We start from the raw sequence: 144,179 nt of genomic DNA, 5'->3' as shown, positions 1-144,179 counted from the left end.
CTACTCCTTTTTCACCTCCCTGCTGTCCTTATCATTGTCTTCCCTTTGGCCCCTTCCTGTTCCTCTTCCTCACCGTCTGCAGCTCCCCCTTATGTTTGTCCTGGTACTTCACCCTTTCTCCATATGCCAAAACCCAAGAAAAGGGAATGAAACATTTTAAGGTTAATGCTGAGCATTTCTGCTCTTGTGCTAACTGGAAAAAGTGCAGCTGTGTGGACTGGGTTGTAATGAATCTGCCTTGAATATCTGGCACCAGTTGGAAACCACTTTCAAAGAACACACATGTTAGGCCTTACCACGACACCACCACCTTTCTAGAAGTTATGGCCGATAATCCCAATGATCAATGCCATTGACAAACATGAAATGGACTGGCAGACCATACCCATCTTCAGGTTGAAACACTTATTTCACAACTTTGGACAGAGCATGATCACCAAAGACAAACCACACCTACTGGAACTTATGATACTACCAGTTAAACAGCTTGATGGAGACAAAAGTCCCCTCACAAGTGCCTGCCAGAGAGATCAATAGCAGATATTGGAAAACTGGAGATACAGAGAGGAAACGGGTTTCAGGGCCTACGGTTATCAGGCTTTGGCAAATGCACTACTCAGATGGAAACAAAATGATTCCCCTCCTAGGAAGACCCTCTCTGGTATGAGAAATTGTTTTTGAATGAGCGAAAAATAACTGCTTAACAAATGACCATCCAACCTCGACTGTACTTGGTGCCAGGTATACATGCAATGACATGTTTGACAGGGGCAAATAATGAGGGACTCAGACCTGTCATTGATGAAGATCCAGATCAGTTGACCAGATAAGCCACCTGGACAAGAGGTGCTGGCTGTGAGCACTCTATAAAGGATGGACAAATGACCATGTCACTGACTGGTGACCCTATTGATTCTCTACTGCTGCATCCTTCTCCAGCATTTGTTGGCTGCCCTCTTCTGGACTCTGTGTTTTCAGAAAGAGATTTGGTCTGAGGTCTGAGGCATCTGAATAGCACGAATGTACTGCACCATTTATTAGAGTCTGTTCTGGTGCACTCTTTCTATTTCTGAGTTGATTGCTTCCTGTTTCCTTTTCTCTACATTTTTGTCTCTTCACACATTTCAGTCAGTCAGTTCCACCTGGCACTTTATAGACTAGTTGTGCTTAGGCATCTCCTGAAATTTTATATACGAGAAAGATACTATGATATGAACAACCAGAGGCCTTGAGAAGTACTATATCAGTGATGAATCGCTCCTTATGTGGTTTTACAATAAAGATGCAATGTCAAAGTCATTATATTTGTGATAACTCACCTTTAAAATAACCCAAGAGAGCAATGAGATAGAGTTAGCATGTACAAAGTGCCAAATATGTTCAGGGCCCTTTTTAGGTGCTTTGTTTTGATGATCACAAATACCTGGAAGAATACATTTTATCTCTCACTTTCATAAATGACCTGTAACCTTGAATCTCTGAAGACATAAGACTTTGTTTATGATCACATACCTAGCAGGTGGATAAACTCCTGCTGACTTCCCTGTACCTAGAAACAGAATTTTTTTATCTTTGTACTGTATCTGTCAAAGGTCTTGTTTTTAATGCTTCGTTAACCCTGGCAAAGAAATGAACAAATGGCAAAAATCTACAACATAACCACTTGGGGGTAAGTCCAATAAACACTTCAACTCATGGATATCAGTGCAAAGAAGAATTGCTAATGGTCCTCCTATGAAACATTAGATTCCACATCATCGTAAATAAGTACAGATCCTCTTGCTAGTAAATCTAAGAGTTCCTAGTATCTTCCTTAGGATTGGTGAGAATATAAACAAACACACATATGAGGTTAAATGGATTGCAACACACAGACCCTTTTTACGTTGCCAAGTCATTTTATTTCAAGATGACAGCCTTGGAATAGCTGTGGGACGGTGGCATTATCAGAGTGACTTTTGATCATTTATTTCTCCCAGTAAGTATCACTGTGATTTTTCCTCCATTTTGTACATTCTAATTGGTATTTATTTAGGACAAAGGGATTATTATTGTTCAACACTGTTTTCTTCTGTATTTATGTCCATAACATCTTGCAGGTACATACAGACACCAGCAAGCAATGAAAGTAACATAAGAACAGCACGTACAAACATGAGAACTAGTGCTTTGTTTACACTAAGTTTTACCCTGGCCCGAGGAAGCACAACTTTGTCAGGTGGAGGGCCACTATTTACACTAGCACCTCCTCCTATCTCAGCACAATCTGGTGGTTTCCATCCTCGCTGACAATGGCATTCTCCCACATTGTTGCATACCCCTCTGAAATTGCATTTACTGATATTACAGTCATAATTGAATTGTTCATAGAAAGTACACTTCTGGTCACGACAGTATTTTCCAGGTCCACATGATGCACCATCCACTACAAGCCCAAAATTTGGCACTTCTGTCCCGTAATGTGCATCATATCCAAAGCACTTTTCCTGTTGAATATCTTGTACTATTATATCACGAAATGTAGTGTGCTCACCTCCACCAGGAATTTCGTCAATGCCACTACAGTGCAACAAACCACAAAAAACGTTTTCTGGTTCACATTTATAAGGTCCTCCTCCTCCTCGATGCACTTTCAGGCCACAGTTTCCAAATCGATCACCTTTTACATTCAATTTTTCATAGCATGCTGGTGACCCATCTTTTGCTCGCAGGCCAAAAAGGGATCGACACTGCATATCACGGTCAGTACAGTTTCCTACCCTACAAACGGCTAATGGTGAACACGGGGTTCCATCTTGGACATAGAAGTCATTGGGACAATTATGTGTTTTCCCGTCACAGTATTCGGGTAGATCACAAACACCTCTCGCCTGTCTGCAAATCCATCCAGGTTGAGTATATTGACATCCTGTGCAGCAAAGTCCTTCATTGCATTGACTGCCAAGGGAGAGGACACAATGGGTCTCACAACATTTGTCACTAACACATTCTTTAAGTGAGCCACAGTCACATTCTTCATTCTGATTTATGATCTTGTCACCGCAACGAGGAGCTATATACGGGAAATTATTGTATGGTGTATATTTCCCACTCAAACAAGAATCGTATCCATGAGTCCATTTATGCAGAACCTCATAAGAACAATTGCTCATCACATCTAGAAGACCAGGCTCAGGGGCCATGACACAGTTTTCTCTTCGAAAACAGTGACAGCCAGGTGTATCATGTACAAGGCCGAAGTTATGCCCTAGTGAGTGTGCTAAAATAGTGGCAGCTAAAAATATGTGATATTCTGCTACACATACATATACTGCTCCCCAGTTTGGGTTGCACATTGCACCATGGTTAGCATAATAGGTGGATCCTGCAACTTTTTCTCCTGTAAGAAGCACTGAAGTATCATGTAAAATGTGAGTATACAAGTTATAATATTTCCACAAGCCAAAACTCTCTACCGCAGAATAAGCAGACGGCATGTCCTTGAAAAATACGTAATCACGTTTATCCCATATACACATCACACGTATCAGAATATCCAAATGATTCTGTTGAAAAATGGTATTCACTATGTTGTTAATAATCACCACATTCTCTATTATACGTGTCTGATTTTTGTCCCGTTGAAATAAAGACTGGCTAACTGTGTAGTGAACTTTTAACCTTTTCCTATGTGGCCACCACAAATGCACTGGACCTGCTCTAGAAGTTTCAGCAAGTATTGCCTCTTCATATGCTAGATTTGCATCTTCTCCTTCTATCTTACACCCTGCAGACTGTGAAGATTGTTCTTCTGACACAAGCAGAGAAACCACATGCTCAAATTTGGTAGAAGTGTCCAGTGGTTTGATTTCATAAGTGAAGTCATCCACCTGCAGCATGCCACGCAAACCCCCATAGCAAGTGTCCAGCGTGCCCATGGACCCAGGAACCCCTTCCAGGTAGCTGTAGTAGTAACAGTTTTGAGGCACAAAGGGGTAGTCCTCCTGCATGGCACCTTGGTCGTTATCTGTGATAACAGGAAAGTGTCTGGGCAGCAAGTTCTTCTTGACCTTCATGTGAATGACATGCCTGTGGCCCCTGAAGTGAATCTTGTAGGAGAGCTGGTCTTGTGCCCCAGCACCACTCACCTTGTGGGACAGCTTCCTGGGGATCACAACTTCAGAGGAAGTGAAGCGCCATCGAGGTAGGGCATGGGAGCAGCTGACCTGGGACAGGAGTAGCCAGAGCAGAGGCAGCCAGAGAAGACCTGTCAGGTGAACCTGAACCCAGGCAGGCCCCATGAGTGAGGGAGCTTGTGAGCAAAGAAACTGATGTCAAGGGGGGAGGAGGGCAAGATTAATGCAGAAACAGCAACTTTCCCAAAAGTGTAGTCAGGAGGAGAGCAGGGGCTAGTGGTTTGGCAAGCCCAGAGGGGTGGAGGGAGGAGGGGGGATGCTATTACATAACAATGGTGCATTGATTAGGTGAGGCTGTGCTCAGTGATGTGGGGATCCTGGGAAGAAAGGGCCCCTGGTCTCTTGGAAAAGACACAGGGAAAGAATGAGTGGACTTGGTGGCAATTTGAAGACACTTACTGGCTTTCGTCCTCATGCCTAGAGGGCGTTATAGATCAACATGAGATTAAAATAGAGAATGCTGAGGACAGTGCAAGCTTCTCTTTAGAGGAATCTTGAGAAGAGAATTGGATTCTCTCATACTGTATAAAAATCTAATGGTGTTGGGGCTGAAAGGTGGAAAGAAGGTGTCAATAGGTGTCCTGAGTAGAAAAGGTAGGATGTATACTAAAAATTTCTTGAGTGAACCCAATACCGACCCTGTTTCCGGGCAATTCTAGTCAGAGGAAATTACCCGCAGAGACTTGCATGTGAATGTTCATAGCAGCACTATTGATGAATTTATCCTACCAAGTGGAAACAGACAGCCAGTACTTAACAGACAAGTGGAGAAACAAACAGGTGTATTTGTCCAGTGGAATAATCCTCAGTAAATGAGTAGGAGCTTCTTTTTGTTTGATGGGGGGACAGATTTCCACTACATGTTTCATTTCATTTTTAAATTTATTGTTGTTTAGTTACAGCTGTCCCACCTTTTTCTCCATTGCTCTCCCTGTTCTGTCTCCCTTGACTCCCACCATCAATCCTCCTCCCTTGTCCATGCCCATGAGTCCTCTATTGGTGTTCCTTGGATTACATGTGGACATAAACTAAAGAGGGGGAGTGGTGGGGGGAGGGGGTGTGCAGGGTGGAGGGGAATCAAGGGGGAAAGTAGGAGAACTGTAATGGCATAATCAATAAAATACATTTTAAAAAATAGAAAAGTAAAATGACAACAAACTCACAGTTATTCACAACCACACCTAAAACAAAAACAAAGACAAACTAAGCAAACAACTAGAACAAGAACAGAATCACAGAAATGGAGATACGTGCAGGGTTATCAGCAGGGGAGTAGATAGGGAGAGAGGGGAAAAAGGTTCAGAGAATAAGTAGCATAAGGTAGGTAGAAGATAGACGGGGAGGTTAAAAATAGTATAGGAAATATAGAAGCCAAAGAAATTATATATATGACCCATCTACATGAACTAAAGGGGTGGGGAATGGAGGTGAGAGGGTGTGTGCAGGGTGGAGGGAAATAAAGGAGAAATGGGACAACTGTAATAGCATAATCAATAAAACATAAAAAAGACAAAAACATTTATAATTTTGGTCCATTTTGAATTAATTTGTGTAATACTTCTACTTCATCCTTTTTCGTGTGGTATTTACTTTTATGTGAAACAATAAATAAATATATATAATGTATATATACATACCTGTATGTATGTGTGTGGTTATATACACATCCATATATATATATATATACACACACATATATACACATCTATATATATATATATACACACACACACACACATATATACACATCCATATATACATACACACACACACAGAGATGTCTCCAGTTTCCAGCACAGAGCTTCTAAAATCCTTGTAATTTTCTAAGTGGTAAGAGCACTCAGAGCATATTATTTTAATAGTTGTCTTTGACTCTGTTTCTGACACAGGGCTTCAAAAATCCCTGTGAATTTCTAAGTGATAAGAGCACTAGGGAATCTTTTTTCTAGTGAGGTGACTTTAGGTGGGCTCCTAGGTAGCTCCTAGATGGGAACTGGTTACCAGAAAGACCAAAAAAAAATGTGTGGAAATTTCCACCCTATTCTCTAGAGAGGGGAAGGGGGCTAGAAACAGAGGAAGCATCCATAAAATCTCAGTAGTAGGAAGTTGGAGAGCTTCCAGGTAATGTACCCATCCACATCAGGAGGGTGACACATCCCAATTTTATGGGTACACGAGCTCTTATGCTTGGGACTCTTCCAGACCTTACTTTATGTATCTCTTCATCTGGCTGTGTATCTGTATTTTTTATTGTATCCTTTAATAAAATGGTAAATGTAAATTAGTGTTTCCCTTAGTCCTATGAGCTGCTCTAGCAAATTAATCAAACCCAAGGAGAGGTCATTGGAACCATTTATCTATAGCCAGTTGGTCAGAAGCACAAGTGGCAACTTGGGCTTTCAGTTGGGATCTGAAGTGTGTGTTTGTGGTGGTGGGGGGGCAATTTTGTGGGACTGGGCCTTTATTTTTTTTTAAGATTTTATTTATTTATTTTTAGAGAGAGGGGTAGGGAGAAAGAGAGGAGAGAAACATTAATGTGTGGTTGCATCTTGCACACCCCCACCTGGGATTTTCATGTTAAAGTTTGTCAATTGCTTTTCTATAGCAATAGAAATGATCAAATTGATTTTTTCCTTAATTCTGTTAATGAGGTGTGTTGTACTGATTGTCATATATTGAACTATCCTTGCATTCCAGGAATAAAACCTACTTAGTGAATGTGTGCAGTTCTATTACTATGTTGCTAAAATCTGTTGGCTAGTATTTTCTTGATGATTTTCATCAATATTCATAAGAAGTATTATTTTGTAGTCTTCATTTCTTCTGGTGTCCTTTTCTGGTTTCAGTATCAAAGTAATGTTGACCACATAGAATTATTTAGAAAATATTGTCTCATCAGTTTTTGAAGGATTTTGAGAAGGATTAGCTTTAATTGTTCTTTAAATATTTGGTAGAATATATGTACTATTGAAGCTATCTGCCCCTATATGGACATCTTGTTATTGGCAAGATTTTTTTTTATTACAGATTCAAAGTCCTTTCTAGTTATAAACATGCAGATTTTTAAAATAATTCAGTCTTGGTAGATTGTGTGTTTTTAGGAATTTTTCCACTTCATCTAGGCTTTTCACTTTGTTACCATAAAATATTTATATTATAATATATCATATATTTAACAGCTTCCTTTTGAGAAATTTGCAAAACACTACGTAACAGAATAGAAATAATATAACAGATAATCATTCATCACCACCCAGAATTATACTTGCCTACATTTAGTCATATTTGCTATACATTTTTTTCTTCCCACAAACCAAGTCATTATAATCACTTTTATTTCTGTAAAATCAATAATGTCCCCATTCTATTTCTAATACCGCTAATTTAAATCCTCTCATTTTCTTAGACAATCAACTAAGCTTGTCAATTTTATTTTTTTAAATTTATTTTTTATTGATTATGCCATTACAGTTGTTCTATTCCCCCCCTTGATTCCCCTCCACCCTACCCCCATCCCCACCATTACCCCCCCTTTAGTTTATAACCATGTATCTCAAGTTCTTTGGATTCTATATTTCCCATACTATTCTTGCCCTCCCATCTATTTTCTATCTACTGTCTATGCTACTTATTTTCTGTACCTTCTCCCCCCATCTCCTCCTCCCACTCCCCTGTTGCTAACCCTCCTTGAGATCTTCATTTCTATGTTTCCACTCCTGATCTAGCTGTCCTTTTAGTTTGCTTTTGTTTTAGGTGTGGTTGTTAATAGCTGTGAGTTTGTTGTCCTTTCACTGTTCATGTTTTTTTTAACTTCTTTTTCTTAGATAAGTCCCTTTAACATTTCATATAATAAGGGCTTGGTGATGATGAACTCCTTGAATTTGATCTTATCTGAGAAGCACTTTATCTGTCCTTCCATTCTAAATGCAAGTTTTGCTGGATAGAGTAATCTTGGTTGTAGGTCTTTGGATTTCATGACTTGGAATACTTCTTTCCAGCCCCTTCTTGCCTGTAAGGTCTCTTTTGAGAAATCTGCTGACAGTCTGATGGGGACTCCTTTGTAGGTGACTGTCCCCTTAGCTCTTGCTGCTTCTAGGATTCTCTCCTTCATTTTAATCTTGGCTAATGTAATGATGATTTGCCTTGGTGTGTTCCTTCTTGGGTCCAACTTCTTTGGGACTCTCTGAGCTTCCTGGATTTCCTGGAAGTCTGTTTCCTTTGCCAGATTGGGGAAATTCTCCTTTATTATTTGTTCAGATAAGTTTTCCACTGGTGGCTGTTCCTTTCCCCCTTCTGGTACCCCTATAATTCGGATGTTGGAGCGTTTAAAGATGTCCTGGAGGTTCCTAAGACTCTCATTTCTTTGAATTCTTGCTTCCTGACTCTTTTCTGTTTGGCCATTATTTGCTTTCTTCTGGTCCACTCCATTGATTTGAGTCCCAGTTTCCTTTTCATCGCTATTGGTTTCCTGTGCAATTCCATTCATTTCAATTAGTTTCGCCTTCATATGTTTGTCTAATTTGTGGCTATAATCAACCAGTTCTATGAGGATCCTGATGACCAGTGTTTTAAACTGTGTGTCTGAGAGTTTTGCTATTTCTTCATTGCTTAGATTTATAGGCTCTGGAGCTTTGAGATCTTCTTGAGCCATTTTTGGTCTGTTTGTGCCCGTTAAGTGTGAGGATCGGAGTCTTGTACTCCCAGGTTGCTGGGTTGTGGCGCTGTATGTGGAGGCGGGGTCAGAGCGGGGAAATGGCGGCGCCCTCCGCTGCCACTTGCTGCTGGGGCTGCTTGCCTGGCTTGCCGCTGGGGCTGCTGGCTCTTGTCCAATCGCCCACTCCCTCCCTCGCTTGTCTATCCATACATGAATGTGCGACCACAGTCAACCCGCAGCCCTGCTCCCTTGTTGTTTCCCGAGATTGCTTGATGAGTTGCCCACCAGGTCCAACCCTTAGCCTGGATTCCACGCACCTGAGTCTATCTGACCGAGTTTTCCTGTGCAACCCCGCTCTGCCAGCTGCTGGTTTTGCCCCTCTTACCGGTCAGGCTGAAGAATTTGTTGTTATCAGACTTCCGAGAAGTTGAATTTTCTGTATTCTGGCTGTGTTTTCTGTTGCTATTATTTAGTTGTCTCTAAACTTGGTTGTGTGAGGAAGCATGACGTCTCCACCTATGCCTCCATCTTGGCAGAAGTCCAATTTTATTGACTTAAAAAAAAACTACTGCTTTGTTGATCTTCTCTCGTTTTTCTATTCTATATTTTATTAATCATTCTAATCTTTATTTTTTCTTCCTTCTCATAGCTTTGAATTTAGCTTGCTCTGCTTTTTCTAGTCTCTTAGACTGTAAAATTAGGTTATTAATTTGATATTTTTATATATAAGCATTTGCAGCTACAAATATATCTCTTGCACCATTTTTGATGCATCTAGAAATTTTTGGTAGGTTGTGTTTTATTTTAATCATCTCAAGGGACTTTTGAATTTTCCATGTGATTTCTTCTTTGTATCACTGGTTGTTCAAGATTATGTTATATAATTTTCATATATCTGTAGATTTTCATGTTTTATTCAATTCTGGCTTCATTGTTATTGGCAAAGACACTTTGTATTTTAAAATTTATTAAGAATTGTTTCATGGTCTAACATTTATTCTAACCTAAGGAATGTTCCATAAGCATTATTTTTTAAATTCATTTATTGATTTTGGAGAGAGGAAGGGGGCAGGGAAAGGGGAGATAGACCAAAAAACCATCAATTCTTTGTCCCACTTATTTATGAATTAATTGGTTGACCCTTTATTGGCTGGAGATTGAACCAGCAACCTTGGCATATTAGGACGATGCTCTAACTAACTGAGCTACCCAGCCAGGGCCCCATGAGTACCATTAAAAGATGTGTATTAGGACTTCTGATTTCTTTATTATTATTATTATTATTATTATTATTAATTTTATTGTTGTTCAAGGACAGTTGTCTGCATTTATCCCTCACCACTCTTCCCCAACAACAGTCATTCCCACATCCCTCTCCTGCTTCCACCCCCCCCCCTGCCTTGGTTTTGTCCATGTGTCCTTTATATACTTTTTCCTGAATATCCTTCCCTTCTTCCCCCTATTATCTCCTCCCACTTCCCATCTGGTTACTGTCAGATTGTTTTTAATTTCAGTGTTTCTGGTTATATTTTGCTTGCTTGTTTATTTTGTTGATTAGGTTCCAGTTCCTCACCACTTGGCTTATTTCACTTGGCATAATGCTCTCCAGTTCCATCTGTGCTGTCTGTTACAAAGGGTAGGAGCTCCTTCTTTCTCTCTGCTGCATAGTATTCCATTGTGTAAATGTACCATAGTTTTTGTTTATCCATTCATTTACTGATGGGCACTTAGGTTGCTTCCAGCACTTGGCTATTATAAATTGTGCTGCTATGAACATTGGGGTGCACAATGGGTTCTTTTGAATTGGTGTTTCAGGGTTCTTAGATATAATCCCAGCAGTGTAATTGCCAGGTGAAAAGACAGTTCCGTTTTTATTTTTCTGAGGATATTCCATACTGTTTTCCACAGTGGTCACACCAGTCTACATTCCCACCAACAGTGCACCAATGTTTCCTTTTCTCACATCCTCTCCAACACTTGTTTGTTGATTTGTTTATGATGGCCATTCTGACTGGTGTGAAGTGGTATCTCACTGTGGTTTTAATTTTCATCTCTCTGATGGCTAGTGAAGCTGAACATATTTTCGTATGTCTCTGGGCCCTCTGTATGTCCTCCTTTGAAAAGTGTCCATTTAAGTCTTTTGCACTTTCTTATTGGGTTGTTTGTCTTTCTCGAGTGGAGTTGTGTGAGTTCTTTATGTACTTTGGAAATTAAATCCTCTGATTTCTAGCTTCACATGTAAGGAGTGTGGAAGTCACCTTTCTCTATCCTAACAAGTAAAAAGATAAACAGATTGAAAAAATCACCAACATATCTAAGATCTGAAGAAGAGCTGAGAACACAGGGCAAACCCCAAGGTCCCAAGATTGGAGAGATAGCCAGGTGATTATAGATGAGTGGAAACCCAAGCAGAAACCTGTTTTGGGAAAGAAAAACCTGAACTATAATTGAATAATTGTTGGTGGCTCATTGTAGACAGCTCTCAGAATTAAAAACTTTAGGCGATCCAGTTAAAGGGGAGTCACACACTTTCGTGAGTTATCTACAAGAGCTTGTCAAGGATCTAGCAGTTATTATTAAAGAAAACCCCATCATGGTCAGGAGGGGTGGAGAATAACTTAGAAGTATGCCAGACAATTTTGTTTTTCTTCACAAGACCTACCCTCAGAACTAACTAGTTAACAAGTGCCTAACATGTTTGGGTACTAGCAGAGCCTAAATGACTGGCGGGGATTCGGGGTGGAGAAATATCCAATACAGTCATCTCTTGCCTTCCACGTGGGAGAAGGGAAATACCCTACTTTAGTCCACTCTAGCCACCTTTAACTTAAGGGAGAGTGAAGGAAAAAAAAAACATGAGAAACACTGAATTTCACAGTCCAGAGGTATAGGCTTCCTAAAAAACTGAGACCTAATCATAGGACTATACAATAGTTACCTACACCTTACCACACTTTATGTCCAAGAATAAAAAAGAAAATTACAAGGCATACCAAAAGGGGAAAACAAAACAATTTTGAAGCAAGCATCAAAACCAGGGAGGGATGTTGGAATGATCACAGTTGGAATTGAAAGCAGCCATGATTAATATGCTAAGGGGTCAAATGGGTGAGTAGTCAGTATACAAGAACAGATGGCAGGTAAGCCTAAGAAAATAAAAAAAAAGGAATGCTAGAGGTGAAAACACTATGACAGATGAATAATGCCATTGATGGGCTTATTAGTAGACTAGGCATGCTGAGGAAGAATCTCTGAGCTAGGGGATATGTCAACAGAATTCCCCAAAACTAAAAAACAACGAGAACAAATACTTAAAACAGTACAGAATATCCAAGGACTGTGGGACTACTACAAAAGATGTGATAAATACGTAATGGTAATGTTAGAAGGAGAACAGACAAATTATTTGAAACAATAATGATCAAGAAAAAAATTAATGATAAGCACCAAATAAAAGATCAGGAAAAAAAATCCTGAAAGAATTCAAGAAGAGATAACACCTTATTTATAGAGGAGCAAAGATAAGATTTATATTTGAATTCTCCTTAGAAAGAGTAAAGTGAAATATAAAGTGTTGACAGAAAAAAAAATACCACCAACCTGGAAGTCTGTAACCCATAAAATTATCTTTCAAAAGTGAAGGAGAAATAAGTACTTTCTCAAACAAAAATTGAGAAATTTTTTTGCCTGTTGACCTGTCTTGCAAGAAATGTTTAGAAAGAAGGAAAATAATATGGATCACAGACACAGATATATATATAAAGACAGAAAAAGTAAAGGTAAACACACATATAAAACAAAAACTAGTATGTGTTTTTAAATTTTTATTTATTTTTCAATCACAAATGTATTCTTCTCTTGTTGGGTAGAGAGTTCTTTGTATCTGTTAGGTCCAATTGGTTCAAGTCCTATTATCTTATCAATCTTCTGTCTATATCAAATATTTTTATTGGTATGTTGAAGTATGCAACTATTTTTATAAATAAAACTATACTTCTCTCTTCAGTGCTCTCAATGCTTCATATGTTCTGGAACTCTGGTGCTTGTTACACATGATTATAGTTATTATATATTCTTGGTGAATTTACCCTCTTATAAGTACATAACATTCTACTTTGTCTCTTTGCACACATTTTCCCTTACCTCTATGAATATATTTAACACAGTTGTTTTATAGTCTTTGTCTAGTAAGTCTGTCTGGACTCCATTGCAGACGCTTTCTGTAAATTTATTCTTTCTTTCAAATGAGCCATGGTTTACTGTTTTCTGTTTTGTGATTTGCTTTTGGTTGTTGAAAATTGGGTATTTTATTATTAAAATGCATTAACTCTGGAAATTATTCTCATCCTTCTAAGTGATGTTTTTTAAAAATTTGATTGTTGAAAGTCATTGGAGACTTTTTTAAACAAAATTTTCAAATACTATTCTGGGTTATGGAGCCTCACTGAAGACTTTGTTCCTTTGGCTCATCTTGAGCTTATGTGTTCACAGAGGTTCCAATGAGTTCCTGAGGCAATCTGAAAATGGCTTATTCTTGATTAGGCCTTTCCTTGGTTGCTTGGTTGCTTTAAGCCTTTGATATTTTCCCCTCTGACCTCCTATAAAATTGGTTCCGATAGTTTCTACTTTTTTTCATTTACTGCAGGGGAATGAGAACTTGCAGCTTCCTAGTCTGCCATTTTGTTAAGGTTGCTCTAAATACAAAACTTCTCAAATCTGCATGATTTCAAAAAACAACACAGAGTATCTCATTAAAACCCATAAATTGTTTTAAGACTATCATTTAGGAAAACATGGTCATGTTTCTTTTTTTGCCATAGAGAATGGCATGAATTACAACTACTGCAAAATCTATTAAATCATCTCTCATTTTCATGTATAGCCAATCCTCTTTATACATATTGTGTTTTCCTTGGCATAATGCATTGTGTGCTCTCTCTTTTTCTTTCTGTAATAGCAATAAAGCCTAATTCTACCATAAGTATATCATTGCTTTAAAAATATTAATTTATATTCTGGTCCATGATATTCTTTTTAAGAAGATTTTATTTTTTGAGATAGGGGAAGGGAGGAAGAAATAGAGGGACAGAAACATTGATATGAGAGAGATACATTGATATGTTGCCTCTTGTCCATGCCCTGACTTCGGATGGAATTTGCAACACAGGCATGTGCCCTGACTGGAAATCAAACCAATGACCTTTCACTTTCTGGAACAATGCCCAACCTACTGAACCACACCAGTCAGGGCTGGTCCATGATATTCTTCAGAGTCTTACTGACTTTAAAATTATAAATAGTTTAAAATCTCATGAAGTTTTTCAATTAGAAAAATTCATGAATTGGCCTCCAACTGTCTCCACAGACTACATTCATATGGAACACCCCTATACTTACCAGCCTCCTTCCTCCTCCCAAAATAATCCCATTACCCTCCTTTAAGCAGAAGATAATTTAAGTTGGCACAAGTTTTGACAGGTGAGACACACAAAATAATTCACAAGGAATGTTTTTTTTTCTGACTTTGGTTTTATTTTTTAATTCAAGAAGAATTTTGAAAGGGTAATCATACTAACATGATTACTCAAAACTAATTCATTTCTGCCCTGAATAGTGTGGCTCTTTTGGTTGGGCGCCATCCTGAAAAGTGAAAGGTCTTTGGTTAGATTCCAAATCAGGGCAAGGGCACATGCCTGGATTGCAGATTCAGTCCCTGGTAAGGGCGCGCAGGAAACAGATTGACGTTTCTCACATCATTGCTTCTCTCCCTCTTTCTCCCTCCTTTCCCCCTCTCTAAAAATGAATAAATAACATTTTTTAAAAGAAAGAAAATATATAGGAAAATATTAGGAAAAAACTAATTAATTTCTGTATTCTGTGTTCAGTGGGAACAATCCTTTACAGACCATTCAGATAAACTATGAATCTATGTAACATTTTACACTGTGGCATAACTGGTTATAAATTCTATAGGACCTGAACGCTAAAAGCAGCTAAATCATTTTTCAAATATTCCCATTCTCTTATCATCCCTGTCCTCACAGATACCCTCACAATTAATATTTTCTAGTCACATAAAATATAACTGATTATTTAGAATGGAAGGACAGGTAAAGTGCTCCTCAGATAAGATCAAATTCAAGGAGTTCATCATCACCAAACCCTTATTATATGAAATGTTAAAGGGACTTACCTAAGAAAAAGAAGATAAAAAAGATGAACAGTGAAAGGACAGCAAACTCACAGTTATTAACAACCACACCTAAAACAAAAGCAAACTTAAAGGACAGCTAGATCAGGAGTGGAAACATAGAAATGAAGATCTCAAGGAGGGTTAGCAACAGGGGAGTGGGAGGAGGAGAAGGGGGGAGAAGGTACAGAGAATAAGTAGCATAGACAGTAGATAGAAAATAGGGGGGAGGGTAAGAATAGCAGGGGAAATATAGAATCTAAAGAACTTGAGACATGTGTTCATGAACTAAACAGGGGGGGGATGGTGGGGGAGGGGTGTGCAGGGTGGAGGGGAATAAAGGGGGAATAGAACAACTGTAACAGCATAATCAATAAAAAAATTAAAAAATTAAAAAAAAATAAAAAAAAATATAAATGATTAACTTACTATTAATTTTTCCCAAATGGCCGAAACTTTTTGTCTTTTCAATTTTTCAAAAATCCTTAAGACACATCTAATGTTTGAATTCGTAAATTTTCTAATCCTTACCATTACAATTAGTTCTATTCATCTTTATAATTGTGTGAATACTCCACATTGCACTGATGTTGGAAAAAATCCTCCAGTGTTCTCCAGTGTTGTATAAAACACACTTAAACAACAGGGCTCTTACTTCTTTTCTGAATGTTAATGTGTGTGTTACTCTGCCCAACTAAAATATATGATCCATAAGAGAAGAAATCAGGTGAGATAAGTTGTCCTTGGTAACTTCCCTATGTGGAGTTAAGTGCACTCACATTAAATGGAATACTGAAATGATTTTTGAAAGGTAAAAAAGATGTTGTGGGGATAAATTAATGATGTGATTCTTCAGATTGAGTTAAAAAGAAGCTGAAGTCAGAACTTTTATACCATATTAACTTTCCAAAGTATACTTAGCTTTGAAATAAAATACATAAATGTTGATGGTACAATTTGATGGGTTTTGATCTGTAACCACAAACCTATCTTCATCTGTTTGGGCTGCTATAAAAAGTACCATGGATGGGGTAGCTTCTAAACAAATGAACTTTATTTCTCACAATTCTAGAGCCTGGAAGTCCAAGTTCCAGACACCTCAGATTCAGTGTCTGGTGAAAACCACTTCCTGGTTCACAGAGGACACCTTCTTCCTTTAACCCCACATTGCAGAAGGAGTGAGGGATCCCTCTGAGGCCTCTTTTCTAAAGGCATAGATCCCATCCATGAGGGCTCTGTCCTCCTCACCTAATCACTTCCCAAAGGCCTCACCTTCTAATACCATCCCCTGGGGGTTAAGATTTCAACTTACGAATTTGGCAGGGACACAAATATTCAATTGATAGCACGCCCCAGTCAAGATACACAACTTTTCCTTCACTCCAGAAAGTTCCCTCCATTCCTACATCAGAAAACTACCAATTTAAATTCTATTCCCAAAACTGATTTGGGACTATTCTAGAACTTCATAAAAATTAAATCATATATTAATTTCCTTTGGTGCAATTTCTTTCTATCATCATCATCATCATCATCATCATCATCATCATCATCATCATCATCATAGCTGTGGGGCCATCCTTGTTTTTACAAGTATCAGAAGTATTACAAGTACAATGAAATAACAAAAACAGAAATTAGCAAAAAAAAGTCCTATTTATTATAATAATTTAAAAAAAAAGGAATACTTGGGAATAAACTTAACCAAGGAGGTAAAAGACCTGTATTCAGAAAATTACACAATACTGAATTCTGGCCAAGATGAAGGTGTAGGCAGATAAGTTCCACTTCTTTGTACATCCAAAAGAAGGATAACAACCAATTTAACTTATAAGTGTGCAAATATTTAAAAACAAAAATTTAAAAGCAAAAAACAACCAGAACTGCCAGAAAATCAAACTGTGTGGAAGTCTGACAATTAGGAGTTAAAGAAGAAACATTCATCCAGCCTGGGTGGAGAGGGTGCACAGCAAGGCAGTGGCTGGTGGATGGGGGCTAGTGAGGCAACAGCTGGTAGACAAGGTGGTCCCAAATTCACTTGCAGATAAGCATGAAGACAACTTCGGAGTGAAACAAACAGCACAACCCAGGCTTCCAGCAAGGGAAACTAATGCCTCAAAATCTCAGGCTGTAAAACCCTATGCAGTATGGGGTGGCAGGAGAAACTCCCAGTCTAACAGGAGAGCCCGTTAAAGAGGCCCACTGAATCCTAGAAATCAGCACTGGAAAGCGCACAATCCTCTTGTGGGAAGTGAAGAAGAGACAGAAAGTGGGGCAAGAGCCAAGTAAGGGGCATTGCTCCTTCTCTGACCCCTCGCCCACATACAGTGCCACAACAGAGCCAAACAGGTTGCACCGCCCTGACAAATACCTAAGGCTCTGCCTCTTACAAACTTACAGGTGTGCAGAGAGAAAGAAAAATGGCCCAAATGAAAAAGCACATAAAAACTCCAGAAAAAGAACTAAGCAATGAGGATATAAACAACAGATGCAGAGTTCAAAACACTGGTAATCAGGATGCTCACAGAAATGATTGAGTAGAGATGCAAAATAGAGAAAGATATGAAGTTTATACAAAGTGAATAAAGGAAAATATTCAGGGAACCAAAAGTGAAGAGAAGGAAACCAGGACTCAAATCGATGATTTGAAACAGAAGAAAAAAATAAACATCCAACCAGAACAGAATGAAGAAATAAGAATCTAAAAAAGTGAGGAGAAACTGAGAAAACACTGGAACAATTTTAAATGTTCCAAAATCTGAATTACAGGCTGTGGAGGATGGTGAAGGCTGGCATCATACAGACAGAACCTGCAGGGGTTGAGGGAGATAGTTAAATAATTAACCACAAGCTTCAGCTAAATGCAACTATAACTTTTACAGAAGAAATATTAATCATTTAGATAGCCTGAGAAAAGAGCAATTATGCCTGCAGTTTTCACCTGAGAATGTGAAATATCCCTGAGCTTTATCCAACTAAATCTTTTTTAAATTTATTTTTATTTATTGATTATGCCATTATAGTTGTTCTATTTCCCCCCTTCATTCCCCTCCACCCTGCACACCTTCTCCCCCACCACTCCTCCCTTTAGTTTATGCCCACTTATCTCAAGTTCTTTAGATTCTATATTTCCCATACTATTCTTGCCCTCCCCTTATCTATTTTCTATCTACCGTCTATACTACTTATTCTCTGTACCTTCTCCCCCCTTCTCCTCCTCCCACTCCCCTGTTGCTAACCCTCCATGTGATCTTCATTTCTATGGTTCTGCTCCTGATCTAGCTGTCCTCTTAGTTTGCTTTTGTTTTGGTTGAGGTTCTTAATAACTGTGAGTTTGCTGTCCTTTCACTGTTCATCTTTTTTATCTTCTTTTTCTTAGGTAAGTCCCTTTAGCATTTCATATAATAAGGGTTTGGTGATGATGAACTCCTTGAATTTGATCTTATCTGAGAAGCACTTTATCTGCCGTTCCATTCTAAATGAAAGCTTTGCTGGATAGAGCAATCTTGGATATAGGTCTTTGGATTTCATGACTTGGAATACTTCTTTCTAGCCCCTTCTTGCCTGTAAGGTAGTCTTTTGAGAAATCAGCTGACAGTCTGATGGGAGGTCCTTTGTAGGTGACTGTCCCCTTATCTCTTGCTGCTTCTAGGATTCTCTCCTTCATTTTAATCTTGGCTAATGTAATGATGATGTGCCTTGGTGTGTTTCTTCTTGGGTCCAACTTCTTTGGTACTCTCTGAGCTTCTTGGATTTCCTGGAAGTCTATTTCCTTTGCCAGATTGGGGAAGTTCTCATTTATTATTTGTTCAAATAAGTTTTCCACTCATGGCTGTTCCTCTTCCCCTTCTGGTACCCCTATAATTTGGATGTTGGAACATATAAAGATGTCCTGGAGGTTCCTAAGCCTCTCCTCATTTTTTTAAAATATTTTTTTATTCATTTTTTTGAATTCTTGTTTCTTCATCTTTTTCTGTTTGGTCATTTTTTCCTTCCTTCTGGTCCACTCCCTTGATCTGAGTTCCAGTTTCCTTTCCATCACTATTGGTTTCCTGTGCATTTCCCTTCATTTCAATTAGTTTAGCGTTCATTTGTTCCTCTAATTTGTGACTAAAATCAACCAGTTCTGTGAGCATCCTGATCACCAGTGTTTTGAACTGTGCATGTAATAGGTTGGCTATTTCTTGGTCACTTAAGAGTTATTGGCTCTGGAGCTTTGAGTTCTTCTTGAGCCATAATGGTTTGGTCTGTTTGTGCCTGTTAGGTATGAGGGGCAGAGCCCTAGGTGTTCACCAGGGCGAGGCAACTCAGTTGCTGGATTGTGATGCTGTATATGGGGGTGGGGTCAAAGAGGGGCAATAGCGGTCCCCTCTGCTGCTTCCAGCTGCTGGGACCTGTGTGGTCTGTCTCACTGCTCACTCCTTCACCTGGTTTATCAGTGTGGCTAAATGGTTTGTTGTTGTCGGACTTCCATACTGTTCAATTGTCTGTGTTTTGGTTGCTTTTTTTTTTTTTTTTACTAAAATTTTGTTGCCTTTAAACTTGGTTGTGAAAGCAGGCACAGTGTTTCCACCTACGCTTCCATGTTGGCCAGAAGCCTACTCTTCTATTTTTTTATCTTCTTTTAACTTAACCTTGTCTGGGAAGCACTTTATCTGCCCTTTCTTTCTAAATGAAAGCTTTGCTGGACAGAGTAATCTTTGATGTAGGTCCTTGCCTTTCATGACTTGGAATACTTCTTTCCAGCCCCTTCTTACCTGTAAGGTCTTTTTGAGAGATCAGCTGATAGTCTGATGGAAACTCCTTTGTAAGTAACTGTCTCCTTTTCTCTTGCTGCTTTTAAGATTCTCCCCTCATCTTTAATCTTGGGGAATGTAATTATGATGTGCCTTGGTGTGTGCTTCCTTGGGTCCAACTTCTTTGGGGCTCTCTGAGCTTCCTGGACTGCCTGGAAGTCTGTTTTCTTTGCCAGATTGGGGAAGTTTTCCTTCATTATTTGTTCAAATAAGTGCTCAATTTCTTGCTCTTCTTCTTGTTCTGGTACCCCTATGATCCAGATGTTGGAACATTTAAAGATGTCCTGGAGGTTCCTAAGACTCTCCTAGTTTTTTTGAATTCTTGTTTCTTCATTTTGTTCTGGTTGAATGTTTCTTTCTTCCTTCTGGTCCACACTTGATTTGCATCCTGGTTTCCTTCCCATCACTGTTGGTCCCCTGTACATTTTTCTTTATTTCACTTAGCATGGCCTTCATTTTTTCATCTAAATTGTGACCATATTCAACCAATTCTGTGAGCATCCTGATTACTAGTGTTTTGAACTGTACATATGATAGGTTGGCTATCTCTTCATTGCTTGGTTGTATTTTTTTGGAGCTTTGATCTGTTGTTTCATTTGGGCCATTTTTTTTGTCTTTGCATGTTTGTTATGTAGTAAGATACTAAGGGGTGGAGCCTTAGGTGTTCACTAGGGCAGGACAACCCACATTGCTGTGTTGTGATGCTCTGTGTGGGGGAAGGGTTCTAGAGAAGATAATGCTGCTTGCTCCGTTCTCTGCTGGTTTTCAGTCACTTCCCCTGCTACCCACAATAAAATTGGGTCCTTCTGGTGCTGATTCTTGGGTGGGTGGCTTGTGTACATTCTAGGACCCTGTTGGTCTCTCCAATGAACTCTCCTGTGAAGCTGGGAGTTTCTCCCGCTGCTGGCTCGGCTGCACAGGTGTTTTCAATTAGAAATTTGAGGCTTTATTTCCCTACTGGAACCCTGGGCTGCATGATCTGTCTCACTCCCCAGTTGTTCCTCCTGGTTTATCTTCACATGAATATGGGACTGCCCAGTCTGCAATCTGCCACGTTGCTGGGTCTGCCAGTCACAGTCTTGTCTCAAGTCCTTTCTGCTCCTCCTACCAGTCTGGATGAATGTTTCTTCTGTAATTCCTTGGTTGTTGGATTCCCATACAGTTCAATTTTCTGGCAGTTCTGGTTATTTTTTGTTCTTAAATTTGTTGTTGTCCTTTTGGTTGTGTGAGGAGACATAGTGTGTCTACCTATACCTCCATCTTGGCTGAAAGTAAAATCATAAACTTAAGTGCTAAATAATTAAAACACTTCAAAGATAAGATATGGGATAATTTTCATGACATTCTTCATGATATTGGATTTGGTGATGACTTCTTGGCTATGATACAAAAAGACAAAAATAGATAAATTAGACCCCATCTAAGTCAAAACTTTTGTGCAACAAAAAATTACAAAGATTAAAGACAATCTCCAGAATGGGAGAAAATATTTCCAAATCATACATCTGATTAGGGATTAATATCCAGAATATATAAAGACTCCTACAACTCAAGAAGAAAAAACCCATTTAAAAAATGAGAAAGGGACTTGAATAGATACACATTTCTCCAAAGAAAGATTTACCAATGGTCAATAAGCACATGAAAAGATGTTCAACATCACTAGCAATTATAGCCTGAATATTTGTGACTCCCCAAATTTATATGCTATAGTTCTAATCCCCAGTATGGCTGCATTTGCAGATGGACCCTCTAAGAAAGTAATTAAGGTTAAATAAAGTCATAAGGATAAGATGCTGATGTAATAGGATTAGTGTCCTTATAAGAAGAGACACCCAGATGCTCACTCTCATTCTCTCTCTCTCTTTCCCCTCTCTTCTCTCCCTTTCTCCCCCACCTCCACTAACTCACTCCTCATGCACACTTACCCACTTAGGATAGGCCATATAAAGATACAATGACAAGGTAGTCATCTCCAAGCCAGGAAGAAAGCTCTCATCAGCAGAAGAAAGAAAGAAACAAAATCAGCAGAAATCTTGATCTTAGACTTCTTACCTCTACAACTGTAAGAAAAATAATTTCTATTGTTCAAACCACAATAGAAAGTTTGTAGTATTTTGTTATAGCAGCCGAACAAACTGACAAAGATTTTGGTACTAAGAAGCGTAATGTTGCTGTAGCAAATACATAAAAATGTGCAAATGGCTTTGGAATTGAGTGATAGGTAGAAGCCAAAAAAGTTTCCAGACATGTGCTTTAAAAAAAACCTAGACTGTCTTGAAGGAACTATTGGAGAAACTACGGAAGTTGAAAGTGAGTATGTATAAATGTACCATAATTTTTTGATCCACTCAATTACTGATGGGCACTTAGGTTGCTTCTACCACTTGGCTATTGTAAATTGTGCTTCCAAGAACATTGGGGTGCATAGGTTCTTTGGAATTGGTGTTTCAGAGTTTTTAAAGGTATAATTCCAGCAGCGAAACTGCCAGGTGAAAAGGCAGTTCCATTTTTAGTTTTTTTGAGGAAATTTTTTACTGTTTTCCACAGTGGCTACATGAGTCTGCATTACTACCAGCACTGTACTAGGGTTCTGTTTTCTCCATAACCTCATCAGTACTTGTTGTTTGTTGATTTGTTTATGATGGCCATTCTGACTGGTGTGAAGTGGTATTTCACTGTGCTTTTAATTTGCATCTCTCTGATGGCTAGTGATGCTGAACATCCTTTCATATGTCTTTGGGCCCTCCATATGTCCTTACTGGAATACTACACAACAGAAAAAAAGAAAAAGCTCCCACCCTTCGTGACAGCATGGGTGGGACTGGAGAGCATTATGGTAAATGAAATAAGCCAGATGGTGAAAGACAAATACCATATGATCTCACCTATAAGTGAGATCAACAAAACAAACAAGCAAGCAAAATGTAACCAGAGACTTTGAAATAAACAATAAACTGACAGTAGTCAGATGGGAGGGGGAGGGGTAAAATGAGGGAAAGAAGGGGAAGGGTCATCAAGGAACATAACCCACCCACCTGGAAATCAGCACCAGAACTGTGCAATTCACTTGTGGCTAGCATGGTCAGTGACTGAAAGCGAGGCAGAGATGAGCAAGAAGCATTGTTCCCTCTCTCACACCTCCCCCATGTATAGTGCCACAACGCAGCAAAACAGGTTGTCCTGCCCTGGCTTATATCTAAGGCTCTGTCCCTTACAATGTAACAGTTGTGTACAGATGAAGAAATATGGCCCAAATGAAAGAACATACCAAAACTCCAGAAAAAGAACAAAGTGACAAGGAGATAGACAACCTATCAAATGCAGAGTTCAAAACTGGTAACAGCCAAACAGGTAATGCTCACAGAAATGATTGCATATGGCCACAAAATAAAGAAAGAAATGAGAGCTATGCAAAGTGACACAAAGGAAAATATACAGTGAAACAATAGTGAAGGGAAGAAAAGTGAGATTCAAATCAATGATTTGGAACGGAAGGAAGAAATAAACATTCAGCTGGAACAGAATGAAGAGACAAGAATTCAAAAAAATGAGGAAAGGCTGAGGAACCTTTGGGACAACTTTACATGTTCCAACATCCGAATCATCTGGGTGCCAGAAAAAGAGGAAGAGCAAAAAGTAGAACACTTTTTTGAAAAAATAATTAAGGAAAACACCTCCAATCTGGCAAAGGAACTAGATATGCATGTCTAGGAAGCTCAGAGGGTCCCAAAGAAGTTGGACCCAAGGAGGAACACACCAAGGCACATCATAATTAAATTACCCAAGATTAAAGATGAGGAGAGAATCTTAAAAGCAGCAAAAGAAAAAAAGAGAGTTACCTATAAAGGAATTCCATAAGACTATCTGCTGACTTCTCCAAAGAGACCTTACAGGTAAAAAGGGGCTGGAAAGAAGTATTCCAAGTCATGAAAGGCAAGGGCCTACATCCCGCTTACTCTACCCAGAAAACCTTTCATCAGTGGAAGGGCTGATAAAATGCTTCCCAGATAAGGTCAAGTTAAAGGAGTTCATCATCACCAAGCCCTTATTATATGAAATGTTAAAGGGACTTATCTAAGAAAAAGAAGAAGACCAAAACTATAAACAGTAAAATGGCAACAAACTCACAACTATCAACAACTGAACTTAAAAAACAAAAACTAAGCAAACAACTAGAACAGGAACAAAATCACAGAAATGGAGATCACATGGAGGGTTATTAGCAGGGAAGAGGAGGGAGGAAATGGGGAAAAGGTACAGGGAATAAGAAGCATAATTGGTAGGCACAAAATAGACAGAGGGAGATTAAGAATAGTGCAGGAAATGGAGAAGCCAGAGAACTTATATGTACTGCCCATGGACATAAACTAAGGGGGTGGAATGCTGGAAGGAGGTAGGATACAGAGCCGAGGGGGATAAAGGGGAGAAGAAAATGGGATAACAATAATAGCATAATCAATAAAATATACTTTAAAAGTTGAAATGCAAAAAAAGGAAAAGTGAAGGGATTAAGAAGTAAAAATTGGCATATATAAATAGTTGCAGGGATGTAAAGTACAACATAGGAAATATAGATAATAGTATTATGATAACTATGTATGGTGTCAAGTGGGTACAATTTTATCTGGGTGGTCACTTTGTAAGTTGTATAAATGTATAACCACTATGATGTACACCTGAAAATAATATAATATTGTATGTCAACTTTAATTGAAAAAGAAAAAAAAGTGTGATACATGTAAGCTGATGATCAGTCCTGCTACGTGGCAGTGGATTCACCTAAAGGATGATGTGAGCAGTGCACCTCTGGCTTACAGAACAAGTAACTGCTGTAACCAATAGTTTTGGGGTTTTTTTCCAGTAGCCACACAGGATCTTAAATGAGAACATAATACAGACCACCATTCTCAACTCCTTGAGGTAAACATTATCTCTGCAACTGGTTTTGTTATTCATTGCTTCTATGTTGGCAGAGGAGGCAGTTTAAGGAACTTTCTCTTGGTCATTACTACTTCAATGACCTTTACTCCATTTATCAGGGAATCAATGAGAGCATCAGCAAGCTGCTAAGTATGTCCATTGATCTTTCAATGAAGGACTAGGAAAAGACAACAGGTATATCTGTCAACTCTCTGCATAGATTATGAGAAAGATTTGTGCCAGCAATCTGTTTCTTACCTTATGCCCCTCACATTAATCAAGGATCATGATAGCATTTTGTTTCCACTTGTAATCAATGTCAGCTCAGACCCTGTACTTGACAACACTAGTAGGAGCTAAAAACTACCTATCTCCAAGATCAGAGTATAATTTGAGGAAGGAGTGGGGGAATGGGTTTTATAAATACATTCCTTCAAAGTTTTCCCTTGAGGTGACCCTGTTTCCACTTCAGTCAATGGGTCTGGGTCTGAGAACTAACTCAGGTCTGGCAATTGGGTGAGGGATCATGATTTCCCACTGTGGCTACTAACATCATCCCTGAGATCTTTTTGCATGCATCAGTCATTTTATACCCTTGTTGACTCCCCATCTATCTCTGTCCTAAGAATATCAGGTTCTATTAGACATCATAGACCCCTGTGGATAAAAGATTACTGTGGTGACATTCCAACCTTATTAATGTTACATTAATTGTACAGATTTTGCCTTCAGTGGTTAAATGTCATCCTATAGTCTCTGCCATTCTGGAATCTTGTCATCTCCAATGAGGCCTAGGAAGCCCAATTCTATAGCAGCATCAACCCAGGTCTACAGAAGATAGACACTACTGAGCTGCTTAGAAGTGACAGTGCCCCTTTCACTAGCCCATTCCCTATAGATTTTAGTGAAGGGATGCCCTCAGGACCCTCCTGGGCAACATATCCAGCTGGTGGATGTTCTAGTCTTACACCCTAAATTCATTTTAACGTGCCCATGTTTCTCAGTGTTAGGCCTGATTTCCATCACAATCTGCCTTCTTTCAGATGCAGGAGATGAGGGCCTCTTTAAATGGAGGCTTTCTGGGTTTTATAAGATATTCCAACTTGATACCTGGCTGATCTGAGCCACCATACAGGAATTCTGTAGCAATTAAAATAGGCATCAATTTCACAATTATTATACTTATCATTGTTCCAGGACTTTCAAGAATTAGAGCACTTACCTAAGCCAATGCAACTCCTTCCACCTGATTCCACCATAGGTGAGAATTTAGTTAATACAATGGCACAGGTATTATCATTACTCCACTTCCTGCCATAAAAGGGTCCTTGTTTTCAAATGGCTATCGAGTGATTAAATGTCAAAATTCCATTCTTAGAATCCATGTCTTAGGATCACTTCTGGTACCAACTATCTTAGGTACCTTTTGTCCTGGTGCAAACTCAGAGAAAAAGACTTTAGTTCAAGTAGTTCATTTAAGAGGTGCCTCCAGGAAATACAGGTATATGAGTGGAAAAATTAAAAAGGGAAGGGAAAGAGTCAATACAATGTGTGTTAATGAGAAGGCTACTGCTGTGAGCATCTGGGTCTCATTCATGATGTGGATCTCTGAGAAACTGTAAAACTGCCTCAGAATTATTCAATATTAAGAGGGAGGAACCTGGTTTATCCACAAACTCCTACCTGTCAGTGGTTGCAGGCTGCTTCTAGCACTGTTTCCATAGCACTTTCTGACCTTTCAGGCCCACTGAGCAATCTTCTGTTATTAAAAAAAAAAGCAACACCCCCCAAACCCTGCACAAAAGTACTCTCAATGATAGAGTCACACTTAGATGCCTGCATATACTGGTAAAATAAGAGACAACAGGCTGGGAATGGAGCATTGATCTAATTTGGGATACCACCATTATCATACATAAAATTTCCTTATGAATTTGATTCTCTCTCTTGGCTCACAGAATTTTCTATACTGCTTCCCTGATCATCTTTCATATTATTTATATGCCATGCTGTTTGAGTTACACATGCTTTCTATACACTGTATCTTAATATCAAATAGAGCTATCCTTCCCCTCATTATCATTGTCAGCAATTTTCTAGCTGGTTTATATTAACTTGCTATACAGACCTTATAATCAAATCATTTAACTCTAAAAAAATTATTGGTTTTTCTGTTGAGATCATGAATTAATATCTTTGAAAGAACTGGCATCTTTATAGACTCAGGAAATGCTGTCTAAGAATACATGTTTGTCTATTTGAATAAGTCAAAGTATTCTTTTCTTTGAAAATGTTCCATAAGCATTTGAAAAGAATGTGTATTTTGCTTCTTTGGGATGAAAGGCTTACTGGTACTTACTGTACCAGTAAGTTTATTTGATCTAAGACATTGTTCAATACCACAAAATCTTTGTTAATACTTTGTTTGGAAGATCTATCCATTTTTGACAGTGCAATGTTAAAACCGCCTACTATAATTGTGTTGCTATCAATCTTTCTTGAACTCCTCTGAGATTTTCCTTATGTACTTGGGTGCTCCTGTGCTGGATGCATAATGTTTATGTCTTCTTGATGGATTCTTCCCTTGAGTATTATGAAGTATCCTTCTGAGTCTCTTTTTATGGCCCTTGTTTTGAAGTCTGTTTTGTCTGATATGAGTATTACTACTGTGGCTTTTCTTTCCTGTCCATTTTCTTGCAATACGTTTTTTCCATCCCTTTACTTTTAGTCTGTGTAGATCTTTTGTTCTGAGGTGGGTCTCTTGTAGGCAGCATTATGTGTGGGTCATGTTTTCTTATCCATTCAGCTACTCTATGTATTTTTATTGGAGCATTTACCATTGACATTTAAGGTTATTATTGACAGATGTTCATTCATTCTTCCCTTTGCACCTGTGTTTCTCTCTCTTATACTCTTTTCCTTTCTCTTTTTATAGTAGTCTCTTTAGCATATCTTATAGTGCTGGTTTGATGCAGATGTATTCTTTCAGCTTTCTTTTGTCTGGGAAACTCCTTATTTCACCTTCCATTTTAATTGAGAGCATCACTGGGTAGTCTTGGTTGCAGGACTTTGTTTTTCATTACTTGGAATATTCTTGCCATTCTCTTCTGGACTAGAGTGTTTCTGTTGAGAAAGCAGCTGCTGGCCTTATTGGTGCCCCTTTGTATATTACTTCTTGTTCCTCCCTTGCTGCTTTTAAGATTCTCTGTCTTTAAAACTAAGCATTTTAATTAAGAAATATTTTAGAGTAGGCTGTTTGGGTTCATCTTGATTGGGACTCCCTGTGCTTCCTCACCTTGCATGTTTTTTTTTTTCCCTCTCCAGGTTCAGAAAGTTTTCTGTCATTATTTTTTCAAACAGGGTTTCTATCCCTTGTTCCTTTTCTTTTCCTTCTGGGATTCTTATGATTTGAATGTTGTTGCATTTCATGTTATCTTGGAGTTCCCTTAAGCTATCTTCTTTTTTTTTTTTTTTTTCTTTTTTGTAAGCTGTTCTACCTGGGTGTTTCTTTCTGCCTTTTCTTCCAGCTCACTAATTCTGTCCTCTGCTTCATCCAGCCTATTTGTAATTCCTTCTACTGTTTATTTCCAAAATTGTATTTTTAAATTTTTCCTGGTTTTTGTTTATAGTTTCTATTTCATACCGTTTCTTTTTCATACTGTTGTAGTTGTCACTCAGTTCTTTGCAGTTGTCTGTGAGTTCCTTGAGCATCCTTATAACCATTATTTTGAATTCTGTATCTTACAGTTTGCTTACCTCCATTTCATTTAGCTCTTTTAATGGGGAGTCTTCCATTCCTTTTGATTGCAGGTTCTTTTTTGTCTCCTCATTTTAGGTGACTCTTTTTGTTTGTTTCTGTTTCCTGATGTTCCACTTTGCTAGCTGTCTTTGTAGGATAAATTTCTATGGTAGAAATTCTATGGGATTCAATGGTGTGGTCTCTTTGATTTCCTTGTCTGGGTGCTCTAAGGTTTACCCTTTTGTAGGAGGCCATTCTGCATGGCATGGGCCCAGCCCCCAGTGGCAAACACTTACTGCAAAGTAACTTCCTAAAAAACATGCTAAACCTTCCAAGGACCAGTGTAATCAGTTCAAGCACTCTTGCCTTTTCATTTGCAAATATCCCTCCTCTGTGATATGATTACTGGCATCTTCTCCTTTGTTTTCTGTATAAGGTAACCACCTAAAGCAAACCTGTGCATAGTTAATGAAGACCTTCATGTAATGTGCCTAGTAAGACAATAAAAGCTCATTGGAGCAAGGGTTGAGGCTTTTCTCCCCTTGACAGAGAAGCCGCTCACCCTTTTTTTCCATGGGATTCGGTAGTTCATGTGAATTTCTTTTGTTTCAGCTACGACGCCATGGACCCCATGCATTGGAGTCCAAGACACCCTTTCTTCTGTTTGTGTGGGCTCTCTTGTTGTACTTGGGTTTTTACCTGTTGGTGGTTCCTTTGTTGGTGGGTTCTCTCCTCCAGCAGGTATATTGATCTTCATAGCTCCCACCTAATTTTTTTTGTGATCAGTGTCAGGGGGAAGGCAAAATGGATTAAGACAGCTGGAGAGTATTCTATGGTATTTAAAGTACCAACAACTAGAGAAGAGATAGGAAACCCTTTGGATAAGTACAGCGTTAACTGTGATATTTCACCCAACTAGCCACTTTTTATAAAAGGTGAAAAAGAGATAAGACTCGTTAGAGGGGAGGATTGTGAGCTGAATCCAGAAAACAGAGCACTTGTGTGAGTTTAGATGATGAGATATAGTGAGTAAAGGATAGAAAGCAGGTGTAGTGTGCAGGAGAATAGAGTTAACCACAACAGTAATAAAGCTCAGGGAGATAGTGAAATGGGCTAAGATTAGGGAAGGATGCTATGTAGTATTTACAATGGTATGGAACAACAATTATTTACAATAATACCGGAACAACAATAATATGACGAGAAATATATGATTTGAATAACAAGAATAGAAAGTACATGACCAAGAGTAGTGTGTTATTGGAACATGAGTGAAGTGAGAAAAGAAAAACTAAAATACAATGTGAAAGAGAGAATAAGGAAAACTTGTCAAACAATGCAATTAAACAAAGAAACAGAATGATGAAAACTAAACAGAAAGAAGAGAAATAAAAAAGCATGAATAAAATAAAACGAGAAAATAATAATACAAAAAAGAATAAAATGCAAGTTCTATAGGATAGCAAAGTGAAATCTGTCTCAGTTTCTCTGTTGTTGGGGTTAGCCTTGTGCTCCCTCTTTTGATCTGTCTCTGGGCCTTTCACAGCTCCAGATCTTACTGTCTCACTTGGGGATGGGGCAGGGTGTGGAGAAGAAAGGGAAAGAAGAAAAAAAGAAAAGAAAGGGAGAGGGAAAGCCTCCTGCTGACTTTAACCCCCCAAGTGAGTTCTGTTGGCCTTCCTGGATGCCACAGGCACAGAGGGGATGAGCTTTACTTTTCTCCCTTTGTATGGTTTTGCAAGGATGGGGCCAGATCTGGGCTGCAATATTCACAGATGCCCAGCTTCCCACCACGGTCCTTCATGAGCTGCTGGGCCAGCTACACCAGGGTGGTGCTTTTAATCCACCAGTTGTACTGTGGTCTGTGCTGTGGTGTGTGTGGTGCACCTCCTCCTTCCTCTTCACCAGCCCACCGCAGCCAGAGCCCACAGCTGGGCAAATGGCACAAGTCAACCACCAGGTGCTAGTAGCATGAATCAGCTGCTGGGCAAGCAGCATGAGTCAAGTGTGGGTGAGCCATGCCAATCAGCCACTCAATAGGAGGGGCGCAAGCCAACCACTGGGTGAGAGTTCCTTAAACAGCAACTGAGACTCTTTTTTTGAGTAAAATCTTCTTGTTTAAGCCCACCAATCTTAAAAAGCACCCAGCTTTTCACATAGCCCAACTTTCTAACCAGAATGGTGACTATCCAGATCAGAGCCCCACACGGCCCAACTCTTCTCCCTTCTCCAAGTGTCACCCAGCTCCCAAATTTCTCTGTGTCCACAGTCCCAGTGTGTGAATACCTCCCCTGTGTGTCTCCCACTTCTTTATTCCCCTCAGTGACTTCAAGCACCCAGGTCCTTCCTGGTGCTGTGCTGCTCTCCCTGCTCTAGTAGGAGAGGAAGCTGGTGATCTGGCTCTCCTCCAAGGATTCTGTGGCAGGGTCTGGGCCAAGGGCCATAGCAGCCTTGGTCCCCACACAAGTCCCAGGTGCTTTACCATCCCAACACAATCTCCTTACTGTCTGTTTTTCAGTGTCCTCTATAATTTTTGGCCTCCAAACTTCATATGAGCTGGGATTCCACTGGCTGTTCACTCTGTTCCTAAGAAAATCTGATGGGTGTTCCAGCTGGGCTCAGGAGGAAGTGGGCTCCACTCCCACCTACCTTGCTGCTATCTTTCCCCATTGCACGGCTGACAAAATATTTTAGAGCAAGTGGCTTTTAGATGGAATTCATTATTCACTGTTTTCATTGAGAGTCTGTTCACTAGTTTTCAATTAATGGGTGGTATACCCATAATCGTATAATAATAACAGTATTAAAAGATAGTGAAATTAATAGTTCCTATCCACTGATCACTTACTGTATTCTAGTCACAATACTGTTTAATATTGTTTCATTTGATCTTCACTGTTATCCTAGATCATAGATATTGTTATTATCCCTATTTTACACAAGAAGAAACTGAGAGCAAAAAGCTAATGGTTTCCTCTGGGCTATACAGCTGGTAAATAATGGAGCTTAATTTTGGCCTTAATGCTCTACTATCTGAGTCTTACAGGTTTATTACAAAATGACATTGAGGTATACAGGGTGGGGCAAAAGTAGGTTTTTGTATATCACAATGTGAGTACAGTTTATTCTTGTATTATTATTAATTAATTAATTAATTAATTTTATTAATTGGAAGTTCATATGGAAGTATTATTTTTCCATATGAACAATTGTAAACCTCCTTTTGCTCCACCCTGAATGCTTACTTCAACAGTGGTATCATGGGTGGCAAATAATCTTGATTGTCAAAGCTGTAGTCAGCACCTTTGACAATCAAGGATCAATGGGCCACAGCAAGTCTTCCTCTTACAAAGTCAGAGTTATGGTGTTCTATTGAATTCAAAGAGCTCAACAGGTAGCTTCCCCAAGGTATTCTATTTTGAACTTCACTTGAGGACAATAAAATTGAAATAAGGTCTCTGGTGGGGAAAAGATGAAGTTGTAAGGCATCGTACACACTAGGACAGAAGGACCACTTTTCCCCTCCAGTTTTACTGAGGTATAATTGACCACTGAAAGTGTGTGTGTGTGTATGCACACACACACACACATACATACATATATATGAAGCACACAACATGATAATCTGACTGGTATATGTATATATTGTGATTTGATTACCACAATCAAGTTAATTAATATATCCATCACCCCATACAGTTACCTTTGTGTATGTATGTGTGGTGAGAACACTTAAGATCTACTCTGGTAGCAAATTTCAAGTATACCACATGGTATTGTTAACTATAGTCACCATTCTATACATTAGACCCTCAGAACTTATTGATACTGTACCTCAAAGTGCACCCTTTGACCAATATCTCTTCATTTACCCTACCCCTCAGCTATGGAATCCACCATTCTACTCTAGGATTTTGTGAGTTTGACTTCTTTTTTTTTTTTTAAGATTTCAATTATAAATAAAAGAGTGAGATTATCCATATTTATATTTTTCTATCTGGCTTATTTCACCTAGCATTATGTCTTCCAGGTTCACCTATGTTGTCACAAATTGCAGAAAACAACATACTTAAGAGCAAGAGGTAATACATCTGGATCTAATATTGGAAAAACAAGGTTTCATTCCCCCAGTGGCAGCATCAGATAAAGCCAATTATCATGAAAGCATGAAATGTATCAGTAGAGACCATTCTGATTTTATTTTATTTTTTAAAAAAGATTTTACTTATTTTTAGAGAGAGGGGAAGGAAGGGAGAAATAGAAGAAGAGAAACATCAATATATGGTTGCTTCTCACGCACCCCACCCCCTCTGGGGACCTGGCCCACAACCCAGGCACATGTCCTAGGTTAGGAATTGAACCAGTGACTCTTTGCTTAGCAGGCCGGCACTCAATCCACTGAGCCACACCAGCCAGGGCAAGACCACTGTAACCTTAAAGAGACTGTTGCTACTGTATATAAAAGCTGCATTCAAAGATACAGCATATAAACTTTAATCAGTTTTTAGCAATGAGACAAGATTTTCTTTTGGCAGTATGAAAAAAAATAGGCTGCCTTTTGGAAGGAAACATTCTGGATTCATTTTTAGGATATCAGCAACATTAATGGTAATAACTAAAAGGAAGACAAGTAGTAGAGCTAGGACACTAGTGGAAGCAGTAAGTAATGAGACAAGAAATGACAAGAGCAGTGTTGCCTTCTGCAAGTGACTGAATTTAAGTTTTATTATCACTGAAATACATTTTTTCATTGAAAGCCTGCTACCAACTCTTCTAGGTAATAAACATAAAGCACTGAACATGGAGTGGGAGCAGATGACACAGCAAATGCAAAGATCGAAAGCAAAAATAAATGTATTTGTTTGAGGAATAGAAAAAAGGCCAGGAAAACTGCAAAGTAGTGAGTGAGAGGGAAGGGGGTTGTGGTAGTAGATACATGAGAAAGCTAGATACAAGCCAGATCACATGGTACCTTGTGGGCAATATTAAGGACTTTGACATTTATTCTAAGGCAGATGGAATTTACTGAAAGATTTTAAGCAGATACATGGCATGATCTAATTTACATTTTTGCAAGATTGCCTCAACTTCTATGGGAAGAATGTATTTAGGGTGGGAGTAGCAATAGGGCAAACTGTTAGGAAGAATAGCAGAAGTTGGCCAATAACTACTGGTGATTTGGAAAAGATGGTAGTAGCAGAAATTGTCAGATACAGACTATATATTTTTTGTATGTAGAGACAACCAGACTTTCTGATGGGTTGTATGTAGGGTGTGAGAGAAAGAATATGATCAAGAATGCTTGTGAAGATTTTTATTTGAATTGAGCAAATCGAGTGACCCAAGGAAGGGAAAAGACTAAAGTAGGTATACAAGGTTTGTCCAGAAGGTATCCAGCTATGTAAGATGAAAAATAGGGACATTTATTGTAAAAGATACAAGATACAAAGAACATTGTATTTAGGACAATGACACCTCAGTTCCCTTCAAAGTAGGCACCTTGGGACCTCACACAGTTCTCCCAATCTCCATCAGCTGCCCTGTTATGATCTCCTGAATCTCATCAATGTCTGAAATCTCTTCCCTTTCAAAGGTGATTTTAGTTTTGGGAAAAGTCAGAAGTTGCAGGGTGCCAAATCTGGGCTGTAGAGGGAACTGAGTCACCTGGGTGATTTGATGTTTTGCCAATGAGTGGGTGCATTGTTGTGATGAAACTGCCAGTCACCAGTTACCCATTGCTGTGGTCTTCTGAATCATCCAAATAGTTTCTGTGGAGGAATGCTCATGCTTAATGCAAAGTTTGATGCAGATTTGTTGCTCTACTCACTCAGCAGCTTTGAATGTGACAGCCACACATTAAACATGCTCACTCAACGACATCTACTGCCTCCACTGACTAGTACAGTGAGGTTACCATGGTTCATGCATGCGCATTCCAGTCCATTCTCCATGGCTGCCAAGTTACATCAATGTGGCATAAACCATTCTTCATTATATTAACAATGGTTGGACTTTTTATGGACAGACCTTGTAGGTTTGGCGGCACAGGGATTAGGAATTCTATTTTTATTATGGTAATTTAAGGTGCCTATTAAGTATCCACATTTTGAGATGACATTTAGACAGCTGATACAAGATTAATGCAAAATGAATAAGTGAAGACTGGAATATTAATGGCATTCATAATCAGGAGACTAAATTAGATTTCTTGTGAAGAGAGTGTATTTATACAAAAGAATGGAGAGTACCAACCAAAAAGGCTGCTGGAAGATGAGATCATTGTAAATGCCTTGCTGATACTTGCTGTTATCAGTAGTTGAGGTCTATAGTGCAACTTTCCCCAAGAATTTGGAAATTAAAGAAATAGTCCTGTATCAGGATTAAACTGTAAAACTAACATGTAATGGCCAAAGCAGATATGCAGTGCCACTTTAAAGATATATAACAGTTCTAAAATCTGTAATCTGTGTTATGGGATAAACTGTGTCCTCAAAAAGTTCATATGTTGAAGTTTTAACCTGCAGTATTTCAGAAGGTTAACCATATTTGGAGATAAGGTCTTTATAGAAGTAAGTTATAGTGAGGTCTTTAGGATGAGCTCTAAATCAATATAACTGGTGTCCTTATAAGAAGAGAAAATTTGGACATATGTTTTGCACGTATAGAAGGAAGATCATGTATACACAGAGGAAGAAGACAGACATCTACAAGCCAAGGAGAGAGGCCTGGGAAGACACCAATACTACCAACACCCTGATCTTGGACTTCTAGTCTCCAGAACTATGACAAAATAAATTTTTTGTTGTTTAAGCCACTCACTCTGTGGGATTTGTTATGGTAGCCCTAACAAACTAATATAATTTAATGAAATGTAATAACATAGCAAGTAAACAAATGTCAATCAGAAAAAGATTTAATCACTTAAAGAAGTGTATAAAAAATAAAATATGCAAGTCTGAAACCAAGGAGGTTGCTTATACAGCAGCAAGTTGGAACAAATGCCATATCAAAGAAGAGGGAGTTAAGTCCTAAATGAAATATACCCATGAGTTAGTCATCAGAGAGGTTGATAGAATAAAACATTGAAGTAGGAAGAGACAGGAACAAAGAGAACAATGGGAAGACAAAGTGAATATATGACAGAAAATGTGCAAAAACAGAGCAAGTTGTGAGTAAAGGCCTCAAGGTGTGAGTCAAAGTTTTCACTAATCTTATAAATAGTAAGCTGAAATAACCAAATTCACAGTTTTTACATACCTCAAGGTCATAAGGCCTTGAACAGAAAGGCTAGCTTGGACAGAAAGTGTCATTTTTTATGTCAGATTACCTATGGCCTCCCAATATCCATTCTCACCTTTCGAATTACAATAGTAACCCTGATTTTTTTTATTTGGCACATCTCCACCCCACTAACATATTTTAGGCCTCCCTCATTGTAAAGTAAGGGTTTCTTGCTAATGAGAAATAAGAAGTGTATGAAAGTTCCAAGAGGTCTCTGTAAAGGTATGGAGCGAACCTTTCTTTGCCTTTTTTCACTACTTTGTTTAAATGTGAAAATGATAGTTGAAGTTCCAAAACCCATCTTAACCATTCTGGTCCATGAAGCAAAGGCCATACTCTGGGGTGGGGGCTGGAGAGAGGACAGAAAGCTGGAAGGAACCTGGGCCCCAGCGACTGAGAAGCCTTGATAGCAGGCCTAAACTATTGATTTCTAGAATTATTTAATATGAGGTAAATAAACCTCCATCCAAGCCTACTGAATATAGAATTAAGGGTGTTATCTCTGCACCAGTGTTCCGCCATGATCTGTTTCTAGCCTACTCATTCAGTGCCATCACCTACCACTCATTCTGCTTTTTTCACTCACAGACTCGGTTGTGTTTGTTATTCCCTAAATACCTCATCACTATCCTGAATCCATAATTCTCATTGTTTTCTCTGAGCAGAAATCCCTATATTCTCTGTTTTCTTTCTTCCTCCATATTAAGGTTTCCTCATTGTTAAAAAATTTACTCACATTAAGATATAAAGACAATTTACATGTCTAATCTGTCACTCCACTTACTACCAGCATTTCCTGAACTTATTTGGTGATTTTTCCTTTTACCAACTTGTGTTTCTCTTGAAGCTGTGTACTCTGGTGAAAAGGTCAATCTTCCCAGGTTCAGAGTAGTGACTTCCCCGTAAGTGGTCCACAAAAGACCGTTTTTCTCCAAATTTCTTCGCTGATAACTTTCTTGATTTTCTTTTCCAATTTCTATTTGATAATTTTTCTCTTGATATTCAAATGTGTCTCATACCTTAGTTTTTTCACTTATCATACTCTTCTTTTATGATCATTTTTAAATGATTTTATTTATTTATTTATTTATGTGTTTGTTTATTTATTTATAGAGTGAGGGGAAGGGAAGGAGAAAGAAAGGGAGAGAAACATCAGTGTGTCGTTTCCTCTCACACGCCCACCGCCCACCGGCCAGCCGAGGACCTGGCCCGCAACCCAGGCATGTGCCCTGACACATCGAATTACAGCCTGCACTCAATCCACTGAGCCATACCAGCCAGGGCACTTTTATGATCATTTTATTCACTTATCCAGCCACCATCTGTTAAAGAGAGTTGGCGGTAAGGATGATGGGAATCTGATTTTGAAGTTGAGAATTGTAAAGTTTCATCTCATCCTATCGTTTCAACAGCCTTTTAAAGATCTATTATTATGCCCTTCTAGAAATGGGGGGAGCACAGGAGATAATTATGTTACCTGGTCAAAACTAGACAACTGGAAGATAAAATCAAAACTTGAGATCAAGCCTTCTGACGTTATCTCCTGAGTTCTTGTCCACTATCTCACATTAACTTCTCACAGGATTAGCAAATAAAAGGCCTTCCAGGGGTATCTTCTGTTTGGTAAACATTGTAGCTTCTGTTTTAATTATTTAATCTGAATTTTAATGACTGAAATAGAACTGCTTTCTTTACAGTCCCCACCCCCAATTCCTGTGGTCTAACTCCTGGTTGCTTTCTACATTTAAGCCGCCTTCTTGGTTCTTAGGGCTTGTGAGTTTTTGACCCTTGAAGGTTCCTTTGAAGGAAACCTGTTTTGGAAATCTACCTCAAGAGTTAGGAAGGTTGGGCTGAAGTCATAGCTAGTTCTCCCACTAGTCTTACCATAAGGATTTTTGTTTTTTAAAGATTGAATTCTCCCTTTTACTAAAAGGAAGAGACCGTTATCCCTCTTCCCTTTTATTATTTTTTTTTAAACTTCAAAACTGGTGATACTTTATCTCGTTTTAAATTTAAATTAAAAAATAATCTCTTTCCATGATCATTTATCCACCACCCCTACTTTTCTTAAAGGATTTTCTTGCACAAACCTGAAATCATAAATCCTTCCACTGAGCCTTTTATATGTATATAGGCGCCATGCTCCAAGCTGTAAGTACCTGCTTGTCACAGAGACGGTTTTATTTTTTTACTTTGGATAATGACAAGTAACTAACACAAATGGCTACCCAAAGGGTGACTTACCAAAGGATGTATAGCAAACGGTGCTTAGTCCTCTGACATGAAAACATGCGCTTGTCATGGATGGCATGTGCTTGGTTCCACATAAGAGTGAGGTTTCTGTTTGTTTTTGTAATCGCTTTTAGCAGATTGCCCGAGACGCCCGGCCCAGTCTGGTCTAATGCTTATTGAATAATGGAGCTCTCCTGGCTCGCTCTCTCTCTCTCTCTCTCTCTCTCTCTTTTTCTACAGTTATAAGACTTTTCTAGACTTTCTGAAGTGGCAAGATACTTTATTTTTAATTTTTCCTCGACACCATTAATTTACTTATTTCTCTCACTTTTACTATCCCTTCGTCCCCCAGCTTCCAGTAGTAACTTGCTCCTTGCTCACCTCACACTTTCCTTTGAGTGCCGGGTGGGATAACTCAACGCGCCAGCCGCCAGAACTACGATTCCCAGAGTTCCTGGCGCTCCCAGCGCTCTCGGCTTCCTTTTCCGGTCCAGGAGCTGCTACAACCGAAAGTGTGGTGTTTTGGTTGCTCGCTGAGATTGATTCACCTTCACCTGTGCTAGCGCTAGTCGACCAGGTGGGAAACCAGACAGGCAGTAAAACATGAACGGAAGAGTGGATTATTTGGTCACTGAGGAAGAGATCAATCTTACCAGAGGACCCTCAGGTATGCGCGGCACAGATTATCTCCCGGAGTAGGGTACTCGAAGTGTAATTGCAGAGCAGACACCTCTTCGGGTGAGCCAGATTCTTTTGGCCTCTGAGCAGGCAGGCCCCAACCTAGGGGTTTCCTGTAACCCCTTTGAGCACGTAAAAGAGTATATTGTCATCCATCGTTAGCCAGACACACCATAGCTTGAGAAATCCAATCTCATTTTTAAAAATTGGATTACCACGTGTATTATAGTCAGGACAAACACGCGCTTCTTCCTGCTAAAGTACTAGAAAATCGCAGGGGAAAGCCTGCTTTTTAGCCAGCACACCATGAACAACAACCCCCTCCTTCCACTGCCTGGTCTGTACCTATTCCTACGAGAGACTGTTTAGTAAAAACGGGAACATAAGCGGTGTAGACTGTATTACAGCAGTTTTCTTCGTGCTAGTATCCCTGCGTCCGTCCCTCCTTTCATTTCGGGGAAATTTCATTTAATGTCAACTCTAATTTAAAAGCAGAAAGAGATCTATTACAGAAGTTCCCAAACCTGGTTCTGCCTCAGAATTACCCAGGGTTTTGCTTTAAAACAGCAACTAAAAAGTTAATTTTTATGTTCCATCGCTAGGAATGTGGATTCAATGCAAGTGTTTTATTATTTGGGTTTTTTTCCCTCGTTCTCTCCTTCTCTTTTCTTTTTTTAAACAAAGTGCATGGTGTTTCTAGATTACCACCAATTTTCTGTTCCTTGACAGGGATAGTGGTTCCCTGATTCTGCTACTGCCAAATCCTTACCTGCCCCTACAGTCCTCTTAACGCTCCTGCTCTTCACTCACTGGACTGTTACCATTATTACATGCTGCCTGCCTTCAGTTTTGTTGCCTTTCTTTTCCACCTGTCCAGTGTATGGATTCAGAGCTTTAGCTTTGGCGTTATGTAGGTCCAAATCTGGTATCTAACTTCCTACCAGTTCTTTGATATTTATTCTTTGACCAACTTTACTGATGAAAGCCTTAGTTTCTGGTTGGTAAATTGTGTATGATGATAGAATACATTGCATAGGGTTTTGAGAATGAAGTGAGTTCAACTATGTAAAACATTTAGAACATTTCTTTACACATGGTAACACTATGTAAGTATTTGCTATTTCTGTTATTGTGAGTAGACGAATGGCTAGGTTAACACGGTAAATCCCACTAAATACTATTATTCCAAGAGTCTCCAAGAAGTCATCAAATACCATGAGCTCTGTCTCTGAAATGTTTCTGTGAGCCGTCCATTCCTTTCTGTTCCCATCACTGCTACCTAAAACAGTCCATTGTCTTTTCTCACCTGGAGTTTTGCAATAGCCTGACCACCACTCATAGATTATTCTCCATAAAATATGGCGTTCAGAATCATTCATACTTTGCCTTCTTTCTTGTTATAAAATATTGGAGGTTGATTTTATTGACATCTGAAGCTAACATGGAAAGTTATTATTATTCCAAAATTTGTTTTCTGTTTTTCATCTTTTGGTACTTGTTCTTCTCCTAGGGCCCACTAAAATAATGGTAGCTTCTTTTCTGATTACCCTGCAAATATTTAGGGGCATCTAGCTGTCCTGCTTCTGTTTGTTTCTTCTATATCTCAGATATCCCTAGTCATTACATTTTCTCTTTTGTGATGTGGTTTGAGATTTGATTCTTGTCTCTTAAGAATTTAACATATTTGGACATAGTCCTTTGACTTTGGCACCAAAAGTATTTCCAGGATCTCCTGACTAGAGCAGAGCAGAATATGATATTGTCTTGCATGTTGTAGTCACTAAATATTTTTAAAATTCAGTATAGGATCTCTTTACCTTTTTTGGCATTTGCCTAACAGTGTCACTTAATGTTTAGCTCACCATTCACTAAAATTTTGTGTTGATATTGTAGACCTATAAAGTTCCTAAAGTTAGCTTTTTCTTTGAATCATTGGGTTAGGACAAACTTAAAGGGACTGAGAAGAATAATTATCTAGCAAATACATTTTACCCAAAAGTGGTTTAATTTCTGTATTATATGTGCATTTATTCCAAGTGAATGGGTTTATTCACTGGGTAACTTCTTTAATTTTCCAAGTATGTTCATGTCTTTCTCATACAAAGTGATAACTTAGGAGAGTAGAGCCACACGTTTTGGATTGAATTTAGATTAAAACAATCACTTGAAGTTTGGTTAGTTCAATTAACAAAGAAGGGTATTAAGTTCCTGTTCATCACCTCCCAGAGCTAGTATGGGGTACTCCTAAGAAGTGTTACAGTCTAATTCAGCTTTTTTTTACTGTGTCAGCATGAAGATACACAGGGAAAAAGTCAGTTATCACTACTAGAAACTTCCAGTGATTTTGCCAGTCCCATGCAGATCTTTCTTTATGTAAAAGAACTATGAGAAGTCTCTACTTCTCAGTATGCATTTCTTTTTGTCGGCTGTATTGCCACTCTTTGTCTTTGTACAACTTCCTATGCAGGGACTTGATAGTTCAATCAGGCAAGAATGTATAAACCTTTGCTTTTTTGTGCCAGTGTTCTGTTAGGGGCAAGAGTCTTGGATATTTCCAGTGGATGGGGTCATTTTGCAAGGCAAATGAACTGTTCTGTCTAATCTTGCTTACTGCATAGGAAATAATGAAATCTTAGGAAAATTTAAAAAATGAAATGAGTACCTAGGGAGGCAAAAAAGAAGCTTGGTGTGCGTTTTGGCTACTTTCCTGTTCCAGCTTCCTCAACTGTGTAAGGAGAGGCTCAGGCCAGATGACTTTGAAGGTTTCTTCCACTTCCAAGAGCTCAGGATTCTTTGGCCCATTTCATGTGTAATTTTATGATTCTCGCCATCTTGGACTAACAGTAGGTGCTGGAAGAATTGTCAGAGGCGGTGGTCACAATCTCATATGCCTTCAGGGGTATGAAGAGTTTACCTGTTAGGCTTTATGGAACACTATTTATCTCTTTTCTTTCTGTGGGAGTCCAGGTTGACTGTAGTCTCTAAGCCTCCCACTTTTTCCTTTATCAAAAATTGAATGTTCTTAATGTTGGGAAGACTCAGTTACTCTAAGAAGTATGACAAGAATCTAATCTAGTTCCCCGCCCCTCACTGTAATAGGTAGAGATTAGTCATAAAAATGACCCTACTGTGCACCGGGTGTTAGGGTTAGGATTCCTTGTTCAGGCCTGTGGCCTCAATGAGTTTCAGCAAGTTGATCTTGATATATCTTTAAGAAGGAAGAAAATCACTCTTTTATTACTTTCTTTAAAGGAGTTACAGAGGATAAATGGGTTGGTATAATGTTTTAATAATGAATAAGTAAGCAAGTATTATCTTTCTGGCACTGTGCTACTTTATATATGTATTAACTCATTTAATTTTCACAGTAACTGAGTGGTAAGTGATTAAGCCACATTATTAGATGAGGAAATTGTTTCTCAGGGAGATTAAGGATTTCCAAGTTCTGTATCCAGTAAGGATTGTTTGAACACCTGCCTACATGGTGTTTCAAGATCTGTTGATTCCACTGTTTCATATGCTACCTCCCAGTATAGTAGCCATGTCCAAAGAGTTGTCTGTCAGCCTGTCTCCTGACCTTTATTTTGTTATTTTTGTGCCTTATTCCCAGAAGGATTGGAGGCATCTTGAATGACTTACACAGTCAACAGTGGAAAGTTTTTATAGGTTGTTGTTGATAGAAGTGAGGGCATGTCAAGACAAGGACCTAAAAACAAGAAATCTTATTAAGTCTAAGCATTTAAGCCACTACAGATCTGTCATGTGCTTTGTGTTTAACCCTGAGGCTGTTGCTAACAGTTTTCCGATCTATTCCTTCATGTACCAAATAGGTCTGAGACTAAAATGCTGTATCCTTGCCCTATTTTCTCTTGATTATATGAAACCTAACTCTCATGGAAATTATATCTTAATAGAGACATGGCATTCTCATGTAAAAAGTTAAATCTCAGTGCAAAGGTGTATGTAATGGGTGGGCACAGGAAGTGTGTATTGGAGTGTGTTTATCTGGCCCTGTGATGGAAAGGTTCAAAGATGGAGCTGTTGATAAGCACCAGATTGATCAATTACAAGAAGGTAAAATTTATGTTGATTTTATAGATAGGCTTTAGGCTAATGTGAGTAACAGGGATGGGTATACTTAAGCAGTGATAGAGACAAGAAAGTAAATTTAAGCATATTCTGAACTTAGTAAGTAAGCCATCCTGGAAGAGGGGATTTGAAGTAGACATGAGGTTGGTGAGATAGGTAGAGACTGGATTATGAAAAATTCTCAGTGTTACAGTGGAAACTTAACCTTTCTTTAAGGTTCTTTCTTAATTCCTTCCCCTTCCTATTCAGTGGTTAAGACTGAATTCAAGAGTGACTGCCTCCAGGAGGCCTTTCAAGCCCAGGCTGTATATCCTCTTACTGAGTAGCACACAACTCTTCTTGAGTGCTTATTGTGTATTGCCACACTAAGCATTTCGTCTCACCTGCTCCCAACAAAGAACAGAGGAAATGGTTATTATTCTATTTTGCAAATGAGAAAACCTTGACTCTCAACGTCACACAACTCCTTATTTTTTTATATTTAATTTAAATTGTATTTTATTGTTTATGCTATTATAGTTGTCCCAATTTTTCCCTTTTCCCCCCTCCACCAAGACCACCCCACTCCCTCAGGCAATTCACACACTGTTGTTCATGTCCATTGGTCATGCATATATATTCTTTGACTACTATATTCCTTATACTATCCTTTACATCTGCATGACTGTTCTGTAACAAGCAATTTGTGCTTCTTAATCCCTTCACCTTTTACACCTGTCTCCTTGACTCCCACCATCCCATCTGTAGCATCCACCAATGCGAGCAACAAATGGTCGGAAGCTTTCAGGAGTTTAAGATGGAACTTTATTGGCCAAAGTTTTACCTGCGCAGGGGCGAACTCTCGGGGTGTCCGGAGACACGGTGCCAAAATGGCTACAAATGAGAGTCGCACCTGGCGCTTACAGCCTAGGGTTTTTATTGGGGTGAGCAAGCAAGCAAATACAGAAGCAGACGTAGCTGTTAGCAATTGGCTATCTCGAGAGAACACACATGGCTATGTTCTCTGCTTGCAACAGTGGATACTTTTCTGCAAAGACAAGGTCATGCACAAGGCGGTTTATCTTGTTCAGCACTCTTTGTACTTTCTGTACTTTCTATCTTCCTTGCTGAGACAGTCTGGAGCCTGCCTCGGGTTCCTCTTGGCTACTTTTATCTAATTCCGGGCCTAACACATCTGGCAACCATCAAAACATCCTCTGTATCTATAATTCTGTTTGTTTTGCTTATTTGTTTATTTTGGTTTTTTGATTCAATTATTGCTAGATCTGTATTTCCATTTTATTGTTTATATTTTTGATCTTTTAAAAGTATATTTTACAGTTGTCTCATTTTTTTTCCCCTTTATCCCACTCTGTCTTGCACGTCCCTCCCACTAGCATTCCCTCCCCTCTTAGTTCATGTCCATGGGTCAAACATATAAGTTCTTTGGCTTCTTCATTTCCTACACTATTCTTAACCTCCCCTGTCTATTTTGCATCTACCATTTATGCTTCTTGTTCCCTGTATCTTTTCCTCCATTTTCCCCCTTGCACTCCCCTGATGATAACCCATGTGATCCTCATTTCTGTGATTCTCTTCCTGTTGTAGTTGTTTGCTTAATTTATTTTGTTTTTGTTTCTAGGTTCAGTTGTTGATAGTTGTGAGTTTGTTGTCATTTTATTTGTTCATAGTTTTGATTTTCTTTTTCTTAGATATGTTCCTTTAACCTTTCATATAATAAGGGCTTAGTGATGATGAACTCCTTTAACTTGACCTTATCTGGGAAACATTTTATCTGCCCTTTCATTCTAAATGAAAACTTTGATGGATAGAGTAATCTTGGATGTAGGTCCTTGCCTTTCATGACTTGAAAGACTTCTTCCCAGCCCCTTCTTGCCTGCAAGGTTTCTTTTGAAAAATCAGCCGATAATCTGATGGGAACTCCTTCGTAGGTAACTGTCTCCTTATCTCTTGCTGCTTCTAGGATTCTCTCCTTCATTTTAATTTTGACTAAGGTAATTATGATGTGCCTTGGTGTGTTCCTCCTTGGGCCCAACTTCTTTGGGACTCTCTGAGCTTCCTGGACTTTCTGGAAATCTATTTCCTTTGCCAGATTGGGGAAGTTCTCCTTTATTATTTGTTCAAATAAGTTTTCCACTTGTTCTTCCTCTTCTCCTTCTGGTACCCCTATAATTTGAATGTTGGAATGTTTAAAGATATCCTGGAGGTTCCTAAGCCTCTCCTTACTTTTTTGAATTTTTGTTTTTTCATTCTGTTCCAGTTGAATGTTTATCTCTCCCTTCTGGTCCAAACTGTTGATTTGAGTCCTGGTTTCCTTCCCTTCACTCTTGGTTCCCTGTACGTTTTCCTTCATTTCACTTTTTTTTTTTTGAGTTGAATATTTTATTGATATACTTCTTTTTAATAACCTGATTTTTTTATTTAATTTTTGTTCAAGCACAGTTTTCTGTCTTTTACTCCCATCCCAGCCCACCCCCCAGTGCTCCCCACCTCCCTCCCATTTCCACCCCCTTAGTTGTTGTCCATGTGTCCTTTATACTAGTTCCTGTCATTTCACTTTTCATAGCCTTCACTTTTTTTTTTTAATTTTGTGACCATATGCAATCATTTCTGTGAGCATACCAGTGTTTTAACTCTACATCAGATAGGTTGGCTATCTCCTCATTGCTTAATTGTGTTTTTTCTGAAGTTTTGATCTGTTCTTTCATTTGGGCCATTTATTTTGTCTTGGCATGGATGTTATTTAGTAAGGGGCAGAGCCTTAGGTATTCGCCTGGGTGGGGCAGCCCACATCACTGTGTTGTGGCACTGTAAGTTGTAGAGGGGTCTGAGAGGGAACAATGCTGCTTGCTCAGTTCTCGGCTTGTTTTACAGTCACTTCCCCTGCTACCTACAAGCAAATTGGGCCCTACAGGTGCTGATTCATGGGTGGGTGGGTTTGTGTACGTTCTAGGACCCTGTAGGTTTCTCCAACGAACTCTTCTGTGAGGCTGGGAGTTTCTCCCACTGCCGTAATACCCACAGGTTTTTTCATTCACAGGTTTTGAGGCTTTATTTCTGCATGCTGGAACCCTGGGTTGCAAGGTCTGTCTCACTCCCCAATTGTTCCTCCTGGTTTATCTGCACCAAATGTGGGACTGCCCACTCTCCCAGCTGCTACCCGCCCCAGTCCTCCAGCTGCTGCCTTGCCAAGATTACTCTCCACCATGTCTGCCGTTCTCCACCCCTCCTACCAGTCTGGATGAATGTTTCTTCTTTAACTCCTTGGTTGTTGGACTTCCATACAGTTTGATTTTTCTAGCTGTTCTGATTGGTTTTTGTTTTAAAATTTGTTGTTGTTCTTTGTTTGGTTGTGCAAGGAAGCAAGGTGTATCTATCTATGCCTCCATCTTGGCTGGAAGTCTGATCTGTTCTTTCACTTGGGCCATATTATTTTGTCTCTGCACACCTGTTACCTTGTAAGGAGTGGAGCCTTAGGTATTCACCAGGGCCAGGCAACCGACTTCTCTTCATTGCAGTGCTGTATGTGGGGGAGGGGTCAGAGAGGGAACAGTATTGCTCGCTTGGCTCTTGGCTGGCTCTCAGTGACTTCCTCCATTACCCACAAACAAATTGGGCCTTTCTGGTGCTGATTCCTGGGTGGTTGGGTTTGTGTATGTTCTAGGACCCCATGGGCCCCTCCAGTGAACTCTCTCGTGAGGCTGGGAGTTTCTCCTGCTGCCACACCCCCACAGGTTTTTATAGCCAGAGGTTTTGAGGCTTTTCTTTTCTAGCACTGGATCCCTGGGTTGTGTGGTCTGTCTTGCTCCCCAGTTGTTCCTCCTGGTTTATCTGCATGCACATGTGGGATTGCCAGCCACTGCCTTGCCTGCCTGGTCCTCCTGCTGCAGCCTTGTCACATGTTGTTTCCACCCCAGCTGCTGGTCTGTGCCCCTGTTACCTGTCTATCTACCTATGCCTTCATCTTGGCCAGAATTCTTTTTTTATTTTTAGAGAGGGAAAGGGAAGGAGAAGGAGACGGAAAGAAACATCAATATGTGGTTGCCTCTCATGCGCCATGTACTGGGGACCTGGCCTGCAACCCAGGCATGTGCCCTAGAATGGGAATCAAACTAGCGACCCTTGAGTGGCCTGCACTCAGTTCACTGAGCTACACCAGCCCAGGGCTGATCTTCTTAAAGAAGGCCTTTTAACATTTCAAATAATACTGTTTTGGTAATAATAAACTTTATTTTTTCTTCTCTGGGAAGCTCTTTATCTGTCCTTTGATTTTGAGTGATAGCTCTGCTGGGTAGAGTAGTCTACCAGCAGACTTGGTTGTTGGTCCTTGCTTTTCATCACTTTGAATATTTCTTGCCAATACCTTCTGGCCTGCAAAGTTTCTTTTGAGAAATCAGCTGTCATTCTTATGGGAGCTCCCTTGTAGCTCTCTAACGGCTTTTTCTCTTGCTGCTTTTAAGATTCCCTTTGTCTTTAACCTATAGGATTTTAATTATGGTATGCTTTGGTGCAGGCCTCTTTGGGTTCATTTAGTTTGGGACTTGTATGTCTATTCCCTTCACCAAATTAGGGAAGTTTTCTGTCATTATTTTTTGAAATAGATTTTCAAGTTTTTGCTCTTTCTCCTTTTGGCACCCCCATGATGCGACTATTGGTACACTTGAAGTTGTACCAGAGGCTTTGCACACTATCCTCATTTTTTTGAATTCTGTTTTCTTATTGCTGTTCTGATTGGGTGTCTTTTATTTCCTTATATTCCAAATTGTGGATTTCATTTTCGGCTTTATCCACTCTACTTTGGATCTTCTGTAAATTACTTTTCACCTCAGTTAGTGTATTCTTTATTACTGACTGGTTCTTTTTTAAGGTTTCCATGTCCTTTTTTATGCTGTTGAAGTTCTCCCTGAGTTCATATGCTTTTCCCCTAAATTCATTGAACATCCTTATAATAAGTGTGTTGAACTCTGCATTAGTAGTTTGCTTATCTCCATTTTGTTTAGTTCTTATTCTGGAGTTTTGTTCTGTTCTTTTTTTTTAAGTCATGTTTCTTTGTCTCTTCATCTTGGCAGCCTCCCTGTGTTTGCTTCTATGTATTAGGTAGAGCTGCTATAATTCCCTGGCTTGCTAGAGTGGCTTAATGTAGTAGGTGTCCTGTTGGTTTCAGTAGCACAGCCTCCCCTATCATCTAAGCTGTTGTCTCCAGATGTACCCACTGTGTGGGCTGTGTACAGCCTCGGCTTGTAGATGAGTCTTGATTGCTGTTAGCAGATTAATGGGAGGGATTTTCCTAGACTGATCAGCTGCAAGGACTGGATGTGACCTCTGTGGAGGATCAGTTGTGCAGATGCCCACTCAACAGAGCAGGACTGATTTTAGCAGAGCCGCAGTGCCTGATGAGTCTGCCCATTGAGTGTGTTGCTTATGGAGGTGGTTGGGTGATGGTGCTCTGATGTGGTCTGTAGCTTTCCACTGAGTGTGCAATCTCTGGGACCTCCAAGAAGTACAGGCCAAGATCAGCTACCATCTGTGTTCTCTCTGAAGCCACCTAACATAAGGTACAAAGTGATCTACAGATGACTGTGCTAGGGCTCGGCCTGGGGCCACTTAGCAAAAGGTACAGGGCTCTCTGAGGCCAGATGGTACTTGTTTGAGAGAATTTAGGAAAATATGAAGCATAAACCAAGATCAGCCACTGGAAAGAGCTTGGGTGGGCCCAAAATTGGGTGGGATGAGAATCTCAGGGAATCACCAGGGTGGGGCAAACTGTGTGAGCCAGGTTGATGGAGTCTCTGATATGGTGCCCACCTGTCAGCTCTGTGGAGCAACAGCTCAGAAAAGGAACAATGGCCTCTGCCAGGACTTCTCTCTCAGAGAGAGCTACATTTTACCATCTCCTCTCCTCTTGCCCTGATGTCAAATGCTTCAGTTCCTTCCCTTATGCCTTTGGTGCCTTTCAAGCTGCTGCCTCATGTTGGAGCTGAGAGGGAGTGAATCCAAGTAAATCTGTGTGGGGGCCCTTTAAGAGAAATTGCCTGGGACTCCAGAAGTTTTTGTTTTCCATGGCCTTAATCCCTGCTTTTTACAGCCAAAAGTTATGGAGACTTCTCTTCTGGCACTGGAATCCTGGGCCGGAGGGCCTGGTGTGGGGCTGGGACCTCTTGCTTCCAAGATATCTCTCCTGATTTTTGTCAACTACACATGTATGTGTGTGGGACCAGCCCATCCTGAGAGTCTGCCCCACCTACCCGTCTTGAAGTGGTTTCTTCTTTAATTCCATAGTTGTAGGACTTCTATTCAGCTCAGTTTTTGGTGGTTCTCAGTGATGGTTGTTCTGTAGTTCAGTTATAATTTTGATGTGGTTGTGCAAGGAGGTGAGCCCTGTTTGCCTGTGGCGTCATCTTGACTGGAAGTTGTCCCACAGCTCTTTAGGTGGCAGCGTTAAGAACTGGATCCAAGTCTGTGTGACTTAAAAATCAAGGCTCTAAACTATCACAGAAAGTTTTACTTTTATCCTTTGGCTACTACAGGACTCTGTGCGTATACCTATCTTAGTGTTTATTTTTATATTTGCTTCCTTATTTGCGTCTCCTCCTTTCTCTACTTTACTCTGAGCTCTTCTCATTCAAAGGATATATATTTCATCCCCTATTTTCATCCACCTTGCCTGGAATACGATACAAATGGTCAGCAAATGTTTATGAAATGACTAGGAGTGTTGTTAAGTAAATTGAACCAGTAACATAGTCTATTTCAGCTTTCAACAACTCATAAACAAGATTCTCCATAAAAAATTTAAGACTGAAAGAATGAGTTTGGACATAATGTGTTATAATGGATAGGAAATTAATACCAGAAATAAGGAGCTGGAATAGATGGGAAACTGCATAGAGAGAAGATTGCTTCAAGGATCAGTCTTATTAAGATTTTTTTCAATAACATCCTTAAGAATAGTTATAAAGTGTTAAATGTCTAGGAATTACTTTGAAGTAGTAGAAGGCAAGCTGATAGATGCTCAACTGTAGAAACACTTTGTAAAGTCATGTATCTAGGCAGCAAAGTAGCTCTATTTAAATAAAAGCAGTGTTATTGCCATGACTGTTGTGGCTCAGTGGGTTGGGCATGGTCCTGCAAACTGAAAGGTTGTTAGATTGATTCCCTTTCCCAGCACCTGCCTGGGTTGCCGATTCAGTCCTGGTCAGGGTGCATGCAAGAGGCAACCGATCAATGTTTCTCTCACACCTGGGTATTTCTCTTCTTCTCTTTTTCCTTCCCTTCCTCTCTATCTAAAAATAAATAAATAAAATCTCTAAAAAAATAAAAGCAACATTGAGGAAGAAATTTATACTTAGACTATGATTCAGAACAAACTGTTAGTCTCAGGAGTCTCTGAAATGAAGGGAAACTGATTTTAAAAATATTCACTTAGTGTTTACTATATTATGACTAGAAACCATGGATACTAGAATGAACAGTTTTTAAATGATCCCTATTTTTAAGAATATTGCAGTTCAATAGGATTATTATGATAGGCATGTGTCAAGTAACTTCAAGGGGCAGTTAATGAAAGAGCTATGGATCTTAATCAGATATGTTGTATTCCTTGATGAGTCAGTCAGTGAACCATTTCAGGCAAAAGACCCAAGAAAATATTAAATTCCTGTAGGAAGTATTTTGGAAACAAATTAGATAATGTTATTCTCCCCTTGTACAAAACTAAGGTATACTCATACAATGAAATATACGTTGTACAGTTTAGTATATGTTGGACAAGGAGAGGTGTAGAGTAAGAGAAAGTTGAAAAGAGGGCCATGACAAGGGTACAGGTTGTAATAGGCAAAAATGAAGAGACAGACATTTCAAAAGCAAGGGAGATGACAGAGACATAATGTATAATACTAGAGGCCAGGCATTTACATTCAGAGCTTGAACAAGGCCTTAGTCTGGAATGATAGAATAAGAATGCCTACCTAGATCTTTGAAAGAGAAGTTCAGGAGAAATAAAAAGAGGCTCCGGTGCACATCATGGCAGGTACTGCCTGAAACATCTTTGCGAGGCTTTATTCTTTGCCCCCATCAGATGAAGCCCTGGAATAGAGAGAGACTGACTGTGGCATAATGTATTTCTTTTATTGTTTCAGCATCTTTCTATTATTTTAAGGTGAAAAATTTTCCCTTTCTGTCTTAATTTGTCAGTGCATATTTTTTACTGTCTTTTAGGAGAGGTAGAAAAATGATAAATGATATATTTCTTCTTTGGATTAGAGAGTTTCTCCAGAAAATATATAATAGTTTGGGGTCAAAAGATGCCTAGTCATTTAACCTCTGGACTAATTCATTTGATTCATTGCAATCCACACATATTTACAGTCAAACCTCGGTCCAACATCTCTCATCTTGAACCAATTCGTTTTTCAACCAAGTTTTTCACAGAAAAAATGGCTTGATTGTGGAACAAAACCACAGTTTTCAACCTGACAACGGTGTCATGCTGATACCTGCGTGATCAGTCACGTGTCTCTCAGTTTTTGAACAAATTGCTTCTTGAACAGCCTTCTGGAACAAATTAAATCTTGAGAACTGAGGTTCCATTATATTGAGCAATGGCTATAGGGCAAGTTTCTGTGCTAAGTACTGTGGATGCAAAAGAGAATTGAATTTTAATACATTGCAATGAGCAGCAGAGCATAATAATTAAGAGCCAGAATGCCTGAGTTGCTAGCTCTGTGATGTTAGACATTACCTACTCACTTTAAAAAATATTTTTCGTTAAAAAAATTAGAATATTAATAAAACTTATTTTTAGATTTGGAAAAATTAAATGTTTTTTCTTTTGTTTTGCAATTATTATTTTTTTATATTTTATCATTTATTGATTTTTTTATTGATTATGCCATTACAGTTGTTCTATTCCCCATTTCATTCCCCTCCACCCTACCCCCATCCCCACCATTACCCCCCTTTAATTTATGACCATGTGTCTCAAGTTCTTTAGATTCTATATTTCCCATACTATTCTTGCCCCCCCATCTATTTTCTATATATTGTTTATGCTACTTATTTTCTGTACCTTCTCCCCCCTTCTCCTCCTCCCACTCCCCTGTTGCTGACCCTCCTTGAGATCTTCATTTCTATGTTTCCACTCCTGATCTAGCTGTCCTTTTAGTTTGCTTTTGTTTTAGGTGTGGTTGTTAACAACTGTGAGTTTGCTGTCCTTTCACTGTTCATGTTTTTTAACTTCTTTTTCTTAGATAAGTCCCTTTGACATTTCATATAATAAGGGCTTGGTGATGATGAACTCCTTGAATTTGATCTTATCTGAGAAGCACTTTATCTGTCCTTCCATTCTAAATGAAAGTTTTGCTGGATAGAACAATCTTGGATGTAGGTCTTTGGATTTCATGACTTAGAATGCCTCTTTCCAGCCCCTTCTTGCCTGTAAGGTCTCTTTTGAGAAATCTGCTGACAGTCTGATGGGAACTCCTTTATAGGTGACTGTCCCCTTAGCTCTTGCTGCTTCTAGGATTCTCTCCTTCATTTTAATCTTGGCTAATGTAATTATGATGTGCCTTGGTGTGTTTCTTCTTGGGTCCAACTTCTTTGGGACTCTCTGAGCTTCCTGGATTTCCTGGAAGTCTGTTTCCTTTGCCAGATTGGGGAAATTCTCCTTTATTATTTGTTCAGATAAGTTTTCCACTGGTGGCTGTGCCTTTCCCCCTTCTGGTACCCCTATAATTCGGATGTTGGAGCATTTAAAGATATCCTGGAGGTTCCTAAGCCTCTCCTCATTTTTTTTGAATTCTTGCTTCTTCACTCTTTTCTGTTTGGCCATTATTTGCTTTCTTCTGGTCTACTCCATTGATTTGAGTCCCACTTTCCTTTTCATCGTTATTGGTTTCCTGTGCAATTCCATTTATTTCAATTAGTTTCACCTTCATATGTTTGTCTAATTTGTGGCTATAATCAACCAGTTCTGTGAGGATCCTGATCACCAGTGTTTTAAACTGTGCGTCTGAGAGTTTTGCTATTTCTTCATTGCTTAGATTTATAGGCTCTGGAGCTTTGAGATCTTCTTGAGCCATTTTTGTTCTGTTTGGGCCTGTTAAGTGTGAGGAGCGGAGCCTTGGACTCCCAGGTCCTGGGTTGTGACGCTGTATATGGGGGCGTGGTCAGAGCGGGAAATGGTGGCCCCCTCTGCTGTTTTTCGCAGCTGGGTGAGGAGCAGAGCCTTAGGTGGTTCACCAGGGCCGGGCCACTCAGAGTCGCTGGATTATGATGCTGTACGTGGAGGTGGGGTCAGAGCAGGGAAATGGCGGCACACTCTGCTGCCGCTGGGGGCCTGCTGGGTCCTGTCTAATCGCCCACTCCCTCGCTTGTCTATCCACCCACGAATGCGTAACCATAGTCAACCCGCAGCCCTGCTTCCTCGCTGTTTCCCCACAGTCGCTCGCTGGGTTGCTGAGTAGGTCCAACCCTGCGCCTGGATTCCTCGTGCCTGAGTCCGTCTGACCGAGTTTTCCTGTGCTACCGCGCTCTGCCAGCTGCTGGTTTTGCTCCTCTTACTGGTCAGGCTGAGGAATTTGTTGTTATCAAACTTCCGAAAAGTTGAATTTTCCGTGTTCTGGCTGTGTTTTCTGTTGCTAATATTTAGTTGTCTCTAAACTTGGTTGTGTGAGAAAGCACGGCACATCCACCTATGCCTCCATCTTGGCGGAAGTCTCTTGCAATTATTTTTATAGTGTTGACTGTATTAGGCATTGTTGTAAGCATTTTACCAAAAGGTAATTAATTTAATTAATTTACAGAGCTTAAATGGTACCTATCATTAACTTCTGTTGTGTAAAGAATAGACTTTAGTGAGGCAAGAGTTGAATTATTTAGGAAAGATAGAGTAACTTTGTCATAGGAATTTTAAGGACTTTGGGCTTCCTCTTCTATATCCCACCCCCCTTTTATGCTCTCTTTTTTGCACTATGAAAAAGCCTGCTAGATTCTCACAGAGAATTCTTTAACCTTGCTAGATTTCCAGAGAAATAGAAATTTTAGGAATTCTTTGCATATGTGTTATTTTTAATGGCATTAACAGTCACTTGACACCAAGTGAGGTTTGTTTATATACTAGGTACAGGGGGAGGGAGACCCCAAAAATCCTAAAATTTATTTGTAAAAGAATGTGTATTTATTCTTGCATGTTTAAACTTTCATTCCCTTAAAAGTACTCTCATTTGATGCAATACACCTATCAAGACTTTTTTTCCACCGCTCAAAATTTTTGAACTCACTGATTTTAGTGCTTCTGCAGTTTTGCATTTCATCTCTTTGACATCAGCAAACTGTTTCCCTTTCAGGACTTTTTTCATCTAGAAAAACAAAAAAGAGTTGCTCGGGGCAAGATCGAGTGACTAGGGAGGATGGGGCACAAGGGTCATGCTGTTTTTGGTCAATAACTGCTGAACATTCAGTGAGATGTGGGCAGGTACACTTGTAAATCGCCCATCACTAAATGGGTAACCGAATTGAGAGAGTCTTCAGGAAAAAAATCACAGAAGCTGAATGCAACCACTCACAACAACACCAGCTGGTCCACTGATACAGATGGGTTCCTAGAACACTCACCTAGTGGGGAAAGCCTGTAGTGAGAGGGGCCCAGCCTCCAGAAGTTAATTATGGTTTTTGAGGGGGTTCCCCCTTGTACTGTATGGGCACGGGAGTACAAAAATTTTTAAATGAATAAACATCTACTTGTTCATGGCTGCTTATAGGAGCTTTATTCATAATTGGAACTAATTTTGGTGACTTATGTTTATTTAGCCATTCTAGTAAAAATCCATTTTGTATTCCTGGCATTGGTAATTTATAAATTCTGTTTTTCTGGATTATTTTTGCTAACAATTCATCAACTTTATTAATTCTTTCCAAGAACTATCTTTTGGCTCTATTAAATTTTTTTCTATTCATTGATTCTATTCTTATGTTTACTGTTTCATACTTTCTACTCCCCTTGGGTTTAGTTTACTCTTCCTTTGTAGCTTCTTAAGATAGACATTTAGGTAATTATTATACCTTGTTGTTTCTTTTCTTTTAAAGCTGTAAATTTTCCTCTAAACATTGCTTTGACTGTGTCTCACAATTTTTAATATATTGTGATTTCATTATCATTTAACTAACATGTTTTCTATTTTCCTTTATAATTTTATCTTTAACTAATGGGTTATTTGTTTTCCAAAATTTATGGACTTTAAATTTTGTTTTCCCCAAATTCACATGTTGAAGTCCTAACCCCAATTGTGTATTTGGAGATAGGACACTTACAAAAGTAATTCAAGTTCATTGAAGTTATATAAGATTGGGGGTCTGACTCTATTGAATCACTGACCTTATAGCAAGAGACCAACATGCACAAAGAAATCATAAGAGCACACAGCAAGATGGTGGCCTCCTACAAGTCAAGAGAAGAGGGCTCAGAATGAAACTTACCTTTCTGGTATCTTGATTTTGGGCTTCCCAGTGCTCCAGAACAGATTTTCTATTGTATAAATTATCCAGTCTGTGGTATTTTGGTATGGCAGCCCAAGAAAACTAATGTATTTATTTTTGCTGGTTTCTCTTCAGTTGTATCTTTTGCAATTTAATGAGACTTACCGTATGGACCAGCCTGTAGTCAATCTTTGTGAACATTACCTGTGCACTGGAAAAGAATGTGTATTCTATAGTTGTTTAGTGCATTGTTCTATAAAAGGTAATTAAGTCAAGTTGATTCTTAGTGTTGTTCAAGCATTCTGTATTTTTACTTCTTTTTCTGTTTACTTGTTCTATTGATTACTGAGAAAGAAGTATTGAAATCTGCAACTGTCATTTTTGGTTTGCCCTTTTCTCATTTTAGTTTGCTTCATTGATATTTGAATTCTTTATTGAATCCATTCATACTTAGTGTTGTAATGTCTTCTTGATGAATTAAATCCTTTTTTATTAGCAGTTGTCTCTTTTTATTCCTTGTAATATTCCTTACTCAGAAGTCTACTTTCTATGATGTTAATAGGGCCAATCTAGTTGTTTAGTATATCCGTGTTCATTCTTTTATTTTTAACTTGTATTTATCCATTTATTTATGATTCCTGGTGGTTTTCATTTCTCTTTTTCTTTATAGTTTATAGATTATGCCATTAGAGCTGTCCCATTTACCCCCTCTCTTTATTCCCCTCCACCCTGCACACCCTGTCCCACTCACATTCCCCCCCTTTAGTTCATGTCCATGTGTCATACTTGTAAGTTCTTTAGCTTCTACATTTCTCATACTATTCTTACCCTACCCCTGTCTATTTTCTACCTATCATCTATGCTACTTATTCTCTGTACCTTTTCCCCCTCTCTCCTCCTCCCACTCCCCTGTTGCTAACCCTCCATGTGATCTCCATTTCCGTGGTTCTGTTCTTGTTCTAGTTGTTTGCTTAGTTTGTTTTTCTTTTTGTTTTAGGTGTGGTTGTTAATAACTGTGAGTTTGCTGTAATTTTACTGTACATGTTTTTTATCTTTTTCTTAGATAAGGCCCTTTAATATTTCATATAATAAGGGCTTAGTGATGATGAATTCCTTTAACTTGACCTTATATGAGAAGCACTTTATCTGCCCTTCCATTCTAAATTAAAACTTTGCTGGATAGAGCAATCTTGAATATAGATCCTTGCCTTTCATGACTTGAAATACTTCTTCCCAGCCCCTTCTTGCCTGCAAGGTCTCTTTTGAGAAATCAGCTGATAGTTTAATGGGAACTCCTTTGTAGGTGACGGTCCCCTTATCTCTTGCTGCTTCTAGGATTGTCTCCTTCATTTTAATCTAGGCTAATGTAATTATGATGTGCCTTGGTATGTTCCTCCTTGGGTCCAACTTCTTTCAGACTCTCTGAGCTTCCCGGACTTTCTGGAAGTCTATTTCCTTTGCCATACTGGGGAAGTTCTCCTTTATTATTTGTTCAAATAAGTTTTCCACTTGTTGTTCTTCCTCTTCTTTTTCTGGTACCCCTGTAATTCGGATGTTGGAACATTTAAAGATATTCTGAAGGTTCCTAAGCCTCTCCTCATTTGTTTGAATTCTTGTTTCTTCATTCTTTTCTGTTTGGTTCTTTCTTTCTTCTGGTCCAATCCATTGAATTTGCCAGTTTCCTTCCCATTACTCTTGGTTCCCTGTACATTTTCCTTCATTTCACATAGTGTAGCCTCCACTTTTTCATCTAATTTGTGACCAAATTCAACCAATTCTGTGAGCATCCTGATTACCAGTGTTTTGAACTGTGCATCTGATAGGTTGGCTATCTCTTTGTCACTTAGTTGTATTATTTCTGGAGCTTTGATCTGTTCTTTCATTTGGGTTATTTTTTTGTCTTGAGGCACCTGTTACATAGTAAGGGGCGGAGCCTTAGGTATTCACCAGGGTGGGACAACCCACATCACTGGGCGGTGGTGCTGTATGTGGGGTGGGGTCTCAGAGGGAGCAATGAAGCTTGCTCCATTCTCTGCCTGCTTTCAGTCACTTCCCCGCTATCCACAATCAAATTGGGTCCTTCTAGTGCTGATTCCCAGGAGAGTGGCTTTGTGTACGTTCTAGGACTCTATGTGTCTCTCCAACAAACTCTCCTGTGAGGCTGGGAGTCTCTCCTGGAACCTCAACCCCCACAGGTGTTTCAGTCGATGTTTTGAGGCTTTATTTCCCTGCTCTGGAACCCTGGGTTGCATGGTCTGTCTCGCTCCCCAGTTTCACTTGGTTTACCTGTGTGCGAATGTGGGACCTCCGGTCTGCCAGCCGCCTTGTGTGCCATACCCCTCCACAGTTTGCTGCCTTGCTAGGTGTCCCCGCTGCCGCCTTGCACTCCGGGATCTGCCAGCTTCCACTTTGCTGTGAGTCCTCTTCACCCCGCCATCCAACTTTGCCCCTTCTACCCATCTGGGTGAATGTTTTTTCTTTAACTCCTTGGTTTTTGGACTTCCATACAGTTCAATTTTCTGTCAGTATTGGTTGTTTTTTTGTTCTAAATTTTTGTTGTCCTTATTTTGGTTTTGCAAGGAGGCTCAGTGAGTCTACTTATGCTTCTATCTTGGCTGGAAGTCCTCATTTCTTTATGTAGATCAAGTTTCCATTCAATATATATTTTTTCTTTTGCCTGAAGAATGTCCTTTAACATTTATCATAGAGTAGTTCTGCTGTGCAACAAATTCTCCCAGGTTTTGTTTTTCTGAAAAAGTATTTATTTGCCTTTTTCAAGGCTATATTCATTGAATATGGAATTCTAAGTAAGCATGTGTTTTTCTTTTAGCATATTAAAGATGATGTTTCATTAACTTATGGCTCACATAGTTTTTGAGAAGTCTATTGTCATTCTTGTCTTTACTTCTTGTATGTAATGTCAACTTTTTTATCCTGATTACTTTTAAGATTTTCTCTTAATACCTGGTTTTGTATAAAGAGAAAACTTGTGATATGCCTTGCTATTATTTTCTTTTGTGTTTGTCCTGACTATAGTTTGTTGTAGTTCTGGGATTTACTTGTTTATGTTTTTCATCAAATGTGAGCCAGTTGTTTCTTCAAATATTTTTATTGTTTTCTTTTTTCTTCTCCTTCTGGAACTCAAGTAACATATATATTAAAGCACTTGCTATTATTTCATATGCTTCTGTGGTTTTAAAAAATTTTTTGTTGAATTTGTTGGGGTGACATTGTTTAATAAAATTATATAGGTTTCAGTTGTACAATTCTATAATACATGATCTGTATATCGTATTATGTGTTCACCACCCCAAGTCAAGTCTCCTTCCATCACCATGTATTGCCTCTTATACCTTCTTCTACCTTCCCTTACCCCACTTTCCCTCTGGGAATTGCCCTACTGTTGTCTGTGTCTGTGGAGGTTGTTTTGGGTTTTTTTGGGGGGGCTTAATCTCTTATCTTTATCACCCAGCCCCACAACTCCTCTTCCCTCCCCTCTGATAGCTGTCAGTCTGTTCTCAATCTATGAGTATATTTCTAGGTCATTAGTTTACTCTGTTCTTTAGAGTCCACATGTGGATAAAATCATATCATACTTGTCTTTCACTTAGCACATATGGTACTAACTTATTTCACTTAGCACAATACTGTCCGGGTACATCCATGCTCTTGCAGGGGGTAAGATTTTCTTCTTTTTTACTGCTGAGTAGTACTCCATTGTGCAAATATACTACAGCTTTTTTCTCTACTCATCTCCTCATGGGCACGTGGGCTGCTTTCATATCTTGGCTATTATAAACAATAATGCTACAGTGAACATAGGGGTGCATATATTCTTTCAAATTAGTGTCTCAGATTTCTTTGGATGCATTCCCAGAAGTGAATTGCTGGGTCAGAAGATAGTTCCATTTTTAATCTTTTTAAGCTCCCCCTTGGGAGCTTATGTTTATTGATTTTTTAGAGAGAGGGAAAGAAGGGGGAAGAAGAGAGAGAGAAAGAGATAAACATCAATTGGTTGTCTCCCTTATGCATCCTGACCAGGGATCAAACGACAGCCTAGGTATGTGCCCTGATCAGAAGATGAACTTGCATCATTTTAGTGTATGGGATGCTATTCCAAATAGCTGAGCTACCTGGCCAGAGCCTTTTTTTTTTTTTTGGCATTAACTCCATACTGCTTTCCACAGTAGCTGCACCAATCTGTATTCCCAAAAGTGCATAAGGGGTCCCTTTTCTCCACATCCTCACCTACATTTATTTTTGATTTATTGATAATACCATTCTGACAAGTGTGAGGTGATATCTCATTGTGGTTTTAATTTGCATTTCTCTGATGATCAGTGTTGTTGAGCATCTTTTCATGTGTCTGTGGGCCATCTGTATGTCCTCTGTTCAAGCCCTTTGCTCATTTTTTAATTGGATTGTTTGTGCTTTTTCGCATTGACTTTTATAAGTTCTTTATAAATTTTGGATATTAATCCCTTATTAGATGTATAATTGGTGACTATGTTCTCCCATTCAGTGGGTTGTCTTTTCATTTTGTTGATGGTTTCCTTTGCTGTGCAAAAACTTTTTAGTCTGATGTAGTCCTATTTGTTTATTTTTATTTTTTGTTTCCCATGTCAAAGGAGATATGTCAGAAAAACACGGCTATGAGAAATGTTCTAGATTTTATTGGATATGTTTTCTTCTAGGAATTCTTAAGGTTTCGATTCTAACATTTAAGCCTTTCATCTATTTTGAGTTTATTCTTTTGTATAGTGTAAGAAATTAGTGTAGTTTCTTTTTTTCTTTTCATGTATAGCTCCAATTTTCCCAATGCCGTGCATTGAATGGACTGTCTTTACCTCATTGTATGTTTTTGCCCTCTTTCTCAAATATTAATTGACCATACAAGCATTGGTTTATTTCTGGGCTCTCTAACCTATTCCATTGATCTGTATGTCTGTTTTTATCCTAGTACTGTGATGTTTTGATTACTGTGGCCTTATAGTATAGTTTGATATCAGGTAGTGTGATTCCTCCAATTTTGTTCTTTTTTCTCAAGATTGCTGTGGCTATTCAGGGTCTTTTGTATTTCCATATAAATTTTTGAAACATTTGTTCTGGTTCTTTGAAATATGCCATTGGTACCTTGATAGGAATTGCATTAAATCTATAGATTGCTTTGGGTAGTATGGACATTTTAATGATGTTAATTCTTCCTATCCATGAATACGGTATATGTTTCTACTTATTTGTACCTTCTTCAGTTACTTTCTTTAGTGTCTTATATTTTTCCAAGCACAAGTCTTTTATATCCTTGGTGAAATTTATTCCTAGGGCTTTTTTAATGCTACTATAAATGGGATTGTTTTTTTTTTTAAATTTAATTATTGTTCAAGTACAGTTTTCTCTCTTTTACTCCTATTCCAGCCCACCCCCCAGCCCTCCCCACCTCCCTCCCATTTCCACCCCCCCTTGTTTTTGTCCACGTGTCCTTTATTTTTGTTCCTGCAAGCCCTTCCCCTTTTACCTAAAATTCCCTTCCCTCTCCCCTCTGGTTACTGTCAGCCTGTTCTCAATTTCACTGTCTTTGGTTATAATTTGTTTGTTTTGTTGATTAGGTTCTTGTTAAAGGTGAGATTATATGCTATTTGTCTTTTATGGCCTGGCTTATTTCGCTTAGCATAATGCTCTCCTATTCCATCCATGCTATCACAGAGGGCAGGAGCTCCTTCTTTTTTTTTTCTGCTGCATAGAATTCCACTGTGTATATGTACCATAGTTTTTTGATCCATTCATTTACTGATGGGCACCTAGGTTGCTTCCAGCTCTTGGCTATTGTAAATTGTGCTGCTATGGACATTGGGGTGCGTAGGTTCTTTTGGATTGGTGTTTTAGGGTTCTTAGGATATAATCCTAGCAGTGCAATTGCTGGGTCAAAAGGCAGGTCCATTTTTAGGTTTTTTTAGAAAATTTCATACTGTTTTCCACAGTGGTTGTACCAGTCTGCAATCCCACCAACAATGGATTAGGGTCCCCTCTTCTCCACAACCTCTACAATACTTGTCGTTTGTTGCTTTGTTTATGATGGCCATTCTGACTGGTGTGAGGTGGTATCTCATTGTGGTTTTAATTTGCTTCTCTCTGATACCTAGTGATATTGAGCATCTTTTCATGTGTCCCTGTATTTTCTGTATGTTCTCCTTGGAGAAGTGTCTGTTCAAGTCCTTTGCCCACTTTTTAATTGGGTTGTTTGTCTTCTTAGAGTGGAGTCGTGTAAGTTCTTTGTATATTTTGGAGATTAAACTTTTGTCTGAGGTATCATTGGCAAATATGTTTTCCCATACAGTTGGTTCTCTTTTTATTTTAATACTGTTTTCTTTAGCTGTTTTAATTTTGATGAGATCTAAATGGGATTGTTTTCTTAATTTTCTTTTCTAATAGGTCATTATTGGTACATAAAAATGCAACTGATTTCTGGATGTTTATTTTGTATCCTGCTACTTTACTGAATTCATTTCTGTTATAGTTTCTTAAAGTTCATTGATCTTTTCTTCTGTGGTATTAAATCTGTTGTTAATTATATTTGCTGTATTTTTCTTTCAGATGGAATTTTCAAATATATATTTTAGTTTTTTTAATCTTTCATTTTTATATTTAGATCAATATAGCAGAATAGAGTCCAGAAGTAAACTCATGTGTACATGGTCAATTAATTTATGACAGAGCAGTTAAGAATATACAACAGGGAAAGAATACAGTATCTTCAATAAATGGTGTTGGGGAAAGAATGGACAGCCACATACAAAAAGAATGAAGCTGAACTATCATTATACAACATACACAAAATCAACTGAAAATGGATTAGAGGCTTGAAAAAATCTTTCATATTCTCATTTTGTTTGACTTCAGTTACTTTCACCTAGTTATAATAGCCTTTTAAGCATCTTCATCTGCTAGTTTCATCCTCTATTATTTGTTTCTGTTTCTATTGAGTTTTTCTCTTGACTATGGGTCATGTTTTCTTTCCTTTATCATACTAATAATTAAAATTTTTAAATATATATATTTATTGATTCTAGAGAGAAAGAGGAAGGGAGAGAGAGAAACATTGATGTGAGAGAAACATCAGCTGGTTGTCTTCTGCACACTCCCAAACTGGGGACCAGACCCGCAACTTGGGTATGTGTCCCGACCTGGAATCAAACCCCTGACATTGGTACACGTGATAATGCTCCAACTAACTGAGCCACATGGGGCTGGGCAGCATGTTAATAATTTTTAATTAGATTGTGGTTGTTGTGAATATTACATTGTTGAGTGTCTGCATTTTGTTCTCATACATTAATGTTGTTATAACATTACACCATTGCACTTTGTTTTGGCAAGCAGTTTAGTAACTTGCATGAGTTTTATCTCTTTAAGGCTCCTTTGTAAGCTTTTCTAGAGTAGTTCTAAAGTCACGTTCACTTCAGGGACAGTTGAATCCTGTACATGAGGTATGTTCTAAGAGGATCTCTACTGAATTTCCAAGTGAATCATTGAGGATTTTCATGCTGGCTAGTCAGAACTTGAAGCTGTGTGTGAGCTCGAGAGTTATTCAGCATACAACTTGTAGTTTTTGTTTGTCCAACCTGTAGGGTTTCATTCAACATATATATGGTCTACTACTTGATAAAGACACATGTGTTACTGGGAGGTCTTTTTTTGTGTGTGTGTGACTAGTTTCTTTCCAAAACTTTACCTATAATTTCTTGCTATCTTTACAGACTTAAGAAAAAACTTTTTAAAAAGTTAATTATTGATTTGGGGGGGGGAGGGAGGAAGAGAAAGAGAGAAAGAGAGAGACATCGATTTGTTGTTCCACTTTATTAATGCATTCATTGGTTGCTTCTTGTATGTTTCCTTAGCAGAGATCAAACCTACAACCTTGGTGTATCAGGACAGTGCTCTAACCAACTGAGCTACCGTGTCAAGGCTCAGTCTGTCCAAACTTTGATCCCTTTCTCATCAGCTCAGTGAAGCTGTTAGGCTCTATTGAATATGGGCCCTGCTTCCTGTGGTCGTAATCCAGAAATTGCTTCCATACAGAAAGCTAGGCTGATCATAGAGCTACATTGTTTTAATTCAGCAGCATATTAAGAGGATTATATACCATGACAAAGTGGAATTTGTTCCAAGAATCCAAATAAATTTGAGAAAGTCAATCGATGTAATACAACATATTCATAGAATGAAGAAAAAATACATGATTATCTCAACAGATACAGGATAAGTATCTGAAGAAATTCAATACCATTTCATGTTAAAAACACTCAACAAACTAAGAATAGGAGGAAACTTCCTCAACATAATAAAAGCCACATATGAAGAATCCACAGCTTACATACTCAGTAATATAGTAACCAAAGCTTTTCCTTTAAGATCAGGAAAAAATAGGAATGAATGCCTGTTTCATCACTTCTATTTAACATGGTACTAGAAGTTCTAGTCGGAAGATTTAGTCAAGAAAAAGAAATAAAGTCATACAAATTAGAAAGGAAGTAGTAAAATTGTCTCTATTTACATAAGACACAATGTTCTTGTATGGAGAAAACATTAAAAATTCTACACCAAAAAAAAAAGAACCTGTTAAAATTAACAACAAATTCAGTAAAGTTGCAGAATACAAAATTAAAACACAAAATCGGACTTCCGCCAAGATGGAGGCATAGGTGGATGTGCTGTGCCTTCTCCCACAACCAAGATTAGAGAAAACTGAATATTAGCAACAGAAAACACAGCCAGAACACGGAAAATTGAACTTTTCGGAAGTCCGTTAACAACAAATTCTTCAGCCTGACCGGTAAGGGGCGAAACCAGCGGCTGGCAGAGCGGGGTTGCACGGGAGGACTCGGCCAGACACACTCGGGCCCGCGGAATCCAGGCGCAGGGTCAGACCTGGTGAGAGACCCAGCGAGCGGCCAGGCGAGCGACCGCGGGGGAGACAGCCGGGCCCGGGGCTGCGTGGTGACTGAGGTCGCGCATTTGTGCGAGGGTGGACAGGCGAGGGAGTGGGCGGTTGGACCGGGCCAGCAGGTCCCCACGGCAAGCGGCAGTGGAGGGCGCCGCCATTTCCCTGCTCTGACCCCACCTCCACATACAGCGTCATAACCCAGCGACTCTGAGTGGCCCGGCCCAGGTAAACCACCTAAGGCACTGCTCCTCCGCACCCAGCTGTGAGAAGCGGCAGAGGGGGTCGCCATTTCCCCCGCTCTGGCCACGCCCCCACATACAGCGTCACAACCCAGCGACCTGGGAATCCAAGGCGCCGCTTCTCACACTTAAAGGGCCCGAACAGACCAAGAATGGCGCAGGAGGATCTCAGAGCCCCAGAAATAAATCTAAGTGATGAAGAAATAGCAAAACTCACAAACGCACAGTTTAAAAAATTGGTGATCAGAATCCTCACAGAACTGGTTGATTATACCGACAAATTAGACAAATATATGAAGGCGAAACTAATTGAAATGAATGGAATTGCACAGGACACCAATAGCAATGAAAAGGAAACTGGGACTCAAATCAATGGAGTGGACCAGAAGAAAGCAAATAATGGCCAAACAGAAAAGAGTCAAGAAGCAAGAATTCAAAGAAATGAGGAGAGTCTTAGGAACCTCCAGGACATCTTTAAACGCTCCAACATCCGAATTATAGGGGTACCAGAAGGGGGAAAGGCACAGCCACCAGTGGAAAATTTATTTGAACAAATAATAAAGGAGAATTTCCCCAATCTGGCAAAGGAAATAGACTTCCAGGAAATCCAGGAAGCTCAGAGAGTACCAAAGAAGTTGGACCCAAGAAGGAACACACCAAGGCACATCGTAATTACATTAGCCAAGATTAAAATGAAGGAGAGAATCCTAGAAGCAGCAAGAGCTAAGGGGACAGTCACCTACAAAGGAGTCCCCATCAGACTGTCAGCGGATTTCTCAAAAGAGACCTTACAGGCAAGAAGGGGCTGGAAAGAGGTATTCCAAGTCATGAAATCTAAAGACCTACAACCAAGATTGCTCTATCCAGCAAAACTTTCATTTAAAATGGAAGGACAGATAAGGTGCTTCTCAGATAAGATCAAATTCAAGGAGTTCATCATCACCAAGCCCTTATTATATGAAACGTTAAAGGGACTTATCTAAGAAAAAGAAGTTAAAGAAACATGAACAGTGAAAGGACAACAAGCTCACAGTTATTAACAACCACACCTAAAACGAAAGCAAACTAAAAGGACAGCTAGATCAGGAGTGGAAACATAGAAATGAAGATCTCAAGGAGGGTTAGCAACAGGGGAGTGGGAGGAGGAGAAGAGGGGAGAAGGTACAGAAAATAAGTAGCATAGACAGTAGATAGAAAATAGATGGGGGGCAAGAATAGCATGGGAAATATAGAATCTAAAGGACTTGAGACACATGGTCATAAACTAAAGGGGGGGTGATGGTGGGGATGGGGGGTAGGGTGGAGGGGAATAGAACAACTGTAACAGCATAATCAATAAAAAATAATTTAAAAAAAAAACAAAATCAGTTGTTTCTACACATTAACAGTAAACAATCTGAAAAGGAAATTAAGTCAGCAATTTCATTAAAAATAACATCAAAAAGAATAAAATACAAGTAAATTAATCAAGGAGATCATAACTTGTACTTTGAAAACTATACAGTTTGAAAGAAATTAAAAACATAAGTAGAAATACATCCTACATTCATGGATTGTAAGGTTTAATAATGTTAAGGAAGCAGTATTATCCAAAGCAATCTTTAGATTAAATGCAATCACTACTAAAATATTGTTATCCTTTTTGCAGAAACAGAAAACTCCATCCTAAAATTCAAATGAAATCTCAAAAGGCTCTCCTAATAGCCAGAGCAGTCTTGAAAAGAAAGAACAAATTTGGAGGACTCACAACTTCCTGGTTTCAAAATATACTTCAGAGTTACAGTACTCAAAACAGTGTGTTACTGACATAAGGACAGATACAGAACAATGGAATAGAATAGACCCCAGAAATAAACCCTCTCATATATGGTCCGGTGATTTTTGACAAGGGGAGAGGGAACCTTTTGAACTAATGGTCTTGGGAAAACTGAATATTCACATGCAAAAGAGTGAAGTTAGATCCTTGCCCTATATCATATACAGAAATAAACTAAAAGTCCACCAAACACCTAAATTTAAGAGCTAAAACTATAAAACTCCTAGAAGAAAAGGTAGGGGAAACATTTTCATAACAATGTATTTTGTGATTTTTGGATATGACACCAAGTGAACAGGCAACAAAAGAAAACAACTAAATTGGGTTTTAGCAAAATTAAAAATTCCGTGTATCAAAAGACACATAAAATTATAGGTAACCCACAGAATGGGAGAAGATATTTGTACATCATGTATCTGATAATAGATTAATATCCGGAATATATAAAGAACTCTTATAGCTCCACAACTACAAACCCACTTCAAAATAAGCATAGGAGGAAAGAAATTTCCTCAAATAAGGTATACAAATGGCCAATAAGTTCGTGAAAAGATAAATTCAACATCACTAGCCTTAGGGAAATGTAAATCAAAACAACGTGATACCACTTCACATCCATTAGAATAACTATTGTCCAAAAAACAAAACAATGAAAATAACAAGTGTTGGCAAGGATGTGGAAAAAGTAGAACCCTGGACATTGTGTCTTGGAATGTAAAATGCCACAGCCGCTGTGGAAAACAGCTCCTCATGAGTGTGGGTAGTTCATTAAATTGTTAAATGTAGAATTACCCTGTGAACCAGCAATTCAGTTCTGAGGTATTTATCCAAAAGAATTCAAAGAAGGGACATACGCACATATTTGTACACCAGTGTTACTGCAGCATTATTGATAACAGCCAACGTGGAAACAGTCAAATATACATTGACAGATGACTGGATGATCAAAGTATGGTGTATACATACAGTGGATTATTCATCCTTCAAAAGGAGTGAAATAATCCTGTTACATGGTGCAACAAGGCGAACCCAGGAGGTGTGCAAAGGGAAATAAGCAGAACACAAAGAACAAATATTGTATGACTCCACTTTATGAGGTATATAGAATAGGCAAGCTCATAGAAACAGGAAGTGTAATAGAGGTTCTCAGGGGCTGGAGGAAGGAAGAATGAGGAGTTATTCTGTAATGGGTACAGACTTTTTGTAGTTTGGTATGATAAAAAATTCTGGAGATGTTAAATAAATAAAATCTTTAAAAAAAGCCCCAGCTGGTGTAGCTCAGTGGACTGAGTGTTGGCCTGCAAATCAAAGGGTGGCCAGTTCGATTCCCAGTAAGGGCACATGCCTGGGTTGTGGGCCAGGCCCCCAGTAGGGAGCGTGTGAGAGGCAACCACACATTGATATTTCTCTCCCTCTCTTTCTCTATCCCGTCTCTAAAAAATAAATAAATAAAATCTTTTTAAAAATTCTGGCGATGTGTATTGGGAGTGGTTGCACAACATTATGAGTGTACTTAGTGCCACTGAATTAACGTTACACACTTAAAAACGCTTAAAATGTTAAATGTTATGTTACACAGCAGTGTGTGTCCAGTAGTTTGATTTTATGGTATGTTTATTTTATCCCCAAATAAATAAATAAATAGTGGTTTGTGGGTTCAGTAGAGTTGGGTTGATGTCTAGGAGAAATTATAAGGTTATCCTGGGATAGAAAAAGCAGGCGAATGGGGGGAAATAGGTTGTTTGTCAATCTGGTGTTCATAACTCAAGTGGCTGTTATCATTGGTGTTATTGAAATATTGTGTTTCATTTTAATTATGTTCAGAATTGTTATTTCTACAATGACATTGTTAAATATTGGTCTTGTACCTTGTAACTTTTAGATTTAATAGATAAGAATCTGGATGAAATGAAGAGGTTTTCCTTCTCTGGCCCAAAAGTAGGCAATAGGGGGACCCTGACTAAGGTAACAGAACTCCAGAATGACCAGTTCTTCTTCTGGAATATATTACCTTTGGAGACTGTTCAATGACAGTTATCCCAATATTTGTTTTTCAGAACCAGCCCAAATACTTTTCTAAAGCAGTTATTTATATTTTCCACAAAGATATAGTATAGCAAAAATGGTTTAAAACTCACACTTTGGAATCAAACATCCCAACTTAGTGTCTCGGCTTTGGGAAGAGCTAACTGACCTTTTGGAAAGTTACCTCTAATTTCTTGTCTCGCATTTTAAATTCATCTGTAAAATGTAATGATCACTTCATGTGTTTGTTGAGAAGACTAAATAAGATAATATATGTAAAAGTGCACAGCATTGTATGTGGTAATATATAATAAATATTAGGTGTTGCTGCTGTCATTACTGCTCTTATTCATAAATAAGCTCAAGGTCCAGACCTGGAAACAGGAAGAATCCATAAGAAGGCATTTTCTTGTTTAACTTTCCAAAACTCTTAAACTAGGCACACTCTTTTTCTCCCAGTCCTCTGGAGAAGGAGGTGTCATTCTTGTGCCATCTTTACTTTTTTTGCTTTAGAGATTTCCAAATTCGAGACTAAGCAACCCATTTTAATCTTGCCACAGTAAACCAAAATTAATTTTAGACTGTAGCAAAGAGTAAAGAGCATTTATATGAGCAAAAGGAGCTGCAGCCCAGGATGCACAGATTCAGGTAGCAATGTAAATTGTGCTTGGAGAACAAAGAAAGGATTCATAAAGGCAAAAAAAAAACAACCCAAAATGGAATTCTTTCATGCAAATGGAGGATTACTGGCTAGGTTAACAAGGCTTGGTTATTTCCACTATGCCAACAACAGAGACAAAAACTACAAGAAAGAGGTGACGTCCACGTGTCCATGCATTGGTTGTTGTTCTGGGATATTTATGACTCAGGGTTGAGCTGAGTTTAGCAACAGATTTAGCAACCTCATAGCAGAGCATCTCTGAGAACTGAAGCACAAATGCGAATAGTGCATAGGCCCCACTTTCTTAATAGCCTCCTGACTCCATTTTAGTCCCCTGGCCCCCATATTAGTGACTCCAGCTGAGATAGTTTGGTTCACACCACATTTGAAATGTTTTTTTTTTTTTTTTTTTTTGAAAGTCCATTGAGTCTAGGTCTTTTTCTTTGGAAAAAGAAATTCCTCTCCCCTTAACCCCTTTTGGATTGTAGGTGCTGAGAACTAAATAATTATATTCTTTAGCTCCATAACACATTATGACCATCAATACATGCAAGATCCTTTTTTTGGTTTTGTTTTTATCCCTCATTTCTAACTTCATCCTACATCTGTTACGGGAGAAACTCGGTTCTTCTTGCTGATGCAGTAAAGAATTACAGAATAGCAAGTCTATCAGTACGTAAGGGAGGCTTCTTAGTGATACATTCTCGTGGAAAAGAACAGGCCCAGCTAAGGTTGGGGAGAAAGGCAAGAGCATGGGCAACGAAAACAAGGGCGGCAAGAGCATCGGGTCCTTTGTTCTGGGAATTTATGTAGTTGGTGAAATGAGGGTGAAGAAGTTACATATTGATTGACAGGGTATGTGACTACCCAAACTTAGGTGTGTGTGGGAGTCTGTTAGCCCAAATCGTTATCTTGCTCCAGGATTTGTGCATCTTGTTGTAAAGCAGGTATGTGACTAGAGGCAGTTAATTAAAGTTGAGGCAGTTACAAGAAGTTATTTATGGGCTCCTTCTGTAAGCCCTAGGGACTCTCTAGTAAAATAGATAGTAACTAGAGGCAGGCAATTAACCAAAGTCATTTTATGAGCTTCTTCTTTGGGCACTGTGGACCCCTTCCTCTGACCCCTTCTAGATCTTGTGATGAATACACAGTCTCAAAGGCTTTCTTTCCCAAATAGTGGAAATGATACATAGAATTTCAAGGGTCGCCCTCCTCCTGTGCTATCATGGTATTTTTCTGTGATGTTTTGAACACCTGGCAATATTGTCAGACCACATTCAGGACTGCTGAGTTGTCTCCTTCCTCCTCCCTGCCTTGGTTTACTATCTCTCCTAATACATCCTTCCCTAGTAGTTACCTACTCTAATGTATCTCCACATGTCCTTAAATATACATGTATTTTTGTAAATAGGTAATTGTTTTGTGTGTATGGGCTTTTCATTTACAAGGACACATTGTGCTGTTAATATCAACATGACATTTCAAGCCTCCATTACTTTGTATATGATTATTCAGTGCTTCTAATGTTTAACTATATTTTAGTAATCTTCTTCCCCAAAGGATGCACACCTAAACTGCTGGCAGTTTTCACACGATCACTAAACATACTGCAACTAACATATTCTTACATCATTGTTTATAGATAGGATGATCACATTGGTCCAAAATCAGGTGCTTTTGAAATTGAAGTGGAAGATGTTTATCAAGATTTTATCTATTTATTTGTTGAGAGAGAGGGAGGGAGAGAATGAGAGGAAGAGAAACAGCGATGTGTGGTTGCCTGTCGCGTGCCCCCCCTCATGGGACTTGGTTCACACCCCAGGCATGTGCCCTGACTTGGAATTGAACTGGTGACCCTTTTCCTCGCAGTGTGGCACTCAGCCCACTGAGCCATACCAGCCCGGGCTGAAGGGGAGGGAATATTTTGATTGCAGGTATATATCAAGACCCCTAGACAAACCGGGATGTGTGGTCCACCCTGTTTATGGAAGGTTGTTGTAGGACACAGCTGATAATATGCAGACATGTACTGGGATAGTCCTTCCTTCCCCTTCTGTTTCCAAGCTGACTGTTGTAGTTGGTTGGTGCATGTGCTGGACTGATTATTGCTTATTTTAAATACTACTTTTGCTAGAAACTACTCATGAGGGGAAATGTCTGGGTCACAGGTTATAGACATACTTAAAGTTTGAGTTCCAGTCCAGTTTTGTCCTATTAGTAGATGGATGGACTTTGTAATCTCTCTGTCTTCCTTGACTTTTTACATTTGTACTATATAGTTGGTTATCCTTTTTTCATCAAGCTATCTGGTTTGGGGCTGTAGCAGGTACTGCTAGTTTATTGACAACTACTCTAAGTGCAGTTACTCAGTATAGCAACTATGTAGTTTAAAAGGATTTTGTACAAATTTGTTAAGATTATTGGACCCTAACAATTACCTTTTGTAATCCTCTTGTTACAGAAAGTGAAGCTGAGGATCAGAAGAACACCGAGTAGTGTTAGTCCACATACCTGTTAAGTTACGGAGTTGAATTTGTGACCAGGTCTTCTGATTTGAACTTGCTTCTGCAAAATCTAAAAAGGACAGGGAAAAGGGTAAATTTCTGGTTGTGGTTAAAAGCAGGGACTGTCTAGTTTAGCTTTGTGTCCTTCTCAGAACATAACACAGTGCCTGACACATGGTGAAACATCAGTAGTCTTTAATGAACAAATGAACTGGGGATCATTTTTAGATTTGAATTGCTACTGCTGCTGCTACGCAGTGCTTTGGTGGCTTCTGTTTATTACAACAGTGCTTTGAACTATAAGTGAGTTTTGTTCTATAAATGTTCTGGCTGAAGAAAGGGATTTCACATCAGTTCAGGGGTTCTCATGTTAAGTGGTGTGATTCATTTACAACTGAAGTAGCAGTAGGTTGTAAACATGCCTGGGTAGTGTGATTTCTGTAGGGAGTGGACTGCACTTGCTTGTTTGGAGAAAAAATTGAGTAAGATTTCTTCTACACTTCTTTTTTAGACACTGTTCGTAGGTTTAAAGACCCGGTAGTAAAGCCCCTCCTGTTTCTTACCATTGTACTATTATTGCATTCGCCTGCTTATTAACACATGCTTCCTACCCAAGACTTCCAGAGGCAGCTGTAGTGTTTGGTGAGGATGCTGGATTCCATTGAAAGATTTTCTTCAGATAATTTGTTCCCATATTGAGAGAAGCTGCTGGTTGGCCTCAACCACCTTCCTCAAACCTGTCATTGTTTGGAGGTCATTTCAAAGCCTTTCATAAGGTAGGCTCCACCTACCTTTCCATCTTATCTCAAATAACTACCAACATCCCCTTTTTAGTACTTGCCACACACTAATACAAGTTCAGAGTGTTCTAAAAGAAACCATTTAGTAACTTAAATTTTTCATGCCCCATACTTCCAGGTAGTTGAAATAGTCATCTTCCAGAAGTAGTTCTATCATGTATCTTAAATCCTTTTCATTCTCTAGCTGCAGATATTCTCTGCACAGCTTATGCTGTTTAAATTAAATATTTCCTGCTGCTTCTTTCTTCAGCCACATGTTTCCTTAAATCACAGATTAATTTTTAGTGCTTATAGTAATACTATGCACTGTACATGTAAGCTCTCATCCCACCAATGAGTAAAAGTTTTAGAAAGCCCACACATATCTCTTTAAGTACCTGCTTTTTATTGAAACCAGTAGTAAACTAATGACTCTTCCTCCCAATTATGCTACCACAGTTTTGTTTTTTAATTGTTTCCAGTCTCCTTTCCCTTTGCACCCTGGCTCTGAATTCTATAGTACCTAACATAAAGAAAACCCAAGGGAAGTTCCTTTTTTTTTTTTTCCTTTTCTTTGTAATGCATAAATAAAGTACCTTTATAACAATGGTTTTAGTAAACTGAAATCCTTCCCACAACTAAGTGATTGGTCCATGAAAACAGTGTTTTGGTAGTCAGTTTTCTTTCTGTTTTTTAAAATTTTATTTTGGTGAGTTAAAAACACTTATTTATCTTGCTCTCTTAACAGATTTTTAAGGGTACAATACACTGTTCTTATGTGTGGGCACAATGTTGTACTTCAGATTTCTAGAACTTAACTGATCTTGTGTAACTGAAATTTTATGTAGTCATTTAAAGTAGTCAGTTCTGGAAGCAAAGAAGAGATGGTAGTTGCTGGGGTGGGGAAGGAGAAACAAGGAGCTGCTAGTCATGAGTAATCAGTTTTCTCCTGCAAATACAACTTCACAGTCACTCTACCCAAGTATGTGATTGTTTGTACTTGAGGTAGAAAAGGAAAGAAGAGTGAATTTGGCAATTTACTTCTATCGCGAAGCATCAGTCACCATATACTTCAGACCATAAGATGCACCTAGGTTTTAGAGGAGGAAAATAGGAAAAAAAATTTTTGAAGCTAAAAATGTGGTAAAAATTTAATAACATAAATAACATAATATTTCACCAGTGTAAATGTAAACAACTCAACAGCAGCATTAACAACCATTATTCCTTCCAAATTTGGGGGGGCGTGCATCTTGTAGCCCCAAAATATGGTACCTTTCTGTTTCCCAGGTTTTCTGCCAATGCTTACACTACTGCTGCCTAACTCAAAATAGAAAAAAATAAATGGGACTCCCAAGACCATTTCTTCTGAAACACCACCATACACAAACTCTCAAAAGTTTGGAGAAGTATGGAAGGAAAAGTTTGGTTAGGTACCTCTCTCCCACTACATTAGGAGTAGTTTTTTTGCTAATTAGTTAAAAGCATAGCTTCTTCTCATGAGCACAGCTAACCTTGTTACCTTAATAACAGGAAAGTCAAGAACTGGGTCCACTGAACTCCATCAGTAGATCAGAATCAAACGTGGATGGAAGCACATCTTAACAAGAATCACCATCACTTCACTCACATAGATCTTTTTTATATTTGACAAACCATGTTGATCACCATGTTTGTGTTTTTAGTTCTACCTGATTGGAGTGGGCAGCTCTAGGTACTCTTGACCTCTGTTGGTGATACTATTTGCTGACTTTGCCCATGAGTATTCACCAGCTACATAATATTCTGACTGATCAACCTCCCCACTCCACTAGGCCTTTCACTTTCTTTCTCGTCTTCTTCTTTATTTTTTATTTTATGTTTTAAAAACATTTTATTTATTTTTAGACAGGTGGGAAGGGAGGAAGAAAGAGAGAAACATCAACGTGTGGTTGCCTCTCACACATCCCTACTGGGGACCTGGTCCACAACCCAGGCATGTGCCCTGACTGGGAATCAAACCAGCGACCTTTTGGTTTGCAGGGTGATGCTCAATCCACTGAGCCACACCAGCCAGGGCTCTCTTCTTCCTTAATCCCTTTGTTTTCATTCACCTCTATTGCCTTCACAACTCCTCCATGATTTTCTTAGGGCTGGGCTTCAACATCGTCGGTGGGACGGATCAGCAGCACTTCTCCAACGACAGTGGCATCTTCGTCAGCAGCATCAAAGAGAATGGGGCTGCGGCCCTGGATGGGCGGCTCCAGGAAGGTGATAAGATCCTCTCGGTGAGAATGGCCTGCGGCTTCCTTCTCTGTCCCTGGCTCCCTACACACCACTTCCTACTCCTGGGGAAGATTCCCGCCTGTCTTTTTGGATCAGGAAATGTCCCAATTGAGGGGTCAGCGGGAGGGGCCTTGATCAGTCATCTTTCTCAGCCCTACCATAGAATGTGGAGTGTATTACCTTGCTTGATAGACAAGGCAAAAGTAAGTCCAAAGTGTGAGGTCACTTACCCAAGTTCAAAGAACATAAAACGGGAAGGGCCGAGGGACTGGTGGGTGGGGTAGGCACTTAAAATTCACAAATTTTGTTGTTTTTCTGTTATACTTTATCACTTCCTTTTTTGTAGATTTAAACATTAATATATCTTCCTTTATGCCAAAGCTGCTAGAAAGGAAGTAGGAATTAAGTGTTCTTTTTACACTCAGATCCCTTTTCTCCCATTATTAAGACAAAACATTGGAATGCAACCTGATTTGGATATCTGTCCACTGTGCTTCCATTTCACTCTGCTAATGTCTCTAGTAATACTATATGGTAACCATTAATTCCATTTTCTGGAAGTTTCTCAATTCAGGGACCAGAGCTCTTTTTAACCTTTTACATTCTAGCACATTGTTCAATATGTATTTAACACATGAAACAAGTTAGTAAATTTAGGCAAATCCAGCAAGGCTGGCTGATCAGAATATAAAGTATCATGAATGGTAATATTCCATTTTAGTCCTTTTCACTGACCATTTTGCCTCTCTTCAGTTCATTAAGCTTCTAGACCCTATTTATTAATCTGTTGAGATAGAGACAGTAATAATCTACCTTTTTTTTTCTTAAACATTTAAAAAAAAGAAATCCTCTCCAGGGCCCTGGCCAAGGAGCAGCAGTTGAGTGGGCCTCGTCCTGCAATGTGGAAGTTGATCCTCAGTCCGGGCTTGTGCCTGGCTTGTGGATTTGCTGCCCAGTTAGGGCATGTGAGCGGCAGTCAAGCAGCTTTTCTCTCTCATATCAGTGTTTCTCTCCCTCTTTTCCCTCCTCCCTTCCCCTCTCTTTGTAATCAATAAAATAAATTTTTTTTTCTAAATCTTCACCAGAGGATATGTTTATTGATTTTAGAGAGAGAGAGAGAGAGAGAGAGAGAGAGAGAGAGAAAACATTGATGTGAGAGAGAAACTTTGATTGGTTGCCTTCCATATGTACCCCTACTGGGATCAAACCTACAGCCCAGGTATGTGCCCTGACTGGGCATCGAACCTGCAACCTTTTGGTTTATGGGATGGTGCTGCAACTATCTGAATCACCCAGCCAGGGCTGATTATCTTTTATCTCAAAGAATAGATGAGAAGTTAAGAAGTAGGTTATTTCCCATAGCTCAAAGGAGAAAGACTTTCTAAAACATGAAATCAACTTAAGTGGTACATTAAGGAAAACTTGAGAGTGGGTTGAAATAAAGGTATAGCATGCAGTTAGAAACTGTTCAGTCCAATATTTTAACACAAGAAGGACACGAAAAGTATAGGGGTTAAGAAGAGAGCCATCTTAATTTAAAAGCTTTGGTTAAAGGTAAATTATTGAAGAATGAGGACGATTAGAAGTTTTTGAGGACTATATGTTAAGCAATATGCTGAGAACTTTAAACTTATTTAGTATTGTAGTAACCCTATGAGATGTGTACAATTATTATGCCTGATTTGTAGCTAAGAAAGCTGAAACTTGGTAAGGTCAAGCAGCTTGCCCAGGGTCACACAAGTAGTAAGTGGCAGAGGACTAAAGTTTTGGTCTGTCTGAATTTGGAACCTGTACTCTTAACTAGTGTATTGTACTGCCTCCTAAAAGGTAAACGAAAAGCTAGGATTAGTTATCCTACACAGAAAGTTGCATGGTGAATTAATAGCAAATTTTATGTGTGGTTTTATATAAAAACAAATTAGTCTTTTTATAAAGGGTAGAATTAAACAAGGGGGAAAAAAGGACATAGACCTCAGTGTGAGAGAACTTACTAGACATGCACTGAGATGAAGCCTTTTTTATATGGGCCATCGATTGCCTCAGAAAGAAAGAAATGATTGGCAGGCCATTCATGTTTTTATTATAAAAAGGGTAGGAGGTAAATGTCAATGAAGAGAAAAATAGATGTCTAAATAACTCAGCCGGTTTGAAAATTTATAGGAAAGAGGATTTCACTTTATCAAAATATAAGAAATATTACAAAGATCTATGTAAGATAGTAAATATTACAAATACATATTAAACACTATAAAGAATGATTGAAGTTTATGTTCTGTTCAGTTAAGGAAAAGGAATATGAAAGAAGACAGGGGAAGTGCAAGCAGATATGGAGAGAGATAAAGAAGACAGAGGAAAAGATGGAGCATATATATATAGGTGGAAAAGGGCAGCATATCCTCTCCATTCTATCTAGGTTTATATCCTTTGACTCAAATATCCCTGCCCAGAGTTTGCTCTAAAATTCTTCTTTCTACATCCCATTCCTTAAGAAACAGCGACTCTGTTGTCTCACCATCTTGTTCCTTCTCTGTCCTAAAGTGAATTATTAGCCATTAACCATTAAACGGTTACATCTGTGCATTAGCTCACTTTACCTCTTTGATATACTGAAGTACTCATTTATGATTGGCTTTGGGGTCTCTCTAAAATGATGTTAAATTATTTATTAGCCCATTATCCCATTTATTCTCTACAGGCTAGTCTGTTCTCACACAGGCCCATGTTGTAAAAACTCTTAACTTTTGCTAGATGATCAAACGGAATATGCCCCTTCCTTCGTGCATGTCTTGGATAAGCCCAAGAAGTATCATTAAGTGATCCAGGTTTCTTGTCGGTTATTGACTATTAATGTAACTTTGCATTTCTCCCTAAGTAGCCATATTTTGTCTGAATTTCAAGTTCTAAAAGTAAATAACTGCACATTTGTTATGCAGTTTTCCGTTTCTCATCAAAAGTGAAGTTTAATTTTCACTGTGGATGGTTTAAACACAAAAGAGAGAAAGGTCTTTCACGACTGTAAATGATGCGTGAGGCCCTGTCAGGTCTGGCAGCCACGATACAGAAACGAGAACCCCCGGGGGACGAGCAGGCCTGCAGTTGAGAGGGGCTGGAGGTTCTTCACCCAAAGTTCATTCTTTGTATGTGATGGTAAGGGTGGCTTCATATTAGTATAGGTTATTAGAAGATCTGGGGAAGTTTTCTTTTTGTGAAAAATAAATTAGTAAACTGTCTAGGTTTCTCATTTCCCCCTTGCATCTGCCCAGGAGGGGAGGTGGGTAGTTGAGAGTAATCAGTCCTCAGTGAACTAGACATTTTTATGAAGCGCTGGATGATATAGCTGTTATATTGTACAGGTGAATGTTTCATTTTGACCAAACCCTTTATGTAACAAAAATGGCACAGATTGGGCCATTAGTCAGCTGCATTTCATATTCTCTTCAAGTACAGTGGTTAATTTGATGAATGAAAGAGTTGAGTAGTCATCAACATTTATCAACTATTGTTACCTGATGGCCTGTAGAGTGCTGTGACAGGTTCTATGGAGAATTAAAAGAAGATAAAAGACTTGTTTCTGCTCTTAGCTTAGAATTCAATAGGAAAGACCCCCAGACATCCTCGTTATGTAATCAGCTGCTCAGTCATTGGAATAGACAGAGCCCTTCAGACAAAAGCACCTCTAGGGCAGAGTCTTTGTCTTCTCATCTCTGTGTCCCTAGCACTAGGCCTGTAGCTGGCACACAGTAAGCATTTGCTAAATTAGTTGCTCTGTGAAGGAATTATAGTATAACCGACTTTTTTGGTTGAGCCTAATTCATTGGAACTGGGTAATTTTTTTCTTCAACTTTCATGAAAAAAGAGATACCCCCTCCCCCAAAATGCAGCTCATTTCAAAATCTTGATAAAACATTAAAATATCCAGAGTATAATCTGAGGTCAGTGCTTATTAAATTGAGCCCATTTTTCTCTACATCTTAAACATCTACATTTATATTGTTCTATAGAGTTCCTGAAACTAACATTATCCTGAAATAATGTTAGATTATCCTGAGGCATTTCAGAATCATTAATCATCAAAGGAGACTAATTTTAACTCAGTTTACTCATTTCCTAAGGCACTTTTAAAGACTGCTAACAACCATACTTAAAGCAAAAAATCATATGTTTTCCTATCAGAACACATGTGCCCTGACTGGGAATCGAACAGGTGACCCTTTGGTTCGCATTCTGGCACTCAGTACACTGTGCCACACCAGCCAGGGCTCAAGCCTTTTAAATTATGACCTGTAATAAGAAATATACATGTGTAAGCATGTGCATACACAAATAAACACATGACTGAAGCAAAGTTTAACAAAATAATACTTATTTCTTCTGTGTGTGATGCTTTCTGATATGCTGTGTTTTCTTCTACTTTCACTTTTTAAAAATTAAATATTGGTCTTGACCCACTGGATTGCCTTCACTGTCTTCTGTAATGGGTCAGAAAACACATATTTTAAAAAATCATTATTCCAGTAGATGGAAAGTCGCTGATGAAATCGGTGGATTCATGGAGCGTGTATTAAATAGGGTGGGTAGACCAGGTATGGAAACCATACCCATTTAGAAGACTATTTCAGGCATTTTAGGTTAGAGCTAACTCAAACTTCAGAATCACCTGGAGGACTTGTTAAAGCATAGAACACTAGAGTAGGGTCTGATAGTTGTCACTTTTAACAATTTCCCAGGTTAATGCTAATGCTGCAGGTTGTGGGACCACCCAGAGACCCTCTGGTCTATATTAGTAAAGATGGTGGTAAAGGAAGGGGATGTGACATATATTTGGGGTAAAGCCTATAGAACTTGGTAGTTAATATGAGCTGGAATCTGTAAAAACACTTAAAGGAGATAAATATTAGAAAGCAAATATTAATGGAGTAGAGATGACATTGTCAAGAGAGAAAGAATAATAATTTGTTTTCTGGGGCAGGTTTATCTTGGGCAAAGGATGGGAAATGGTTCTTTAAAAAAAGAAACTTCCTGAAATGGGAGGGAGGTGGGGAGCATGGGGCGGGGTGGGCTGGGATGGGAGAAATAGAAAACTGTACTTGAAAAATAACTAAATAAAATTTAAAAAAAGAAACTTCCTGTGCATTTCTAAAAAATGTCTTGTTTGGGGTTTTGTTTATTTACTTATTTTAAAGCAATTAGAGTGGAAGTTCTTTTATATTAGAATAACTTCAGACTTAACTAAGAGGGTCATAATTAGCATAATTAGCCCATGCCCTGTATAGCACCTTCTTTTGCCTAATGTCAGCAAATATCTTTCTTCCCTATTAGCAGCAGGAGGCTCAGGAGAGGACCAGTATTACACACCCACCAAGTCACTGGTGGATAAAGCTGCTACTAGAGTACAGGCCTTTCAGCTTGGTGTGATACTGACCGTGTGTAGGTCAGGCTTTGTGTAGTTACGGCTTTTGCAGGGTGTACTCTGCAACCAAACCTTGGGAAATCATGTGACACTTATACTTAAGGGTTATTCAGCATACTAATTCAGGTATTATTAGGGTTATAATGATGAATTGAGATACAGCCTCTCCAGATTATTTACAGTAGAATATAAAATGATATGATATAAGGCAGATTTTAGTTTGAGCTTTAAGATGGTTACATAGTACGGACAATCAAAGGAGCAGATCAGTCACATCTAAAAAGGCCTTGTCAGTGAAGTGGCATTTAACTAAATTGCTTTTAAGATTTCAATGCTACTTCAATATATACAGATAAATAAAAACAATATATAAACTAGTTCTAGCCAAGATGGAGGTGTAGGTAGAAACCCTTTGCTTCCTTGTATAACCAAAAGGAGGATAACAACCAATCTAAAATCAATAAACAACCGGAAGTGCCAGAAAATCAAACTGCATGGAACTCCGACAACCAAGGAGTTAAAGAAAAAATCAGAACAACCAGACTGGTGAGGCAGTCGACCAGGTGGGTGGGGCTGACTTAAGGGGAAACTGAGACTCAGTTGACAGTGGACTACCACAGTTGCCACAGTGGGAGAAATTCCCAGTCCCACACGAGAGTTGTTGGAAGGTGCACTAGGGACCAGCAGGCAAGCTGCACTGTTCCCTCTCTGGCCCCGCCCTCACAGGCAGCAACGACACTTGCCCCGCCCCCTTACAACCTATCAGCTGCTCCAAGACAAAGAAATAGGGCCCAAGTGAAAGAACGGAGCAAAACCTCAGAAAGAGAACTAAGCGAGGAGATCGCCAACCTATCTGATGGAGAATTTAAAGCCCTGGTAATCAAAATGCTCACAGATCTGATTGAACAGGGTCAAAAAATGAATAAACAAATGAAAGATACCCAAAATTAAATAAAGCAAAAATATTCAGGGAACCAACAGTGACAGGAAGGAAACCAGGACTCAAAGCAACAATTTGGAGCAAAAGAAATAAACATCCAACCAGAACAGAATGAAGAAACAAGAATTCAAAAAAATGTAGTCTTACCTCTGGGACAACCTGAAACATTTCAATATCCGAATTATAGGGGCACCAGAAGGAGAACAACAACAGCAAGAAATTGAAAACTTATTTGGACAAATAATGAAGGAAAACTTCCCCAATCTGGCGAAGAAGTCGAGGAAGCCTAGAGAGTCCCAAAGAATTTGGACCCAAATAGGAACACACCAAGGCACATCATCTTTAAGTCACCCAAGATTAAGTATAAAGAGAAAATTCTAAAAGAAGCAAGAGGAAAGGAGAGAGTTACCTACAAAGGAGCGCCCTTAAAACTATCATCTTATTTCTCAAAAGAAACCTTGCAGGCAAGAAGGGGCTGGAAAGAAGTATTCCAAGTCATGAAAAACAAGGACCTACATCCAAGATTGCTCTATCCAGCAAAGCCTTCATTTAGAATGGAAGGGCAGATGAAGTGCTTCCCAGAGAAGGTTAAGTTAAAGGAGTTCATCATCACCAAGCCCTTATTATATGAAATGCTAAAGGGATTTATCTAAGAAATTGAAGAAGATCAAAAACTGAACAGTAAAATGACAACTATCAATAAATGAATCTAAAGGAAAAAACGAAAAAAAAAAACTAAGCAAACAACTAGAATAGGAACAGAATCAGAGAAATGGATATCACATTGAGGGATTTCAATGGGGGGTGGGAAGGGAGGAATAGGGGAGAGAAGGTACAGGGAAGAAGAAGCATGATCAGTAGGCATAAAATAGATGGTATAGGAAACAGAGGACTCAAAGAACTTATGTGTACAACCCATGGACGTGAACTAAGGGTGGGGGATTGCTGGAGGGTTGGAGGGGCAGGGCAGAGCAGGGATAAAAGAGGAAAAATTTGGAAAACTGTAATAACATAATCAGTAAAAGATACTTTAAAAATAGTTAAAAATGGAAAAAACAATAAAAACTTCATATTTTCATACAACTCTACATTTTCAATGGGTTACATATTAAATACAGAGGACACTGCAAATCAATAAAAATTCAGTTTATGACATTCATGTGATGGATGGTGATATGTTACTGAAATAAAATCTTTGCTTACAGTATAAATTTATATGGTTTTGTGTTTTAAAGTAAACGTTTGGGGCCCAGCAGCTTGACTTTGAATCCTGGCTGTGCTGCCTCCATTACATGTGCCCATGCAGAGGTGGCATAGCCTTTCTAGTTTTATCAGTAAAACGGGGGCTCCTAACTCACAGGGTGATTGGGAGGACCGGATAACTTAGTGTACGCAAATGAATAGGCAGCTGCAGAGATGGTAATAAATATGCAGTGATTCCTAGCAATCGTTACTGACTACTATGGCAAAGATTATTTTGAACTCAGTATTCTTGCCATTGAATGTCATATAGTTCTCCCACTTGCATTCATATTACTATGAAACTTGGCTCTGATACTGAGCTTTGACACCTTTTTTTTTTATTAACATGACTGCATCCTTAACTTACTTGTATGTCTCTGAAAGAAAATAAATACCTGTTTCTTAAAATGCTAATTACAGTTATCACATGGGCTAAATTGGTTAAGTGAGTATTCTCACTATAATCAGCCTCTCATGCCTATACTCTCCCCCAGGAATTAACTAAAAAGTTGAGAATGACTCAGTTAAGAAATCTCAAAGTTAACTTCCCTGTTAGCATATCTACCGCCCCCCCACACACACACAAAAATCAGAACATGGCTTGGTAGCATGAAATCAAAGTTCATCAATTAGAAAGCCCTGTGTTCATTTCTACACTATGGGCACCAGGACTAATCCTACTTAAGATCAATCTTGGAAGATAAATAGAATTTTCTTAAAGGAAAGGATATTCGGATGGTGGCTATAGCTTAACCACAGGTATGAAAGTAAGAATACATGGGGTTTTTTTGGTCCCAGAGTCAATGAGTTATGTGATTTAGTTAGAGCATAGGCTATACGAAAGCAAGTAATACATTAAATTGGGAACGTATTGTAGGTTCCAGCTATTTCCTAGAGGACTTTGCATCTCAGAATCGGAAGTCAGTCGTGCATGCTTTCCTCTCCTCCTCCCACTTCTGTTTTTGTTTTTGAGCCATACTGTGATATACATGAGAAAGATTGATCTGGAGACATAGTATTTGAGTAGGGTAGAACAGAAGAGATAGAGGAAGGTAAGGCAGAAAGGTGATTACAGTAGTTCAACTAAAAGTGTCCACAGCCTAAAGAGAGATAGTAGAAACAAAATAATAGCATGTGAGGGATGTCATTATGTTAGAGGAATGGCAATATATTGTATGTGAAGATTGACAGAGTGGAGTTTAAAAATATTAACAATAAAAAGTTTTTAAAAACCAAAAAAAAATGTATCAAAATTTTATTCTGAAGGGTTGATAGTGCCAATTAGAAGGAGGTCGGAATGGTCTGGTTTTGTGGGACGTGGTAAGAGGACATGGGACTTGGAGGTGTTGGGGTCTAGCAGAATATCCAGGTGTAGGCATCCAGCAGGAAGTCGGTAAATCCAGCAGTAGAAGTAGGGGTACAGGTTCAGGGGTCTTGCAGATTGTGGTTAAAATTGTGAGAAATCACATGGGAGAAAACGTAAGAGGACAAAAGACAACTGACACTGAGAAATATTTACCTTAAGAAGGCAGGAAGAAAGAAGGGATTAGAAAAGGAGTAGTTCAAGAGCTAAGAGCTAAGTCTTCATAATTAAGACAGGACAGAACTGCAAAATGGAGGAGGTGGTCTGAAGACTGAAAAGGGGCACTGGGGTTTGGTGACGAGTTTACTGCCCGATGGTGAAGTCCAAGGATTATGCCTGTTGGTGACTAAGATGGAATAGAGCTAGAAACTTGAATTTGGGAAAGCCAAATTGTTGGTAGATGAATCCACCAAGGATTCTGGCAGGAGGTAGAGCGGGAAGATTAAGACCCTCTAGGAGAAGAAACACGGTGACAATGAAGATGAGGGGGTTTAATAAGATTTGAGGTTCAGCTGAGCAAAGAATAGTTGGTGAGTCAAAGTAGAGGAATAGTGTAGGAGGAGCAGTAAAATGCTGGCCACTTTATTCTTCTTTCTGGTATCTAAAAACCCTAACTCTAGCCCCTACACTTACTATACTTTTGGGTGAATAACCTAACCTTGCTAAGCTTTAGTTTCTTCATTTGTGAAAACAAGATAAAAAATAGTTTCTACCTCATAGGATTATTGTGAGAATTAAATTAGATAATTCATAATGTATATAGCACAGAGTCTACCAATTAAATATATGAGATGTTTTTGCTGCTGTTGCTGTTGATGTCATTGACATGCATGAAAGATGCGCAGACCTCGGTAAAGTGAGCTATGCTGGGTCACTCAGTGCGGTATGGGGTAGATACCACTTGTGGCTGCTGTCAGTCCCAACAGTAAGAAATATTAATACCAGTAGTCTGTCACATCTCTCACCTCTAAGTGATAGGACTGATGCACCCTGAAACATTTTTTAGGAGTTTGAGTTTGTATCATCACAGAAACATGTTCTTCAGTAAACTTGAGGAAGGTAGGAGCATCAATGGAATCAAGGGAAATTGCTCACAATAGAGCAAGACCAATAGATTGGGCTAGTAGATTAATACCACATCAAAACAAATTGTGGGTGAGTTTCATATAATTACATTTCTAGAGTTGAAGCTGGCAGTGCCAGGGGTGAGAAAGAACCCCGAAGACCATGGCGGCTGTAGGAAGCCAGGCTGGTGCTCATGGAAGACACACAAATACAGTAAGAATGCCAAGTGAGACAGTGTGTAGAGCCAAGATGAAAGGGAGATTACTTTTTTTTTTTAACTTAAGTGCTCTTCAAATGGCCCTTGGAACCTCAGTTCTAGAAAAACATAGCTTTGAAAATGAAAAGAATCACACTGACTTCTAAGTGACTTTACCGATTCTCCGAACCCCTGGAACTTGCTCTGTAGGAGTTTGTTTTGTAAATGTTCGGTCCCATGAAAGTAAATCCTTGACTTCAGAGAGTCTACATTCTACCTCTTACTGCTTTTTCTTGCTGTTTGTGACAGGTAAATGGTCAAGACCTAAAGAACCTGCTGCACCAGGATGCGGTGGATCTCTTCCGGAACGCAGGCTACGCCGTGGCTCTGAGGGTGCAGCACAGGGTGGGTGTCCTGTCGTTGGCAGTGAGCAGCCTGGTACCAGGCTTTCATGCCGTTCTTGTGAATAAACCCTGTGCTGTGCTCTTTAGTGGTGTGTTTGGCTCTTTTCCCTTTCACTCCCACTCTTTTGAGGAGCTTGTCTAGCAGGAGTCTTCTGGAGCTCTGCTTAGCATGAAAAGAAATTCGTGACAGTATTCTTGCAACCCAGGTCCTAGCTTCAAGGAAACGTGCCTTACAGATAAAGTTTGACAACAAATTAAAATAGATGGAGGAAAAATACAACCACAGTCACTTTTTTTAGTAGGGAAGGAAAAATGTATGTCTGTCATTGAGCATTCTTGTTTATAAAACTCTAAATACAAAGATGGTGGTGGGTTTTCTCATACCCACTTACTATGTGCCTTTCCCTGTCACTGCTCTGAGCCCTGACATTATCAACTCGGTGGCTCACCTGACTGAAGCTCTGACGCTTAGAGGAAGCTCCAGGAAAATGCAAGTGAAATTCAGAATTCAGTCAAGGCAGCACCTATCCCTGTATCCTCTTCTTCCTTCCTAGGTCTATATGATTTGAATGATGGGAAGAGAAGCCTGTAGACAAAAGTCCTTCCATATAGCAAGGATTTTGGAAGGCATCTGCAACATAGGTTCAATGTACCTTTAAAGTTATTCTCTCTTAAATCAATGCTTGGATGTGATTTCTTTTGACTTATTTACCTCTGATTCTGTTTACCTCCATATCATATAGGTTTCACCTTTGTCTGTGTCTGCTAGTACATAAGGGAGGAAGGACCTGACCCCATCTTGGGAGGGAGCGGTGTCTTTCGACAGTGAAAGGATTTCTGAGTAATGGCATTACACTGTGTGCAGTTTATGCTTAGATACGATAGTTTAAATAACACTGCTCAGATCTCCTCTTACTGCACTCTGATGACTGATAATTTTCCTGAGTAAACATTCTAGGAAGATGGATGTCCCTCATGTCCTGCCCAGTAGTTTTCAAGATCCTTACAGGATCGATAGACTTCACCTCATGTCTTCATTTTCCTGGTACGGTGCACATGCAGCTTGGTGGAGGCAGTACGAAAGCAGAAGGACGTTACCTGACTTAACTTCAGGGATCCCTTTTGGTCAATAGCACAGAAAGTTAAATGCCTTCCCATCAGACATGTTTTGTTTCCAAAGAATCGGTGACATTGATGTATCGGGTGAGGACAAACCAAGAGGACCCCCACCCCACCTCTGATAGGTACTGCTTGGGTGTGCAGCGTTGGGTAGTCTGGAGACTTTAGACTCAGGTACTAGTTAACCTGGACATTTCAGGTGGGGTAGACACACATTGGTCACTAAAGCTAATGTTTTTCTTTCCCTTCTAGTTACAGGTGCAAAACGGGCCAATAGGACATCGAGGTGAAGGGGATCCGACCGGCATTCCCGTGGCTATGGTGCTGGTGCCACTCTTTGCCCTCACCATGGTAGCAGCCTGGGCCTTCATGAGATACCGGCAACAACTTTGAAAACCTTGCTTTCTTCCAGGGCTCCCAGTGAAGAGAACATTTCTTTCTTCTCTCATCCTCCTTCCCCGCCGTTCTCCCATATCTTTCCCTCTCTCTGCATAGCTCACAGGTGATTCAAAGAGACTGCTTCCCAACCAGAACCTTGCTGTTCAAAATCTGCAAGTCCTAGTGTTGTAATGTCAGAGTAAAGGCAGTGTTTGAAGGAAAGCTGAAGAAAAAAGACTTGCTTAGAACAAATGAGAAGTTCTGTATTTCACTAGGGCCACCAATAGAAGTTCAGCTACAGCCCAAAGAGGGGAAGGTCTAGTCTTCCCATCACCACTGGTGATACCTATTTCCTTAGCTGGCGTGCCTCAAAGACCAGCTCTATGATAGAAGAGGTAGAGGGAATTTTTTTCTTTTTAATGATCTTCCTTGGGAAGTTTTTGTGGCCTTTATTTACTGTATAACTACATACTTGAGTGCCTATATCAAACAAAATATAATGGGGAGAGCATTTTTACTTTAAAAAAACTATATATATATACACACACACACACATGTATACACATATGCATAAATTATAGTGTGACAGTGATGCCTTATGGAGAGTTAAAGAGGTAGGAAGCTGCTCCCCCGGTGTCTAGGTTTCTGATGTAACGATGATCTTAACTGAGGGAGTGAGAGAGTGAGCTGTACAGGATGCCAAACCTGAATTATTAGAAAGAAAGAGAAACTGAAGCAACCAATTAAAAATCTTAGAATTCTCATCTCCTCTCATAACAGTTAAGGTGATGTGGAGATAAAATGCCATAATCCATCTTTGCACAAGTCAATCTGCTCAAAAAACTTTGAGATTTAAAGGTAAATCTTAACCGATCTCTGGTCTACCCTAGTGACTTTTTTGATGCCTCACAGTCCTATTAGAGGATCAGCTGAGTGACTGTGGTCAGAGCTGTAGTGATGGGGCCAGACCAGGCCCATGGAGGAACTCAGTAATGAGAAAAGCTAGTGCCTCCAAGGTGGGACTGGAACCCTCTGAGGCCATCAACCAGTCTTCCAGTTTCTCGCAGCAGGAAAAATCTGAGAGCAGAGCTGCTTTCTGGCAGGATGGGCATGAAATCAGCTTTGCTTCTGATTCAGTTAGGTTTAGAGGGTTCGGATTTAGTTTTTTTTTTTTAAAGGTTCCAAACACTAGTTATGGCTTTTAATGAATGAACTACTTTCCAGGGAAGGGGGAGAAAAGAGATCTGTTTGTTTTAGGGAGCACGGAAGTTTCATAGGGAAGCGTTGAGAGGAGGATACAGATGAATGGATGCTGGGAAATACTAAGGTTAATAATGAGGTGGGGATGTCCTGGTTTGGGGGTATTGAAGGTTGGTTTTAAAGCACTAAAGAAAGCTGAACCAAGGCTAATTTCCTGGCTTTAAGAAAATCATTTCCATCTTCCAAATATGCCAGCTAGATTATAGGCCTTATAATCTTGACAGGAGTACAAGGACCTTCCCTTAGGTATCGGTTGTGTCAAATTTTTAGCACAGATGATCTAGTTAAGTGTTTTACAAATGTTGATTGGACATTAGCATTGTTAAGACATTCTACAAAGAAATAAATACACATAGCTTCCATTCTAAAGGGCTTTTTGGTTCCAGTTGGGAAGAGAGTACCTATACACATAAAAATGGAATTAGCTGCATAGGCAGGGCACTGGGAGTAGGTGTCAAATATATATTGCAGGCACCTAAAGGGAGCATCTACTGAGAAGTGAAACACTTGAGAAAGTTCCCTGGAGGAAGGGGACAAGTTTAAGGACCCTTGAGTAGCTCACAGTCTAGTTAAAGAATTCTTAAGTGCATGAGAACTTAAAAGTATACACCATCAGGTTAAATAACAGTTGAAAACAGTTATAAAAGAAATGGTTATATTCATAACATAATACAGTAAAAAAAAAAAAAGATCTGCAGAGAGTCATGACATTTTTCTAAGGTGTTTGGAGAAAGAAAGTTGTTACCTAATGACGTGAGGTCAGAGTGGAAAGAGAAGGCTTTTAAAAATAAAAGTCCCAGTAAGATTTTGCCTCTGGGTCAAATAGTCCTATAGGGAGAAACTTGCTTTGGACAGTGCTAATGTGACTTACACCTTTGAGCCTGCCTGGACTGTTCATTACCTTTGAGACTCACTTAGACCATTGTACTTGTCTGTTCCACAGAGAAACACTGACAGTATTTCAGTTGTCACCTCAACCCACCCTGCTGTGGAGGCACAGCCCTGGGGCCCTCCCTGTGTCTGGAGGTGTGGGCTGCCACCACAGTGGGCCTGCTTGCCCCCCGGACCCACCTCAGGGTTTGGACAGTAACTCTTGGAAGGACCTGAGGCATACATACAAAATGAAACAAAATGGCAAGCAGGAAGGAAAGCTATTTTTAATTTTTTATTTGTTGGTATATGTAAATAAAGAACACGTATTCCACCATTAATAGAAGTTTTATGTTGATAATAGGGATTCTGATGCACTTTAAAAATTTAGGGTTTCTCTGGATTTAAGTAGCATTTAAAGTCAATATATTAACATTTTAGGCAGGTATGCTATTATATTTTTATTTCTGATTCTTATCATAGATAAGATTTGAGTCCATTGTGGGTCATTAAAAAAATCCATGCTGTTTATAAATTGAATCTAATATTCCTGCCACTTTATAGATTGTATCCAATTATTTCTACCACCTAAATTACTGTGTTCAAAGCTTTAAAAAAATGAATGTAAGTATTTTTAAGACTGTGTACTTAAAATACTTCTATATTTTTCTGTATTATACATGTAATCCTACTAAGACATTGTTAGCTTCAGTCACCTATTTCCTTTTCCTGCCTGGTTTTCAGCTATGCTCTTGGTGTAATCAGTCACACCATCTAGCCACGTGCAGTGGAAAAGGGAAATTCATATTTGTTCCTGCCTTCTGTGCCAGGTACTGTGCTAAAACCCTGATTGATAACACTATTTGTTCATGCCTCACAGCTCTGAGACTAAGTATTATTATAAAGACACTGAAGAAGAATAAAGTTACTTTCCTGAGATTGCATAAGTGGTGATAACAGAATCAGAATTTCAACTGAGGACTTCAGGTGCTAGCGTCAGTGATAGTTCTTCACTGGCAGTGGTTCTTAAAGTGAGGCCTCTGGTTAAAAGCATCAACAGCACTTGGAAACTTGCTAAAAAAAGCGGATGCTTGGGCTTTACCCCAGACCTACTGAATCGGGAATGAGGCAGGTCACCCAGCAGTCTGTTTTAATACTCCCTCCAGGTGACTGATTCAGCTAAAGTTTGAGAATCACTTCTGTATGCCAATAATTGTCCCCATTTTCTCAGATTAGAATTACCTGGAGAGCTTGTAAAAAATCCTGATGCCCAGGCTGCACTGAGGCCCAGTCAGTAGACTCTGGGTGTGGGGGTCAGGCCCCATAAAACAAAGTTCATTAGGTGACTAGTGTGCAGTAGCAGCAAAAAACACTCGATGGGACTTTAACCTAGACACCGTTTAAGTTACATACAGCATTCCTCCAGTCAAAATTGGGGATTTCACTTGGGCCTTTTTAGAGGCCAACTCTGTGAGTGTCTGCCGTGAGTAGGGATGTGGAATAAGAAGTGGAACGTTCTTTGGCTTCTGATTCGCTAAGGACTGATCAGTCTCCAGCAAAATGTATTAGTGTTTCAGGTTGTGCATCTGTTAAATTTGAACCAAACTGTAGAATGCTGGAGCAAAAGGAACTAGAAAGATCTATCCTAGAATCTTTTTCTAAATGAGAAAGTCGAGGCTCAGAGGAGTGAGCTAACTTAACCCAGATCACAGACTTAGTTTGTGGAACAGGTGCTTTTTCTGTCTCATCTTTATATCTTGAATGTATCCACTACATGAACATGTACAAAACTCCTTTTTATCTCAATCTACTTCCATCTTCTCTCTTCTGGGTCTTTGATAAAGACCAGAAGAACTGACTGACTGCCTAAGGGTGTTGCAAACATGCATAATTGGGAAATGCCACATAATCTGAGAAAGATCTAATATCAGATTCAATTAAATGAGTTCCTCTGAGACTAATTCCAATTGTTCTAGAGACGTATGTTTTTTTGACATTGGACATTGTTTTTATTGTGTAAATAAGCAACTTCAGATATTTAAAGAAATGAAGTAACATAAGGAACACTAAATTTTTAAGTATGCGGAGGAGTGGAGTTGATGTATTTTCATGTGGAGCCAATAAAGATTTTATTCTAGTCAACTTTAGTTGAAATGTATCTTTGGACAGATGAAGGTTTTCCCTTCATTCAGGTGCTGAAGATACAAAGGTAAATAAGGTATAGTCACTCTGAGCTGAAATTTCATGATTGAAAAGTGGTGTATTTGTTGATGATTTTAATGTTTTTTACTAACATCACCTAGAAGCAGAAGATCGAGTTATGAAGCTCTCTACCTCCCCCCAGCTGTTACAGGGTTACACCTTGTAATTCCAATCTAGGGGTGAGCCCCTTTTGTTTTCTCTTTTATCTGCAAATCTTTGAGACCAGCGCTTGTGTTCCAAAGGGCAGTTGTGATCAGAAGGGAGACAGTATTTTAAGGAATTCTGTTCTCATCTGAACCAGGTTCTTAACTGCCATAGACTCTTGCCTGATGTTGATATTTATATGTGGATTACAAAGCACTTGATCTACTTACCTGATATACTTGATGATAATGTAATGACATATATTCTAAGACAGCATTGCCGTGTCTGAAGAATCAAATTACAGCAAACTCTAGGTCTTGTTTCCACATGTTGTCCCTACTGTTCATGTTCTTTTCTGCAGAGTGAAAAGGGAAGGGAGAGGCCTGGAGTATGTTTTCATATGCAACTTGATCATTAACAGTCATTTACAAAAGAACTTTGTAGTTACTGTAATCATTAAATTTATTGACCAATCCCAGGACAATGAGATGATAATTCTTAGTTTGCAGACTGGTAAATGGAATCACAAAATTGAATTCTATTTTAATTCTGTACCTGCAGTGCTTATTTAAATATGAATTTATTATTACTGGATATATGTGCATTTTACCCCTGGGCCATATTACTTCTTATAAGATTAATTGCCTTATGAACCTTATTTTATTTTGCTTCCTTTCTACTTTGATCTTAATGTCACATTGCATAACTGAATTTAAATGGCAAATAGATGCCCTGTAGCCAATTTGGAAGACACTTGGACATAAAATTGTATCTTCTAGGGAATATTACACATTAAAGATGTTAGTGAGGCCATCAGAATAGATGAAAATGCCTTAATCTTTGCTGAGTCAACGTAAGAAACATTTAAACATGTAGAGAATTTTTGGTGAGTTTATTTGAGCCAAACTGACGGCAAGTGGCTGGGAAGCAAAACCTCTGGTTCCGGAGCAAGTTGAGATGATGCTCCGGAGAATGGAAGTTTAGCACCTTATTTTATACCTTACAATCAAAGGAGGAGGCCTGAGGGGGTTACATTAACTCCATTAGTGATAGATTAGGGAGGTGGGAGAAAACAAAGGGGAAGAATCTCTGGGACTGGATAAAAACTAAAATGGAGAGATACATACTTTGACATTGGTGGGTATACCATAGTTAAGCATGAACATTTACAGCACACAGAGGTGGTATGGGGGGAACAAGATGACAATGAGAGGCTTCCCAGAGGTCTGCTCTAGTAGGAGAGTGTGCTCTGAGGGGTCTGGATAAAAGGGAATTATCTTGACAGTCCAAGGGTATGTTATCTTAGATGCAAAAGGCAACAGAGAGGCTCGGTTAAGGTAAAGATTGACCTTTGTTAGGGGAAGAAACTAGCCTAGGACGTGACTACCCACCATGAACTGCTTTTAGTTAGTAAGTTTTAATCTCAGGCCATCTTTTGTGGTTACTTTAGGTCTGAGTTTGTAAGTCTGCCACACAGGCCTCACCTGAGCTTTTCAGATCAGTATGTGGCCCCTTTGCTTCCACAGCTATTTGATACCAGATACAGCAGATGAGACAATAGCTTAACTAGGTGTGCCTAGCTCAGTGTTGGCATTCAATAAATGTGTTGCATTTGTAAGTGAATCTTTATAATCCACCTTAGTTTGGAGATTGTTGAATTTTTTTTCCAACTTCTTATAGTAGCACCTCTGTCAGAACAATGGAAAGAAGAAAGAGGAATCTAAATTATTGATTTGAGGCTTAGCTTTGACTAAGGAGCTAAGGATAAGGGTACTGTTTTGTACTACTAATAAATGGCTAACAAGCATTCACCTCTTTACAATATTTCAGCTACTGTTCTAAGCAGCTGTTCACTTAAACCTCACAGCAGCTGCTGTTATCCCTATTTTGCAGATGAAATAACCAAGGTTTAGGAAGATGAAGTTATTTGCCCAAGTTATACAGCTAGAACCCACATACATAACCATGGCACCACACTGTCCCTGTTCTCTATGTTGCCAGGCACTACACTGAGCTGTCCTTTTGTATAACTAATGTCATAATGACATAACTAATGTCAACAAATTCTCACAACCATCCAAGTTAGTATCAGTGATCCCATTTGTGTAACTCAAGGTTTAAAGAGGTTAAGAACTTGTTCAAGATTCCAAACCTGGGAATTTACTGCAAGCCAATGAAGAGTCCACTATTCACCATCCCAGAATGTTAACTTTATTGTACTCAGTTTGGTTCAACCCTGCTAGCCCAGCCTTCTTCCTTTACAGAAAACAGGGAGTTGACTACACTAGGTACAAAATAGCAGTAGCAGTACCATCCTGTATTTATACCCAAAGTTTGAAGTCGATTGCCAGCCTTTGGTATCTTGTGGCCCCTTCATCTCCCAGAGGCTTACAAGATACAGACAAAGCAAAAATGGGTTTGTGCCATAGGATAAAAAAGGCCTTGTTGGAACTGAATATTGACCTTTTGCTGAAGTTACTCTGCGTATAGCTGACATGAACAGAAAAGTCAATTTACATTGGTCACCGTTGGTCTGTCACACAGCATAGTGCAGACTTGGAGTCAAAGTGTTAGTCTATAGCTGTAGTGTGTACAGAATGGCCATCTTCCCCCTTGATGGGCAAGAAAGTACATCAGTTAACAATTATATATAACAAGCCACTGCAAAACATAGTGACTTAACCATGTTTGAATAAATTTTTAAAAAAGATTCTGTGGATTGTCTGAGTGTTTCTCCTCCTGTTAGCACCTGGGGTCACATGCAACTGAATTCATCTGATGGCAGAACAGAGGGAGGTAGTCCTCGATGACCTCTCTTCCCTGTCTGTGAGTTAGTGCTGGCCATTGGCTGGTATGCCTTGGTTCTCCACATCGCTTCTCATCTTCATAGAATGGGCTCCAGGTGGGGGTATCTTAGTGTTTCAAGAAGGCAAGTCCCAGTGTGGAAAGCACTAATCAAACCTTTGCATTGTTCACATTTGCTGCTGTCCTGTTGGCCAGACCCAACCATGGTCAAGTGCCAAGTCACTTGGAGAAGTCACCTAAACTTCACCCCTTTATGGGAGGTAGTGCAAATAATTTGTAGTCATTTTTAATCCACCAAAGAAAGGAGACAATTTGAACAGCAAAGACCAGGGGTCTGCAAACTTTTTCATAAAGGACCAGATTATAAATATTTTAGGCTTATGGGCCTTTTTTTTTTTTTTTTTGCAGTTTTACTGTGATAGAAACCATAGACTGCATATAGGCGAATGCGTGGCTGTGTTCCAGTAAAATTTTATTCACAAAAACAGCAGGCCTTGCCAGACTGCAGTTTGAAGACCACTAACAAAGACAACTGCAGGTTGAGATGGACTTTTAGGAGTAAAATCCAGAGGAGAAAGCTCTCCAGTGTTGGTCCTGTTGAGTTCCAGATTGAAGAGCATTGACACATTTCCTAGGAGAGTGTGTGTGTGTGTGTGTGTGTGTGTGTGTGTGTGTGTGTGTGTAAATCTCATCCAAGAAGGAGAAGCCAGGCAAGTCCAACAAAAAATTTCTTCTGATGTAATTTTGGAAATGAGTGGGAGAATGACCATTGCTAGACTTGACTGGGTACCGATCATGGCCAGGGCATCGTTAGAATTTCAAGGATTCACATAAAAATACTAGTGATACTAAGTACTCACCAGGCACTTTGTAGTACAAGTCCCATCGTGCTTACGTAACTTTATTAGATTCAAATCCCCCCCCCCCCATTTTGAAATGGTCAGGCCAGACCCCCACTCTCCAGACACTAATGACCGAGTCAGGCCAGTTTCCACCCCTCTGGACTGCGTGTGACTCAGTCGTCCAGACTGGTTTGGTTGCCCGAGGCTTAATCAAAACTCACACAGAGCACAATAGACACCTGGCACGAGCCACAATAGCCTGTGGGCAGACGGACCCTCCTGTACCTGGGAACAGCCCCGCCCTTTACCTAACTTGTCCCGGCTCACATTCTGGAACCCTGAGGCACCCGCCTGGGAGAACAGGAGACCAACCTCTCCCTTATTCCCTCACAACCCCCGAGCTTTTTCTTTTAAAAACCTCTCTCCTGCCTTCCCCTGGGGCTGTAGTTGACCCGACTCAGCCCGCTTCTCCGTGCAGCATCAAATAAATAAAAGCACTTGGATCAGATCACCCGGTTCTTCCCGCCTCTATTTCTCAACGTTTCTAACCCATTAAAAAAATGGAAAAACAGAACTTAGAGAAGAGTGGTTAATGTCCTTAGTAGATAGCATTGGATATTAACACTCAAGATTTGAAGCCGGAACTAGAACTTTTTCTGTGCTCCTAATACTCTATCACGTTGCCCCTGCCTTTTGTATTGAGTTTAAGAAAATAATGTTACGTGGGAGAAAACTTATTCATGGAAAAATTATTTGCTTCTAGTCACAGAAAGAAATGTCGCTCCAAGTGCAAATAGAAGACAGGGAATACGAAAGGATTGATAGTTTTATCCTACCTATTTTAAATATTGTGTATTAATGGAATACTTAAGGTATATAGTAAGACCAAAAGATCAGGAGACAACTGACACAAATAGCCATAGGAATTATCTCCAACTTTACTTTTTTTCCCTTAGTTGATTTTATCGAGCGGCTATGTCCCAGGTAGAAGATGTTGGCCAAAGCCCAGAACATGTGAGGTACTGGTTACCATATCACTTGAGGAGTACAAAATACTATTTAAGTCCCTAAGCCCCTAGAGCAAGCTAGCGTGCCGGAACCAAAGCTCCTACTCTCAAGTTCCCGGCCGGTAGCGTGAGTACGTTACGATGAATCGATTGCTTTTGCCTGGCGGAAGTCTGACATGAGAGGACCATAAAGTGGAATGCTGGGGAAGGTCGGAAGAGGACTCTGGGACGTCCCGGGCTGGGGCCGGGAGCCGGCAACTCCAGCTGTGGCGATTCGGGAGGCCGCACTGGGCCTGCCTGGCCGGTGTCCCAGCGGGTCTGAGAGTTAAGGCATGTTTACACACGCGGTAACGCGTGCCTTGCGCAAGAACAAGACCCTCCGCTATGGGGTCCCGATGTTGGTGAGTGCCTCGAAGAAAAAGTGTGCGGGCAGGATTGCGGAAGGGGTGGGACCTCAATATCCCTACCTGCGGGAATCTGGATTAAGAGGCAGAGAACAGTGACGCGAGCTAGGAAACGGCTGGCGTTCGGTTGAGAGTTTATATTCCTATTCTAGTCTTCTCCGGCTGGTAGTGGGACCTCTAGTCCCCCTCTTATTTTCCCTAGTGCTCCAGAGAGCGACGTTTTTAATCCAAAGAACCAGATTTTAATCCAAATTTGAATGATAACAACACCCCCAACCCGTCTCCCCGCCAGCCTCATCTGATTTGACGATACTCTGGATCTTTGGGACTAGACGTAGTTACTTAACTGTACAGTTTTGGGAATCTCCATTTTTCACTTCCCTTGTTTTTGAATTGGCGTGTTTCTTCCAAGGTCGTTGTTGAGTTAAATAAAGCCTTTTGAATTGAGTGTTTACATGGCGGCTCCTGTCACATCGTAGCAGGCCTTGAGAGGTCAGTGTTTATATTTATAAAGCATTCAGGAAAGTCCAATGAGTAATTCCCTCCCAGGCACCCGGACAAAGACCAGACCATTTTTTCCCCCCTAATGTCTGTCACCTGTGGGTACTGTGATTACAGTAGTCCAGGAAAGAAATGATAGTAGCCTAGACTATAGTGTTATAAGAGGATATAGTCAGAAATTGTCAGAGCCAAGAAATATTTTGAAAGTCGAGGTGACAGAACTCAGGGCTGGATTGGATGTGAGATAGGAATGAGAGGTGCTAAAGATGACTCCAAAGAAATTGGCTTGAGTAATTGGATGAAAGTAGTTGACGTGCAGGATGAGAACGATTGCTTAGGGGCAGGTTGGGGTAAAAAGGCTTTTTACAAAATGTTAATTTGTATGTACCTGTTAGACTTTCAGGTGGAGATGTCCAATAGGAAAGGGAGGTCTTCAGTTCAGAGGGATATTTCCCATTGAAAATATGCATTTGGAGGTTGTTAGGTTATAGAGGCTAAATTTAAGTCCATGAAACTAGAAGACATCCCTTAGGAACTCTGTTGGTTGTGAATAGGCAGGAGAGATGTGATGGTCGGAAGGGTGAGGAATGAGTAGAGGGAAACTGAGAAGTTAGGAAAACAGGGGTATGTCTTTTCATTGAAACTAAGATAAAGATTATTTCACTTTACAAAGCATTCTTTCATATTGACATTGCAAGTATTAGATGCTTATGTATAACAGGTACCTGATTTGCTGTCTTTTGATTTTATGTTTTAATTTTATGTGTTGGGGATAGATGTTTTAAGTTTTATGTGGTCAGATTTATTGGGTTTTGAAACTCATAGCCTCAAAATTTTGTTGGTATTCCAACTTTTTATATTTCATATTGTTTTATATCTTTTTGTATTTCTTTAATTGCGATCATTAATACATTGATATAAAAGGAAGGTATGGATAAAACTTAATGTTTTTCCAAATTGTTAGACTTTGCAACTTTGGGATGAAGAATTAAAGCCCTTTGAATTATTGGAATAGATGATAAAGTAGCAACAACAATTCGAGGGTGCTTTTACGATTGCTATTCTTTTATCACTTGGTAAAGAAATGGAGAAAAATCTCTCCAGTTGTCTTATTTTGTAAAGTCATAAAATTGACAGAATTCTTGTCTTGAAGAAACAAGGCCAGAAGTGTATTCCTGGCACCATCCATTGTGTGAGTTGGCTGTTCTTTTATTTCCTTGTCTATTAAATGGATTATTTTCTTTAGTTCATAGGTCTTTTGTAAGGATTGACTAATACAATGCTTGTGATGATATTATTTAAACCATAAGGTCAAGTACAGGTATGGGGTACTGATTTTGGTATTTGGTAATGTGCTAAATGTTTCCCAGTGGCAGATGGCAGTATATACAGCATCTACTCTGAAAGATGAATGGTAACTAACCAGTAAAAATAATCTACAGGATTTTGTATAATCTGTCACTATTGGCATTTAGGTAAGTAATCTATAGGTAGACTGAATTCTGCCCTTCTATTTTTTTTTTAATTGTTTCCTTTCTTTGTTTCAGGTATTGATTATTGGAGGTTCTTTTGGTCTTCGCGAGTTTTCACAAATCCGTTATGATGCTGTGAAGATTAAAGTAAGAACTATGAATGGAGTTTGTAATGTGTCTGTGTATATGTACATCCTGGTTTAGGGTGTGTGTATACTCAGTATACTAAGCAGTCTGATTTTTATCTAGCTGTTCAAGACTGATCCATGATGATTAGGGTCTTATTCTTTGTAATAGCATTAATGATCACATGGAAATGTGTCATGAAATATAAAGAATTTAATAATCATTCTTTCTTTTTAAAAATTTTATTTAATTATTTTTGCAAGGGAGAAAGAGAGGGAGAGAAACATCAATGTGTGGTTGCCTCTCACATGTCCCCCTACTGGGGTACCTGGCCCGCAACCCAGGCATGTGCCCTGACCGGGAATCGGACCAGTGACCCTTTGATTTGCAGTTCCTTAACTGCTGAGCCACACCAGCCAGGGCTCATTCTCTTTATTCACTGAGAAATTTGCAGTCTTGTTAGCATTCTGATACAACATGTGTTCTGGTGTAGTTGCTTTTAGGATTTAGAGAGGACTAAAGAACACGGGGCAACAATTTCACCCCATTTTATTACTTCAGGTGTAAATTAGCTATTTCATATTAACACCAATAATTTCATAAATTATATTGCTATGCATCTTTAGTAACTAATGCTAAAAGAAGAAATGCAAATATAGTAAAAATAAAATTGAAGGTCAAAGTAATCCTCTCCACATAATCAACATTGAAGAATAATTTCATTTTAGTTCACCATTTCAAGTGGCTGATGAACATTTTTTTTCTAATTTTCATCCCTTTGTAGATAAATTGCTTTTTCACTCTTTTTTTCTTTTGAGATTTTCTTTTTGTCCCTGATACATTCTACAGCTTTACCATTACTTGATTAAGAATGGGCTTTTTTGATTAAGAATGGGCTTTTTTGTTTTTTTACTATGCTCTTTCAGTCTGAGGACTCATTTCTTTTCTGTATGGCATTCATTTAATTACTGATTAATTATTTAATTATTGCCTGTATTTCACTCTCTTTACTCTCTAATTCTGAAACCTCTAATAAGACATGTGTTGGAACTTTTGCACCCAGCTCTCGTGACACGCCTTTTCTTTCATTCACCCCATCTCCTCGTGCATCGTTCTGGTGGGTTTTCAGGTTGCACCCTAGTGGACCAGTGTGGTCTCTACCTGTGTTCAGTAACTGTTCAGCTCTCCCATTTCATTTAATTTGGGTTTTGTTTGTTTATTAATTTCAGCCACGACTTCCTCCTTTCCTAAAACCTTTGCCACTCAAAGGTAATGTGGCATCAGCTTCTGTTTACCACCATGGAATCCTGTCCGGTTTTCACAGATACTTCGTTTCCAGTGTAGAAGGTGTTCTCTTTTGTTTTCAGGAGCAGCATTCTATTTATTGGTATTTTCACATTTCTATGTGGTAACATAATGGAGGGTGGTAGTTAATAGCATGGACCTCCGGAGGCAGAGGGCCGTGGTTCACAGCCAAGTTCTGCCTCTTTGACAAATTTTCCAAACTCTCATTATCCTCAGTTGTGACCATACTAATAATACTTACAGGCTTTTGAGGGTATTAACGGAGGTAATACGTGTCAAAATGCCTGCACATAACAAGTACTCAGTAAATATTAGCTGCTGTTAGTGGTGGCAGTACTACTGCGTCAGCCATCATTCTGTGACTGGATGAATGGTGGAGAGTTTGCCGTGTTTTGTAATCTACCGTCATAGCCATCCCTTATAGGACTTTAAGTTGAAAATTAAATCCAACAGACTTGAATAATGTATGGCCCCTCTTTTTTTTTTTTTTTTTTTTTTTACAGATTGATCCTGAATTAGAAAAAAAACTGAAAATGAGTAAAGTGTCCCTGGAGTCAGAGTATGAGGTACATGGCATGTTAATGTGGTCTCCCTTTGTAAGTCTTCCTTTCAGTGACTGGCTCTGTCTGCCTTAAGGTCGGTGAGCCCAAGCGGTTAACAGTGCAGGAAAAAATTTACCTTATGAAGGGCTTAGTCAAAGAACATAGATGAAGGACCCATGGACATGGACGGGGGTGTGGGGCTGATTATGCAAGTTGAGGGTGGGCTAGGCGGAAGGGGCAAAGGGGGACAACTGTAATAGCGTAAACAATAAAATAGTAAAGAAAGAAAGAAAAATATTTACCTTAAACATACGGTATTGGGACAACTATGTAGTCATTTCAAAAGAAAATAAAGATGGATCTATATTTTGTATACTGTAAATGAGTAAATTCTAGGTGTATCAAGAATTTAAAAATTAGCCCTGACTGGTGTGGCTCAGCGGATCGGGCATTGTCCCGCAAACCGAAAGGCCGCTGGTTTGACTTCCAGTCAGGGCACAGGCCTGGGTTGCCGGCCAGGTCCCTGGTTGGGGGTGAGTGAGAGGCAGCTGATCCGTGTTTCTTTCACACATTGATGTTTCTCTCCCTGTCTTTTTCCCTCCCTTCCTCTCTCTCTAAAAATAAGTATTAAAATCTTTAAAAAATTAAAAACAAAATACTAAAAGTGCTACAAGGAAAAAAAAAGAACATTCTTTTCTGTGATCTTAAGTCAGAAAAGCCTATTTAAAATGTGATACCAAACCCAGAGGCTTTTTTTTAATCTTCACCTGAGGATATGTTATTGGGATATTTTTAGAGAGAGACATGTGGATGTGAGAGAGAGACATCAGTTGGTTGCCTCCTGTACACACCCAGCTGGTGGACAGACCTACAGCCTTTTGGCGCAGCGATGACGCTTCAGTGAACGCACTGAGCCACCCGGCCAGGGTGACCCAGAAGCTGTAAAGGTAAAGAAAGAATGATGAGTTCATACATGAGAATTCAGAAGTTCAGCCTTGAGAAAAAGTAGTGTATGCATATCAAGTCACTAGTTAAATGAGAAATCCTAAAAATGCTTTTTTACCATATTACAAATTAACTTATTTAAATATGAAGATCATCTACAAATCAATATGGAAAAGTTCAGGAATTCAGTTCGTCAGTAGGAACATGGGCAAAGCATATAAAGAGTTCAGGGGAAGGGAAATAAATATCTTAGGCATATGAAGAGCTATTCAACTTATAATAGGAATATTACTCAGCAAAGATCGAAGAGTTTAATATTTTATAGAATGTGGTGAAGGGGGATGTTCTCCATCTCTCTCTATTTGTTCATTTTTTTTGTGGTGGATCACACCAGGTTGGGCAAAACCAGGCAGGTTCCCTGTTGTGAGTATGTGAAACAGAGGTTACTCTTCCATTCTTTATTTATTTACTGTTGTATTATTTATGAGTATTATGTAAACCTACTCTTTCCCATCCTTGTGTTTTTTCATTTCTTTGTGTGTTCGGTCATTTTTTAAAAGAGATTTTATTTATTTTTTATTTTGAGAGAGAGGGAAGGGAGGGAGAAAGAGAGGAGCCCAAACCCACAACCCAGGCATGTGCCCCTTCTGACAATCGAACTGGTGACCCTTTTCCCTGTGGGACGATGCTCCACCAACTGAGCCACACTGGTCAGTGCTGTGCTTGGTCATTTCTGATTGAAAGGTGGAGATTGTGAGTAATACATTGAAGAGATTGATCTTTGGGCAGGCAGTTCCATTGTTGGCTGTTCATTTTGAACTTGGTTTTGTGCTTTGTAAGGGGAACTTTGGAAAGGCTTTGGTGTTTTCTAAGCCCCTCTTTGTGGGTTTCGTTCCCTGAATTGTCTCTCTAAAGAATCTTGTCAGAACTTAGTTTTAAGCTTTGTTGGGTGAGTCCAAAGTAGGTCTTCCCCTTGGCATAATTCTCACTCCTAATGAGCAGCCTTTTTGGTGTCTCAGCTGGCTGTCAAGGTGGCAGCTGTGTAGTAAGTTCACTCTGACAAGGGCCAAAAATCCAATATTGACACCGCATTTCCTCTGCACTTCTTGACTCTGTTCCACACTTGATCCTGTAGCAGTTGGCTGTTAACTGGTGAGCCTTCAGTGGTCTTGCCCAGTATGTGTACAGCCTGGTCAGTGTTCAGCGACCCTGCATGTTTTGCAGAATTAGCGACTGCTTTTTCTAGCAGAATTCTACAGGGAATCTTATTCACCAGAGATCTCTGAAGTCTGGAGCACTTTTACATGAAGTTGTTCTGCCAACTTTGCATCTTATCTAAGAATTATTCTTAAATTCTCTTGAGTGTGTATCTTATATTATCTGGCATTATTGCTTCTTAAAACCATTTTAGCCTCGGTTGGCGTGGCTCAGTGGATTCAGTGCCAGCCTGTGAACAAAATGGTCACCAGTTTGATTTGTAGTCAGGGCACATGCCTGGGTTGCAGGCCAGGTCCCCAGTAGGGGGCGCACAAGAGAGGCAACCACACATTAGTGTTTCTTCCCTTCTCTTTCTCCTTCCCTTCCCCCTCTCTAAAAATTAATAACTAAAATCTTTAAAATTTTTTAATAACTTTCAATCATTTCATAACTATACTTGAAAATTATTTGCTTTCTTCTAGCACATTAATAGAATTTTGTTCATCGATATATATTTAATACAAACTCCTGGTAAAACCGTAAGTGAAATTTAGAGGATGGTTTCATTCACTACTTCCCCATCATTTTGGTGAAATCTGTAACTTGCTACTTCTCACTATATAAGTGCTGTGTCAGTAGTGATGCTGTGAAGCGTTTTTTCAGTTCTCTTAGAAACCATGGAATTTGATAACTGAAGAAACCAGGCAGGCCGTTTGGTCCCGCTTATTATTATTACTTATGAGGGAATTAGTGCCCAGATGGCTTCAATGCTACACAGCTCATTAATGAAAGTAATCTTAGTATCCAGATGTCAGGGTAAACTTACATTATTCCCTGTCCTGAGTTCTCTGAGCCTCTTACTGTCTTGTTCACTCAATATTCCAGAACAGTCAAAGCAGATAAATGACAGTTACTGTCAGAAGGGTGAGGAAACACTTATGTTCTCCCCTTTTATCCTACCATTCTTCTGGGGCTTGGTGGACCAGATTAACCGAAGGCGCAGTGGCCCAGCTGTAGTTGAGCTGGTTTGTATTGCCTACAAGGGCTCTGCTCGTGGCAGCCCCAGGGAGCGTCTTTTCATTCTTAAGCCCGGGCTCATTTCTCAGGTGCGAGGCAGATCATCGTGGTCTGTTTTCTCCCTCCCAGCAGATTCGAAGGTCTCCGCCTTGGTTCTTTCCCTCTCATCTACCACTGCTGCCCGTGCACCCTGTGTGCTCACTGTTAGGCTGGATCAGGCTTCCGAGTCGGATGTTTGTTTTCCTAGCTTCTTTCCTTTCTTTGTTCTCTCAGAAACAAAGCATCTAGACTCTTTTAAAAATGTGTACTAGTTTTATTCTCATGGGGTAAAGATAGGCATTTACATCAATAGCAAGCAAGAAAAATTCCAAATGCTAAGAAATACTTGATTTCTTCAGTGACTATGCTTGACATGCAGTTTTTGTTTGCTCAAATCATAATTGGGGTCTATTGGATTCTTCCCACTCACTTATTCAGCCATGTCCTGATCAAAGCCACAGGAACCCTTCACTAATGTGTGTACTCTAATATCTGTGCCTCCGTAGAAAATAAAGGATTCCACTTTCGATGACTGGAAGAATGTTCGAGGACCCAGGCCGTGGGAAGATCCCGACCTCCTCCAGGGACGAAATCCAGAAACCCTGAAGACGAAGACCACTTGACTGTGCTGGTTCCTTTTTTATTTTTTAATTTAAATAAAATGTTATCAACTGAGTTCTCACTACATACTCCTGTCCGGTGGAGAGAAAATTTCAGACCTTCAGAAGAAGCCTGGATGTAAGTTGATAACAGATAATCTTGATTAAAAAATCAAGTACAAGTTTTTTGCTTCCCAACTCTGCCATTTGCCAGTGAAAGTAACAGTGTTGACCACATGTATTTTACACCACTCAATAAAAATGAGAACACTGCTGCTTACAGACTGTCATTATTTACACTCTCAAATGTGCACCCATATTCCTTTTCCACTAGCCACTGGGACAGCATTTTGACACTTAGTCTGATTCCTGATGAGAACAGTAGGTCTGGATCTAACTTTTCTTAGTTGCACCAAGCAGTGATTTTATGTCAAACCTGCCTACGAAAGTGATACCACCGTGTGGTAAGAATCTTGTTTTCATTTATAATACCTCACATGGTGTGCTAATCAGTTTCTGAAGCATCACTTAATGATTGTATTGATGCTGTTAAAATGTGTTAAGATGATTATATTGCTCCTGGTTTAGATAAAAGTCACAAAGTATTACATATTACATACAGACACAGCAGTTTAGGTAATCCACTGCTGAGTACAGTTTGGGAAACACCAATTTCAGGTAAAGCTTTATGCCTTACATGCAGACTAGTTTGTTTTTTTAACTTTGTGTTTGCTATGATCTAAATGCCATGCAAAAGGATAGAATTGAGGAAAGTTAGGTTTTTTTGTATTCGGTTGGCTAAAAAGTTCATTTGTTTTTTTCCCTAAGATAAGGCTCTAAGATACTAGAGCCTTTTTTCCTAAGGCCCTAGTAGCACTTAGTTATCTTTAACTTCATTCAAAACAATTTTGTTAGATTGTATTGTGACAGCTGTCAGATCAGTGCATTAAAAAAACATCAAAATTGGTCAGTTTTAGTGTAGTTATTTTAATATTGAAGATGGAAGAAAATAACATTCTCAGCATACACTTTATTATTTCAAGGAAGGGAAACAAAAAGGATTTGTGCAGTGTATGGAGAAGGTACTGTGACTGATCGAACGTGTCAAAAGTGGTTTGTGAAGGTTCGTGCTCGAGATTTCTTGCTGGACGATGCTCAGGTACCAGTTGAAGTTGAGAGCCATCAAACTGAGACATTGAGAACAAGCAACGTTATACCTATAGCCAACATACTCAAAATATCCAAATCAATGAAGTTATTGGTGAAAATGAAAAACGTGTCTTTTATTTTACAGAAAAAATTAAAAGCATTTTGGCCAACACAATGTATGTAACCAGTCTGGAAAATATTTTGGCAGTTTCTTAAAAAACAAAATAGGAGATTTCTGATTTCCAGTTCAACAAGTAGGAACCTTGGAAATCGTAACTTCAATCTTAACAACAGAGAAAAAGGCTGAAAAACTGAAAATCCATGGGTGTTTGATCCACGAAGGAACTGAGGTCACAAGACAAAACCACCACCCTGAACATGTGAGGCAGATAAAGAAAATCACACTTTGCGTGGAGGGGAAGCCACGGAGCGGCATCAGGGGGACTGTTTAAAGGGCAGTTGACAGTCTGGGCATGAACTAACTTGGTAAGTTATACCGAGATCAGGCTGGGGGTGCACCAGGTTCTCACAGTGACTTAGAGAAAGAGAAAAATGTCCCCGTGTTTCTAGCAGGGAAGTGGGCAGTAATCATTCAGAAGTATGCCCCCTGCCCCCAGGTCTGCTTTTATCAAAAGCCTGGCCTCAAAGGAAGCTACGAGTATTTTGCTGGAGCCAGACCACATTGGGTTTTACCAGAGGCTGACCAGATGGGGTAAGGGAAGCAATGCAACGCCTGCCCCCTCTAGGCTTCCTGTCTTAACCTGAGTGGGGGCGGGGGGAGAAAGACTGAGAGATGTGAAGGTCACATCCCAGGGGCCCATGATCACTAAAACACCTGATCATAAGATTATAGAACATTCCCTCTTTCTGTCCACATCACTGCCCACCATTAAAGGCCCATTCGCTGGAGTTTTACCCAGTCCAGTGGGGTACCATGTCCAATTCAACAAGAACTGCAAGGCACACTGACAGACAAAGTGCACAGTCTGGAAGATAAAACAAGCATGAGAATCCTGTTCACATAGGGCACGGATGTTGGGATTATCAGACTGAGAGTTGGATAATTCTTAGAGCTCTAATGGAGGAAGTACGCATCGTGCAAGAACAGATGGGCAATATAAGAAATGGACATTTTAAGAATCAAGGGAAATTCTAGAAGTTAAAAGTATCTAGACTGGAAATAAGTACAATGATCTCTATTTGTAGATGGTCCTGTGTATATAACATTCTAAGAAATCCACTGAAAACTATTATAACTAATAAGATTGGCACTTTAGGTGTATTCACTTACAAGGCTGGCATTAGGATTTGGTAGGATTGTAAACCTCAAGCGCGGAGAATCCTGCCCAGTCTCGTCTCTCCTCTCTACTACAACATCAGAGACAGTGCTTTCTGAGCTGACCTGATAAGAAAGGTCTTTTCCCTGGTCTTTCAAGCTCCTGGTAAGAAATTAATATGTTGATCTGACATCGATACTTTTTTTTTTGAGAGTCCATGGGAGCATTTCAGATTATAATGCAGTTGATTGGTAAGGTTCTATCATTGTCTTTGAGTACTCCAACCTAAAGAAAACTCAGGTTCCTGACAAAGTATTAGTAATCAGTGTAAAATTTACTGAAGTTTTCATAGAGAAGTTTTGCGCTGCACACCATACAATGAGTGAATAACTTCAGAAATCCACTTACTAAATTTCTCTTCCACCAAAGTCCAGCCTGGGCACCTCACCCTCTTCTCACGGGGCCATTTCCCTGAGAAGGGTCCCATCTCGATGGGTCCTGACTTTTCTGTTGCTGGATCTTCTCTTGCTCATCCAACACCCTCCTGACACATGCTGTCCACCCCACTTTCTTTCAGACTCAGTATATTTCCATGCACAGCAAGACAGCTTTTCCCCAGCTCCTGCAAAGCACTGCACCCCTCCCCAGATCCTCTGCAAATAAGCTGGTTTCTGGCACAGGGAAGTAGTGAGGGACAATACTGAGGAGCTTTATATCACATAAATGTAGTATATATATATGCACTATCTGGGGGAAATTCTTTAGCTATTTCGTGCCTCAGTTTCCTTATATGGAACACGGGAAGATAAAACAGAATTAGTGTGATTTGATTATGTAAAGCTCTTAGAACAACAACTGGTGTAGAGAAAGCGATCAATGGATGTTAAGTATTATTATTAAATAAGAAATAATTATTAGTGACAAGTTCTTATTAAAATGTCACATCTAAAATAGTATTTTAATAGCATTGCCCAGCCATCTATAAATAGCAATTAATCCCGTGTGGAAACATATATCTAAGTGACCTCGTGTGTCCCTTCTGCAGACAGCGAAGTGCAGTGGGAAACCATGTAAAACGACAGACCCGACTGGAACCTTGGCTCGGTCCGCCGTGTGGGGCTGTCCCGCCGCAAACTGCAGTCTGCCACGCGTCACGTAACCCTCCCGCGTCTCCCTCACTGCATGTGTAACATGGAGTTTTGTAGTTAGTTGTCTGTGCCAACCAGGCAAAGAAAAGATGGGTGATAAGGCAGTGGTTGTTATTATTACTGGTCGTAGATGGAAAATAACCTGTTTACAGCTGATAAGCATTGTTTCAAGTCATCGCTTCAAAAAATTCGGTGAAACAAATTTCTCCGGCTTGTTTTCTGCCGTTTGACCCTTAAACAATGTTTATTTTAACCTTCTGGAAGCATTATTGAATGATAGGATGCACATGGACAAAGGTTTCTGGAATGGGTTTCCTCTAGAACTTGAATGGAGACCAGACTTGGAGGACCCGAAGGTTAGGAGGCATGTCTTGGATGCTCCCAGCATCAGTCACCGACTCACACCACCAGAGGGCGAGCGAAGACCATACAACACCGAGTTTGGGGTACTGGCCGCTTCCATTATCCAGGTCCAGGTCTGCTGTAGGGCTGCACTCTCCACAGGGGTCCCTAAATAGTGAATCCTCACTTGTTCTCTCTCGGCATTCTCCCTTTAGACACTGTGGGGCCAGGGGATTCCAGGGACTCCAGGCTGCGTGAATCGCCTCAGCTACCCGAGCAACTGCATCCTCTGTGCAGGGCCGCCTCCCCAAGGAGAGGCTGGTGTCTGCTGCCTGCAGAACCACAGCAGTCCCGGACTCCACAGAGGAAACCCAGGCGACCACAGAGGGGGCAGTCTTCCACGTGTGGAGTTTTGAGGAGCTGCCAACCACCTGTGCCTACCACCTGTGTCTGAGCTGGGCTCTGCTCTCTTTTATTTATTTATCTCTTTTATTTATTTATCTTTAGAGAGAAAGGGGAGGAAGGGAAGGAGAGAAGGAGAGAAACATCAATGTATGGTTGCTTTTCATGCGTCCCCTTGCTTTTCATGTGTCCCCTGCTGAGAACTGGCCTGCAACCCTGGTATGTGCCCTGACTGGGAATCGAACCGCGATTGTCTGGTTTGCAGGCCCGCGCTCAATCCACTGAGCTACACCAGCCAGGGTCCACTCTCTTTCTTATTTCCTTCTGCCTTTGTACTTCTTGGTCAGCTCCCTCCTGTTCCTTTTCAGCTCCCTTTTCCTTGCCCAGATATATTAACCACAAGCAACGGGAGCTACTTTGCATCAGATGGCTCTAGGAAGGAAAATCAAGTCCTCTCCCTGGTCCCTTGAACCTGCTGCTTCACAGACACACTGACACGGGTGCACACAGGCACAGGCGCACCAGCCACTGCCCCCCGCAATGGGAGTCTGAGGGGGAGGGGCCCTCCAGGGCAGCAGCAGCGCTGGGCAGGTAAGGGAGGCCTGTGCTCAGCCTGCGTTGCCAGACTGTGTCTTGTCCTTCAGTACCCAGGGAGGACATTTACTCCTGGGTACTGAAGGGACAAGGGACAATGTCTAGGAGTCTTGGGATTTGGGAGTGGATTTAACCAGGAGTCTATCGGGCAAATCAAAGTTTCCCTCAGGCATTGGGAGCACAAGAGATGAGACTCCAAGCCCCACACTGGACGCTGAGAAGATGTCTGACTTTTCAGAAATCAAAATACTTTGCCAGCACAAGCCCAACAGTGAGGTTCTCGGGGCTTGTCTGGTGATTTTTATGGCTGATTGTATTGGACTGTGACCGTTTTAACACACAGGAAAAGAGTCTTGACAAAGCCTCTGTAAAGGTGCATACTCCTCACCAGTTCCTTGGACCGTACACCACTGAGAAGGGCCCAAAGGCAGCCTTCTCCCCTCTACCTGCTGGCTTCCCCTTCCCTGCCCATCAGGGAGGACAGGAAACCACCACAGTTGTCCCCTCCCTTTCCTGCTTCCTTTGCTGTGCTATGTGAGTCACTTTTACCACGACCTGCCTCTGAAGTTCTGGAATGTGAAGACCAGGGAGGCCTACACTGATAGCCAAGCACTGTACCATTCCATAGGTTCAAGCCAGCTCCTGATACAGCCCCAGAAATACTGCATACAGGGCCTATGTTTATTCAAGTGTCAGAGAGTTAGAGAATGTGAACATGAGAAAGAAACATAAAGATCACCTATCTTGGACTAAGACCCTCATTTCACACCGAGGGAAGATGAGGCCAGAGAAGAAGGGCGATGTGCCCAAGGTCACACAGCTGTAGTGGAAGATTCTGGACGGCAATCCAGTTACCTCCATTACCAGTTGAAGACTGTCCTTCTGTTCACCCTGTTTAAAAGGTTGGGTGGGAACCATTATTTTCCCCCCAAAAGTGATAAATTCTGCTTGTCTCTATTCGTGAGTGAGGGTGAGAATACAAGCCCCTGCGAGCAGGTGCTCGGTAAATACATGCTTAAAAAATGGTGACTGAATGAATGGGTGGATGGTTGTGAACAGGGAAAAGGAGAATAGCTACAGCCAAAAGCAAACAAGACAGAGACACCGCTGTTTGGAAGTGAGTTTGTGCCCCGGGTATGAAACCTGGGGGAGGGGGGCATACCTGTGTAAGGGGTGTCGGTAAGCACCGGGTGTGCTGAGAGTCCAGTCTGTGATCCCGGCACCAGACTGCTGCTCCACAAACCTCTTTGGGCTCCACTTCTCTACTTTCCTTGACATTGAGTAACTAGAGTAGATCTTAGGGATTGTCCCAGATCTGTGTCAGACCACGGGTCCCAAGGAGGAAACGGATTTCATAGGAAGGCCACCTTGCTTTGCAACGCCGTGCTGTGTGTGTGTATGTGTTTGTGTGGTAGGGGAAGGGAGTGGGTCTTCCTGGAACATACTATGGGCAGAAAACCAGCATTCTCACCTTTTACCCTCCAGTACTTCCAGCTCCACTCCCAGATCCCAAGGCCCATTTCTTCCTCTGCTCTGTTCATGAGGAATGAGAACTTGGAAAAGAGAAGGGTTCATTTTGAACTGCTTGTAGATGGTGAAACAATCTTAACATAACTCATTTAAACTTTTAGTACCTACCTAGCTTGTCATTTATTTTATTTCGTATCTCAGTATATAGCCAGTGAAATCAAAGTCTTGTAACCATTTATTCTTCTCTTATGTTATGGAAAATATTCCCCAAAAAACTCCAAAGGAATTCATTGGTTTCTTAAATTACATTTCAGAGACTCTTCTCTTTCGGAGACTAGGTTTCTGGCACTTGGCAAGTCAGTTAAAGGAGAGTACGTCTGTGAGGTTCGCGGGGAGGACTCTGCTGCCTGCCTCCGCATGTGGGGGCAGGGCAGGCTTGGCCGCTCCAGCTTGGTCTGCAAACCCCAGCACAAGCAGACCCTGACTCACCGCAATGTACACTGACTTGTGTGCAGGAAATGGGCTCATTTAAGTTCTCTTTGATCTCATCAACTAATGGATATCTGATTTAAATTCAGGTTCCAGCCTCTCTGTTCAAATCAGTCTTATGGTATGTTGCAACGCACAAAAATACACCTGGGTGCTAGGAATTAGGTTCCTGATAGGCACAAGGATTGCAGTGGGAAAATAAGTTCTTTGAAGAAAAAATAACTAAGAATGGAAACATTTATACTCTGAGCCTACTCAAAATGAGGATAACTTAAGTATGGTCCCCAAATGTGGTAATTTTGCAAGGCAACTACTGATCAATTTTTTTTTTGGTATCACTTTATGAGTCTAAGGAAAGGCACAAAATGCCTTACTGGCAGCAAGAACATTACAGATCCTGGGCTGAATAAAACGTTAGAAAGTCACCAGTCAGGCAGACCAGGGGGTTTCCACCATGGATAAGGTCTAGCAGAGAGGATGACAAGGATTAATTAATGTGACAACTATTTATTGAGTGACTGCTATAAGCCAGGCAATAGTCTCCCATTTGGAAAACAGCAATGTTAACAACAGAAAGAGATCCCCTACCTTTTGGTTCCCAGTCCACACTCAGTCCACTGGGCTATACTAGCCAGGCGATCCCTACCTTTATGGGCCTTATATTCTAGTAGCCGGATATAAGTATTACATAATAAACATATGAGTACATTCTCTGGTATGTTAAAAATTGATGAGTGCTATAGGGATAAAAGAAAGATGACAGGATTTGAGAGTCTGTAGGAGAAGGGACAGCAGGTTATCATTTTAAATAGGGTGCCCAGGGTAGGCCTCCTTGAGATGAGATTTGCGTGAACATCTGAAGGAAGGACATTAGCCATGTGCATCTCTGGGGTAACTGGGCTCCAGGCGGAGGAAACAGCCAGTGCAAAGGCCCTCAGGTGGGAGTGTGGTTAGGGAAATGGAGGAGGCAAGTAGAACTGAAGCCAAGTGATGCAGGGGGAGAATAACAGGAGAGATGAACTGAGAGGTAAAGAGAGAAGGGCAGAGAGAGATCATAGGCTTTGGTGGCAATTCTAAGGCCTTTGCATTTTCTCTGAAAGGAATGGCACTATTGGAGAGTTTTGAGCAGAAGAATGACATGACTTACAAGTATCATTCTGGTGCTGGGTTCAGACATGATTCCAACGAGCTAAAGGCCTCCTTCAAATGTACATTTCACACCTCAGTAAAGAAACAAGTATGTGAATTATGGGGATGTGGCACAAGGCAGCACAAGAAGTAAAGTTAAAAGCAGCTGGGAGTCACCTATGAAGAGGGTTGTTTTGAATCCTGTGCTGAAACATTTCTCAACACTTCTGAGGACTTTTGCAGTGACTGTCCACCTTTGTGCCCTAGACAGTGTGTTTACTCTAAGTGTGCAAGTCCAAGGATGTTAAATAAGCCTCACCTGGCATGGTGCAGGCTTCTCTATAGGGGGCAGTACAGAGCCAGAAGCCTTAAAACCTTGGTTTACCACTGTTGGCTCACTCCAGCTGTCTTTTTTCTAAGGCAAGGAAGAAACTCTCTTCGAACAAAACATGCCTCAGAACTCCTTCACAGCACTCACTCAATCAAAGCAATGGTTTTATTAAAATATTCCACATCATTCATTCAATGAACACTGAACACTTGTTCATTGGACAGGAATTTTCTAGATGCTGAGGAGTCAAACAGTAAGACTCTCTTCTCTTTTCATGTTGCTTATATTCTTATGTATCGTCAAAGGCACTGACTTTATAAATGAAAAATTGTAGAGTAGAATAAGTGTTTTGTTTGTGTGTGTGTATATAGATAGGTAGATAGATAGATAGATAGATAGGTAGGTAGATATAGTTAAGATTCTGAGGAGGCGTTAACTTACATTGCCTGCATGGACCTGGTTTCCCTGGAGCTGCATTTGAAGTCACAGAAGTTCAGGGAATACTCAGGGAACAGTGTCTCCTCTAGGATGGAGTTTGGAGATAGTAGCAGGAACCAGGTCAAAGTTATAGGACAAAAGGCCCCAGATTTCTTGCTAAGAAAATCAGAATGCAGACTGCAGGTAAAAGTAGGAGAATCTCATCATCATTTATTTCTTCTAGGTAACTTCCAGTAGTGTCAAAGATAAAACTTGAACATTACAATGAAGTTTTCTTTCCTTTTTTTTCTTTCCTTAGTTGACCCCATAGTCCTGTAGACTATGCTATTGGGGATTAGGAATTTCTCTTCTGGAGACCACTTAGGGGTGTCTTTAATAGATGGAAAGGTAGTAAGAAATTAAACCAGATATGTTTCAGTGGTAATAGAGAGGCAAGGGCAGATGGGAAGATTTCAGGGATACCATGGAACATCTTATTCTATGTCACCTGCACTCTACAAGGTCATCTCAAATAATCCTTGATAGGGGAGGCTTTCTCTGACTTACCCAGGAGAACCTCCCCTGTAGGGGCGATTTCCTAGGTTACCTTCGTACCTTAGGCACGCTTTCACTTGCGTGCCTATTAGATTGCCAGCTTCTTTAGGGCAGGGATCATATAGGTATGTTTTAATCTGTCTTCCTCAAGCTTTCTAATGACCAAAAAAAGGTGTGCTGGATGGCTGTTGAATGAATGAAATACAGGCATTCATAGATGCTTGAAGTTTAAAGGCTAACTGGAAGTTAAAGCACTAGCATTAACGGTTCGACGATCGCAGGACAGTACACTGTTTGCTACCAATCAACCTAACACTTCGTAGCAATTAAGACTTTTAAACAATACATTATGCTGATAAACTCCCCATTCCACAAATAGCCGGAGACTAGAGTATTACCTTTATAATAATTTTCCTTGGCTGATTTTATTGAGCGGCTCTGTGCCTTAAAAGACTTCAGCCAAGAACTGGAACACGAAAGGAGCTTAGAGTTCAAATCTCTAAATCCCAATTGCACGCCGGCGTCCCGGAAGCAAACAGTTCGCTCTGCAATTTCCGGGGGAGTTGCCGGAGTAGGTTACGAAGAATCGATTGCTCTTGCCTGACGGGAGGTCTTGGAAAAGGACAGTGAGCTTGGAGTGCGAAAAGAGCATGTTCTTGTCCAGGAGGCAGTTTGAGCCGCAGACATTGGGGGTGGGCGCGCTGGGCCTGTTTGGCAAGGAGTCCACGTGGATCGGAGAATTCAGTCATGTTTGTCCACGCAGTGACGTGCGCTTTGCTCGAGAACAAGACCCTCTGCGACGGTGTAGTCCTGTTGGTGTCCGAGTTGGAGAGGTGAGAGCCCAAAGGCTTCCGGAAGAAGCGTTCGGGCGGGATTCCGGAAGGGGCGGTGCCTCCTGCTTGGTGGGATCTAATTGCGCGCTATCTGTGTTGCGGGAGGCTGAAGACTAGGAACCTGGCACCCGCGAGCGGCGGACGGATTGAGTTTCTCTAGACTGGCCTCTGGGCTGAGAGACTTGGCAGGAGGTAACAAAATTAAGAGACGTCAGAGCCAGATTTCATCCCGAGTCGGGTGATTACAAAGTCTGCATTTTTTACTTAATACAGCGTGGAGTTTCTCAGGATCACTGGGGCCAAACGCAGTTACTTAACCATTGTACAATTTGGTGCATTTACATGCACCAGTTTAAGTTTGTGAAACGGGCTTTATTCATATTTCATGAATATGAAAGTATATACTGTAAGGGTATATACAGGATTTTTAGCACGATGCCTGCTAAGTGGTAGGGACTCCCAAAGGGGTAACTGTTCTCCTTTGTGTTTCTATAACACTTTGTACCTACCCTTAGTACATTACTGCCCTCATGGTATTCCACGGTGTTCTTTAAGTATTTGTGCCCGTATTTACGCTGAGTGCTTTGGTAATGCGGACTGCTCCTACTGCTCAAAGGAACACAGGTTGACATCGGTGTACCAGTTAGTGGAAGGACTAAGTCCTGAAATGAGTTGGATCCGAGCTGGAATCCAGAAACCTTGCTTTATTTGCTGTGTGATTTGGGGCAAGTTGTTTGCTTTTGCAGTTCTCAGTTTTGTCCGTAAACAGTATAACTTTGATAAAGCTTTGTAACAAGAGGTAGGCCTTTCAGTCAGAATTATACTAAGTCCAGTTATACTGGACTAAGTATACTAAGTCCAGTTATACTAATGAGGCCAAGGAAAGGCCACTTAATTTTAAACATAAAGTAGTCCATTTTGAGAGAGAGTTAATAAGCCTTGTCTCTGGTAGTGGGTCAAATGGCTTATGGGCACATTTGGAGTCAGGGTGACAAAAGTACTGGATACTCTTAAACACAACAAAACTACTGGAATGAACTCAAGTACTACGTCCTCTTTCCCATGTAGGAATATTATGTACAGAACATCCTATTGTTATATGTATCCCACAATTACTGTAACATCTTCAAGGTGGATTATTTCCTCTGATAAATAGTAGTAGTCTTTAATGGGATAAAATACAGAAGAGAGTTTGACAGTATCAGTTATACACTAATAATTTGCTACTCTGTTAGCACACCCGCCCCCTCCCCCCCAGTGATGATTTTGCTGCTTGAACTTCTTCCCTACTCATTCCCTGAAGTTCCGTGATACCTGACCCACCACTTTATAAATCCAATACTTTCCTCATCTTTACGTTGACTTCCCGTTTTAAAAAACCCTGTTTTAATCAAACCCACTGTGCTTCTTCCTCTTCCTTCTTCTAGCTTTCAGCTCTTATTTTCCTTAATGGTTTTATTTGGTCTGTCCATTCATCTGTATTTTTTAAATTGGAAAGTCAAAGGGCCAAGATTTGCCCAAGGCAGTAATTAAGGTATACAAGGATAGACAAATAGACAAAAATTAAAATAATAGAGATTTCAGGGGGGAAAAGACCCATTTATGTCAATACCTGATTTATGGAAATAAAATGAAGACACTATAAAGTACTATGTAAAGGAAGATCCTTTATTTATTTATTTATTTATTTAAATATATTTTATTAATTATGCCATTACAGCTGTTCTATTTCCCCCCTTCATTCCCCTTCACCCTGCACCCCCCTCCCCCACCATTCCCTCCCTTCAGTTTATGACCACATGTCTCAAGTTCTTTAGATTCTATTATTTCCTATACTATTCTTACCCTCCCCCATCTACTTTCTACCTACCATCTATGCTACTTATTTTCTGTACCTTCTCCCCCCTTCTCCTTCTCCCACTCCCCTGTTGCTAATCCTCCATGTGATCTTCATTTCTATGGTTCTGCTCCTGATCTAGCTGTCCTCTTAGTTTGCTTTTGTTTTAGGTGTGGTTCTTAATAACTGTGAGTTTGCTGTCCTTTCACTTTTCATATTTTTTTATCTTCTTTTTCTTAGGCAAGTCCCTTTAACATTTCATATAATAAGGGCTTGGTGATGATGAACTCCTTGAATTTGGTCTTATCTGAGAAGCACTTTATCTGCCCTTCCATTCTAAATGAAAGCTTTGCTGGATAGATCAATCTTGAATGTAGGTCTTTGGATTTCCTGACTTGGAATACTTCTTTCCAGCCCCTTCTTGCCTTAAGGTCTCTTTTGAGAAATCAGCTGACAGTCTGATGGGAGGTCCTTTGTAGGTGACTGCCCCCTCATCTCTTGCTGCTTCTAGGATTGTGTCCTTCATTTGAATCTTGGCTAATGTAATGATGATGTGCCTTGGTGTGTTCTTCCTTGGGTCCAACTTCTTTGGGACTCTCTGAGCTTCCTGGATTTCCTGGAAGTCTATTTCTTTAGCCAGATTGGGGAAGTTCTCCTTTATTATTTGTTCAAATAAGTTTTCCACTCGTGGCTATTCCTCTTCCCCTTCTGGTACCCCTATAATTCGGATGTTGGAACGTTTAAAGATGTCCCGAAGGTTCCTAAGTCTCTCCTCATTTTTTTGAATTCTTGTTTCTTCATCCTTTTCTGTTTGGTCATTTTTTTCCCTCCTTCTGGTCCACTCCTTTGATTTGAGCCCAAGTTTCCTTTCCATTACTATTGGTTTCCTGTGTATTTCCCTGCATTTCAATTAGTTTAGCCTTCATATGTTCCTCTAATTTGTGACTAAAATCAACCAGTTCTGTGAGCATCCTGATCACCAGTGTTTTGAACTGTGCATCTAAAATTTTGGCTATTTCTTCATCGCTTAGATTTATCGGCTCTGGGGCTCTGAGTTGTTCTTGAGCCATGTTTTGATCTGTTCATGCCTGTTACGTATGAGGAGCGGAACCTTAGATGTTCACCAGGGTGGGGCCACCCAGGTCACTCATTTGTGACGCTGTAGGTGGGGGCGGGGTCAGAGAGGGACAATGGCAGTTCCCTCTGCCTCTTCCTGCCACTGGGGCCTGCGAGGTCCGTCTCACCGCTCGCTCCTTCACCGGTTTATCTTTGCGCAAATGTGTGACCACAGTCAACCCTCAGTGGGTCCGCCCGCTTCTCCACACCTGGGATCCACCCACGGCTGCTGGCACACCTGGGTCGTGCACCCGGGTTGGTCCGGTGGATCTTTCCTGCCTGACTCCACTCTGCTGCTGGCTCTGTCCCTCTTACCGTTTTGGCTGAAGGGTTCGTTGTTGTCAGACTTCCATGTAGTTCAATTTTCTGTGGTTTGGCTGTATTTTTGTTGCTAAAACTTTATTGTTTTTAAACTTGGTTTTGCAAGAAGGTGCAGTGCTTCCACCTACGCCTCCATCTTGGCAGAAGTCCAGGAAGATCCTTTAAATATATAGTGTTGGGACAAATATTCATAAGGCAAAAAACAGTCTTGACTTCTGTTCTATACCACATAAAATCAGTATTCCATTAACTATATGTCAGATGTAAAAGCTTTAAAAAATTTAGCTGATGTAATCTATTCAAAGCAGAAAAATAATCCTTAGATGAGACATAAGAATCATTATAAAGGAAAATATTGAGTTGTATGCTATTAAAATTAAGAACTGATGCTCATTGAAAGATAACATAAATAAAGAGAAAAGATAAATTTTAATCTGGGAGAAGTTATTTGCCACACATATAATCAGTAAATGGCTTGTGTCCAGAAAATAAAATGAACTTATCATAAATCAATAAGTAAAAAGATAAAGCCTTCACAAAGGAGGATGTCTGAATGGCCAATACAAATGTGAAAAGGGTTCAGCCTCATTAATCAGAAAAGGAAATGCAGATTAAAATCACAATGAAGTACCACCACGCATCTGACAGAACAGCTACAATTTTAAAAGGAGGAGAAGAATAGCAGGAATTGGCAAGGATGTGGGACAACTAGAAACTTCACACACTGATGGTAGGATATAAAGAAACCGAAGTACATGCCTGTGCATGAAGATATGTGTGTAAGACTGTTCGTAGCTGCACAATAATAACTCATAACAGTAAAAAACTAAAATTAACCTAATACCACAATTCAAAAATAAATTTATATGATGGAATACTTTCCAATGAAAATCAAAGAACGATAGCTATATGCAATAACATGGATAAATTCCGCAAGTGTAGTATGGAGTGAAAAAATTCAGATATAAAAGAACAGATGGTATACAATTTCATTTATATGAATATCAAAAATAACTGGGGATTCATGCTTCAATGGTAAAATTATGAAGAAAAATAGCAATTGCTATACGTGTCACAATAGTGCTTCTCTTCTGGGAGAAGAAAGAAATAGTCATTAATGGAGGGTTGGGTTGGAACTGGTCCAGGTCAGGGGTGTGCACTTTATAGCCCACAGACCGAAGCTGGCCTTCCTTCTCTTTTTGTCAACAAGGTCTTTTTGGAACACATCCATATCCTATTGTGTACTATTGTCCATTACTGCTTTTGCTACGACAGCATTAAGCAGTAGTTCATATGTCTACAAAGCCTAAAACAGTAACATCTGACCCTTTACAAAAAAAGTGTGCCAACCTTTGCTCTGGGTGATGGTTACATGAGTGCTTTGTGATCATTCATTGAGCTTCATAGCTTTGACACGTACGTTTTTGTTTGTATTTTTATATCTCTTTTTTTTTTTAATTAAAAAGCAGTGGAATATAGTAAGTGTTCTCATACAAACATTTCCAAGTCACTGTGGAAGCACAGCAGGGGGTCAGCTCTCTTAAGATGGGAAAGTATGAGAAGGAGTCCCAGAGGAAGTGGTTGTGAAGCTGAGTCTGGATGCATGACTAAGATTGTCCCAGCTGCCTGAAATGGGCCAGGACGTTAGCAGCATAGGTACCAACATGCATGACAGCAGGAGGTGTGAGAAAGGAAAACACATTTTGGAGAACAGATGTGGTTCGGTATGGTGGCATGGGAAGAATGCTAGGAAATGAGGCTGAAGAGGCCGCTGGGGCCTTAACAAGTGATAGGGTATGTATGTCATTTTACAGGTTTAGAATTGACTTTGTGGAGGTGGCGCTGACTGAAAAGCATCAAGCAGAGATGTGAAAAACTCAAGCTTGCATTTTATTAAGATGATTTTGGCAACAGTATAGAGGGTAGATAGCAGGAGGACAGGTCTGGAAAGAGGGAGAAAGCAACTAGAAGACTTGTGTTTCCCATAAAGAAGCTGTTTGTTTGTTTGTTTGTTTATTGGTGTCGACACTGTTACAGAAGTGCCCCATAAGTCCTCCCCTTTCCTCACCTGGCCTTCACCACATTGTTATCTGTGTCTGTGGTGCATGTGCATATCTATGCATATATGCATATGTGTTCTGTGGCTGATCTCTGCCAGTCCCCCAACCCCTCCCCTCAGATCTGTCAGTCTGTTCCGTGTATTGTGCCTCAGCAAGATGCAATTTTAATAGGCCCCTACCCCTGCGGCATACCCTTTTAAATGCCAAGGCCATTTAAAAGCCAGTTGTGCATTCTGCTATGACTGTGATTGCTGCTGTTGTACTGCACTATTTATTTCAATATATTCATCATGTCTTGCTTAATTTGGATTATAACTTATTCAACAGCTAATGTTTATCTTGCTTCTCAGATTTAACACATGATCTTGACTTCTCAAATATGACTTTGACACTTTTCAACAACAAAACTACCTTAGGTAACACTCCTCCAGGATTAACCTGGTCACCTAGACCCTCCCATCATCCACCCTCTCTCAGGCAGTCTTCCCACTTGGCCTTTCTGCCCAAAGTAGTGTAGCCAGTGAGAGAGAAATGGTGAGGATGCTAACTGAAGCAAGCAGAGAGAGCAGAATAGAAGAGAGAGAGTCAACAAAGATTTGAAAATGGGACTGACCAAATATGGTAGCAGATTAGATGTGGCAATGAGGAAGAGGGAGAAACTATTTCCAAGGGTTCTGAGTTGCTCTGATACCAGTACAGAGGAAACAGAGACAGAACAAGTTGATCTTATTTTGTTCATGTAACAAACATCACTGAGCACCAACTATATCCTAGGTACTCTGCTAAGATCTTGAGCTTTCTCTGAGTAAGAGTACAGTTAGCTGAGTCTTCATTTGAGCTTCACAATAGCCCTGGTGAGTCCAGACAATTATTTGCATTTGGCAGATAGTCTCTTGAGGCTCTGAAATGTCCTCGGAATAAGTTAATGGTGAATTTGGGACTCAACTCAAGCCTCTTTACCTCGGGGCTTTTCCTTTGGCTACAGGAGGTTAAGATGTGGGTGTGAACAGTGCGTGAGGCCTCAGAGGAGCACATTTCCCACCCCAGAGGTACTAGCAACAGTCAGACTGGACAGAAAAATGAAGGGTCAAGAGTGTGTTCACGTAGCCAAGCCAGGGGTGTGAGGTGGCCGGCAGGCAGTGTCCACTAGCCAACTCTCAGTCCATGGTCGGCTTCCTTAGCAGCCATCATCAGCTTCTCTTACTGCCCCGCTGGGCCTGGTTTCTTCAGACCTTCTTTCTTGTACTTCCCATGTATGGCAGGGGGGGGGAGCTTAAATAAACCAGATTTATTTATTAAAGTTTGTGTATTCTTACGTTTAAACTTCTGTCACCTCCAAAGCCACCATCACGTCTCCATGTGATGCAGTACACCTATTGACATTTTTTGTACTGCTCAGAACGGTTTTTGAACTCATCAATTTTGATGCCTTTTAGTGCTTCTGCTATTTTTTGTTTTACCTCTGCTACATCAGCATAACATTTCCTTTTGAGGACTTTTTTCATTCTAGGAAAGAAAAAAAAGTTGCTGGGGGTGAGATGAGGTGAATAGGGAGGTGGGGCACAGGGGTCATGCCATTCTTTTGTCAAAAACTGCTGAACACTCAGTGTGGTGTGGGCAGGTGCACTTGTAAATTACCCATCATGAAATGGGCAAAAGTGCTGAAAGAGTCTTCAAAAAAAATTCACCGAAGCCGATCACAGCCTCTCACAGCATGGTTACACTGTACAGATCGGTTCCTAGAACACTAGCCTAGTGGGAGAAGCTTATACTGTAAGGGGCCTGCCCTTTAGAGGATAATTCTGTGTTTTGGTGGGGGCATCCCCCATCATATTACTTGGACAGTTACTAAGTGGTGGACAATGAACTAGGTATCGGAACCACAAAAAAATCAGATCTTTTATGCCCACTAGGAATTCTCAGTCTTGTAGATAAAGGCAGATTTATAAACCAGTGAGTGAGCTGGAAGGATCAGGACTGATCCCACTTGGAGGGATCAAGTACATGGCACTTTAGGGAGTAAGACGGAGGGATCAGGGAGCACAGAGGAGGAAGTGACTGTTCTCTTGGGATCCAATGTTTGATGCGGGCACTGGCCCACAGTGCCTGCGGTGTTATCGATGAGACGAGATACATTCACATGGACTACCAAGTCATGTGGAGGAAAGGGGATGGCAGGCCACTCTCTCAAGAGGAGAGTGGGCGGATCCTTGCCTTGACAGGCTTTTATTGGGTTCAGTTTGCACAGGAATAAAGCTCATCAATCATTGTCAGGCAGAAATGATTAAACAATAGATAACATTCAGAGAACTCTGAGGGCTTATTCTGAGTCAGGGTCAGATTGTTAAAGGGCCATGAAACTTTGGGGAACAAACTCACTTCCTGCTTGGACCCTTATCATTTAAATTGAGGGTATTAGCAAAGTAGGTTTCATAGGATTTTATGCATTCTTTCTTAGGTCTGATTGCTCTAGTGAACCTGCTCTTTCCAGTACAGGGTTGCACGTACCTCAAGCATTGTTTCCGGCTTAAGGCATTGTTTCAGGATTAAGTCATGCAGGGTGGGGGGGGGGGAGTAAGGCAGCCAAGAGATTAGGAGGTTGATTGCAGACAGAATGAGGACTCAGGCTATGTCAAAGCCTAGGGGTGAGGGTCCATCACCCCCTTTTCCTGTAGCCCCCCCAAGTCCTTCCCTGGGATCCCCCCATGATCATGCCTGTCTTAGGTCATCCCTCTCTTGAGGAATCTTACCTGTCATTGGCTAACCAATCAAGCATCGGGGGGGCCAGGCAGGGTGAAGTAAAAGAAACAGAGGTGGTGCCCCTTCCAGGGAGATAAGCTTTGTCTCCTTGGTGGCTTATGGTCCAAAAGTAGCTCACTCAGCCTTAGCCATGGGGGGTGGGATTACAGCTCCTGAAACCAGGCAGGGCAGTTCCCAACAGTCTTGAAAAGGAATAGTGTTTATTCAGAAGGACAATTGAACAAATATTCAGGAAGGGTAACAGCATGAATTAAGCTACAAAGCCAAAAAAGTTTGGTGTTGGAGGCGGCTTTCTGAGGTACTGCCATTGGCTTGGCTGTGTTTGTAAGCAGTGGACCACGTTGACATATAAGGCAAAATCAGTATGTACCGCCAAGAAGATGACAGTCTAAAGATTTAAGACAAATGAGTATATGTTCCAAAGGAGTGTGTAGGTAAGAATCAGATCTAAAACAAAAATCCACACGAACAGTTTTTATTATGAAAGATATCATACATGGGAATCAAGGGGAAACATTTTTCAAGGTGTGTCCACTGGTGTCAAATGCTTGAGACTTTTATGTGAGAAGAAAATCAAGAACTGAGTATTGAGCTTGCAACATAGATCATCCGGGTTTATGACAGTCACTTCAGAGGACGAATAGGGATAAAGTTGAATTGGAGTGACTTGAAGACAGGATGGGAAATAAAGAAGTGAAAACAAACAAAACGGAAGACTACTGGGAAATTTTTACAGTTAAGGGAAGTAGTGACATGGAGTGGTAACTGGAGAGAGAAGACTAAGTTGTTAAGGTCATGTTATCACGAGCCTTTTCACATTGGCTGTGGGAACCCCAGAAGATTTCAGAGTCAGAAAACTCATTGCAAGTGTAGGGTTGTAAAGAGAAATGTGGTAGTAATAACTGGAAGGAGATGAAGTTGAGAGACCAGTGAGCAGATAGTTCAGGAATAATGGGATAAGGATGTGAACCTGGGTGGTGGCCATCGGGATGGAAATTAAACAGAAAGGAAGGCCATTATAGAAGAAGAGTGATCTTTGCTGAAAGACTTTCGGCAAAGTGCCCAAATCATTTACTTAGAGACAAAACTATGGAACTGAAAGGAATGTAAGTGTCTTATTTTACAGAAGAGGAAACTGAGACCCAAGAAATGAGGTTGTTAAAGCGTATATCTTATGTGAAAAGAAATTATGTTAAATGTACTCATATAAATTTATGTATTCAGGCACTCAGGACATAAATGTACCTGAAGATACACAATTAGTGTTCCTGGGTAGGATCATGAGCAGTTTTCTCCTTGGTCTTCAACAGCCCCCTTCAGGCAAATGACAGGACCTTAGGCTTTCCTCATAAATGTCTTCTTAGGTAGTCCCCAAAGGGCAGGGCCATGGTACACACTATCAGAACTTGCTCCCTGCTCTGAAGGACATCAGACCGCTGGACTCATGGGCCTCTGCTCTGCATTTCTGTTCTATGGTCACTCTGAGTCTGTCAGCTCTCATTGTGTCCTCTGCACAGTTACAACCCTCAGTCAACCAACTTTCCTGATGTTTCTGCTGGGGTGGTGCTGGCTTGCTGTCCTCCAACTCTGATTAGGATTTGGGCACCAGCTATTCATATTGCTGCCATCCACAGCTACTCACCTCTGCATCAGCTCTGTTTATAAGCAAACACTTCCTTTTGTAGAACTGAAGTTCTTTTGGAAGGGGAGTTGCTTAGGCTCTGGTGGCATAGCACTTTAGTGTTGCCCATGGTTCACTCTTCCCCCTGGGTGCACAAATGCTGGCTCAAAGCAGTGAAGGTTGTTGGATAAAGGTATGCTCAAGGGCAGATCCATTGCTATTTCTACTCAGGCATCACTGTTAACTCTAACACAGGATGTCTGATGCCTTTATCACTTATGGGGACCTGCTTTCCCTTTTAACTTGACACTAGTCTGCTCCCTAGGGCAAGTTGCTTAACCACTCTGGGTCTCATTATCCTTACCTGGTAAGGGTGAAAACAGCAAGTATAGACAAAGTTTCTAGAATAATGCGTGTCATGCTGAGCTGGCTTCTCAGCTCTGATCCAAATAAGGTGTGTGTACATGTGAGTAAGAGGTTTGTATGCTTCATATCAAATGTTTACATATATGCATAGCCACTTCGATGGAAAGATCTTACGGAAGTTAAACTGGGAGTTTAAGTGAAAACATTCCCAAATACTTTCTCTTCTTTCTTTCATTTACCATATTTTTGGACCTTAAGATGCACCTAGGTTTTAGAGGAGGAAAAAAGGAAAAAAAATTGAAGCAAAAAATGTGGTAAAATATTTAACAACATAACATGATATTTCACCAATGTAAATGTAAACAGAACTCAACAGCAGCATTAACAACCATTATTCCTCCCAAATTTGTGGGGGGGGTGGATGGGGAGTATGTATTACAGTCCGAAAAATACGGTAGTTTTCTCTTCCTGGAGCCTCAGAGTATGAGTGCTGCGTACAGGAAGATTCTGCACTCTTCTTCACCAGGAGAGAGAAAGCAAGGGGGATTGGGATGGGGGAACTTGCAGAGAAGGAGAGGCAGGGAAGGTTGAATGCCTATAGCCTGGGGCTGGTCGGTTTGAGATCTGTCTCACTTTGGACCTATCTGCGAGGTTGCTTTCTGTGTGTGACACCATGTGGCGGGAGTAATGAGGCCTTTAAAAGGTAGGCTGACATCTGTGGCAGACAGCAGGAGACCCCTGTGAGGCAGAGTCTGAACAAAAAGCATTAGTGTGTAACCAGCAGAGCAGCATGAAAGACCCTCAGTAGGACTTTCTAACAAGAGGAAGATGGATAGAGGCAAAGCTCTAGGCAGAATGTAGAAGTGGTTATAAAGTGCAGACACTTTGTATTTGCTTATTAATTCTCAGAGGGGTGAAAAATCAAGAAACGCAGAACTGGAACAATTTGTGTGTGTGTGTGTGTTTGGGGGGGCGGGGGAGGGAAGAGGAAAGAACAAACTGGGGATCCAATCCTTCAAGATATGGCTAAGACTAACAAAAAAAAGCAGCCCCATACCTGAATTATGGAAATACTAAATTTCTCCTTAATATTTCTGTGAATTTTTAGACGGGTTCATGTCCCTCAGGATCTCCGTTGACCCACACTTCTACTTCCACTGAATGCATTCAGTTTATAGATCGTTTCTATATCTACTTTGCCAGCCCACGCAAGTTGAAATCCACCTTTGCCTCTTAGCTGCTATGTGACCTTGGACAAATTACTTAACCTCTCTGTGTTTTTCATGCCTCACTTACAAAATGATGGAAATATCACTGCTTACCCTATAGACAGGCCTTGTATGTAAAGAGCTCAGAATACCATTTGGCACATAATAAGTATTTTTACAACATTATAATTATGCTGACCTGATCTGTATCAGACCAGATATTGAGCTCAGTCTCTTTCTAACCCCAAACAGCTCTCTGTAAAGGGGGGTGTGTGTGTGTGTGTACTAAAGATTGGAGAGATAAAGGAATTTGCACTATTTATACCAACAACTTAGAATTTCAGGGTATACAGTTCTCTTCCTAAAAGTTCCTTAAATGTCTTCAGTCTGAACTTACTCTTTTCCCATTCTCCACTGATCCCACAGTTCCAGTCTTCATTAATGCGGAGTATTTTAGCAATCTGTTTCTTCACCTTTAGCTCTACTGACCTGTGATTTTACAGTCTTTTCATCCACCCAACCTGTTGGTTAGGAAAGCATGTTTTTTTCTCCTTCTGTAAGCATATATCATGCAGTAGTTACGGTTCCTAGTTGTTCTCATGAATTCTTTCATACCGAAGTATATTGAAAGCAATTTGATTAATTATTCTTATCATTTGAGCAGTCCGGCTATAGGTTTTCTGTAAATCCACGCTTTCACACTCAGGCTACAAAGGCAATACAAGAAGAGACAGTGAACCCATGAAGAGCAGAGACTGGATCTAATTCATCTTTGTATCCACAGCAGTACCCGGGGTGGCTCAGAAACTGATGTGCACCTGTCGTTCACTGCCTGTTCCTTTTCAGTACGAGCGAAATACTTTTTTCTGGGAGACGGCTCTAGGCCTGGTGTCCGTGTGCAGTTAATAGGTGTAAAGTTGCAGACTTTCTCCTTCCCGTGGCGGTAAAGCCCTTCTGGGCTCAGCCATGTAACAGACCCAAACGATACTGACCCTGCTGCATCATCCCAGGGTGAGTAACTTCAGTCATGAGTAATTCTTTTTTTCACTCCACAGGACTCGATATTTGACTTTATTATGTACTGCAATAATTCCTCCATACTTAGTTTCTTCTGTGGAATAGTAAATAATTTAACTTTCTACCAAATGTAACAGTTCGACCATATTCCTCCAGTGGAGTATTCCTGAGAAAAGAATGGGAGAAGTGGTTTTTAAAAGGGGTGGGTGACATTCTTTTCTCTGTAGACATGTTTTCCCCAAAATGACAGATATCCTTTTGTTCCCTGTGCTTTATTGTTGAAAATGTGTTGTTTGTGGTTTTTTTTGTAATAAAGGGTGTGCCTGTTTTGATGTTTAACTAACATCTTTTAAGCCTCACCTTTCCCATTCCCCCCTTTGTCCCACGTGTGGGCAAGCTGATGAGAAAGCCCAGGTCATCTTTCCTTTGTGCCTGTGCAGGATCAAACCATGTATGGGAATTTTTGTTCTGGTCACCCTCCCAGTCACCATAACAATCCCAAGCTAATCTGTTTTTGTGCTCTAAAGCCATTTTTGAGTCCACTTGGGAGCCATTCTGCTCTCACATGGGGAATACATCTTTTCATATTTTCTTGGGAATGTGTGTGTGTGTGTGTGTATCTGTATGTGTTAAAACCAGATTTTGTACTATTCAGCTTGAATAGGGGTCCATCCTGACCCTACAGTATGTCTGCAACAATTTTATTAACTACTTAATGCATGCAAAGGAATATTTTATGTTTAAAGTGTGAAAGTAGCCATTTTAAAAAGTTTTAGACCTATCACTGAACCTAAGAAATGGAATATTACCAATGTATTTGAAGTGTTCTTCCCTAACTTCGTGCTACACCTTCCATGAACCAGTCCCCTGCCCCAGCTAGTCTGGGTATTAATTACCTTGGATATTTGGTTATTTGATTATCACTGCCCTTATTTTATTTTTATATTTTAATCACAGATACAAGTATTCCTAAATTATTATATATTGTTTTGTTTTACATGTTTGTTAACTCAATACGGATGAAGTCATACTATACATACTATTTGGGAACTTCTCAATACTATATTTGAAAGTTTTATTCACATTGATCATGTAACTTCATGCATTCATTTTCTCTACTACGTTGTATGTCCATTGTATTACTCTACTGCAGGTGACTTATGGATTCTCCTTTGAGGAGAGATTTGGATTTTTTTCCTATCTTTTGATCTTAATATGTAATATTGCTTTGAACATTTTTGCACATAAGCTGTAATGAAAATGTGCAAGAGTTTCTCCAGCTTGAGCAGAAGTGGAATTTCTGAATTATACAATATTCATAGTTTTAACTGTATGTGATGGTGACAAGTAGACTTCCAAAGTGGCTGTAAAAATTTACATTCCAATTTTATATCTATTTGCATAAACAATTTTCAGCACCATTTATTGAAAGGTTCTAAACCCACTGATTCATATTATCACCTCTGTCATAAGTCAAGTTTGCATCTACAGATGTTCCTTGATTTACCTTGGGGTTATGTTCCTATAAACCCATTGTAAGTTGAAATCATCACAAGTTGAAAATGCATTTAATACACCTAACCTACCAAACATCTTAGTTTAGGCCTCATCAGTCTCTCCTGAATCCATATTGCTTTTGCACCATTGTAAAGACAATTTATAAGTCATACTGTCTGCACATATGTTCTGTTTTGAGAGTTCTCTGTTCTCAATGACTAGTCTGTTTTTGTCTGTTTCTGTACAAGTACAATTTGGGCTTGTGACTACAGCTTAGTTATAAGCCCTGATACTTAACAGGGGAAAAAAACTCCTATTTTATTATTTTTCTTCAGCAGTTTCCTAAATATTTAGTCTTGATCCTTTGTTCTTCTAAAACAACACAACAAGCCAAAACTTGTTACACTTTTATTGGGATATAATTGAGTTTATACATCAGTTTGAAGGAGAATTCACATATTTGCAATATTGAGTCTACCTATATATAAATACATATATAAGTTGGGACATAACTCCCAATTTATAGAAATCATATTTTTCTGTTCTTAAGAAAGTATTACAGTTTCCCCCAGGAAGGGCTTGCACCTTTTTGGATAGATTTATTTCTAGCTACTTCATTTTTATATGCTACTATAAATGTAATCTTTTTGTAAATTAGGTTTTACATTTAAGAAGTTGCGTTTTTAATTGGGTTGCTTGTCTTCTTAGAGTGGAGTCGTGAGTTCTTTATGTATTCTGGAGACTAAACCCTTATCTGAGGAATCATTGGCAAATGTGTTTTCCCATACGGTTGCTTCTCTTTTTATTTTAATGCTGTTTCCTTTAGCCATGCAGAATCTTTTCATTTTGATGAGATCCCATTTGTTTATTCTTTTTTAAAATATATATATATTTTATTGATTATGCCATTACAGTTGTCCTATTCCCCCCCTTCATTCCCCTCCACCCTGCACACCCCCTCCCCACCATTCTCCCCCTTTAGTTTATATCCACATGTCTCAAGTTCTTTAGATTCTATATTTCCCATACTATTCTTGCCCCCCTTCTATTTTCTGTCTACCATCTATGCTACTTATTTTCTGTACCTTCTCCCTGCTTCTCCTCCTCCCACTCTCCTGTTGCTAACCCTCCATGTGATCTTCATTTCTATGGTTCCACTCCTGATGTAGCTGTCCTCTTAGTTTGCTTTTGTTTTAGGTGTGGTTATTAATAACTGTGAGTTTGCTGCCCTTTCACTGTTCATCATTTTTATCTTCTTTTTCTTAGGTAAGTCCCTTTAACATTTCATAAAATAAGGGCTTGGTGATGATGAACTTCTTGAATTTGATCTTATCTGAGAAGCACTTTATCTGCCCTTCCATTCTAAATGAAAGCTTTGCTGGATAGATCAGTCTTGGATGTAGGTTTTTGGATTTCCTGACTTGGAATACTTCTTTCCAGCCCCTTCTTGCCTGTAAGGTCTCTTTGGAGAAATCTGCTGGCAGTCTGATGGGAACTCCTTTGTAGGTAACTGTCCTCTTATCTCTTGCTGCTTCTAGGATTCTCTCCTTCATTTTAATCTTGGCTAATGTAATGATGATGTGCCTTGGTGTGTTCCTTCTTGGGTCCAACTTCTTTGGGATTTTCTGAGCTTCCTGGATTTCCTGGAAGTCTATTTCCTTTGCCAGATTGGGGAAGTTCTCCTTTATTATTTGTTCAAATAAGTTTTCCACTGGTGGCTGTTCTTCTTCCCCTTCTGGTACCCCTATAATTCAGATGTTAGTAAAAGGTGAAAGATTTATACGATCTGAAGAGAAACCAGAGTATAATAATTCAGATGATAGAATGTTTAAAGATGTCCTGAAGGTTCCTAAGCCTCTCCTCATTTTTTTGAATTCTTGTTTCTTCATTCTTTTCTGTTCGGTCATTTTTTTCTTCCTTCTGGTCCACTCCCTTGATTTGAGTTCCAGTTTCCTTTCCATCACTATTGGTTTCCTGTGCATTTCCCTTCGTTTCACTTAGTGTAGGCTTCATTTGTTTCTCTAATTTGTGACTAAAATCAACCAGCTCTGTGAGCATCCTGATCATCAGTGTTTTGAACTGTGCATCTAATAGGTTGGCTATTTCTTGGTCACTTAGAGTTATTGGCTCTGGGGCTTTGAGTTCTTCTTGAGCCATAATGTTTTGGTCTGTTCGCACCTATTATGTATGAGGGTGGAGCGCTAGGTGTTCACCAGGGCAGGGCAACTCAGTTGCTGGATTGTGATGCTGTATATGGGGGCGGGGTCAAAGAGGGGCAATAGTGGTCCCCTCTGCTGCTTCCCATCGCTGGGGCCTGCGTGGTCTGTCTCTCTGCTCGCTCCTTTGCCTGCTTTATCTGTGCACGAATGTGTGACTGCGGTCAGCCTGCCGCCTTGCACCCTCACTGGGTCTGCCTGTTGCAACCCCATGCCTGGGATCTCCCAACCACCACCAGTGCCTGGGTCAGTCCAGCCAAGTTTTTCTGCGCAACCCTACTCAGCTAGATGCTGGCTCCCCCCCTCTTACTGGTCTAGCTGAATGGTTGGTTGTTGTCGGACTTCCGTATAGTTCAATTTTCTGGGTTTTGGTTGCAGTTTTGCTACTAAAACTTTGTTGTCTTTAAACTTGGTTGTGCGAGGAGGCACAGTGTTTTTACCTATGCCTTCATCTTGGCTGGAAGTCCCCCCCATTTGTTTATTCTTTATGTCCCTTGCTCTAGGGGACATAAATAGTGAAAATGTTGCTGCATGTAATATATGAGATTTTCCTGCCCATATTGTCCTTTAGGACTTTAATGGTGTTATGACTTATATTTAAATCTTTTATCCACCCTGAATTTATTTTTGTGTATGGTGTAAGTTGGTGCTCAAGTTTCACTTTTTTTTTTTTGCACGTAGCTGTCCAGCTCTCCCAACACCATTTGTTGAAGAGGCTATTTTTACCCCATTTTGTTACTGCCCTCTTTGTTGAATATTAATTCACTGTAGAGACTTGGGTTTATTTCTGAGCTCTCTCTTCTGTTCCATTGATTAAAAATTTTAAATTAAAAAATGGGCGAAGGACTTGAACAGACACTTCTCCAAGGAGGACATACAGAGGATCCAGAGACACATGAAATGATGCTCAGTATTGCTAGCTATCAGAGAGATGCAAATTAAAACCACAATGAGATATGACTTCACACTGGTCAGAATGGCCATCATAAACAAAACAACAAACAAGTGTTGGAGAGGTTGTAGAGAAAAGGGAACCCTAGTGCACTGTTGGTGGGATTGCAGACTGGTACAACTACTATGGAAAACAGTATGGAATTTTCTCAGAAAACTAGAAATGGATCTGCCTTTTGACCCAGCAATTCCACTGCTAGAATTATATCCTAAGAACCCTGAAACACCAATCCAAAAGAACCTATGCACCCCAGTCTTCATTGCAGTACAATTCACAATAGCCAAGAATTGGAAGCAACCTAAGTGCCCATCAGTAAATGAATGGATCAAAAAACTATGGTACATTTACACAATGGAATTCTATGCAGCAGAAAGAAGGAAGGAGCTCCTATCCATTGCGGCAGCATGGACGGAACTGGAAAGCATTATGCTAAGCGAAATAAGCCAGGAGATAAAAGATAAATACCATATGACCTCACCTTTAACAGGAACCTAATCAACAAAACAAAACAAACAAGCAAAATATAACTAAACACACTGAAATAGAGAATAGGCTGACAGGGACCAGAGGGGAGAGGGAAGGGAATTTCAGGGGAAAAGTGGAAGGATTTGCAGGAACAAGTATAAAGGACATATGGGCAAAAACAACGTGGGGGTGGAAACGAGAGGGAGGTGGGAAGGGATGGGGGGGACTGGGATGGGAGTAAAAGACAGAAAACTGTACTTGAACAACAATTAAAATAAAAAAATAAAAATTACAAGAAAAAAACGTGTTTTAATGGTTATATAAAAGAAAGTGACTTGAGTTATCTTGGTTTTGATTCTAAATTCAGTAACCTTACAAAACTCACATTCCAATAATTTATCTATAGATTATTTTGATTTTCCTCTATCTCTGAATAATAAAAGTTTGATTCTTCCTTTTCAGTCCTTGTATCTTTTAACTCTTTTTCTTGCCATTAACTGGCTAGAACCTTCAACACAATGGTGCATAGAAATGTCTTGTTCTGATTGTGAAAGAGAACATTTTACCATTAAGTAATTGTAGACTTTTGTGGATACTCTGCATTGACTGATGGTGATTCTGGGAGTGCTCTTTGGTTGCCTGTCAATGAAACAGTTGGACCGGGGACACTACCTCTCCCCAGTTCAGCGGAGGAGTAAGTCTGAGCCTAACTTTACTGGGACTGGATGTTCTCCTTCCTCAAGGTGCCTGAATCCAGTAACCATAAGATCTTCAGTAAAAATGAAAACATGAGCACAGGAAGACTTGAACACGAATATTCATGGCAGCATTTTCACAATAGCCAAAAAGTGGAAATGACCTAAATGTCCATTAACTAGTAAATGGTCAAATAAAATGTGTTACAGTCATACAGTGGAATACCATTTGGCAATAAAAAAAGAAGGAACTATCGATACATGCTGCAGTGTGGATGGACTACAAAACCATTATATGCAGTGAGAAAAGACAGTCATTAAAGAACACATTGTATGATTCTATTTATGTCAAATGTCCAAAAGATAATCTGTAGAGATAGAAAATAAGTTAGTGTTATCCAGGGCTGGGAATGGGAACAGAAAATGGCTGTAAGTGAACATGAGCTTTCTTTTTAGGGTGGTGGAAATGTTCTAAAATTAGGTTGTGGTGATAGTTGTACAACTATAAATAAAATAAAATTAATTGAATGATACACTTAAAATAGGTGTATTTTGCCTGGCTGGTGTGGCTCTGTGAATTAGGTGCTGGCCTGTGACCCAAAAGGTTGCCAGTTTGATTCCCAGTCAGGGCACATGCTTGGCTTGCGGGCCAGGTCCCCAGTTGAGAATGTGTGAGAGGCCACCAGTTGATGGGTTTCTCACACATCAATGTTTTTCTCCCTTTCTTTCTCTTTCCCTCCCTCTAAAAATAAATAAATTTTAAAAATCTTTAAAAAATAGGTGGACTTTATGGTATGGAAATTATACTTCAATGAGGCTCCTTTTTTCCAAGTTCAATAAAAGCAGCTGATGTTTCATAATAATTATCTGACTCTAAGCAGATAATTATCTGGTTTCTAAGCAGAGCTGTCTTGGTGTTTAGGTCCTCACTGATTATTCCTGCATCCAGGGCTGCTCTGATGCTTACATGGAAGTTAGGACAGCAGAGAGCAGGTGATTATGGCAAACAAATCACTGAACGGCTGCTGGCTACTCAGTTGTTTGCTACCTAAGTCCTAACTGTATGTCCTTCACTAAAGGCCTCTCCTACTGCTAAATAATAATAAACCTGTAGCTGGGCCACAGAGTACACACCTTCCTGAACCCCATGGCAGAACTACACCTCCATCCAAGAATGCTCTGGCCCTCGCTTGTCTCTGCATTGCATTATAAGAAAAAGGAGGTATTGGACTTTGTTTTGCTGAAATGTTCCACATTTCCCTCCTAACCCGCCCCAAACAAAACCTGTTCTATGTATGCATATCACATGTCATTATAGTGTTTGCCTTCACCTACTTCTAATCCTAGTTTGCTAACATTGTTATTGTGGTGGATGTTGAATGATTGAATTTTTTTCTCCATCTATTGAGGTGATTATATTTCTCCTTTAAGATGTTAATGCAGTGGGTTATACAGATTAATTGTAGATTAATTTTCTAATAATCCAACCCTCCATTCCTGAGACAAACTCAATGTGGTCATTGTGACAGACACTGTTGGTGCCCGACCCAGATCCCCTGTAGTCCTTTCTACTAGTTTGGTGTCCACATCCCCCAGCTGCTGCCAGTGATGTTGCTGCAGCATATACCAGTCACACTCACACAGTTCTCTGGAGACTTGCCCCTGTTTGATTGAAATTGCTTCACTAGAATGTTCTTGCTTAGAAGTTATACGCCGCAGTGATCCTACAAATACCTGTGGTCAAGACACTGTGCAGGGTCTCCAGAAAACACCAGAGAAGAGTTGCAACAGAGATGTCAACCAGCCACAATCATTGGTTACCACAGTGCTGGCGTAATGGGCTCGTGAATTGAGTGCCGTGATGGCAGAGATAAAGGCTATTCGTGGGCACAAAAGCATGGCGTCCCTCACCAAGGCTGACCTTGCTACCACCATCACCATACCTGTTAACAACGGAGACTGATGTTGAGCCTTTGATTGTACATGAATCTTTGAGGAGACCAACCAGTCACTTAGTGGCACTTGTTTACATAAGACCCCTTGCACCCTGGAAAGGGCAGCAATTGAATATGATTGACATATTTTCTAAGTGTGAGTTTACCTTTCCTACCTGCATTGACTTGGCCAGCACCTTGTGCTCACAGAGTATCTGATTTCACTGACATAGGATCTGTCACTTCAGATCAAGGGAATGGATTTATGAGAAAGAGCTTCAGCAGCGGGCCCGAGCCTGTGTGATTCACTGGTCCTGCTACATTCCACGTCATTCATCAGCTGTTAGCCTGACAGAGCAATAGAATGGCCTCTAAGAAACACAGCTTGGAGATGATATCCTACAAAGATGGAGCACTAGCCTTCCAGGTACAGTATGTAAGTTAAAGAAGAGGTTGGCAAACGGTCATTCAAAGGCCAAATCTGGCTGGCTGCTGTTTTACAAAAAAAATTTATTGCACCACAACCACACTCATCATCTACATAGCGTCTGTGGCTTCTTTATGCTACATCGATGGAGTTGAGTAGTTGTGTCAGACACTGTGTTGTCCACAGAGCCTACAATATTGTCTGGCTTTTTACATAAAAACTTTGTTGCTCTTGCCCTGAAACAGCGGTCACCTTACGGTCTTGTGTTACCACTAGAAACCAAGGAATGGGAAGGACGATGGCCCTGTTCCAGAAACTCACTTGGGAAACTTGCGCTTTTAGTTTCTGAAGCTTTAGACTGCTGAAGAACTAAAGGTCCTGGTTTCTAGAAAGGGGACACTTCCCCTAGGGAACGCGTTGATAGTTGCACTTAACTTAAGGCTGCTGTTGCCATTGACCATTCTAGGCTCATTGTGCCAGTAGCCCAGCAGGAAGAGAAAAGAGTTACCATATTTAAAGGGGTAATTGACTGACCATCATGATGAGGTAGGGTTGTTGCTACATAATCGTGGCAGGGAAGAATATATTTAGCATTCATGTGAGCCACTGGGGTATCACTCGGTATTGTCACTGTAACTTGGCAAGTATTCGTTCAGACATCAGCATGGTAACCAAAATCTCAGACCCTTCAGGTGACACCACCAGGTAAGCCACCTAAACCAACAGCATGCTGGCTCAGGTTGAGGGGAATGTAGAAGTGGGTGATAAAGGAAATAATATCAGTCTGACCTTAGGGCAGACTGCAGCAGTAGTTTCATCCCACTAACTTTTCTATTGAGTTCTAGAAATTGTGATCAACCAGAACCCTGGAGAAGGTGTAAAGAATGGAGTGAACCTAATGTGCAAAGCAGATGGACCTGAGTGGTACAAGGGGTGGAGCATAGCAGACAATGTTGGTGCTCTGTCTGGATGTCCTGGGTTTCATTTTATTCGTTCAGTGCACTCATTCTTCTCCATCTGCTGAATGCAATGCTGCTCATGGCTCACACCTGCAACATTTTCCGGAGGCTGCCCCTTGGTACATTGGAGCAACATCACCAGGAGTGTAGTCATCTGGGAGTAATGCACTACTCATCTCTTTAACAGTCGGTAGACAGTGACTGCCTAATGCCTGATAGGGAGGTACAAAAAGTCTCACTACCTTGTCATAATGGGGCAAAGACTCTGGTGTGGTGTGTACATCAGAACCCCTTGGAGATTTCAGGGGCCAAGGCTACACTGAGCTGAAACCACACTCTTGCTTTGCTTCTTCCCTTGGCCTTTGCCATTAGTAGGTTTAAAAAAAATTTTTTTTTTAGGTGTAGTTGTGAGGCTGGACCTCAAAAGATGCTGCTGATGGGTCTAAAACAGGCAGCTCAGGGTTATGTTTGGCCCAAGATTTCTCATGTAATTATGAAATTTCTCCCTTAAAAAACTTGATTGTATCTTTTCTGCTTTTGTAAAGTTTATTCTATGCTTTCCCTAATGTCTACAGATGTAATGCTAAGTTTATTGATGTTGAGCCTCTTTTGTGCTTACTTAGTAATACATAACTATCCATTTTCCTCAAAATAAGATTTTAGCAGCATCTCACAAGTATTAAATATGACTTGACCATTCAGTTCTAAGAATTTATGATGTCTGTTATGACTTTTTTAACCCTGAAATAAAAGTTTAAATTTCCAAATACATGGTAGTATTTTTACTTATCTTTTGTTACTGATTTTTAGTTTTATGGTCGTCAAGTAAGTGTGCACATGCTATGAATTTGTTGAAACTGATCGAGACTTGTTTTACAAACTATAATAAATATTTTGTGCACAAAAAGAATGTATATTCTGCAGCCAGTGAGTGTGGTTTCCTATACTTACCTTTTTCATTAAGCTTGTTAATTGTGTTACTCAGATTATTTTATATCCTTATTTTTTGGTCTTTAATTTACTATGAGGAAATGAAGTTAAAATCTTCTAAGATGGTGAATTTGTTCATATATTATGAGACTATCTTATTAAGGGCATAAAGTTTAGAACTATCTTTTCCTGATGAATTGAACCTTTATTATTATGTAGTGACAATTATGTAAAGATCTATATGTAGATCTTTACCTCTAAAGTGCATTTTGCTTTAAAATCTTGTATTTCATATAATAGTATAGCTACACAAGATTCCTTTGATTGGTATTTTTCTAGTCTATTTTTCCCATGTTTTGACTTTTAGACTTTGTTTGAATGTTTTAGTTGAGACACTCACTTATAAAGAGCATAGAGTTGGATTATTTTTAATCCAGTCTGATAGTCTTTGACTTCTAATTGTATAGTTTAGATAAATTCCACTTACTAAGATCGGTTTTCTATTTGGTATTGTCTTTATTGCATCATCAAAATATTCACTGATACTTCCTAGTAGCTTCTCCTCACCAGACTCCTCTCTTTTAGGCCTGTCCCTGTTAAAGTGTTATACTTTTAACCTCATTAATACCTAAGTCCATTAACAGGCTTGACCATGTGATTGGTTAGTTTATTTTACCAATTAAAAGTGGGTATAATTGAATGGGCTACTTCTGAGTAGAAACTTAGAGTCACCATGTTGTTCTGAGTTGTTCTCTGATACAGTAATGGGGTGTTGCAGACTGAAGGTGTTCCTTTGGTCTAGGTCCCAGATTGAATATCTAAAGCCAGCTGAAGACTGGCATGTAATGTGAGTGAGAAATAAATCTTAGGTTCTGTAAGGTTATCCTGCATTAATAATTACTAAGTAATGCAGGATAGCCTTACACGATCTGATTGATGCATTCTCTGATTATTTTTTTTCTACCCTATTATTTGCTTTCCTCTATTTCTCTGTCTCTCTCATTCTTTCCCTTTTTCTCCTATTATGCTTTCCTCTTGATTGATTTTTAAATTTTTTTTCATTTCTTTTCTCTCCATAACATTTTGGAATTACAGCCTATATTTTTAAAGTTATTTCCCTATCTATTTTTAACTTGTATAACAAGTATCCATTAGGATACATGATGTCATGCACTGGGAATAAACAATTCCAAATTCTCAGGGGCTTAGAACAATAAAGATTCCCACAGTCCGTCTCAACACAGGCTGATGCAGGATCTACTATTTGGGAACCCGAGTTGTAGCAAGATGAAAGAACAGTTTATAGTGGGGCTCAAATGTATCTGCCTTGGGTCACTTCTCATAAAAGCATATATCACAACCAAATTCTTAACAGCAGGAAAGTGCAATTCTCCTGTGTGAGTAGAAGGAGAGAAAAACTTGAAATATTGGTTAGGAGATGTAATGTCTGTAACAATTTGCCCTCCTGCTTACCACTCTTTCTCCCATGTAGATGGCACTTGTTCCCACCTCAAGGAAGACAACCCCAAAGTCCCATCTAGTTAGAAAGTTTAACTCAGAGTCAAGTCTCCTCTGTGTTGTGGATGCATAACAGTCTACAAAAGATCCTAATGTGGTTACTCTTGATACAAGCCCTCTGAGTCAAAAAGACTAGTTATGTTCATTGCATGCTTCCAATATACAATGATGAAACAGGCATAGCATAACTAGAAAAGTACTCACATTTGGAAAAGGAAACTTTTTGATACATAGCAGTCACTGCTCCATGGTAATTTTGAAATTTTGGTAGACAAATATTGTTGAGGCCCTTCATCTTTGAGGCGGGAAGTGTTCCTTGATTAAATCTACTCTCCAGAAAGTGGAGGGGCTTCTTTTTCTATTGTTCTCTGTGGCCCTGACTTTACCTTCTGGAAAGTTCTTCCTTTTCCCTTATCTTCTTGACCACATCTGAAATAGAGGGCAACAGAACCTCCTGGGGGTCATGCAGTTTTCTCAGTTCTCTTCCTGCCCTACTTCCTCTGGCAATACAACTACCCCAAACTCAATAGACTTCTTGTCTACTTGATTCCATCAGCTGTATGTGCCAGCGTCCACAGTTCTTTGTAAGACGTGCTTTCTTAGGGTGTTACATTTCTCTTTTCTCACACACATGCATTTTTCTACATTCCCACCACTTTAATATCAGGTAACTGGAGCCTACTAGATGTCACTGGGGAAGGTTCATAAGTTATTCTGTCTAAATAAGCAATTTTCAGTTACCACACCCTAATTGGCTTTTTGCCCTGAAGTTCTTAATCCATCCAGTGGTTTTCACAAAGTTATAATGGGCACACCTTTACTTTCATGTCTGCCTCAAAACTGAGTTATAATTGGTTTTTGTTGCTCAAAGATTTTCTTACATTTGATTTTTACCTTTTGGTGTGATGAGGTTGTTTTCTTTTTGATCTCTGAAAGTCCATGAATTTTTATATTTTCTACTATCTTCCTGTTTGCAAAGATGCAGATTCTTTTCTGAATTCAGGAAATGGTCAAATGCAGTCAACAATCACCAACACTCACTAGTGAAGTTATGTTTTCCAACTTCTTAACCTAGGTACTTACTGTCTCTATAACTTTGGACAAGTTACTTAACTTCTCTGTGTATAGGTTTCTTCAGTTTACAATATTGAGCTAATAATAGTATCTTATTTTTAAAAATATTTTTTTTATTTACTTTAAGAGAGGGGAAAGGAAGGAGAAGGAGTGGGAGAGAAACATCAATGTGTGGTTGCCTCTCATGTGTCCCCTACTAGGGACCTGGCCTGCAACCCAGGCATGTGCCCTGACTGGGAATCGAACCAGTGACCCCTTACTTCACAGGCCCACACTCAGTCCACTGAGCTACAACAGCCAGGGCAATAGTATCTTCTTTAGAGGGATTTAAAGTAATAATTCAAGTAAACCTTTACAATGCTCTTTGGCATGTACAAGTGTTTCCTATTGTCATTATTACTACATGTCACAATGTTAGCACTTCAGTTTACATCTCTTGCTGTAGACGAAATTCTATCTCTCCACTGACAGAGATATGGCTTTAGCCAGAGCATCTGTGCTTTATGGGTTGTTCTGCCCTAAGTAATTCTGCACATGAACATCAGTCATTCAGCCCATGTTGAGCTAAAGTGTGGCTGGTTCAACTGCTTTCAGTAGTCTCTATTCTAAAGGGAAGATCCTGCCTCACATCCTTCCTGCAGTTTTCATTTTCCCAGCTTCAGATACCCTGTGCATAATTAACCAAAAAGGAAAAAGCAACACTTGGCAAAGCAGTGCTCTCTAAACTCACACAGGCAAAAGTGTTTTCCCATCTTCACCTTGAACCTCACTCCAAAAAAGTTGTAGCATCTCAGAGACATCTCTGATTCAAACACACTTGAGAAAGCTCATTACCAAACAGAATGCTAGCCATGCAATCTAAATTATCTGAATCAGGTGTGACTTCCCCCCCATTGCTCCCCCCCATAAGGTGAAATCAACTCTATGTCTTTCAGGACCAAAAAAAGCTGGCAATTTATAAAAGACTCCAAAAGAATCTTAAAGTCTGGCTTTAAGTAATTATATCTAGATATAAATTTAGATTATAAATAAAATGGACATACGATTTTATCAAAACAGAGTTTACTCTCCACAGCCTTAAAATCTGCTCTTTTCACTTAGCAGTGTTTTACTAACATATTTGATGTTGATACACTTACAATATTGTTTTTACTGGTTTTATGGTATTCAAATGTATGAATGGAACAGTTCCCTGTACTTGGACATCTGGATTGTTTCCTGAGACTCCCAAGGACAAGAATGATGTGATAAACATACTTGAAATTAAATTCGGAGAGCAGATTTATTTACTAACCTTGAGATTTTTTTAAAAGATGTGATTCCCCTCGGTCTTGCCCATCTTTGAAAATAATCCATTTGTAAGAAAAAAATTAAATATCTTAACTTGAATGTTCCATCTATTTCCAGTTAGACCCTAATTGATACAGACACTATTACTTATCAATATCTACTATGTGTCCTATACTTTACATTCTTTACTTAAATCATCCAAGAATCTTTTGTGCTGTGTTATTATCCTCATTTAAGAAATGAGGCTCAAGCCATTACTGCAGGAAAAGGTCCCTCAGAGCTTCGCAGTCAAGATGTGTGACTTCACCGAGGACCAGACAGCAGAGTTCAAGGAGGCCTTCCAGCTGTTTGACCGAACAGGAGACGGCAAGATCCTGTACAGCCAGTGTGGGGACGTGATGAGGGCCCTGGGCCAGAACCCCACCAATGCCGAGGTGCTCAAAGTCCTGGGGAACCCCAAGAGTGATGAGATGAACGTGAAGGTGTTGGACTTTGAGCACTTCCTGCCCATGCTGCAGACGGTGGCCAAGAACAAGGTCCAGGGCACCTATGAGGACTATGTCGAAGGCCTCAGGGTGTTTGACAAGGAAGGGAACGGCACTGTCATGGGTGCTGAGATCCGGCATGTTCTTGTCACACTGGGTGAGAAGATGACAGAAGAAGAAGTAGAGATGCTGGTGGCAGGGCACGAGGATAGCAATGGTTGTATCAACTATGAAGAGCTCGTCCGCATGGTGCTGAATGGCTGAAGACGTTCCCAGTGTGCCCAGAGCCTTGTGCCTTCCCCTGTGTGATACTGTCCATAGCCCCAAAGGCTCCTTAGGTTCTTTCGTCACAGCATTTTCCCCAACTTGTGTCTCTTGGACAATGTCTGCCATCAGCATTCACCAAATAAACTCGCTCTCTGTGCCCTAAAAAAAAAAAAAGAAAAAAGAAATGAGGCTCAAAGAAATAAAGTAGTATGTCCAAGGTCACATAGGAGAGCAGAAAACGTGAATTCTTTTTGGTCAGACTTCAAAGTTTAGGAACTTTCTCTGACACCATATTTCAAAAGATAACATAATTCAATTTCTTTATTGATCCAACAATATTTTAGATTCAGTGAGGAAGGTGATCATTTAAAACTGTCAGTAAATGAATATGCAAAATGAATAACCACTAAAAGTTGGAAATTAAAATGTTTAGTTATAAGGCAGCTGAAATCAAGAGGCACTTCTAATTTCTTTTGACCCCCAAAACACGCAGTGTGTACCATCTGCTCTGAGGTGGGTGCATGCTCAGGCTGAATGCCATGCTCTTCCTTAGTGCCTGTCCTAAACTCTTTAAGAAGTCTCTGTTCATGAATCTAACTCTCTGGCCTTGTAGATGAGCTTTTCTCCATTGGGCATTGTCAAAAACATAAGTACTAATGCCAGCGTGCTTTAGATTTAACAGAGAAAATGTTTGAAGCGTTTGCCACATTCCTTGTTCTTAAGGTTGTGGAACATAGATTCTGGTTGGCTCCTTTTTGCCCACCCTTTGATCTGAATCTGTCTAACTTTTGGAAACATCAGCTTCTACCAATTTAAAGATAAATGCACCTTGTTTGTCCTGTTGGTCAACTGCTGAGACTGAACTTGTTGGTTTATAGTTTCCCATTACTACGGTATTGAGGCTGCCCTTCAGGAAAGTTGAGCCCCTCACTCACTGGCCACCCTTGGCATGCATCAGTTAGGACAGGTTCACCTGCAAGAAAGAGTGCCTCAAAGCATAGACATTTTCTTGTTTCAAAGTGGGCAGTTCCAGAGATGATGGGCAACTCAAAATGTCATCAGTGATCCAGTTAACAAGATGGCTACCACAGCTCTGGACATTAGGTCCCCCCCCCCACCAAATTCTTACCTGAGGATATGTTTACTGAGTTGAAAGAGAGATGAAGAGAAACAGAGAGAAATACCGATATGAGAGAGAAACATCAATCGGTTGCCTCCCATACACACCCTAACCGGGGATCTAACCTGCAACCGAGGTATGTGCCCTGATCAGGGAAGGAACCCAGAACCTTTTGTTGCATGGGGTGGCCCTCCAACCTACTGAGCCACTAGGCCAGGGCTAGGCATTAGGTCTTCACACTACTTTTAAAGAGAAAAAGGGAAGCAGAGAAAACACACCTTTCCTGTCCATCAGGAAAGAACTATTTTCCAGATTTTCTCCTCTGCCTATAGGTGGGAAGTGGATCCCATGGCCATGTCTGACTAACTTTGAGAGAGGCTGAAAAGTATCCAGTGAAGGTGTTTAAAATCCCCATGATTGGCTTAGGCCAGTCACCATTTATGTGTATTCAGCCTTTTTGTTCCTACCTTTTTAGTGCTTTTTTTGATCCTTCACTTTCACAGTGGCCAACACCAAAAAAAGGAGAAAGGACTGTTGGGCAAGGAGCTCATGTGATACGGTATGTCATGTGATGGATGCTCTGTGCTCTGATATGTAAGAAAGAACAATAAAGTTACCTGAGTGGGCTGGTCAAGTACTGGGCTTGGTCTATGCTTGGTTTTTTTAGTCTTGGCCACTAGAAGAGTGAATGAGATAACAAAGACACCAAGATTGTAGGAATACAAAAGCTGATTAAGATCCTCCATCAGCTAAACTCACTACAAATACCATTAGGAGGCTCAGCTGGGCCAAAAATTAGGAGGTAATGGAAGCTGTAGTTCCAAGTCAGGCAGAGAACAATCTCTGATAGCATCTTCGCTGAAGACAGCTCCCCTTATCTCTTAAGACTAGGAATCAGCCAATTTCCCCAGTTAGAAAGGCCCACTTACTCGGGCAAAAGTCAGGATGTGTGCGCAATGATACGGGCAATCAAGAAAAACTTAAATACCATCTGTGTGGGTGTGTATGTGCATATACTTCAGCAACATGTTATATGCATTGAAACAAGTCTGATCAACAGCTACGCACCAAATAAATAATCTGCTCTAGAATACAGTTTTTAGGTCTCCGAGTCTCCCCTGTCCTCTCCGTATGACGCCCTCTTATAAACTGGAGAGGAGAGCCAAGAAGCTGCTGAGGTTGTAGCATGCTGGTGTTTGCCTCAGAAAACAACCGTATGGGACATCAGTTTGCCTTTGCCAGCCCTAACTTCTCTGCACTGTTTCCCTCGGTACCGACTAGAGCCTAGCACCCAGTGTGTGAAATTAAAAGGTAATGTCAAAGGTGGGGAGAATCGATGGTGGGAGGTGGGGATGGGTAGGGCGGGGGGGGGGGCATAGTGAGGGGAAAATGGAGACAACTGTACTTGAACAACAATAAAAAGGTAATGTCAATGGGAAAGTAATTACTAAATAATACTAACTTAAAATTAGGATGCAAAATGACCTCAGGTATACCCAAATATATATTAAGGGAATAATTATTTTAAATTAGAACCTTAAAATAGTTATCTCCAGGTGATGATAACTGGATGATTTTTCTTTATACATTTCTGTATGTCTCGTTTCCCAACAATAAAATAAATATTGCTTTCATAATTAGGTAAATATTCTTTTTTTCTCCTCTTTTTAAAGTCAGCATCACAGAGGAAGATGCAGTCACACCAGCTTGTACTGTTTACCATCTTGAGAAGGAGCAAACCTTTCAAATGTTGCTTTCTTTTCATCAAGGAGTGCATTTCTCCCTGGTGAAAGGATAATCAGTGGATCAAGACGACAAGTTCTGTGATGTCTTCTCAGGGAAGAGGCTGCCAGGGGTGCTTGGGGCCTTTCCTTCCGGGCTGCCTGCTGTACCTGGCTCTCCTGGGAATTTAGCAGATTAACCTTGGTGCCCCACTGAGATTTTGTTACTTTTAGCTTTGGTGACTTCTAAACTATAGGCAAACAAGACACGCTGGTGGGCGACGGAATCTACCCCACCCCACCCACCCAAGGAAAACAGCCCTTCATTAGGAA

General features: G+C 40.0%; 3 protein-coding genes and 1 long non-coding RNA gene across 7 annotated transcripts; 3 read left to right on the top strand and 1 right to left on the bottom strand.

Annotated features, from left to right (window-relative positions):
- The first annotated feature begins 38,482 nt into the window (after positions 1–38,482).
- SYNJ2BP (synaptojanin 2 binding protein) lies at positions 38,483–90,850 on the top strand. 2 transcript variants are annotated; one of them, XM_037127314.2, is made up of 4 exons: positions 38,483–38,657; positions 74,327–74,463; positions 84,987–85,082; positions 86,459–90,850. In XM_037127314.2, exons 1-4 carry the CDS (start codon positions 38,594–38,596, stop codon positions 86,591–86,593), a joined length of 432 nt encoding a protein of 143 aa, XP_036983209.2. In that variant the 5' UTR covers positions 38,483–38,593; the 3' UTR covers positions 86,594–90,850. The 2 variants fall into 2 exon arrangements, with proteins under 2 accessions (XP_036983209.2, XP_036983204.2); XM_037127309.2 differs by having other exon boundaries at positions 86,453–90,850.
- A 5,028-nt stretch (positions 90,851–95,878) lies between these two features.
- On the top strand, positions 95,879–104,131 carry LOC119035836 (cytochrome c oxidase assembly protein COX16 homolog, mitochondrial). Of its 3 annotated transcripts, none has more exons than XM_037127324.2 (4): positions 95,879–96,109; positions 98,161–98,232; positions 100,020–100,082; positions 103,763–104,131. In XM_037127324.2, exons 1-4 carry the CDS (start codon positions 96,041–96,043, stop codon positions 103,877–103,879), a joined length of 321 nt encoding a protein of 106 aa, XP_036983219.2. In that variant the 5' UTR covers positions 95,879–96,040; the 3' UTR covers positions 103,880–104,131. The 3 variants fall into 3 exon arrangements, with proteins under 3 accessions (XP_036983219.2, XP_036983225.2, XP_036983234.2); XM_037127330.2 differs by lacking the exon at positions 103,763–104,131 and adding an exon at positions 100,855–101,005; XM_037127339.2 differs by lacking the exon at positions 100,020–100,082.
- Positions 104,132–104,882: 751 nt separating this feature from the next.
- Positions 104,883–113,776, bottom strand: LOC128628573 (uncharacterized). The gene is made up of 3 exons (XR_008392981.1): positions 113,556–113,776; positions 110,239–110,320; positions 104,883–105,042 (listed from the first exon to the last, which is right to left on the bottom strand). It is a non-coding gene; the product is annotated as an uncharacterized LOC128628573 (long non-coding RNA).
- A 26,732-nt stretch (positions 113,777–140,508) lies between these two features.
- Positions 140,509–141,176, top strand: LOC128628572 (myosin light polypeptide 6-like). Its single transcript, XM_053673219.1, has one exon. The coding sequence runs from the start codon at positions 140,547–140,549 to the stop codon at positions 141,000–141,002; it is 456 nt and encodes a 151-aa protein (XP_053529194.1). The 5' UTR covers positions 140,509–140,546; the 3' UTR covers positions 141,003–141,176.
- The last annotated feature ends 3,003 nt before the right edge of the window (positions 141,177–144,179 follow it).

Source organism: Artibeus jamaicensis, unplaced genomic scaffold (assembly GCF_021234435.1).
Source record: "Artibeus jamaicensis isolate MK-2021 breed Jamaican fruit bat unplaced genomic scaffold, CSHL_Jam_final contig_851, whole genome shotgun sequence".
Taxonomy (NCBI): domain Eukaryota; kingdom Metazoa; phylum Chordata; class Mammalia; order Chiroptera; family Phyllostomidae; genus Artibeus; species Artibeus jamaicensis.
Note: the sequence above shows the minus strand (reverse complement) of the source record. Positions and strands in the feature narration are given on the sequence as shown.

Bases quoted from the DNA above. Each gene is read 5' to 3' on its own strand.
- SYNJ2BP (XM_037127309.2), top strand. From the start codon at position 38,594: ATGAACGGAAGAGTGGATTATTTGGTCACTGAGGAAGAGATCAATCTT. The intron at 38,658-74,326 runs GTATGCGCGGCA...TGATTTTCTTAG, and splicing joins TCTTACCAGAGGACCCTCAG to GGCTGGGCTTCAACATCGTC. The intron at 85,083-86,452 runs GTGGGTGTCCTG...TTTCCCTTCTAG, and splicing joins CTCTGAGGGTGCAGCACAGG to TTACAGGTGCAAAACGGGCC.
- LOC128628572 (XM_053673219.1), top strand. From the start codon at position 140,547: ATGTGTGACTTCACCGAGGACCAGACAGCAGAGTTCAAGGAGGCCTTC.
- LOC119035836 (XM_037127324.2), top strand. From the start codon at position 96,041: ATGTTTACACACGCGGTAACGCGTGCCTTGCGCAAGAACAAGACCCTC. The intron at 98,233-100,019 runs GTAAGAACTATG...TTTTTTTTACAG, and splicing joins ATGATGCTGTGAAGATTAAA to ATTGATCCTGAATTAGAAAA. The intron at 100,083-103,762 runs GTACATGGCATG...GTGCCTCCGTAG, and splicing joins CCCTGGAGTCAGAGTATGAG to AAAATAAAGGATTCCACTTT.